At 38.6% G+C, this 144,179-nt stretch overlaps 2 protein-coding genes and 1 long non-coding RNA gene across 6 annotated transcripts; 2 read left to right on the top strand and 1 right to left on the bottom strand.

The window, feature by feature from the left end:
* The first annotated feature begins 30,138 nt into the window (after window positions 1-30,138).
* Window positions 30,139-74,117, top strand: TNFRSF10B (TNF receptor superfamily member 10b). Its single transcript, XM_051975722.1, has 9 exons — window positions 30,139-31,115; window positions 65,750-65,831; window positions 66,436-66,564; window positions 67,655-67,769; window positions 68,143-68,219; window positions 68,301-68,399; window positions 69,657-69,703; window positions 70,828-70,903; window positions 71,729-74,117. Exons 1-9 carry the CDS (start codon window positions 31,047-31,049, stop codon window positions 72,037-72,039), a joined length of 1,005 nt encoding a protein of 334 aa, XP_051831682.1. The 5' UTR covers window positions 30,139-31,046; the 3' UTR covers window positions 72,040-74,117.
* On the bottom strand, window positions 74,051-99,744 carry RHOBTB2 (Rho related BTB domain containing 2). Of its 3 annotated transcripts, none has more exons than XM_051975719.1 (10): window positions 99,549-99,744; window positions 94,520-94,721; window positions 88,326-88,429; window positions 87,781-87,966; window positions 85,960-86,978; window positions 84,945-85,063; window positions 80,803-80,953; window positions 79,575-79,663; window positions 78,797-78,902; window positions 74,051-77,308 (listed from the first exon to the last, which is right to left on the bottom strand). In XM_051975719.1, exons 1-10 carry the CDS (start codon window positions 99,608-99,610, stop codon window positions 77,091-77,093), a joined length of 2,256 nt encoding a protein of 751 aa, XP_051831679.1. In that variant the 5' UTR covers window positions 99,611-99,744; the 3' UTR covers window positions 74,051-77,090. The 3 variants fall into 3 exon arrangements, with proteins under 3 accessions (XP_051831679.1, XP_051831681.1, XP_051831680.1); XM_051975721.1 differs by lacking the exon at window positions 99,549-99,744 and adding an exon at window positions 95,006-95,103; XM_051975720.1 differs by lacking the exons at window positions 94,520-94,721; window positions 99,549-99,744 and having other exon boundaries at window positions 88,291-88,378.
* A 1,282-nt stretch (window positions 99,745-101,026) lies between these two features.
* LOC127548339 (uncharacterized) lies at window positions 101,027-114,454 on the top strand. 2 transcript variants are annotated; one of them, XR_007950360.1, is made up of 4 exons: window positions 101,027-102,947; window positions 103,362-103,524; window positions 108,170-108,529; window positions 111,368-114,454. It is a non-coding gene; the product is annotated as an uncharacterized LOC127548339 (long non-coding RNA). The 2 variants fall into 2 exon arrangements; XR_007950359.1 differs by having other exon boundaries at window positions 101,027-103,524.
* The last annotated feature ends 29,725 nt before the right edge of the window (window positions 114,455-144,179 follow it).

The following is a 144,179-nucleotide window of genomic DNA, read 5'->3' as shown; positions in this document are numbered from 1 at the left end:
TAATCTTATCTTGGTGTATGGTGTTAAGTGTGGGTCAATGCCTAGTTTCGAGGCAAATTACATTATTAAGGTGAATTTAATAAGACAAATGTAGTCTTATTCTTGGGTAAAACTTTACAAGTTCCCCAAACAGAGGAAGGCATAGTTTGGCAGCAGTTATTTTGAAAAGGAGCTAAGTGTTTTGGTGAGACTGTAAGGTCAACAAAAAAATCTACATTGTAATGTGGCAACCAAAAAAGCTAATATAACTTGGATTAGTCATTATATTAAGAGAAGTATATCTTCCAGGATATAGACTTATAGTCCTGCTGTACTCTCTCCTTGTCAGATTTTATCTGTAGTAATATCACAGTTAAGACAAGGTCAACATGAGGGCAATCAAAATAGAATTTTTATTTCAAGTCTCAGGAGAATTAGTTGGAAGAACTGGAATTGGGCATGCTTAACCTGGACAAGATAAAATTTAGGGAAGACATAATATCTGTCTTTAATCATATGAAAAGCTCTTAGGTTGAAAACAGATTAAACTTGTCTAGTCTGATCCTAGTAGGCAGAACAAGGAACAATGGTTTGGAAGTAGCAAAGAAACAAACTTGGGTTTGATGCCAGGGGAAAAAAACTTCCTAATAATTAGGCAAAGTGAGGCAACAAACACTTCTTAAGCACTTACTATTACTGTGCTAATTAAGGTTTTACAAATTTAATCAAAGTAAGGATTTCTTAGATTATCTATCTTATCTTTTGTTTTTTTTTTTTTAATTATAGCTTTTTATTTAAACCAGGAAATAGATGTCTGCTAAAGTCTTCATATAAAGTGATCATTAACAAAACTATTATCATTATTTTTATTGTCATTTCTTTTCAAGTACTTCTATGATTTGTTTGCCTAGAGGGATGGACATGAATCTAGATTCTTGAAAGCTATACCATAGAAACACAATTCTAGAAAAGCTATGAGTATATTCCCAACAGATTATGTTTATTGTTAATTATGTTAATTACAACCAGCCTAATTAAGTATAGAGCACTTCTTTACCAACAATAAATGACAATAAATTCAAAGCAAAAATGATAAGATCATAGCTTTAGAAATGAAAAGGATGCAATTTGTAGCAATTGCTAATTTCTGAGAATCTAATAAAAATCTAATAACTGATTAGAACCAGCCCACTTCTTTTTTTTCTCTTTCTTCTTCTCTCTCTCACTGTCTCTGTCTCTCCCTTTTTCTGTCTTATGCTTTATGAAACTTCTTGCATAGGTTATGTTTTTCTCACTATTGTCCAGACAAAGGATACAAAAGAACATAATAAATTTAGGAAGTGAATATTTGGTGCTTGGGAATGGGATTTGAAATTCTGAACAATATATAGTGATGATAGGTTCCTTGCCAGAAGTACAATGCACCTCAAATGCTAGTATGATTATATTTCTTGGTCAATTTAATCAAAATCTAAGAAAGATGATGAAGAGAACAGACTGTTTATATATTTTCCCAAGTTAGAGAATATAGAGAGTAGCAGGAGAAAAGAAGAAGTAGTAAAACTTATGACCTCATATGTCTATATACAAATTTCCAAGTTTAGAAAACAAAAAAGAAAACCTAGAAGTCCTAATGTATGAAGACAAATGTGACTTCATACTTTTCACTGAGATTTGATGGAATGAAAGCCATGATTAGACCAAGATTCTGGATTGATATACATTATACCATGGATGTCATTATATATTAAAATGTAAACAAGAATAAGGAAATATTGGGAAGTATGACAAGAGTATTTGAGTGGAAGTTAATAAAAAGAAGAAACCGAAGTGCTTATATCATTGGAGAATATTACAAATCACATAAATAGAAAGATTATATTTATGAGTTTATAGATCATAAACATGGCACAAAATGGGGAGATTTTAGTTATTCAAACATCTTCTTCAATTGTCTCTCTACTAAAGGCACAGCAGTTTGTAATTTCTTGATTTGCCTTAGGGAAAAGAATCTGTATGTGCACAAATATTTGTGGCAGGTCTCTTTGTAGTGGTCAGAAACTGGAAACTGAGTAGATGCCCATCAATTGGAGAATGGCTGAATAAATTGTGGTATATGAATATTATGGAATATTATTTTTCGGTAAGAAATGACCAGCAGAATGATTTCAGAAAGGCCTGGAGGGACTTACATGAACTGATGCTGAGTGAAATGAGCAGGACCAGGAGATCATTATATACTTCAACAACAATACTATATGATGACCAATTCTGATGGACCTGGCCATCTTCAGCAATGAGATGAACCACAACAGTTCCAATGGAGCAGTAATGAACTGAATCAGCTACAGCCAGCAAAAGAACTCTGGGAGATGACTATGAACCACTACATAGAATTCCCAATCCCTCTATTTTTGTCCGCCTGCATTTTTTGATTTCCTTCACAGGCTAATTGTCCACTATTTCAAAGTCCATTTCTTTTTGTACAGCAAATAACTGTGTGGACATGTATACATATATTGCATTTAACTTATACTTTAACATATTTTACATGTAGTGGTCTATCTGCCATCTGGGGGAAGGGGTGGGGGGAAGAAGGGGAAAAATTGGAACAAAAGGTTTTGCAAATGTCAATGCTGGAAAATTGCCCATGCATATATCTTGTAGATAAAAAGCTATAATAAAAAAGAGGAAAAAAAAGAAAGATATGAGCAATGAATATGAGATCCATCCACATTGTTTTATTTGCTGCTGATCTCAGTGACTTCCCAGGATGCTTGGTAGTGTGATACCTCTTTATGTGCAAGGCTTATTTTATTTATCAGACAGAGGCAGACAAGACACAAACATACAAAAAACAAAAAAACGGTTTCCTAATTAGATTTACTCATAGAATTTTCCTGTTACTCTTATGTTTACTAATAGTAGATGCAGCTCTGACTCTTATGTGAATTAAGCATATTTTGCACAATACACAATGTAGTCTTTCTGTTTATTTATTGCTAACTCAGGTGAACCCATTATAGAGAAGACTGTTGAATCCTAAACTGAGTGTGGACTGAATACAACAGGAAAAATCATGGCTAGAAATCATTTTGTATAGTGGGAGATTTCTGAGTGGATGAATTAGGTTGTGGTTATAACAAAATTCTGTGGTAACCAATGGGGCTACCCCAGTAATCCTAATAGTAGAAATGATGTGATTTAGGAGAGCAATTTCTTGTTCCAAATGATGTTTGGGGTTAGCACCAAATGATGAGATTGAAGTAGGCACCAAATGTTGGGATTCAGTCATGTGAAGAATTCACAATGTTCATTCTCTTTGGCAACAGTAGGTTTATTTAGGAATGTATGTTACAGACAAATTGAAGAGATTCAATAGACATCAGGAATGGTAAATATGAAATAGATTTGGGAGAACATATAATTGGCAAGGAAAGATGTTATAACATTTAATGATAGAAAAGACAAGTTCCCTAGTGGAACTTACAATTAACAAGTAGAAAAGGAATACCTCATGAGGTTGAAGTATGACCTTATCTAGCAGGCTAAATACTAAAAGAGATGTAAGTACCCTAAAATAGTTAGCTATAAGAAGGAGAAAAAATAAAGGTATGGTGGGGGATGAGAGGAGAGACACCATGGGGGAAGGGAGAGGAAAAAGACACTATGAGGCAGAGTTCCCCAAAAGGATTCAGCAAAAATGGTGAGAGCAATAGGATAGATTTATAGGGAAAATTTAATCTCAGGGGTTTGATATAAGTTGAATTTCTGCCTGACAGTAGCAAGGTGGAGCTGCCCACAACCTCCACAGGAAGTGGGACTATGATGTTAAACTGACCCTCATTAGTTTCCTTCCTTGTTTGCTTTAGGGAGTAATACTTCAGTCTCCCAATAATACTCCCAATCCCACCTAGTTTTTCAGACCTCAGGGCTTAGTCTGGGTGCTCTTCCTATCAGACTCAGTCTTAGACCATAAAAGATGATTCTTTATCTGCAGGTTTTTGAATAGGTCAAATCCTGATATATGAAATGAACTGATAGCTCCCATGTGGGGTGAAAGAAAAAACCATGGAACCAAAAATTTTCTTTCAGGTAAATAGTTTTGACCACAATGGGAAGTCTTTCACCTGGGAAAAGTGATCTATGTGGTCAGGGAGAAAGTCTGAGGCTATTTCCTCCTCAGGTTGAATGGAAGATTGTAGGGGAAACTTGCCAAAGGCAAGTCTGTAAGACCTATGTCTGGGTTTTTGGACTAGACATATAATTGGTGTGACTACATATATCAATGATTTTGTGTCATATTCACCACCAGAAGTCACAGACAACCATTAGTAAGGGTTTGAACTAGTCTTCATGGCCTGCCACTAAAGTATCATGAGAGAGAGAACACTGTCCATCAAGTCTTATCATATGAAATATACTTACAAAAGGAGATTATAGGGCCAATTAGAAGCTAACCCTTCCTTGCCTACAAATGTTGGGCCCACATTTGGAGGTAGTCATTCAAACCCATCACTAACAACTTATCTCTAATTGGTTTATTTCTTTAATATTTTATTTTCCCCTAATTACATATAAAAATAATTTTAACCTTTGTTTGTTAAAAGTACCAAATTCTCTTCCTCTCTCCTTTTCCTTCCCCCTCATTGAGAGGGTAAACAATTTGACATAGGTTGTATATATGCAGCCATGCAAAACGTATGTCCATATTAGTCATGTTGTGAAAGACAACACAAACAAACAAACAAAAAACAAGAAAAAAAGTTTTTTTAAAAGTATGATTCAATTTGTATTCAAACTCTATCAGCTCTTTCTCTGGAGATGGATAGCATTTTTCATCATAGGTCCTTAGAAGTTGTCTTGGATTATTGGACTAAGAATAGCTAAATTGTTTATAGCTATCATACCGTATTGCTGTTTTTGTGTACACTACTCTCCTAGTTTTACTCACTTATTTTGCATCATCAGTTCATGTGAACTTATCCAGGTTTTTCTGAGAGCATCCTGCTTGTCATTTTCACACCACACTAGTATTTCATCACAATCATCTACCACCACTTACTCAGCCATTCCTCTATTGATGGACATCATCTGAATTTCCAATTCTTTGCTATCACAAAATGAGCTGCTATGCCTATATAACTATAACTATTGGTTGGTTGTTCTTCATACTTGAAGAAGACCAAAATGACATCACTATGTTAGAACCAAGTTACAGTGTGTCCAACTGTGGCTGATCAGACCGAAACAAACTTGGAATGCTTTGCCACAGGTTGAACATTTGGTGTGCTTTCTACTCCATAAGAACATTTGGCATGGCTTTGGGAGGTCCAGTGTCTCCCATGTCATACAAATGATTCTAAAGTTCATAAGGGAGATCTTGAGAGTGTCTTTGTATCACTTTTTCTGACACCTTGTGAGCGCTTGTTCTGCATGAGTTCTCCATAAAATAATTTTTTGAGCAATGTGCTCTCTGCAATAGAGTTGAAATGCTTGACAGTTCAGTTCAAGAAAGGACTTCATTGTCTGGTGCCTTCTCCTGTCAAGTGATCTTCAGAATCCTAAGACAATTCAAATGGAAAACATTCCATTTTCTGGTATGGTGTTTCACAAGCACACAACAATGAGGTCAGCACAACAGTTCTGTAGACCTTCAGTTTAATAGCTAGTCTAATACCTTTTCTCTTCCACACTTTCCTTTGGAGAACCCCAAATACTGATTATTCGTGTGTTAATCTCATTATCAATGTTAGACATCCCTGGAAAGTATAGTGCCAAGGTAAGAGTACTTATTCATAGCATTCAAAACTTCACCATTTATTGTAACTGATGGTATGTGTATATAAATACATACACACATATATGTGTGTGTGTGTGTGTGTGTGTGTGTGTGTGTTTAAAAAGGCCGTTCTCTACCTTATTTTTTAATTCAAAAAGGCTAAGATTTCCCAATGCATCCAGGGCCATCTCCAGTCATCTTGTTTGATATATTGCCTCTGGACTCAGATGGCTCTGAAGGAGAAAGTTAGGTTGGTAAGTTTGCAGAGCTTTCCTTCACTTCAACCCAATTCCCGTGCATGTCAAGGCATCCTCTTCCTAATGTCATGGTATTCTTCAAGAATGAAGGACAAACAACAACAATAGAGCCAACTTATCTTTTTATAATGTTCGGTGAATTTTCTTTTTTTTATGATAGCTTTTTATTTACAAGTTATATGCATGGGTAATTTTTCAGCATTGACAATTGCAAAACCTTTTGTTCCAATTTTCTCTCTCCTTCCCCCCACTCCTTCCCCAAGATGGCAGATAGACCAATACATGTAAAATATGTTAAAGTATAAGTTAAATACAATATATGTATACTTGTCCATATAGTTATTTGCTGTACAAAAAGAATCAGACTTTGAAATAGTGTACAATTAACCTGTGAAGGAAATCAAAAATGCAGGCAGACAAAAATAGAAGGATTGGGAATTCTATGTAGTGGTTCATACTCATCTCCCAGAGTTCTTTCACTGGGTGTAGCTGGTTCAATTCATTACTGTTCCATTGGAACTGATTTAGTTCATCTCATTATTAAAGAGGGCCACGTCCATCAGAATTGATCATCATATAGTATTGTTGTTGAAGTATATGATGATCTCCTGGTGGTCCTACTCATTTCACTCAACATCAGTTCATGTAAATCTCTCCAGGTCCTTCTGAAATCATCCTGCTGGTCATTTCATTTTTTTTTCCTTTTCTTTCTTTTTTTATTTTTAGATTTAGATTACAAAATTCATAGTGCTTTACTCCTTACCTCTTAAAAAATTTTTTTTATTATAGCTTTTTATTTACAAGTTATATGCATAGGTAATTTTACAGCATTGACAATTGCCAAACCTTTTGTTCCACTTTTTCCCCTCCTTCCCCCCAACCCTTCTCCCCGATGGCAGATTGACCAATACATGTTAAGTATGTTAAAGCATATATGTCCTAACAATTATTTTGCTGTACAGTTTGAAATGGTGTACTATTAGCCTGTGAAAGAAATCAAAAATGCAGGTGGACAAAAATAGAGGGATTGGGAATTCTATGTAGTGGTTCATAGTCATCTCCCAGAGTTCTTTCGCTGGGTGTAGCTGGTTCAGTTCATTACTGCTCCATTGGAACTGTTTTGGTTCATCTCATTGCTGAAGATGGCCACGTCCATCAGAATTGATCATCACATAGTATTGTTGTTGAAATATATAATGATCTCCTGGTCCTGCTCATTTCACTCAGCATTAGTTCATGTAAGTCTCTCCAGGCCTTTCTGAAATCATTCTGCTAGTCATTTCTTACCGAAAAATAATATTCCATAATATTCATATACCACAATTTATTCAGCCATTCTCCAATTGATGGGCATCCACTCAGTTTCCAGTTTCTGACCATTACAAAGAGACCTGCCACAAATATTCGTGCACATACAGGTTCTTTTCCCTTCTTTAAGATTTCTTTGGGATATAAGCCCAATAGAAACACTGCTAGATCAAAGGGTATGCACAGTTTGATAACTTTTTGAGCATAGTTCCAAATTGTTCTCCAGAATGGCTGGATGTATTCACAATTCCACCAACAATGTATTAGTGTCCCTGTTTTCCCACAACCCCTCCAACATTCTGCATTATCTTTCGCTGTCATTCTAGATAATCTGACAGGTATCAGAGTTGTCTTAATTTGCATTTCTTTGATTAATAGTGACTTGGAGCATCTTTTCATATGGCTAGAAATAATTTCAATTTCTTCGTCTGAGAATTGTCTTCATATCCTTTGACCATTTATCAATTGGAAAATCAAAAAGAAAATGATTTCTTATAAATTAGAGTCAATTCTCTATATTTTGGAAATGAGGCCTTTATCAGAATCTTTAACTGTAAAAATGTTTTCCCACTTTATTGCTTCTCTTCTAATCTTGTCTGCATTAGTTTTGTTTGTACAAAAACTTTTCAATTTGATATAATCAAAATTCTCTATTTTGTGATCAATAATGATCTCTAGTTCTTCTTTGGTCAAAAATTCCTTCCTCTTCCACAGGTCTGAGAGATATTTTGACCTTATCTTGGTGTATGGTGTTAAGTGTGGGTCAATGCCTAGTTTCTGCCATACTAATTTCCAATTTTCCCAGCAAGTTTTATCAAACAGTGAGGTTCTTATCCCCAAAACTGGGGTCTCTGGGTTCAAAGACTAAATTATTAAAGTTATTGTCTGTTTTGTCCTTTGAACCTAACCTATTCCATTGATCAACTAGTCTATTTCTTAGCCAATACCAAATGGTTTTGGTAACCATTGTTTTATAATATAATTTTAGATCTGGTACAGCTAGGCCACCTTCATTTGATTTTTTTTTTCATTAATTCCTTTGAAATTCTTGACCTTTTGTTTTTCCATATGAATTTTGTTGTTATTTTCCCTAAGTCATTAAAATACTTTTTTGGGAGTTTGATTGGTATACCACTAAATAAATAGATTAGTTTAGGTAGTATTGTCATCTTTATTATATTTGCTCTCCCTATCCAAGAGCATTTAATATTTTTCCAGTTGGTTAGATCAGACTTAATTTGTGTGGAAAGTGTTTTGTAGTTTTGCTCATATAGTTTCTGATTTTCCCTTGGCAGATAGATTCCTAAATATTTTATACTGTCAGTAGTTACTTTAAATGGAATTTCTCTTTGTAACTCTAACTGTTGGATTTTGTTAGTGATATATAAGAATGCTGATGACTTATGTGGGTTTATTTTGTATCCTGCAACTTTGCTATAGGTATGGATTATTTCTAATAACTCTTTAGTAAAATCTCTGGGGTTGTCTAAGTATGCCATCATATCATCAGCAAAGAATGATAATTTGGTTTCCTCATTGCCTACTCTAATTCCTTTAATCTCTTTCTCAAGTCTTATTGCCAAAGCTAGCATTTCTAATACAATACTCAATAGTAACAGTGATAGTGCGCAACCTTGTTTCACTCCTGATCTTATTGGGAATGGTTGCAGTTTGTCCCCATTACACATGCTGCTTACTGATGGTTTTAAATAGAAGCTACTGATTATTTTAAGGAAAAGTCCATTTATTCCTATGCTCTCAAGTGTTTTTAATAGGAATGGATGTTGGATTTTATCAAATGCTTTTTCTGCATCTATTGAGATGATCATATAGTTTTTGTTAATTTGGTTATTAATATGGCCAATTATACTGATAGTTTTCCTACTATTGAACCAGCCCTGCATTCCTGGAATAAATCATATTTGATCATGATGTATTATCCTGGGGATGATTTTCTGTAGTCTTTTTGCTAATATCTTATTTAAGATTTTAGCATCAATATTCATTAGGGAGATTGGTCTATAATTTTCTTTCTCTGTTTTCAACCTACCTGGTTTAGGTATCAGTACCCTGTCTGTGTCATAAAAGGAATTTGGTAGGACTCCTTCATTCTCTATTTTTTCCAATAGTTTATATAGCACTGGGGCTAATTGTTCTTTAAATGTTTGGTAGAATTCACATGTAAATCCATCTGGTCCTAGGGATTTTTTTTAGGGAGTTGATTAATAGCTTGTTCTAGTTCTTTTTCTGAAATGGAACTATTTAAGCAATTTACTTCCTCCTCTGTTAATCTGGGAAGCCTATATTTTTGGAAGTATTCATCCATTTCACTTAGGTTATCAAATTTATTGGCATAAAGTTGGACAAAGTAACCTTTTGTTATTTCTTTAATTTCCTCTTCATTGGTGGAAAGTTCTCCCTTTTCATTTTTAAGACTACTAATTTGATTTTCCTCTCTTTTTCTAATCAGATTTACCCAAGGTTTATTTTTAATTTGGTCTTTTTCTAGCTTTTTAAGTTGCAAGCCCAATTCATTGATCTTCTCTTTTTCTATTTTATTCAAGTAAGTTTCTAAGGATATAAAATTTCCCCTTATTACTGCTTTGGCTTCATCCCACAAATTTTGGTATGATGTTTCATCATTGTCATTATCTTGAGTGAAATTATTAATTGTGTCAATAATTTGCTGTTTCACCCAATCATCCTTTAAGATGAGATTATTTAATTTCCAATTACTTTTTGGTCTATTTACACCTAACTTTTATTGAATGTAGTTTTTATTGCATCGTGATCTGAAAAGAAGCCTTTACTATTTCTGCCTTCCTGCATTTAATTTTGAGGTCTTTATGTCCTAATACATGGTTAATTTTTGTGTAGGTTCCATGAACTGCTGAGAAGAAAGTATACTCCTTTCTGACACTATTCAGTTTTCTCCAAAGATCTATCATATCTAATTTTTCTAATATTCTATTTACCTCTTTAATTTCTTTCTTATTTGTTTTGTGGTTTGATTTATCTAATTCTGAGAGTCCAAGATTGAGATCTCCCACTGTTATAGTTTTGCTATCTATTTCTTCTTGCAACTCTCTTAACTTCTCCTTTAGGAAGTTAGATGTTGTACCACTTGGTGCATATATGTTAATATTGATATTGCTTCATTGTCTATAGTACCCTTTAGCAAAATATAGTTTCCTTCCTTATCTCTTTTAATTAGATTAAATTTTGCTTTTGCTTGATCTGAGATAAGAATGGCTACCCTTGCTTTTTTTACTTCACCTGAAGCATAATAGATTTTGCTCCAGCCTTTTACCTTTACTCTGTATGTATCTCCCTGTTTTAAATGTGTTTCCTGTAAACAACATATTGTAGGGTTTTGACTTTTGATCCAGTCTGCTATCCACTTCCTCTTTGTGAGAGAGTTCATCCCATTCACATTTACGGTTAAAATTACTAATTCTGTATTTCCTGCCATCCTAATATCCCCAGATTATACTTTTCTTTTTTTTGCCCTCCTTCCCTTCTTCCCTAGTATTAAACTTATGGGTCCCATTTGCATCACGCAGCTCTCCCTCTTTAGTATCCCTTCCTCCTCCCTTTGAATCCCTTCCCCTTTCTTGCACCTTTCCCTTATTACTTTTTTTCCTTTTCCCTTTTCCTCTCCCACTTTTTAATGAGGTGAGAGAAGATAGTCTGTAAAATAAATATGTCAATTATTTTCTCTTTGAGCCAACTCGGATGAGAGTAAGATTCACACAATGTTCCTCCCCCTCTCTAAGTTCTCTCAGATATGATAGGTTTTCTTTGCCTCTTCGTGGGATGTAGTTTCCCTCTTTTTATCTCTCCCTTTCCCTTTTTCATTATCCCTTTTCCATTTCTACTTCCCTTTTTTATGTTATATCAGCAAAATCAAATTATACATGTAGATTTTTTTTGTATATCCATAACAGAAATACAGTTCTCAAGAGTTCCTTTTACCTTTTTCTGCTTCTCTTGAGTCCTATGGTTGGAGATCAAATTTTTTGTTTACTCTGGCTTTTCCCTTAGAAACAAATGGAATTCCTCTGTTTCATTAAATGTCCATCTTCTTCCATGGAAAAAAAAATGCTCAGCTTAGCTGGGTAGTTTATTCTTGGCTGTATTACAAGTTCTTTGCCTTTCAGAATATCAGATTCCAGGTCCTTTGATCCTTTAACGTTGAGGCAGCCAGATCTTGAGTGACCTTTCTTGTGGTACATCAGTATTTGAATTGTTTTTTCCTGGCTGCTTGTAATATTTTTTGTTTAGTCTGATAGTTTTGAAATTTGACCACAATATACCTTGGAGTTTTTATTTTAGGGTCTTTTTCAGAAGGTGTTCGATGAATTCTTTCAATGCCTATTTTTCTTTCTGGTTCTATTACTTCTGGGCAATTCTCTTTCATGATTTACTGTAAAAATAGTATCTAGGCTCTTTTTTTCATCATAATTTTCAGGTAGTCCAATGATCCTCAGGTTATCTCTCCTAGATCTATTTTCCAGATCTGTTGTTTTTCCAAGTAAATATTTGACATTTTTTTCTAATCTCTCATTTTTTGGGTTTTTCTTGACTGATTCTTGATGTCTCAATGAATCAGTCATTTCTATTTGTTCAGTTCTGATTTTTAGTGAGTTATTTTCTTCATTAGCTTTTTTTACTTCTTATTCTATATGTCCAATTGAGTTTTTAAATGAGTTGTTTTGCTCTATGGAATTTTTTTCCATTTCACTAATTTTTTTTTTTTAGTGAGTTATTTTCTTTTTCCAATTCACAAATCCTACTTTCTTGGGAATTCTTAACTTTTTCCAATTCATAAATTCTGTTTCCCTGTATTTCTTGGGAGTTTTTTACCTTTTCCAATTCATATTTCAGGAAGTTGTTGCTCTTTTGCATAGCTTCTCTTTCCATTTTTCTTCTAGTTCTCTTTTAAGGTTTTTAATAGCCTCTTCTGGGAGAGCCTTTTGTGCTGGGGACCAACAGTTGTCTGGAGACTGTCTGCTATTAATCTCCTCAGGGTTGAAAAGCTGCTCTCTTTTGAATAGAAGCTATTGATTATCCTTTTGATTTTTTTTACTTATTTTGTTAAAGCCTGTAGAGTTTGTCTTTAGATCCAGGAGGTTACTGCAGAGCAAGGATAGGTGTCCTGCTAAGAGCAGTAAGGTACTGGAGTGCTCTGGGAAAGAATTCCCCACCTGGAAGTAACTCAGGCCTGCAGGACCGAGCTGGGAAAGTGCCCTGTAAAGAACCCCATTGTTCCAGTTAACAACTTCCCTGGGACTAGACGATGAGCAGTGAAAGTTTTACCAACCCAAGCCAAAGCCCGCCCTGGGGCTGTGGCTATTAGCCAGTGAATAGTCCTGGGACAGGAAGTATCCCTGCCCAGGGAAGCACGGTCCCCCTGCGAAAGTTCTATTGCCCCAGGAGGAGCCCCACACTGTGCAGATTATAGGTTGCCCAGGCTGTGCCCCCCTGCCATGCAAATTTGTAACTGCCCCTTCCCCCCCAAAAGGCCCCAAACTGCAGAATGTGGCTGCAGGGCTGTGTTACAGGTCTGCCTGAGTCACTTACGGTTTTGGGTGGTTACAGCCAGATCTTGTTAGGTTCTAGCGTTTTTTAGAGAGTACCTTCTGTCTTTGGCTTTAATTTCTCTGCTGATTTACTGCTTTATAATTAAGACAGAACAGGTAGCCTATGGGAGAGTCGTCTCTAGCTGCAGAGGTCACCCCCGCCCCTGGTCTGCTCCAGACACTAGTCTCTCCCTACTTGTGCTGGTCTGTTCCTGGCCCCCTCTCCAGCTGGTTGTTTCTTACAAAACAATATTACATAACATTCATGTACCACCATTTATTCAGCCATTCTCAATTGATGCATCCACTCAGTTTCCTGTTTCTGGCCACTACAAAGAGGGCTGCCACAAACATTCTTGCACATACAGGTCCCTTTCGTTGGGTGAATTCTCAACTCCATTTGGTTTACCTTGGCAGTAACAAGGATATATGGGAGAATTTTGGATGCCATTTGAGATAAAGGATGCAGAGGAAAATGCCTGGAGCTCTATAGGGATATCTTATATTATAGGAATTCTTAGGAAAATTGGGTGTGCCCTGTTTAGAAAGGGACACTTTTGTGTAGACCCCACTTGATGAATTTATGTACTGAAGGAATCATTGGAAGGCTTTCAACTTAGCATCATTTTCTCATTTGATAAGAATGATAATTAGTCAATATCACTTCCCTAATCACTGAAATGATTGGGGAACTCTGTAGTTCTCTAATCACTGAAATGATTGGGGAACCACCTCGGTGTGGTTTAGGTTTCTGGAAGCCAGTTTTCTTTTTCTTTGTTTTCTTGTGGTTGTGGTTTGAGAAAGGATGTGTAAGGCTAAGGTTAAGCAAGTAAAAATATCTGGTGAACTTTGTAAAAGGTTCCTGGTTGTTTGGAGACTTAATTGGATGACATTAGGGAAGCATATGAAAGAAATATTGCTTATATCTCCCCAGAAAACTGTTTTGAATTTGGGACAAGGAACTGAATTTGGTAAGAGAACCCCTGCCTATTTGCTGAGAAATGGAAATTTTCAATTGGGGAAATATATAAATGGATCTCTCTGGGAATGTCTAAACTGCTTAACATGGAGGCTTATTATGCTTTCTACCACATGGATAGGAGTAGCCCTCTTTGACAGATTGTGTGGCCAGAAAAGTTTTGCCGTTAAAACAGGGCAGCCTAGAACAGTATTTTTCCTTCCTGTGTGTTGTCTAGAGAATGAAGATCACAGTTCATCTATAGGGCAGGTGCCTCAAACTGATGCAAGTAGGAGAACTTCCTTTCTCTCCTCCCTCTTTTACCCAAGTACCTTTTGTTCTGTGTCAGCAGTCACATGCTGGCAGTGATTCCCACAGCACTGGCATTTGAGCCATGGCAACCTTGAAGTCAGGAATCCAGGAAGGATGTTGCAACTAGTCAGCCCAGCAGGAAAGTCCAGAGCAACTAGGGTGCCCTGGAATTAAGCCAAGGGTAGACAGGAAAGTTGGACTTGGAACTTTGTGCTCTCTATGTTCTGAACTAACTTGTGAATCTAATTTCCTTGCCCAGAGACAGAGGTGGTACAAGGGAAAAGGAGACTTGTGTTTCCCATGTTTTGGGAGAGTGAGTTTGTGTATTTATGATTATACTCTCTGAAGAAATACATTTTTCTTGCAAAAAATAATCTGATTATTAATAGCTAAGTGGAACTGGGGAACCTCTACACTTGAGGAAAAAAACATTGGTGCATGTTAAGCCTTTTGCAGAGAGCCTAAACTACCTCATCTCTCCCTCCTTCCAAGAGTACTGGAGAACCTTGAGGGAGAAGGAAAAATCTAATTTAGTTGTCCTTCCAGAAAATGAGGACCAGAATAATCAGTGCTAGATGTGGAGGATTCTTTCAGGATCTGAACTCAGGACCTTTCACAGATCAAATGTCTGCAACTTAGTCTGATACCAATAAAAGTCCCTGGGACTGGAGAACCACATGGCTACCTAAGGAAGAGGGAATTAGACCAAGGGGGAAAAACAGCAGGTCAAATGCTTCTATGATAAATAATACTTGGAATCAGACCATGAACAAGTGTCGTACTTCTAGCAACAGTAAGATATGGAGAAACCCCCAAAAAGCTATTTCATGAGGCTTTTACCTTGTATAGTATCTCTGTCGTATATTGTACATACAGTTTTGATTACTCTAGATTGGTATACGTTTCCTTCTTCTGGGATTTACCTTTTTTATTATTGGAGAGGTATGCAGAAAAACAGCAACTATGCCATTTTGCAGATCACAAAACAATCTTGCCGATCCCAGAGTATTTTCCTTATCTATCAGTTTGCAAGAAAAGAACAGAGCTGGGTGTGAAGGAGAAGAGAATGGTCTGTGAAGGGTTAGCCCACACATCGATGTTGGGTGCATAGTTTTCTCCAGTTGTTTCAGCAATCTAGAGAAAATCCAGGAATGATTAATGAGAACTCATATGTACACACACACACACACACACACACACACACACACACATATAAAATTAGTTATTCAGTAACATCTGATTCTGTGTGATCCTGTGGACCATTCCTTCTCCAGTGGATTAAGGCAAACAGGAAACAGGTTAAGTGATTTTCCAGGGTCATATAGCTAATAAGGCTGGATTTAACTCAGGATGTCCTGTCTCCAGGCCCAGTATTCTATCCACTGAGTCACCTAGCTGTGCTGCCCCCCTCTACAAAATACATATTCACACACGTGTATATTCATCCACATATGTGTGTGTACATACATATACACATGCATACATACAACATATTGCTCTGTTGGACCTGTCTCAAAGTGGAATGGGCTTCTTGGGGAAAGTTGGCTAACTCCATGCTCCTTCCCCCACTGAGATGTCTAAGCAGAAGATAGATGATCATTTGTCTGCTATGTTTTACAAAGATACCCCCACCACCACCACCCTTAGACTAGACTATCAATTGATCAAGAAGCATAATAATCATTGACTGCTTATGGTAACAAACTACTATGGAAAAAAGCATTTCTTCCAGCCCAGTGCCCTCAGGCATCATCCTGGGAAGAAACCCTTGTGGAGATGCAGCCTGGTACCTGCTCCTACATGTGCCAAAGAGCTTTTCCCAGAATCATTTCTAATGGATATAGTTCTTTTCAAAAGTGAGGTGATTCAGGCCAATTCCAATGGACTTGTGATGAAGAGAGCCACCTGCATCCGGAAAGAGGCCAGAAAGAAATTACAACACGATGTTTTCACTTTTTTTGTTGTTGTTTTCTTCTCATTTTCTCCATGTGGATCTGATTTTGAGCAGCAAGATGAATGTGGAAATATGTATAGAAGAATTGGACATTGTAGAGGGTGGAACTCTGGAGAAGTATTCTTGAAACAAGGTGTTAGTTAACTCAGTGGAATTGATGAGATTATTGTTCTCATGTCCTCCTGACTTCAGGGCTGGTGCTCTTTCCCCTGCACCACCTAGTTTCCCCGAGATTATTGTTCTCTAGATCACATATGTACTTAGTACTTAGCATGGTGACGTAATGGTTCTCTGTTCACACATAATCAGTATGTTGTTATGCTCAATTCTGCCCTCTACAATAAGTGGTTAACATATATTGGATTTCTAACTCTCTAGGGGAGGGGGGAGGGGAAGAGAGGGAGAAGAATTTGGAGCACAAGGTTTTGCAAGCGTGAATGTTGAAAATGACCTGCATATATTTTGCTAATAAAAACTATTACATTAAAAAAAAAAAAGAAAGAGAAAAGAGGGAAGGAAAGGGAAGGAAGGGAAGAGAAGGGAGAAAAGGGAGAAAAGGGGGAAAGAAAGGAAAGGAAGATCTTTCCCCAAAGTCCTTGCCACTGTCAAATGGTTCAATATCAGAAACTGACATAATTGTTATCACTGGAATGATATTAAAGAAGATCAATATCTGCTTTGCTGTTATGTTCAAATCCTATGGGATTTTTTTCAAAGGTTTTAAAGCTGAAACCTCCTATGTGTGTTATTTCCCCCTTTAGATGTATTAATTAAGATCAGGCATTGTCTTGATTTTCTATCTCTATGTATTTCCAGGATTTACCATAGCGCTTTGCATATAGAAAATGCTTAATAAATGCTTTATTCATTTAAGAGAGCTGTATGGTAGGATGCAAAGAATCTTAGATTCCCTTAAAACACTCCATTGACACTTAGAGATGCACCACTACATGAGGTCGTAAAAGAATTTGCCCTTAGCTTCCTGCACCCAACCTAGAAGTGCACAGTGGGGCCACAGAGTCCTTATGCTAGTTCTAGGATAGACAAACCACTCAGGCAGATTGAAGGTGAACATTTTTGTTATGGAAAATTTAGTTTTCTCTCTTTAAAAAAAAATCAAGTTAGCTGATTTTATTTTGGTATTGGTTTAAAAAAAAAAGAAGTTGAACAGTGGAATAGATTATGTACACAACATGGAGAAGAAAACAAAAATAGCATCTGAAAAACCAAAAGACCCTACTTCCTGGGATAAGTCATTATTTGACAAAATCTTATGGGAAAATTAGATACCAATGTGACAGAAATAAGATTAGGCCAATAGTTTCTGCTATATACCAAGTAAGCTCCAAGTGGATACATTATGTAAATATAAAAGTCACATTATAAAGAAGATAGAGAAGAAAGAAATTGCCTTTTAGATCTATTATTAGATGAAGAATCCTTAACTGAACAAATGATGACCACACAAGATAAAACAGACCATTTTGATTATGTAAAATTAAAACATTCTAGTACAAACAAATCTAGTGCACCTAAGATTAGAAAAGAATCAATTAACTGAAAGAAAAATGTTTTTGCAACGAGTTTCTCTGATAAAGATTTCAATACTAAGATAAATAAGAAAATGATTCAAAATTTATAAGAATAAGAACCATTTCTCAATAGATAAATGACCAAAGAATATGAACAGGCAAATTTCAAAGGAAAAAATCTAAATTGTCAGCAATCAGATTTCACTAATAATTAGAGAAAGGAAAATTAAATCAACTTCAAGGTTTCACTTTGACTGGCAAAAATGATGAAAGATGAAAATAACAAGTGTTGGAAGGTATATGAGAAAACATACACTAATGCACTGTTATTGGAGCTATGAATTGTTCATCATTCTGGAAAACTGGAATTATGCCCACGAAGTTAAAAATTTGTATATAATGTTTAACTCTGATATACTATTAAGACTGTCTTCCAAAAAAAGAGGGAAAGGATCTATATTATAAAATATTTATAGCAGCTCTTTTCATGATAGACAAAAATTGAAGAGGAATTTGTCTTTCTATTGATTTTTTTAAAACGAAGATCTGATCATATACTTATCAATCCCACTCTGCAATAAATTCCAATGACTTCTACCATCATCAGGAGCAAATACAAAATGCTCTGACATTCAGTGCCTTTCATTATGTTTATCCCTCATTTTTCCCAGTCTTCTTATATTTTACTCCCTAATTTATTTTCAGTGACATAGGCCTTCTGGCTGTTACACGGACAAGAAACTTTTCTTGGGTTTACGCACATTTTTTTCTGGCTGTCCTTCTTGCCTGGAACTCTGTCTTGTGCTCTAAAAACTGAACTTCCTGGCTTCTTTTCAGTCCCAACTAAAAACCCACCTTCTATTAGAAGCCTTCCTTAACCTCTTTTAATTCTAATGGCTTATCTCTTTTAATTATTTCCTATTTAATCTGGTATACACCTTGCTTTGTACATATTTGTTTACATATTGTCTCCCCAATTGGATTATAAACTCTTTGAGGTCAGGGATTATTTTTGACTTTTTTTGTATTCCGAACACAGTGCCTGGAACACAGAAGGCCTTTAATAAATGTTTATGTAATGAATGAATGAATGAATGATTGAAAGGCTTAATAACATAAGATAAATAAATATAATGAATATTGTACCACAAACAAGGATGACCTGGACAATTTCAGAGGGAATTAAGAACACCTTTATGAACTTATGCAGAGTTAAGTGAACAGAACTAAGGGACAATTTATAAAATGAAAAACACCATTATATAGAAAAACAACTCTGAAAGGTTCTAGAACTCTGATAAATGTCATGATAAACTACAACTGAATAAAATAAAATATTTACCTGAAATAGACATGATAGAGTTAAAGTTCAGAAAGTCATATACATTTTTAGACAGAACTAATGGAGCAATTTGTTTTGTAGTAGAAAATATTAAGGAATTTATTTTTTGAAATTGTTTAACATGGAAGGGAATAGTAGAAAGGATAAATTAATAAAAAATACTCACAAAAATAAACATGCATGAAATGAAAGGATTTTTTAAAAAAATTTCAATTATTTTGTAGGTGGTAAAATTTATTCTATCAAAGCATTTCAAAGAAACAAAATGAATCTGAAAATAGCTAATTAACAATAATGGAAAATTGGAGCTCATTTATTATTTACAAGTTTCAGTTTGGAAAGTATATATTAACTAGTATTACAAATAATCAAAAGGAATAAAATCTATTATAGAAATGATATTGTTTTACTCTTTTAGTACAGAATCTTTATTTCTATCTGGGGAGACAACATGACACACATAAATACGAAATACATGCAAGATAAATTCAAAATTATTTTGTCGGGGAAAGCACTAGCTATTGTATGGATCAAGAAAGGCTTCATATAGAACAAATGGAACTTTGAAAGAAACTAGAGAATCTAAAAGCCAGAAGTAAGAAAGGAGTTCATCCCAGGAAGAAAGAACAGTCAGTGCAAAGTCAGAAAAGTGGGAAATGGCATTTCATGAGTGAGAAACACCAATAAGACCAGTTTATACAAGAGTATAAGAAAGGGAGTAATTTACAATAAAAGTTGGTATGGCTGGCTGGGGCCAAGTGATAATGGATCCTAAATGTCAGAGAACTTGATGACTCATGAAGTCCTTTCCAACAGTGAAATTTGGCAATTCATTTACCTTCCTTTAAAAATTGCCTTTCAGAGTTCAGAAAAACCTAGAAAGACTTACACGAACTGATGCTGAATAAAGTGAACTGAACCAGGAGAACATTGCACACACTAACATTGTGTGATGATCAATCATGATTGATTAAGCTCTTCTCAGCAATACAGTAATGCAATATAATTCCAAAAGACTCAAAATGGTAAATGCTACCCACATTCAAAGAAAGAACTTGTAGAGCCTAATGAAGATTGAAATATATTATTTTCATTTTCCATTGTTTTTTCCTATTGTTCTATTTCTTATTTTATAACATGGCTAATATGAAAATGTTTTACATGATTGTGCATGGGGCTGGCTAGCACAATGGATAGAACACAGCCCTGAAATCAATCCAGCCTCAGACCTTCCTAGCTGTATGACCCTGGGCAAGTCACTTAACCCCAATTGCCTCAGCAAAAACAAACAAACAAAAAAGATTATTCAATATATATCCTTATGTCAGATTGCTTGCCATCTTGGGGAGGGAAGAGGAAAAGGAGAGAGGGAAAAAGTTGGAATTCAAAATGTTGAAAATTTTCTTTATAGATAATTGGAGCACATAAAATACACTTAAAAAGAAAATAAACCCGCCTTGATGGAAGGTGTTTAAAGAGGCTATTATAATCCAAATATATCTAATTTTCTATAGATTGTTAAATCCTGTCTAAGATTTAAGTATGGACAAACAAAACAATAATGTACTGAGAATGAGCCAAATAGTAACTACTAACTGAAACATAGAAGTAGAAAGATAAATCAGTGTTGAAAGAACTAGAGCTATTAGATCAGTCACTAGGTGAATTATATTACAAATAAACCTGAAGAAAGAGTTATAAATGTCTCTAGGTGACAATATTAGAAATTGCCCATGCGAAAACTCCATTGCATAAAATTGCATGCTTACTGATGTCATGTGAATTATTACGTGTTTGAATAAGCTTTTTTTTTTATTAGTTATGATGTTCATTTATAGCAACGTCTCCTAATTGTTTTCTGCATATGCTATTGTTGAGATTTCAATCGTGTTTTATATATAGACCTATTGGTAGTGTTAACTGTTACAGCTAACCAGCTTTACTTTGTTATCAGCCATGTCGATTGTTTTTGATTTATTATTCATAGATATGCGTGAAATTCTGAAACTTATGCCATTTCCTGTATATGGTTATCACGGTAGATTTCCTGTATGTAGTTAGTCACTTTGTTCTTCTAGATGATTTTCAAAGTAGCACCATGGCCCTTTTTCAGGGCTGCTATTTATCTTTGTTTTACACCTGCCACTCAATTCTCACTTCAAGAGTCTCTTCAAGAAGCTGTGGTTTGCATAGTTACCACACCTTGGTAAACCATTTCAGCAAGAAGACCTCAGGCCATGAGTAAGGGAATGACTACCCCAAGCATGTGAAGACTTTATTAGTGAAAAGGCAAATGTGAATAATTTATTCCACGGGACCATGAAGGTGATACAATGCAAAGGCAATCCTGGTTTAGAGAAGATTATTTGAAAATCATTAATCTGAGATCATGAGAAGCATTATCTTTCCAAAGAGTGAAAAGTAGTTGAGAAAATGATCAGGTTTTTCTTGAAGAGGTCCATGACATTAGGGAAGTGACATGCAGGTGAATTGGATTTAAATGAGGATGGGCAGGCAAGATCACCTGCTTTACTTTCCCCTCCAGAGCCAAGAGCAAGATGACTGGAGGTGGCCCTGGATGCGATGGGAAACTTTGGCCTTTTTAAGCTAAATAGATCTGGGTTAGATATCAAAGACATCAAGATCATCCACTGCATCCCAAGTCATTACTAGTTGTTTTTTTTTTTTTTTTTTTTTTTTTTTTTTTACTTTTGTCCTGGTGACTCTGGAAGAAAGAATGAGACCAATGACTTGATGCAAAAGACATCATTCTTACCATTTTGCTATTTTCAATCTACCTCAAAGTCCTGTAATAATGAGCAAAGAATGATGCAGCAGGTACAGATATACTAAGAGCTATAGTCACAGCCCTATTCACAGGTGGTACCCTTTAAGCGGTAGTGGAATTTAGCAGCTGGGGTATCTGAGTTACCTTTTCTAAGTACTACACTGCTCACCTCCTAGTATGAAAAAGGGTCTAGAAAAGGTGCCCTAAAAACTGTCTGCTTCACTTACTCTAACCCTGGTTAGCTTATTGTGACAGACAGGGATCCCACCCTGTGGTAGAAACACACACAGACACATAGACACACACAAATGTACAAAAAATTTTGCAAAGATGATTCCATTCAGCATTGGTACATGGAATATATGCACAATTACAGACAGCAAGAAATGCAGTAGACCTGAAAGACAAACAGTTCCTGCTGTGAAAGGAAAGAAACTGAGCAGGTATCATAGACAAAAAAGCAGCCCTGAGTGAGACAAGGTTGTTAAATGTAGCTCAGTTTACCAAAGTCAGATCCAGATTAACATTTTTTTCTGGAATGGTCACAGTAGAACTGGCTGGCATAGATTTTGGAATAAAATTTAATTTTATTTAGCCAATAAACGCATGCACCCCACTGTTAGAATCCTAGTGATAACTCAATGGATTTGATAGAAACAGTGCTTATTGGTTCACATATTAGAGCAAATCCTTACAAAGTATTAAGTCATTAGAGTCGATAGAAACAATGCTTATGGTTCACACCTTTGGAGCTCATACCTTTAAGAGAGTTTGCATAACAGCTCATTGGAGTTCACAAGTTTGGGAGATTCACAAATCAAAAACCCACAATCCCACAATCACTAAGGAGGAGTCAACCTTTGGGTTCACACCTTTAAGAGATCATATTTAAGAAGCTCTTAGAGCTTCAATCAGTGAGTCAGTTCAGAAGATTGCCAGGAGTCAGGAAAGCTAACCAGGCCCAAGGAAAGAGACAAGATTTGGAAGGAGAAAATAAATGTTTGGATTTTATCGGCTGGCTGCATTTGAGGTGATTATTACTCTGAACTGAAACTAAGGCTACCTCCAGAAAACCTCCCCAAGAAACCTGCTCTCTCAGAGAGAATGATCATATTTTAGAAAAAGAAGAAAAACACCACACCCCACAAAAGAGCAAACCACAGATTCTTGACAATGTGAATGCCATTTGCAGGAAAGTACCATGCCAGCATGATGAACCCTTATGAGATCAAAGAAAAATTTTATGAAGATTTGAAGATCCTTATCATCAATGTGACTTACTCTCTTCCCAATTAGGAAGAAACTAGTATCAAATAATTTTATTATCAGATAATTTTCAGACTGTGGGGCAAGGAACTCTTTAACAACCCCCTTTGGACATCCCCCAATCTCTGGGTATCTTCAAACAACTTTTTAAGATATTGATTAACATATCTCTAGCCAAGTACATTCCATCTGACTTCTGATCCCTCCGTCTGAGCTCCCAGGTCTGGCCTCTGGCCCCTCCCTCTGAATTCCCACCTTTACTTCTCTGGTCTCCCTGAGAAATCCGTTAAGGATAAATTACCTCTGTAAAAAATCAGCTTATGATGAAAATCTTTGCTAAATTCCCTTCAGGATTAAGCCCACTAAGAGGTATTCTCTTTCTCTCCCTCATAGTGTTTTCCTTCTAATAGTGTCATTCTCCTTACTCTAACTAACTTTGATCAATCTAACCTCCTAGACAATAGCTTTCTCCCACCTTATGGAGTATTTCCTTTCTCCTGGTTAATTTATGAATTACCCTCGGGAACTTATATTTTTTCTTCTCTAACTATATTCTCTCCCATCTATTTCATACTTACCATCCTGATGTCTACTGTTTTCCTTCATTTTGTCTGTAACCCCTTTCCCTAAGTAAATCTACCTTTTGTCAAAGAAAATGGCCATTATGAATTTGTCACCTGTTTATTTTGAATTAGGTACTACATCCCAACTATATCAAATGTGCCAAAAGAGGACAAGTTTATAATTCTGAGTGACTTTAATGCCAGAGTAGACACAAACTATTAGACATGGAAGGGAGCCCTTGGGAGGAAAGAAGCTGGAAATAGCCACAATGATCACTTACGACTATAAATCTGTGCATATTATGACCTCATTACCAACACTGTCTACCATTTACCTAAATGCAGTAAAACTTTATGAATGCAACCTTGGAGCAAATATTGATATTTAATAGATTATGTCATTACCAGGAGAAGAGATAGATAGGATGTGAGAGTGACAAAAGCAATGTGTGATGCAGAGTTGATCATCTTTTTCAAGGTAAACATTTGCAATTAATGAGAATGGCGGTCCAGAAGACATAGTGTCAATATTTTGTTTTGTTTTGTTTTTTAATGTTTTGGTTATACATGTACATTAATGTTTTAAAATATACCTTTCTTTATGAATCATGTTGAGAGAGAAAAATCGGAACAAAAGAGAAAAATTACAAAAAAAAAAAAAAAACAGAAGAAAGAGGAGAAAATATTTGTTGATTTCCATTCGATTTCCATAGTTCTTTCTCTGGCTGCAGATGGTGTGTTCTATCTAAAGTTTATGGGGATTGCCTTGGATCATTGAACTGCTGAGAAAAACCAAGTCTTTCATAGTTGATCGTCACACAATCTTGCTGTTACTGTGTATATTCCTGGTTCTTCTTGATTCACTCATCATCAGTTATAAATCTTTCCAGGCAATTCTAAAATCTGCTTGTTTGTCATTTTTTATAGAACAATAATATTCCATTATTTTCATATACCATACTTTATTCAATCATTCCCCAATTGATGGGCATCTACTCGTTTTTCAATTCTTTGCCACTGCAAAAAGACTTGCTATAAACATTTTTGCACATGTGGGTCCTTTTTCCTCCTTTATGATTTCCTTGGGATACAAATCTAGTAATAGTAGCACTGCTGGATCAAAAGGTGTGCACAGTTTTATAACCTTTGGGCATAGTTCCAAATTGCTCTCCAGAATGGTTGGATCATTTCACAATTCCACCAACAATGCATTAGTGTCCCGGTCTTCCCACAACCCCTCCAATCTTTATCCTTATTTTTTTCTGTCATTTTAGTCAATCTGAGAAGTGTGATATGATACCTCAGAATTATTTAATTTGCATTTCTCTAATCAATAGTGATTTAGAGCATTTTTTCATATTTATTTTTCAGGATTTACTTTCTCAATACCAGCAGCCTGAGTGGTCACCGAATTCCTTATATACGCTTTTGCAATTATGGGTGTGCCACAAGCAATAAAGATAGATAATGGACCTGCATATACTTCTAAACATTTTGCACACTTTTGTGCACAGTACCTTTTAATCCTCAAGGACAGGCAGTAGTAGAGAGGAGAAACAGACATCAAGACACTTTAAAGAATGGCTTTAATTTCATCATCTGAAATTTGTCTGTTTATATTTTTTGATTATCAATTGGGGGAAATGTCAATTGTTTAGAGCACTTTTCCCAGCAAGAACAGTTTCTTGCTTATGTGGAGGGAAAGTTAAGTCAACATATAATAGGCATCAGTGGAGCAGAAAAGGAGCAGGCAACTTTCAGAGATTTGTTGTACAGCACTGCAATTATTCAACTGGGCAAGAACACTCACAATCATCACAAACAGGATTGGTTTAACTAAAATGATAGGGAAAATTGGAAGTTACTAAATGAAAAACAAGAACTTCATGAGGTCTTACCAGCAGGATAGTTCGTTCATCTCTAAAAAGATAGCATTCTATTTCATTTAAAGTAAAGTACAAGCAAAGTTTAGGGAGATACAAGATTCTTGGCTCCATATTGTTTGTTCTTCGTTCTCCAAGAGAATCATGACATCATGAAGTGATTTGCAAGTTAACTGGATTGTAGTGAGGGAGAGTTGCGTAAAGTCACCAGCCTCATGTTCTCCTTCAGAACCATCTGGATCCTGTGGCAAGATATAAATTAGGACAACTAAAGATGTCTCTGGATGCAGTGGGAGACCTTGGCTTTATTAAGCTAAAGTCTTTCCAGGTCTCAGTTTGACTGAGACAATGCCCATTCATTGATTAAGGCTAGGTAATAAATGAGGCAAATAATGACCTCTTTTACCTAGTCAAAAAAAAAAAAAAAAAAAAAAAAACAATCTGAGAGGGGAAGACCAGGGTTTGGCCAAAACAGAAACAATTATTATTTACATTCACTGTGTATCTTGGCTTAGTAAAAAGGTAACTGAACTTCAGTTTTATATTAATAGTAACAATCTAAAGTGTTTTAATGATTCTCTGATAGCTTTTATGGATCAAAAACCTATGATGCATCTCAGTTACTCAGTGTTAATGGAATCACATTGATTAGTGATAAGGAGATGATCCTGGAGAGATGGACTGAACATTTCCATGGTGTTCTCAACAGACTGTCATAAGCCAATACTGAAGCCATTGACTATATACTTCAATTTGAAAGTCAATCCTTCTGGAGATGAACTTACAACTAAAGAAATTTTGAATGCCATTAGCCTCTTCTCATGTAGGAAAGTGTCCTGGTACTGATTCTATTCCAAATGAGATTTAAAAAGCAAGGGGTCTGCTGCTCATAGAAAAACTGACTGAAAGAGGCCCTCAAAAGTTCAAGAATATTTCAATTTTTCTCTCAGTCGTTGCCAACAAGGTTCTTGCCATAGTCTTTCCTAATAGGCTGATCCTTCATCTGAAAGAAGGCTATATACCCAAGAGTCAGTGTGGCTTCATAAAGGTTGAAGAATCATCTATATTGTGTTTACTGCCTGACAACTCTAGGAGAAATGCCAGCAACAGAACAGGGACATTTGTATGTACATTTGTCGATCTGCCCAAGACCTTTGATACTGTCAGATATGAGGATTTGTGGAAGATTATGTGCAAAACTTGGTTACCCAGACAAGTTCATCAGTATTATACATCAATTATATGATGGCACATTTTGCACAAATTCTGGATTATGGATTATACGCTAATGCTTTCCCTGTCATCAGTGGAGTAAAGCAGGACTAGGAAATGCACTTGCTCCTATGCTTTTTAACATGTTTTCAGTGATATTGTTAGAGGGTTTCATCTAGGATGAAAATAGCATCAAGGTCAGCTATCACACTGATGGTAAATGTAACTTGAAAAGGCTCCAAGCCAAGACTAATGTGAAGGGAGAATTGATGCATAATGTTTTCTTTGCGCATGATTGCGTACTCAGTGCAAACTTTGAGAGTGAGATGCAACAGACTATAGATTGATTCGCTGCTGCTTGTGTTAATTCTGGCTTAACAATTAACACCAAGAAAAACACAGATGCTCCACCCGCCAACACCATAGCATTCATATGTGGAGCCAACAGCAAATAGAGCATTTTTGAATGCTATGGATAAGTTCACTTATCTTGGCAGTATTCTTTTCAGGGATGTCCATAGAGATGAGGAGGTTGATGCACTCATTGCCAGGGCTAGCCCAGTGTTTGGAAAGCTCCAAAGGAAAACATAGGAGAGAAGAGTTATTAGGCTGCCTACCAAACTGAAGGTCTACAAAGCCATTGTGCTAACCTCACTGTTATATAGGTAAAACTTGGACAATATACCAGAACCATTCCAGAAAACTGAATTCTCTTATGAAGACTCTGAAGATCACCTGGAAAGATAATATACTAGATACTTAGATCCTTTCTTGAGCTGAACTACCAAGCATTCAAACTCTACTGCAGAAAGTGCAATTCCAAAGGGCTAGCCATATTTGTCTAAATGCCAAGCAACGTTTGCCTAAAAGACTTTTATGGATGGAGAACTCACACAAAATTAAATGTTCACATGGAGGTTAGAAGAAATGATATAAAGACACTTTCTTTTTTTAGTTTCTTTTTTTATAATAGTTTTTTTATTTTTCAAAATATTTGCAAAGATAATTTTCAACATTCATCCTTGTTAAAACCTTGTGTTAAAAATTTTTCTCTCTCTCTCCCTCCTTCCCCCTCCCTTAGACAGCCAATAATCCAATAAAGATTAAATGTATACAATTCTTCTGAACGTAATAAAGCCACTTTCAAGAACTTTGGAATCAATTGTGAGTCATAGGAGATACTGGCACAGAGTAGTCTACCATGGCTTGATTGCATCAAAGAAAGTACTCAAGGGGCAGCTAGGCAGTGCAGTGGATAGAGCACCAGCCCTGAAGTCAGGAAGACCTGAGTTCAAATCTGTCCTCAGACACTTAACACTTCCTAGCTGTGTCACCCTGGGCAAGTCACTTAACCCCAATTGCCTCATCAAAACAATAATAATAATAATAATATATGAGCAAAGCAGAATTTCAATAGTTAAAAAAAAAGAAAAAATAGGAGATCCACAGATTTAGAAACATACCTACCTATTCCAAATGTTAAATGAACTATTTGTGCCTGATCTGTGATAGAGTCTTTGACTTGTATTGATCTGATCAGCCACAGTGGGGATATACTGTATACTGACCCCAATATAGTGATATCATTTCAGTCCTCTTCAATTATGAGGGGCAATAACCAACTACATATTGTAATGTTCTTTGGTTTTCCTGGGGGTCTCTGGGGTAGACTTCTTTTCAGCAGATAAATCACTACAAGCACAGCTAGGTGTTAAAGTCCAAATCCTTTATGATATCCTTGCATGGGGCTGGGCAGCTTTCTTAGAGGCCTTCCAGAATCTTGATTTAAGTGAAGAAGCTAAGGAGGCCAGGCCAGCCACCACAAGGCTGATGAAGATGGAAATGAATTTCTCTCTTCTGTGAGTTCCAGGGCTTGTGCTTCAGCCTCCGGCCACCACAAAGGGTGGATGATGGAATGAATCTTTCTCTGCCTCCTTTGGCTGAGTTTGTCTCAGTTTATATGCTCTACACTGAGTATAAACCAATCATTAGGAAACCATTATTTGTTGTAAGAGTAAATCAATTATACTGAACTTTTAGAGAAGTATTAACCACTACACTAAACTAGACAATCATTGTCTTTGTCAATTCCACTGACTTAACATCTTGGAAGAATCCTTGTTTCAAAGTTCTGGCCCATAACAAGGTATCAATGTGCATTTATGTTATTTCAGTTTCAATAGTACTGAAGACTGGTTACCCTGGAACATCAAGGAAATCATCCTTGTTATTTTAAAGCACTGATGCTTGTACTTATACTGTATAGTTACAGGTTTGGGATTTGCCCCAACTGGATCTTTGCAAAGGACTGCAAAAACTTTCAACTCAGGGGAATTTAATCCAACTCCCAAAACCCATTGGTATGATATTCTCTCTGCATTGATGGAGAGTAATGCCTCCCCATCTCTCTGAAAAGCAGGAAAGATAAGGAGAGAGAAGAGCTCTAGTCTCTTGAGAATTCTTGAATCTTGATTCTCTAGGTCCCTTGGGTTTTCTTCAGGCTCTACAGACTAAAGGTAATTCTGTGTCCCAATTTTGAGGGAGAAGATGGATGATGGACCCCATTTTATGTTGTGGAAAGGAGAAGAACACTTTGGGAAGATGTTAGAGGAGCTGGTAATCTCTATCTAATTTCTCCCCCCAGCTTGCTATACTAAAAACCCAGGAAATTTCCCCTTGGATAAGATTGGGGATCCTCTCTTAAGATGATTTACTTCCTTCCCAATGTGAGAATTCATTCACTCTGTATTGTCTGTATTGGTGTGTGTGTATATATATATATACATATACATATATATATATACATATATAATTTCTCTGATTTCTATTTTCTTGTTAACTTGGATGAATGGTTTCATTGCTATTGACAAAAACAAACACATGAATGAATAAATAAAATGTCCCTCACCCGAATATAAGTTTCTTGAGGGCTCTAGTTTTTCTAATTTTTATCTAGATTTTTCCTGCATGGCAAATAGTATATTTTTAATGAAACAAGATGTAAGTCTAGAAGAAGAAGCAAGAAAGAATTGCTTCCTGGTACTTTTTTGGGTCAGTCTCCTTTAGAATATTCTATTAAATCGTTCCTATTTAAGGTTTTTGATCAGGGAGTTGTGCTTCTGAAGGAATTAAATTTGACAGATTGGATGTAAGGGAATCAGAAAACTTTGACAATAATTCCAGAAGAGGCAATAAAGAGAAGTGGCAAGGATGAGAACCGAGTCTGGAAAGGATAGGATTTGATTGAAAGTTGTGAAAAAGAGGATGTGAAGGGAAAAAAAGGCATCTGTGACTCAAAGATTTCCTGGCCTTTGGTTGCTAAGGCCACTTTACATTGTGCCATGATCCTTCATAACCCGATATAAATGTTCCCACTAGAATCCATTTATGATATTCTAGAAGACCAAAGGAATCATAGGATCGAAGATCACAGACTCTCAAGAAGTCCATGGATAAATTTCAGTGTTGCAAACATAAAAAAATAAACAAAAAATAAATGAATGAATGAATGAATAAATGACGACCCATGCTTTCCACTAATCTCTAGCTGAAATTTGGCGTTTTCCTTCAAGTATGTTTAACCAGAGCATCGAAAGCCAACACATTCCTTATATACCACAAACATATCTTGTAAGCACAAATATTTTGCGGCTGCAAGTCACTTTGGACCGAGAATCTCCAACCTAACAAATTCTAAAATTCTAAAAAAAAAAAAAAGCCCAACAAAAACTAAAAAATCAACTAACTTTTCTGAAAGCAAACTCCTGTTGTGCAACCTAGGGAATTTCCACAGAACCCCTCCTCCATCGGTGTTGAGGACCGAGGAGTCTTAGCTCCTTCTTGGATCCCGCCTACTTGGGGGCGTGGTTCGTGTTGGACTTGATGTTGAGACCAAACGCGCACTACAAACTGAACATTTTTTTCCTTGCTCTACAGAGGAGAAAGATCTCCTGCTTGACGCTTCTGAGACAAGTGCGGCGCGAGCTGCTTTCCCTTTCACAAATAGGGCGCAGGCTCACTTGACTGAATCGAACGTGGTCTTCCTTACTCGAGAAAGTAGAAAGTTCTTCCTTGCGCTTCTGAGGCTAGTGAGGCGCAGGCTACTCTGACTTACACAGGTGGAGCGTAAGCTGCTCATCTGAACAGAACCGAACGTGATCTTCCTTAAGCGATGGAGGACTAAGGTCCTCCAGGAACGCGTTTCTGAGACTAGTGAGACGCACTGCTCGGCCAAACACGTGTGGGGGCAGGCGGCCCATTTGGACAGAACCGAACTCGGTCGGATTGAGCGTCACCGCAAACCCCTGGGAAACTTTCATCCCGGGGGGATGTGCCGCTCTAGGAGGACGGCGGGTCCGGTCCCTTGGAAGGATCTCACTTATGTGTTCCTGAGCTTGGTGAGTCAGCTTTCTTCCCTTCCTTAGGCAGGGCTCGAGTGCGCGGCGGAAAAGGATCACCTCTGTTCCTAAGAACTTCGGCTGGGTGGAGGGAGGTGTCGGGCTAGCGGGGAAATGCCCGGAATTGCTTTCCTTTCTCCTCTGCGCATCTCCCCTGGCCATTGTCCCCATTCTTCCATCCGGACAAGTCCAGGCAAAACGCTCTCTTCAGAGGAGACCGGTGGTCCTGGCAGCTTTTGTGGGAAGAGGAGGGTCGCCACTCGCATGACTCCAAGTGGAGTAGGGGAGAAGCCTTCGTGGCTTCGCGGAAAAAGCATTGAGTTTGGAGACCCATCTGGGCTCAGTTTCTCCACTTTTAAAATGAAAGGATAGTCCCTTACATCCCATTACACCGGTCCCACACCTATGATCCTCCAGTGAAAGGGGTGCTCTGCTCTGCAGAATCGAGAGCAAGTGTTTCCTTTAAGAGACTTTCGAGGGAGGAAACAGTTCTGCGATTTCCAGCTGAAATTTCAAAACATCTTGACTCATTCTGGTACTTTTTCTCCTTTCCTTTCTCCCTTCCTCTCCCCCCTTCCTTTCCCCCCTCCTCCTCCTTCCCCCCCCCCTTCCACTCTCTGCCTATTCACGCATGCCTAGAACTTTTCGTTTATAAACTGGTGTAAGATTTACATTATTTCTGTTCTGCATAACAATGAGTCATTGGGTGGAGAAAAATGTGACTTCTAAACCGCAAAATGACGGTGTTTTCTACTCCTAGTGCTGAATGAAACACTTATTATGCCAGGGGAGAGATAAGGTGTTAGACTTAGTGTCAGCAAGATCTGGATTTCAATCATGTTCCCTGATACTTTATAACTGTGTGACTTTAGGTAATTACTGAGCCACAATTTCCTCTGGTAAACGGGGAGAGTAATTCCTATACCTTCTTAAAGCAGTGTTTTTTGTTGTTTTACTGGAACTTCGGTTTCTGAGCAAGTTTTATTTAAAATTGTTTAAAATTTTATAAACACATTTCTGAGGAAATTTCCTTTATCTTTGCAGATTAGCACCTCAGGAAAAATTTTTTTCTTATTAAAGCTTTTTATTTTCAAAACATATGCATGGATAATTTTTCAACAATGACCCTTGCAAAACCTTGTGTTCCAAATTTTCCCCTTTCCCTCCACCCCTTCCCCTAGATGACAAGTAATCCAATATATGTTAAACATGTTAAAATATGTTAAATACAACGTATGTACACATATTTATACAATTATGCTGCACAAGAAAAATCAGATCAAAAAGGAAAAAATGAAAAAGAAAACAAAATTCAAGCAAACAACAAAAAGTGAAAATGCTATCTATGATGGGATCCACAATCCTCCCTCTTGAGTTCTCACAATCCTCTCTCTAGAGCACTTCAGGAATTAATCAACCAATAGGCTTTTATTAAGTACTTACTTACTGCCAGGCCCTGTGCAAAACCTTGGGGATACATAGAAAGGCAAAATTGCCCTCCCTACCCTCAAGAAGCCCACATTCTAAGAGGGGAGACAATGTAAATAATTATGTACAAATGAGATATTTATGTGTATTTTTACATAAAAGACATATTATGAAGGAAATCTCAGGAGGAGGGCAGGTAGGTAATACAGTAGAATAGAATGTCAGGTCTGGAGTCAGAAGGACCAAAATGCAAATCTGGTCACTTACTAGCCATGTGATCCTGGTTAAGTCACTAAACTCTGTTTGCCTCAGTTTTCTTATGTGTATATAAATTGGTGAAGGAAATGGCAAATCACTCCAGGATTTTTTTTTCCCAAGAAAATCCCAAATGGGATTATACAGTTTCAGACACAACTGCAAATGGATAAACAATTAACAGAACATCTCAGAAGGAAAAAAAAAAAAAAAAAAAAAAAAAAAAAGCTCTAGCAGCAGCAGGATTGGGAAAGACATTCTCTAGGAAAGGAAAATTGACTTCTCTTTCAGGAAGCTACAAACTGGAGACAAAATCCATTTGGTTCAAGTGAGGCACAGACAGGTTAAAGGTAGATCATTAGGAGATGTTATATTCCAGGAATGGCAATTAGGACTGTGTGAAAGTGAGTAAAGTGTTTTAAGAATAATAGAAAGGTAAAAAAGGACCAGATTGTGGAAGAGCTTTCAATCCCCAATAGAAGATTTAATATTTTATTCTGTATATGAACGGTAGCTATTAAAGTAACTTGGTGACAAAATGGACAAGTCCCTTACCTCTGCTTTAGTTTCCTCAACTATAAAATAAGGATAATAATAGCATCCATCTCCTAGGTTGTTGTAAGTATCAAATGAATGAATATTTGTAAAGTGAGGTGCTTGGCAAATTGTAGGCATTAAATAAATGCTCCCCTTTCCCCTGACATGGTCATACCTGCACGTGAGGAAAATCACTGATAGTTGAGTGGAGAATAGATAGAATGAGGAAAGATTTGAAGTAGACATATCTATTAGAAGTTTGTTATTGTAGTCCCAGGAAGAGGTGAGAAGGATCTGAACTGGGATAGTGGCTGTGTGAGTGGAGAGAATGGGATGTATGTTGGTACAAAGGGAGAACAGGATTTTGGATAAGCGAGGGTGTGGACAAGCTGGGAGGATAGTGTAGCTCTTTCTCTGGAGATGGATAGCATCTTTTTTCATAGCTCCTTTGTAGTTGATTTGAATTTTTATAATGCTCAGAATGGCAGCACTGTTACTATATAGAACATTCTTTTGGTTCTGCTCATTTCATTATTTCATGCAAGTTTTTTCATTTCTTCTAAAATTGATCTGCTCATCATTTTTTACAGCGTGGTAGTATTCTATCACCATCACATACCACAACTTGTTTAGCCATTCCCAAATTAATGGGCATTTCCTCCATTTCCGGCCCACAAGGAGAGCTGCTATAAATATTTTAGAACATACAGCTGGGAATGAGGTTGGAGAATGCCAGGTGGATTAGGGACAGACTAGAAGGGGAACATGCATGGGGTGGGAGAAATAGCTTCAGTTTTGGAGTTAAAGCTTCATCCTTCACCCTTTTCTACCTGTTTTTGATTTTTAACTAAGCCATTTATTAGGTACTTCCTATGGATAAGACACCAACATCCTACCTTATATAGTTTATACTATGCTGGGAGAGGAAAGAAATGATGTTGCATCTGCTTATAAGATAAGTAAATATAAAGTAATTTTAGGAAAGGGTGAGCATTAACAGCTGATGATATGGGAAATCTTCATGCTTGAGGCTTTACTTAAACCTAGAAAGAGAAAGTCTAAGCCTCAGAGATGAGAAGGGAGTACTTTCCAATTACTTCAGCTTTCTAAACTTACTTCCTTCTCTATAATGGGCATAATGACAACATTGAGGTAATGGAATAGTTGTTTTTCTGGGGTTTTTTGCTCTGAATAAATTCGTACAAATTTTTCAATTTTTTTTGAAACCGTCCTTTTCCTCATCTTTGACAACACAATAATTCTATTACATTCATATACTGCAGTTTGTTCAACCATTTGCTAATCAAGCAGTCCCTTAGTTTCTATTTTTGTTGTTGTTGTTGCCACAAAAAGAGCTGCTATAAATATTTTGTAAGTTAGGATTTCTTCCTTTTTTTCTTTTATCTTATTGGGAATATAGATCCAGCAGTGATAGTAAATTCAAACATTACACACTGTTTAGCATCTTTTTGCACATAATTCAAAAGTACTTTCTAGAATAATTGGGCTTATTCAGTTTTACCAATATGCCCATTTTCTTGAAACCCCTCCAACATTTGTCATTTTTTCCCTGATCAATTAAATGATCAATCATGATTCCAGAGGAATCCTTCCAGATTGACAGATATAGAATAAGAAAAACAAAAATAAGTTTAAAAATTATTTTAAGAAATAAATTTTTTGATATGACCAATGTGATGATATATTTTGCTTGATTATACTTATGTAATATATTGCTCTTTCTTCTCTATCTCTCCGTTTCCTTTCTCTCACACCTTCTATTTACTCTGTCTTGTTATAAGCTCCACTCTTATACATCTTATACCTTACCCCAGAAGCCTCCTCATCCTGGAAATTTGCTCTATCCCAGACTTTTCACACTCTCATCCTGTGGACTCTTCTGACTGGCTAGTTTCTCCCAGAATCTCCATGTTAAGGACAATGCCCAACTCAAAAAATGTCTGTGATCCTTTCTAGCCTCTATTCCTGACTTTCTGGATTTTCTGTATGATTCCCCCATGGGACACCTTCTTCCAGCTTTCCTTTTTCAGAAAAGCTTTCCTTTCCTTCAATGTGCAGTCTTTCCTTATTGGACTATAAACTTTTAAGGCAAAGATTAAGTTTTTTTCTGCTTCCATTTGTATTTCAGATAGTTGGCACAGAACATCATACATAATAAAACTTAATAAATGCTTATTGACTTGGTTTGTCTTTCATCTTTCCTTCATCCTTCCCTCCCCCCTTCTTTCCTTTCTTCTTTCTTTTCATCCCTCTCTCTCCCTCCCTTCTTCCTTCCCTCCTTCTTTCCTTCCCTCCCTCCTTCTTTCCTTCCTTTCCTCCCTCTCTCCCTCTCTTCCTTTTATAATTTTTCATTTTGATGAAATTTTGTTTGTATGAGACCTTTATTAAGAATCAACTATATACAAAGCACCATTCTAAGTACCAAAAATCTGTACATACCTTACCCTCCAGGAGAATGGGAATGGGAATAAGGAGTGGATAAATACATTGATCATTATGACAAAGGCATGGCATAAAGTAGAAACCAAAGTCTTTTGAGAAATCTTAGGAAGGATGTATTACTTTCATTTACAGGAGGGGCTTCAAAAGGTCTGTGTTCATCTGAGTTGAGTCTTGAAGCCCCCCAGAGGTTGACAGCTTTCAGAAATGAGCAGTAAGAGAGAGTCTGTACTTCTTGGGCTTCAAGACCACCAAAGACCCTCCCAGTTCCAGGAGTCAGAAGCACTAGAGATTTGACATTGGTGGAGACTTAGAAGCCAGAAATAGAGAGGGGTTGTGTCAGAAACCACTATCAGAGATTTGAAGCTGAGGTATAGAGCATAATTTGGATATTCACAATCCATCTTAGTATGATAATAAAGAGCAGGTCCTCAGTGTTAGAGTTCCCCACCCAAGAAGATCAACATTCAATTTACTGATCTTGTTCACATTTCCTGTAGTAGTACTGGAAAATTGATCACTAGAGATTTATTGACCTAGACGCCTTCCTCCATCTCTCTGCTTGCCTTAACTTTTTGTTTCACTAAATGAGAAAGAAGGGACATATTCCTCCAGTTTTCTTATATTTTATCCTCAATCATGCATTCTTCATACTATTCTTTGCTTTTTTTTTTTTTTTTTTTTTTTTGCTATTCTTTGAACAAGTCACTCCATCTACTGATTATGGGCATTTTCATTAATGGTTTCCCAGCTTGGAATACATTTCCTCTGCATCTCTGCCTTCTGCTCCTTCAGCTTCCTTCACTTGCAGCTGAAATCTCACCTTCTACAGTGGGATTGGGGATCCCAATCCTTCTGAATTCTGGTGCCTCATTCTGTTGATTCATCCCATATATAGCTTGATTTTTTTTTTTTTTTGTATTTTTTAAAATAACTTTTTGTTGACAGAATCCATGCCAGGGTAATTTTTTACAATATTATCCCTTGCACTCACTTCTGTTATGATTTTTCCCTTCCCTCCTTCCACCCCCTCCCCCAGATGGCAAGCAGTCCTATACATGTTAAATAGGTTACAGTATATCCTAGATATAATATATATATGTGTGCAGAACTGAACAGTTCTCTTGTTGCACAGGAAGAATTGGATTCAGAAGATATAAATAACCTGGGAAGAAAAACAAAAATGCAAGCAGTTTACATTCATTTCCCAGTGTTCTTTCTTTGGGTGTAGCTGCTTCTGTCCATCTTTGATCAATTGAAACTGAGTTTGGTCTCTTTGTCAAAGAAATCTACTTCCATCAGAATACATCCTCATACAGTATCATTATTATTATTTTTTTAATTTTATTTAATAATAACTTTGTATTGACAGAATCCATGCCAGGATAATTTTTACACAGCATTATCCCTTGCAATCACTTATGTTTCGTTTTTTCCCCTCCCTCCCTCCTCCCCCCCCCCCCCCCCCCAAGATGGCAAGCAGTCCCATATATGTTAAATATGTTGCAGTATATCCTAGATACAATACATATTTGCAGAACCGAACAGTTCTCCGCTGCACAGGGAGAATTGGACTCAGAAGGTAAAAATAACTCGGGAAGAAAATCAAAAATCAAATAGTTCACATTCATTTCCCAGTATTCCTTCTTTGGGTGTAGCTGTTTCTGTCCATCATTTATCCAATGAAACTCAGTTAAGTCTCTTTGTCAGAGAAATCCACTTCCATCAGAATATATCCTCATACAATATCGTTGTCAAAGTGTATAATGATCTCCTGGTTCTGCTCATCTCACTTAGCATCAGTCCATGTAGGTCTCTCCAAGCCTCTCTGTATTCATCCTGCTGGTCATTCCTTACAGAGCAATAATATTCCATAACATTCATATACCACAATTTACCCAGCCATTCTCCAATTGATGGGCATCCATTCATTTTCCAGTTTCTAGCCACTACAAACAGGGCTGCTACAAACATTTTGGCACATACAGGTCCCTTTCCCTTTTTTAGTATCTCTTTGGGGTATAAGCCCAATAGAAACACTGCTGGATCAAAGGGTATGCATAGTTTGATAACTTTTGGGGCATAATTCAGATTGCTCTCCAGAATGGCTGGATTCGTTCACAACTCCACCAACAATGCATTAGTGTCCCAGTTTTCCCACATCCCCTCCAACATTCATCATTATTTTTTCCTGTCATCTTAGCCAATCTGACAGGTGTGTAGTGATATCTCAGAGTTGTCTTAATTTGCATTTCTCTGATCAATAGTGATTTGGAACACTCTTTCATGTGAGTGGTAATAGTTTCAATTTCTTCATCTGAAAATTGTCTGTTCATATCCTTTGACCATTTATCAATTGGAGAATGGCTTGATTTTTTATAAATTTGAGTCAGTTCTCTATATATTTTGGAAATGAGGCCTTTATCAGAATCTTTAATATACAGTATCATTATTAAAGTATATAATGACCTCCTGGTTCTGCTCATTTCACTTAGCATCAGTTCATGTAAGTCTCGCCAGTCCTCTCTGTATTCATCCTGCTGGTCATTCCTTACAGAACAATAATATTCCATAACGTTCATATACCACAATTTACTCAACCATTCTCCAATTGATGGGCACCCATTCATTTTCCAGCTTCTAGCCACTACAAACAGGGCTGCCACAAACATTTTGGCACATACAGGTCCCTTTCCCTTCTTTAGTATCTCTTTGGGGTATAAGCCCAGTGGAAACACTGCTGGATCATCTCCCTCTCTCCCTCTCTTCTTCCCTCTCTCCCTCTCTTCCTCCCTTTCTTCTTTTCTCCCTTTCTCCCTCCCTCTTTGCCTCCCTCCCTCCTTCCCTTCCTTCCTTTCTTCCTTTCTGCCTTTTTCCCTCCTTTTTTTCCTTCTTTCCTTTTAGTGAATGGAGGGAAATAGGAGAAAGAAGGAAAAATAGGATGTTTGAAAATGGAAAAAAATTTAAATGTTGATAATAATCCTTGCACACATTTAAAAACCATTGCATAAATAACATTGAGAAAAGAGAACTATATATAGGATAAATTGAAAGTATAAATGTAAAGTAAGTTTTATTTTATTTTTTATAAATTCTAAACCTATAGTAGAAATGAATAAAAAAGCTTTTATTTAGTATCTACTCTGTAACAGTACTGTGCTAAGTGCCATAAAGATAGTTCCTTCCCTCAAGGAGCTTACTGTTTAATAGAGGGAGGCATCACATATGCAAAGTGATCCAGAGGAAAGTTTATTTTGGTTTGCAAAGTTATAGGAATGGTGAGTGAAGCCACAAGGAACAGAGTTATCTTGGTTAAAATTTTGGAACTAGAATGTCAAGAGGAGGAAGGAGGGAAGGAAAAGAGGGCAGAGTGGTTAGAGAAGAATTAACCATGAAATGAGGCGAAATGAATGTGTCATTAGCCTAGGCTTATAAGTAGTAAAATAATAAGGTAACCACCAGTCAGTATATAGGGTTCCTGAGTAGGAGGTCTAGGTTTAAGGGCTTGGTTTCTGGGGTTTATGGTCTGTAAACTTGGGAGATGGTTATTTGATGTCCTAGAGGTTCTTTCTCCTTACTCTTTCTTGAAATGATTGTTTTGTTTTTTATATAACTAGCAGTGATGTACCATAGATGGTAGAGTGCATCGTGGTCAAAGCAAATGGACAGACCTTCTTCTGCTCTGTTCATCTGATATGATGATTGTGCTGAATCTTAGGAAGCTTCACTTAGGAAGAGGTAGCATTTATAATTGAATGGAAGAGTCTAGGTAGGTTTTCTAGAAAGGGAAGCTGGGAATCCTTGGTTCTTGGATTGGAAGTGATAGAAGCTGGTGGAGGAATCAGTCACTCATATTTTGGAATCAGCTAGGTACCCAGCCCTGTATTAAGCACTCTAAGGAGTTTATGGTCTGTTTGATCAAACCATTACAATTGGAGTTGAGTGAAAAGTAAGAATATTGATCAACACATGATCCATTTAGAAAGGAAGTACTTGAGCAATTCAAAGGAGGAAGAGGGTACTCTTGGATGGATTGGTTCAAGAATGGTGAAGGAGAAATATTGCAAAGAAGTGGGAGCTCTGGTTCATCTACTTCATTTTATAGAGAGCAGTAGAAGTTTAGAGAGATTAAATCAAGTGCCCACTTAGTTATAACACTGAAGAAGAAACTAGAATCTAGACCTAAGTATCTATTATACACTTGATATATGAATTAGGGCTCCTAACTAAATGGAAATAAGATAACAGGATAAAGGGAAGGTGGTCATTGTAGCCATGAAAATGTCTTATAGTTATATAATCCCATAATGGATTTTCTTTGCTGAAATCTGTGAAATGGATAGTACTTGTATGATTGTCATTTAAAACAAAATAAAACAAAAAAATGTAGTATAGTGCAGTGCTTCTTGAACTTTTTCCACTCGCAACCCTTTTTCATCCAAGAAATGTATATGTGATTCTGGGTATATAGTATATAAAATAGATTTACAAATCAAACATTTACTGATAATAAATCATAATTTCATTACCCCCACATTCAGTTATGAGACCTTCCATGGGATGACAAATTACAGTTTAAGAAGCTGGGATCTAGCAGAAAGAATACTGACTCTGGATTCAGAAGAGTTGAGTTCAAATACTGCCTTATGTGAATTTGTGTAAGTCACATAATCTCTTTGGTTCTCAGTTCCCAACTTCTGTAAAATGAGGAAGGTTGAATTCTATGGTTCCTTCCAGCCCTAGATCCATACAGAAGATCACTAGCAACTCAGAGCTCTAGCAAAATACCTGAGGCTACAGGTATGGAAGCAGAGATATAGCTAGAGATAGGTGAATAGAGAGAGAATTATAGACAGAGATAGATATGTAGATGGGAAAAAGGAAGGAAAAAGAAAGAAAGGAAGGAAGGAAAAAGAAAAGAAGGAAGGAAGGAAGGAAAAGGAAGAAAGGAAAGGAAAATGTATCTTGTTCTGGCTGGTCCCCTGACCACTCCTCCATCCTCCCCTTCCAGTCAATATAAGTAAGGTAGACAGTCTACAGTGGCAATAAATTGGCAGGAAGTAAGTTGCAAAGGGAAACTTTAATATTAATGTAAAAATTAGCACTTAATTAAAAGTCATGTAAAAAGTATTCCAAAGATCAAAAGAGCATGATTTACAAATTGTATTACATATTAACCAAAATTCACATTTTGTTAATATATGCTGAATCAGCAGAAGCTATCTAGAAGGCACTCTCAGGGGTCCTGGTCCTATGATGTATAAATCTCAGACATGTCTGCAGTAACCAGTAGAAGATCAAGTGATAATTTAGAGATAATGTGATTGTGGTAACTTAAAATTTTACTGATAACTTTGAAATAGTTTGAATATGAAAAATGAAATTACCCCAAGGTAGCACGGAGAAAGATTAGTCTGTCAGATTTCTGACCCATCCCACTCTGCCCAATATACCTTCATTTTTGCTGGGCCCAACACTCCCAGCTCTAACCCATGGTTACATGAGTGATGCTCTCTGCTTCTCCCCCTCCCCATCCTCAGCCCATTCCCTGCCCCCATCCTGTCAGTCTTTGTATCCCTCCTTCCTTTTCACTGTTTATTTCTGTACTATCTATGCCTGTTCACCCCTATATCTGTTCCTTATTAAAACGTGATTGCTGCTTCACTTCTTGCTGCCTTATGGTGTTTCCTGGTGTGTATCCAAAGAACTGAGCATACCTGCTCCATTTCAAATTTTATAAATTAATTATCAGTTATCTGTGGATATAGACGTAGACAGATACCTATAATGGAGACAGTATTCTATATGTAGTAGGAACTTTGCTAAATGGAAAAAATACACATATCTTACAGGGCAAATGAGATATCTGTAGAAGGCTTATTAGCATAGTGTTTGAAATACAGTAGATACTTAATAAGGGATTATTTCTTTCCTAATAGAAACAAATGAGTTGTTTCCTGTCTTCAAGAACTTAGATTGCATCTTCTGTGAGAAATCTTTCCAACAGAAAATTGAGGATAGGGAGATTACAGCAAGTATTTCTGATAAAGGTCTCATCTCAACTATATAAAGAACAAGTCTTGATAAATGGTCAGACAGGCAGTTTTTAGATGAAGAAATCAAAGCTATCTATGGTCATATAAAAAAAATCACTATTTATAAGAGAAAAATGTTTTCAGCAATATAGCTCCAAGGCCATCCCAAAGGACTCATGATGGAAAATGTTATCCATTTCCAGATAAAGAACTGATGTTGCATTTTCTCCATCTCTCTCTTTGTCTCTCTCTGTCTCTCTGAGTGTCTCTTTCTCTCTCTACCTTTCTCTGTCTCAATCTTTTATTCAAGTTTTCTTGCACAAAATAATATAGAAATGTTTTATTTGTTGCAACTGCATAAGCTGTATCGGATTACTTACTGTTTCAGAAAGGGTGGAGGGGAGGGAGAGAGAGAATTTGGAATTCAAAACTTAAAAAATAAGCAGGCAACAATTTAAAAAATGTTTATATATGGAATTAGAGAAAAAGAAAATATTATTTAAGACAAAAATAAATTTTAAAAGTCTTTCCTAGTCCCTTAATGCTACTGACTTTCTCTGCGAAATTATCTTCCATTTGTTGTCAATCAGTCATTTCCAACATCTCTCTGCCTCCATTTTGGAGTTTTCTTGGCAGAGATATTGGAGCGGGTTTCAGGCAAACAAGTTTAAGTGACTTGCCCAGCTACTAAGTGTCTGAGGATAGATTTGAACTCAGTAAAATAAATCTGACTTCAAGTCTAACACTCTATATGCTATAACACTTAGCTGCCCTGATCTTCCCTTTACCCTGCATATTATCTTGTTTGTACATAATTGTTTGTATGTTATCTCCCCCATGAGAATGTGAGCTCCTTGAAAGCTGGGGCTGGTTTTTGCCTTTCTCGGTATGCCCAACACCTAGCACTTGCTGGGCACATAGTATGCTTACTGATTTGGGGGAAGATAAAATAAAAAAAAGGAGCTGAAAAGGAGAAGCAATATATATAGCGCTATACCACTACATATGGGCAGCATGGTTGCCATTGTTCTGGGTAAGGTAACAGGGAAAGCTCTCCTATTAAAACTCAAGTCTTCAAAGTCAATGTCTTAAATATCTTGTGTGGGGGGCTTTGGAGAATACCTGAGTGGGGGTGGAGCTTTGGTTCTGGGCAAGAGAAATTGAAAGCTTACCTCTTAAGAGCCCATGGTGGATCTAGGGAGCAGAGTTCAAGATGCAGTGCCTTCTCCAGAATAAATTAGTTTGTGTCAAAACAGGAATTTGAAATCTCTCTCCTTTATTCTGTTATCAGCTATCTACTTCAGGTTCCATAAGCAGCTTGCCTACATCAAGAGCACTGTTCTTCTGGCATATTAATCTGTTTTATCACTCTATTGGGAGGTGGAGATGGGGGATGTTATGGTAAAGAAACTACCGAAGCTAGGGCAAAGTGATTCCCCACCCCCCTTCACCCTACTCCTCTCTCCCTTATAAACTGAGAATAATCTGTTCTCAGCTACTACCCTATTCTCCTCCTCACCATGTTAGGAGGGCTGAGGGTTCTTAGGACCAGCCTTGATCATTTAACAAGCATACATTAAGACAGATTTAAGTGCTAGGCACTGAGGATACAAAAACAAAAAGCTTACATATTATCGGGGAATATAATACATACAGGGCAATAGTAATCACCATTATTTCTTTTTTCAATCTCATCTTCATTTTCAAATGTTCTGCTTTCATGTCATTTATATTGCTATGACATACTCCTAATACAGGGTTTTATTATGCCTAATCTATGAACTGTTCAAGGCTTCAGTCTTTCTTTTTCCAACTTTTGATGGAAAACCTTGGCAAGTTTTATCAGAGATATGTCTCTTGTGTATTGTCAGATTTTCTAGGATGAGGCAGAAGTGGCAAATGCTCATAGTCCTAGAAGTGACCCAGCAGTTGCAGAGATTTCGAGTTAGACGTAGGGCAGTAGTTTGTCACACCCTTTCCAATCGCAATTTATTGCTCTCTGAGCTGGGATAGAATGGGGGTAGGGTACTTTGTGCTTTGTGGCAGGACAGGTGGCGGGATTACAGCAATGGGCTAGCCCTTGATCCTGGTACATGGTTACAGTAATAGTCTGGGAGTCTGAGGTCCTACATGAAGTGGGCTGAGGCGACATTGGCTCCTCCTGTCCCAGATCCCAGTTTGTTTACTTTATCAAGTACTTTGAGTAAAAGTGTCCTGGAAAACCTCCCCTTGGGCTCCCTTGTGGGTAGGGCTTTGCCCTATATTACTGTTGGTTTATTTGTCTCACTTAACCTCCTTCCCCCAGAATGACCTTTGGGTTTATGGAAGGGCTGGCTACTAAAGGGCTGTTTCTAAGACTTCTTTTTGTTTTTTTTAAAGTCCCAAGGCAGCTCCCTGAAATTTCTGTGAAGGAAGTCAAGTAAGGGAGGTTAATGCTTGAAATTTAGAAACTTAGAATTTTGAAGAACAATCAAGCAATTTATCTAGCATCTCCTCTTAGCACCGTGGAAGACCAGGAAGGTTAGGGTTAGGGTTTTAGGTCTGCCACAGGGCCTGAATGCAAAAACAAACAAACAAAACAAAATAAAACCAAAAAAAACCTTTCTTCTATGGGAGACCTCCCATTACACTGAGGAACTGGGAACAAATAAAACCTTATTATACTAAACTGTGGCACATTCTCCTTAATCAAGGATCAGTAGCTGGAGCTGAGAGTGTCAAAGCCATGACTACAGAAGGATTCTGGAGTTTGGGCTTTGTTCCTCCCTGACTTTCTTTTATAACTCTATGAGTGTTTTTAGACCCTTCAAAGATGTTTCAATTAAGTGTTAAGAATTTTGACTCAAAAGAGTTCAATTTCTGCTCTGGGACTTTTGCATTTCCAGTTGAGTTTCGTTAAGATAGTGGGAAGAGTATTTTTTTAGTCTATTTTACAGATGGGACTTTACAGAAGCACCTGGAAGAGAGGCCAAATGACTGCTCATCTCTATAGCCATGACTTTCACCTTGACCAGTAGTTATTCCTAATTTAATTAACATTTAAGAAATTTGCATCACCCTTATACCTGACTTCTTCCACTACCATCAGTGTTCATAGAGGGTGTACCTGGTATTGCCAAAAATTTCTGTTTTGAGATAAATCAGTTAGAAAATGTTTGACCTCAATATAGCTCACTTTTAAAGTTTCTATTTTTAATGTAAAAATTAGCAATTAATTAAAAGTGAATTTAGTTAAGTTTTAGTTTGATGACCAAAAATAACATCCTTTATGGGAAAGAAATAAGCATTTATTCAGCACCTATTAAATACTATAAGCACTATATAATAGTATCTCATTTGAACCTCATAACAACTTTGGAAGGTAAGTGCCATATAATTTTCGTTTTATAGTGGAGGAAATTGAAGCAAAGATTAAGTGATTTAGCCAAGGTCATACAACTACTAAGTTTTTGAGATAGGATATGAACTCATGTTCTTCTGAATGCATTCTAATATTAATCTATCCATTGATCTACCCAATTGCCTCATGAGTCTCTTGTACAAAATGCCTGACCAGTGGTAATTCAGTCCCTGAATACTTTGAATTACAGGAAATGCCCTATCTTCCAAAGAAGCTCATTCTATTTTGATACCTCTGATTGTTAGAAAATGTTTCCTTATGTTAGGCTCAGACCTACTATTTCCTAAAAAGATACTCATAGTCCTAATTCTAACCTCTACAACCAAGCAGCTTAGATCTAATCCCTCTTCAAACCTTTGAAAACATCAATCATCACTCCGCTCTGACCTTTAAGTCTGCCACAGGGCCTGAACCTACATAGTTTCTTTATTCATTTCTCTAATTTGCCTTCCCCCAAATAGCTGGGGACCAGGACAGAATATACTGCAAGACTACAATTGTCTGTTCTAGATACAACCTTCTTAACTTAATGTTGCCCAATTTCCTTCTTTGTCACTAAAAATGTTTTTTTATTAAAAAAACCACAAGAAACACTACTGCCCCATTCTACCTCCCCCCCAAAAGTCAGATGCATTGTGGTTGTTCAGTCCTATTAGACTTCTTGGAAAAGATATTGGAGCAATTTCCCATTTCCTTCTCCTGCTCATTTTACAGTTGAGAAACTGAAGCAAACTTGAGTTAAATGGCTTTCCCAGGGTTACACAGCCAGTAAGTGTCTGAAGCTGAATTTAAACTCAGATCTTTCTGACTACAATTCTGGTCCTCTATGCACTGCACTATCTAGCTGCTCTCTTGTTCTCTGCCCCCTTCCCCAAAAATATATGGGGGTACAAGAAAAGTTGCAGAGACAATATACACAGGGAGGCTGACCTTTGGGTCTGTGTTTGCTGCTGCAATAATTTTTTTTTACTTAATAAGCATTTTGATTATTATTTTTTTAAAGTATCACCCCACCATTTCTGAAAGTAGTCTTCCTTTCCTTCTCAGATCTGCAAGCCATTCCTTTTAACAAAGAAGAAAAGGGATGGGAAGGGGAAGAAGTTAAACAAAACTAATTCACACATCAATCAAATTTAATGATATTATATATTTCACAGCCTCCATCTCTCCAAAGAAAGGGAAAAAAGTCAACATTTTCTTTACTTGGTTGCCAAGCTTGGTCATTCTAATTATACAGATTCAATTTATTTGTTTTGACTGTTTCTACTTCCTATGACATCAAGAAATTGATATCATTTGAAACAAAGTGAGTACAAAATGCCACATGTCCTAATTTGGAATCTAGCAATCTCCTTAATCTTCCTTCCTTCAACATGTACTCCAAATTTCTTGCCTCCTTTTCCCAGATGGTTTAGTATGATTATAACCGAAGGACATAAAACAGATTATTAATATTCATAAATATAGCATATACCTTCATTTATTCAAGAGGTATGTTCCCATAAAAGTCTTATCCTTAATTGCATTTTAAGCATACTCTTTAAAGAACCTTATAGTGAATCTCTTTGTACTTACAATAATTACTCTTTAAATTATCTTTTTTGTTTATTAGAATGTTTATATATTGAATTTTCTTAAAGTAGGGCATATCTGCACTTGGCTCATAACTCATCATGTGACATTCAATATATATATTCATGACCATCCATCCCTCTTAACCGTATCACCCTCTTTTCATTTTTATTTTTGTCTTTCAGAATTCCTATCTCCCTTCACAGTCCTAGCTCAGTGTCACCTAATTTGTAAAACTTGCCATGATTCATCCAGCTAAAAGTTTTCTTTCCCATTTCTGATTGTCCTAGAATTCTCTGTCTGGATGTCACTGTTGGTCCCCATTATTACTTATCCTATATCACACTATCAGTCCACATATTAGATGTCCTTCACTTCCCTAAACCCAGTAGAATATAAGATTTTTTGAGAAGCTTTTAATCTTTTTTTATCACTATTTATGGGTCCCTAGTAGCTATTTAATAAATGTTTGAAAAAAAATAGACTCAGAAAATGAATGCCCTGTATTCTGGAACTGTAAGAATTGATATCATCTGATTATATTAGATCTAGGCAGCTTGGTTCTAGAGGCTACAATTAGGACTATGAGAAACCTTTTAGGAAATAGTAACTCAGAACCTAACATAAGGAAACATTTTCTAACAATCAGAGGTATCAAAATAGAATGAGCTTCTTTGAAAGATAGGGCATTACACATATATTGTATCTAGGATATATTGTGCCATATTTAACATGTATAGGACTGCTTGCCATCTGGGAGAGGGGGTGGAGGGAGGGAGGGGAAAAATCGGAACAGAAATGAGTGCAAGGGATAATGTTGTAAAAAATTATCCTGGCATGGGTTCTGTCAATAAAAAGTTATTTAAAAAAAGAAAGATAGGGCATTTCCTGTAATTTAAAGTATTCAGGGACTAGATTACTACTGGTGGGACATTTTGTGGAAGAGGCTCATGAGGCAATTGGGTAGATCAGTGGATAGTTTGTAATAAATGGCTTTTATATGGTTTATTATAGTTTCAAAATCACATATGCATGTTCATACCTATCTGTATATGTTTATATCTGTAAATGTATTTTATATGTATTTATTTCTGCGTATGTCATAAAAGCCTTGTATTCTGTTAGGTATTACTAGTGTTATTATTCACATTCTTTCTCCCCCACCCCTTCACCACCCCCCTTTATAGATAGCTTAACAGTTAACGCCCATTCAGTGATTTAGACTATTCTGTGAAAGCCAAAGTTACTTTAGCTTCTCTGCTCCCAAGGAGTAAATTAACAAGTATGAACAAAGTTAGAGTAGCCCAATAGTGTTTGTTTAGTGCGTCAAGTTGTTAAAACATGTAAGTAACTGCTCCTTCAGAGGACTGGAAATGGACTGAGTGGTTGGGTAGTCATAGCCCTTGGGAAGAAGAATTCTACTCTATTAAAAGCAACTTGGATTAACTCCAAGATTCTCTTAGCATAAACTTTGTAGATAATCCCCATTCTTTGCCTTCCCTTTCCATCTTTATTTCTTCTTTCCCAGTACTGCTAATGTTGATCCAGAAATGACTTCTTACTCATACCAAGACTCTAGTCTCAATGAATGTGACATTTCTCTTAAATATTAAATCAGTCATTTATCTTGACATTAAAAAATAGCACACACAATGTACTTGTCTCTCACTTTGTCACTTCTACTAAATAATTCCAAAGTTATTTCATTATGTAAATCACAATTATATAAACAAATTTCATGTAATCGAAATATATTTATCTTATTCTGAATGGTCCGTTTGAAAGGCAATTCCTATGTTCTTTTCATTTGTTTATGATGTGACTTTTTATGTCTAGGTCATATATCCATTTGGGGCAAGATATTAATCTTGACTTTATTTCTGCAAGACTGCTCTCTAGTTCACCAAGATTTGCCAAGTTTTTGCCAAAGTTTGACTCTTTATTCTAAGAACTAGGGTTTGGGAGTATATCAAACACGATACTTGATTCAATTACTTCTATATGTTGTATATCTAGTTTGTTCCCTTAATCTTATAATCGGTATCAAATTGTTTTCATGATTACTACTTTATAATATAGTTTGAGATTGGATGCTGCTAGGTTCCCCCCCCCTCCCCTTTTTTTCATTGTTACCCTTGAGATTTTGGTCCTTTTGTTTTTCCAATTTGATTTTTTTCTTCCTAGCTCTTTAAAATATTCTCCAGGGATCTCAATTGGTATAACATTGAATAAGTAAATTAATTTAGGCAGATCTTCATGTTTATTATATCTATCAATGAGCAATTAATATTTTATCAGTTATTTAGTTCTATGTTTCTTTAAATAGTATTTTGTAGTTTTATATTTTTGGATTTGTTTTGGCAAATAGAATCCTAAATATCTTATTTATTCACTATCTCTTATCTCTTTCTTCTGGGTTTTGTTGCTTATATACAGGAATGCTGATAATATTCTAGAATTTTGCAGAAGTTATTGTTTCTATTATTTTTCTAGTTGATGTTGGGATTTTTAAAAGTATCATATCACCAAAAAGTGGTGACTTTGTCTTTTGTTTTCATTGTCTCTGCTTATTCCCTCATTTTATTTTTCTTATTTTATATTTAGCATTTGTAATATAGCAAAGAATAATGCTGAAAATGGACTTGCTAGCTTTACCCTTGATCTTAATGGAAAAACACTTTAATTTGTCACTATTACATATAATGACGGTTCTGGGTTTTATGATAAATACCATTTACTTTTGTTTTTTAATTATAACTTTTTATTGACAGAGCCCATGCCTGGGTAATTTTTTACAACATTATCCCTTGCACTCGCTTCTGTTCCGACTTTTCCCTTCTCTCCCTCCACCCCCTCCCCTAGATGGCAAGCAGTCTTATACATGTTAAATATGTTATAGTATATTCTGATATAATATATGTGTACAGAACTGAACAGTTTTCTTGTTGCACAGGAAGAATTGGATTCAGAAGGTAAAAATAACTTGGGAAGAAAACTAAAAATGCAAGCAGTTTACACTAATTTCCCAGTGTTCTTTCTTTGGATGTAGCTGCTTCTGTCCATCATTGATCAATTGGAACTGAGTTAGATCTTCTCTTTGTTGAAAAAATCCCCTTCCATCAGAATACATCCTCATACAGTATGGTTGTTGAGGTATATAATGATCTCTTGGTTCTGCTCATTTCACTTAGCCTCAGTTCATGTAAGTCTCGCCAGTCCTCTCTGTATTCATCCTGCTGGTCATTTCTTACAGAACAATAATATTCCATAACATTCATATACCACAATTTATTCAGCCATTCTCCAATTGATGGGCATCCATTCACTTTCCAGTTTCTAGCCACTACAAACAGGGCTGCCACAAACATTCTTACACATATGGGTCCCTTTCTCTTCTTTAGTATCTTTTTGGGATACAGACTCCACAGAGACACTGCTGGATCAAAGGGTATACATAATTTAATAACTTTTTGGGCATAGTTCCAGATTGCTCTCCAGAATGGCTGGATCCATTCACAATTCTACCAATAATGCATCAGTGTCCCAGTTTTCCCACATCCCCTCCAACATTCAGCATTATCTTTCCCTGTCATTCTAGCCAGTCTGACAGGTATGTAGGGCAATCTCAGAGTTGTCTTAATTTGCATTTCTCTGATCAATAGTGATTTGGAGCATTTTTTCATATGAGTGGAAATAGTTTCAATTTCATCATCTGAAAATTGTCTGTTCATATCTTTTGACCATTTATCAATTGGAGAATATCATTTACTTATAGTTCCTAAATTGAGTACTGCAGTTAATTCACAGGGAGTTTTTGGAATATTTTTAAATTACTGAGAAAATAAAACGGATGAACATTTGTTATTAAGTACTAAAGCTCAGTGAATCAAAATACCATTAGGTATCATATCTGTGAAGCTTTTAGCAGTTATGATTAAAATCAAAAATTTTTGGGAAAATTTAGAGGGAAAAGGAAATGATAGTGGCAATGTCAAATCTGATTACAAGGTTTGAGAAATTGTCTAATGGACACATACATCTTATCAGCAAAGAAAGTTTAAGTATTATTTTTCAATCAATGTATGCAGATTTTTTTTTCAAATGACTATTAAGTTGTTAGGACATTCTTATTAAGTTGTCTGATCCTATTAAATAAATGAAAATGTTAAGTTTTTGTTTGGCTTTTTGTTTTTGGTCTATGGAGCACTGTCAAAAAAAAAAAAATTATTGAAATAGGACCCCTGTGAACTGAGAAAGTTTGGGAATCTACTATTTGCTATGTTAAAGAAATGTCCCTTTATTCATATATTTACCAGTTGTTCTTTTTAACAGAAATTATTGTATTTGTCAAAAGCCTTTTTAATGTCTGTCTTTTTTATGATCTTTTTTATGTCTTGATCCGATTTCTTTTATTCTTGGTGTCAATTTTTCATGTCTCTTGATAAAAGCATTTTCTTTTTTTTTTTTTTTTGGTTCTTGTTAATACGTCAGTTATGTTTATAATTTTCCTAATATTCAACTAATCATGCACTTCTGGGAAGAATATAACCTAGTCTTGTTGTATAATCTTTGTGATATGTTGTCACCTCTTTAAAGATTTAGTATTGGTATTCACTAGTTCATTCAAGATATTGTTATATGGTTTTCTTTTTCTGTTTGGCCAAAAATTTAGATACCAAAAATATATTTGTAAAGAAATTTGGTAAGGGAGCAGCTAGGTGGTGCAATGATTAGTTGAATATTAGGAAAATTATAAAAAAATCACATCGACATAAAAAAGATCATAAAATAGACAGCTGTGAAGCCAGGAGGATCTGAGTTCAAATTCGATCTCAGACACTTAACACTTCCTAGCTGTCCTTTTTAATCTGATTTGGAACGCAGGGTTTTGCAAAGGTGAATGTTGAAAACTATCTTTGCATTAATTTGGAAAAATAAAATACTACTTTTTTCAAAATTTTACAGTAGCTTTATTTAAAATAAATTCAAATCAATTAAGTCCTCCTGCTCCCCAAATCTTTTCCCTTCCCTCCAGAGAATTATCCCCTGTAACAATTTAAAAAAAAAATACTAATAAAAATAAAACAAAATTTTGCTGGCTTTTTAGTATCTTTAGTTATGTATCAAGTTCATTAATCTGCTTTTTTTCTCCTGTGTTGATGACAGTATTTAACAATATAGACTTTTCTTTGAGGACTACTTTTGTCTACATTCCCAAAAATTTGGCCTATTGTCTCATTATCATTGTCTAACTACCTAACATTTCTATGACTTGTTTGACTCACCAGTTCTTCATGGTTAAATTTGTGTCCACTTAGTTTTTAATCCTTTATTGGATATAATTTTTATTGCGTTGTAGTCAGCATTGTGGTTTTTAATATTACTGATTTTCTGCTAGTAAACATTTGTTTATAAAGTTTTTATGTCCTAATAATACATAATCCTTCCTGTAATTATAGTAATTATGAAAGAATAAAGCAAATAAGGTATGCAGCAGAAATCCAAAGAACAATTTACAAGGAAGTAAAGAAAAAATGTATAGTCATGAATATAATTTCTTCTACTAATACACACACACACCACATACTTTCTTGATCTGGTAATGTGTTATATATTTTGAATCCTCTCTGATGTTCTGCTGGGCACATGACGTTGTTCTCTTGTTTTGTTTTATTTTGTTTTATATTCTTTTTTCCTTTTTTCTTACTGTTTTTTCAAATATTTTTGAACAAGGAAAAAAAAAATTCCTCATTTGCTTTTGTTAAGATTTGCCTAGTTCTGAAAGGAGTGCATTAAAAGTCTTCAACTACTTTTGGGTAATGGTATCATCCTATGACTCATTTAAGTTTTTCTTTTGAGTATTTAAATGTTATAATATATTAATATTTAAATTGACTATTATCTTTTGGTAACTTTTAGCAAACTGTAGTTTCTCTTTTTACCTCTTTTAAGTCTATTTTTGATATTGTTTTGTCTGAGATTAGAACTACTATCCCTGTTTTTTTATTTCAGGTAAAGTACAGTAGATGTTGCCCCAATTCCTTGTTTTAGCTCTATGTGAGTCTTTATGACTTAGGCGTGTTTCTTTTAAACAATAGTGTTCGATTCTATTTTCTAATTCATTCTGCAATTCTTTTTTGCTTAATTATTTTGCCACATTCACAGTTAGGATAATTACTTTGAGTTTGACACTGTTGATTTAGAGGGATAGAAAGGGGGATTTTGAGTTTTTATTCCCCTTTTATGAATTCCAAATATCTGGAAGTAGGAAGATAATCACAATATCAAGCTGCTGGGTTTTCAACCCTCTATTACATATATATAATCTGGAGATGTAAACTAAGTTAAGAATGCTGAAACTCTCATATACTTTGCATTTGTAGCTCACAAAAAGGCATTAATAGTTTTGATTATTTGGGTGTGTGTCATTGCTCTTATTAGCTACTAATCTTCTTTAGAAATAAAGTCTGTATCATACTGCCTTTTTACAGATAAGATATTGGCCCCCATCATGGCTTTCCAGGGCTACTAGTAGTAGAAAAGAAAAATGGATTTATCTAATTTATTGAATTCTCTTAGTTGTAGCTGATATTTGTGGGGAATAAGCTTTCTGGATAATATAGTTTATATTCCAGTTTATCCCTGGAATTCTGAATATAGAACTAAATATTCAGAAAAACACATCACTCTTCTCATGACAATGACTCTCACTGTGCCCATCATTTTTCTGAATGTTGGGCAGAGTTGAGTACAAATATCTGAAGATAGTGCCTTGATTTCTTTTAATGAATAGATGCTACACGATCATCTTTATTAGTATAGTGGCAAGAGTAGTCCATGTAATTGTAGAATAACTATTGTAGAATAAAGACTTCCTGGTGACATCTCCAGCAGCTTCTCCAATAGCCACAAAGCAAGTTAGATGGACATCATACTTTATTTTTCATTCATTGCTTAATTTACTTTTTTATTGTATTTTATTAAAAAAAAAAAAAAAGAAAAGAAATGTAAACTTACAATATCAGCAAAAGAAAAAAATGGGGTTAGTCCCTAGGGCCAAATCCATGAAATAGCCAACTTGGATTCAAGAATAAGTCTCAATTGTATGTAGAAGTAAGTTTTAGGCAGTTAGATGGTACAGAAGATAAGATGCCAGCCCTGAAGTCAGGAAGACCCGAGTTCAAATATGACTTTAGACACTTAATACTTCTTAGCTTTGTGACCCTAGGCAAGTCACTTAACCTCAGTTGCCTCAGTTTAAAAAAAAAAAGAAAAAATAACTTTGCTAGCTTCAGTTTTCTCTTTATTCTGAACAAATATGTTTTTCCCTTTAAGGAATAGAAAAGAAATCAGGATAGGAACTCTTTTCACTGGATATATCAACAGGAGAAACTAGGAACATTAAGTGAGCAGACACTAAGTTGAGTAACCCAGAAAAAGTATTGAATCACTAATAGATAAATCTCACAAAACCTTGTATTACAGAGCATTTTAACCTAGAACTTGGACTGAATACATACAGGACTACACGGGACAAAGATATAAAAAGTAAACAATAAAATAGGAAGTCTGAACCTCTGTTTGAGTTATATTTAGGGAGACACAAGGAGGAGATTATTTTAAATGTCATGAGAATGGGAGGAGAGAGAGGAGTGCCTTTCTGAAAGTGAATTTCTATATGTTGAGGGAAATTATGTCTTGAATCATGTTGCTGTGTTATTCAGTTATGTGCAACTCTTTGTGACCTCCTTTGGAGTTTTCTTGGCAAAAAATACCGGAGAAGTTTGCTATTTCCAGCTCATTTTGCAGAGGAGTAAACTGAGGCAAACAGGCTGGATTTGAACTTAATAAGATGAATTCTATTCAGTGCATCACCAGCTGCCCCTCTGGGATATATAACATTCGCTTCTCTCCAGGAGGTATTCTGAAGAGACAGTGTGCTGCTTCTTGTTTTTCCATCCTTGTTTTTGAACAAGACTAATGATTCCACATGGTGTTGTTTTGACTTGTACATCCGAGCCCTATGGCAGGATAATATACAGAAGAATATACCAAAGACTAGGAAATTAGATCATCTTGAGGGGGAAGGGAGGCAAATGGGGAGGGGTCTGGGGATGCACAAGGAAGGTGTGCACTGTAGACATGATGGGGGAGTGATGGAGATGGACAAGTTGCAAGAAGGTCAGTTTCAGGAGACTATAGAGTGTAAGTCATAATGAGTAACAAGACTAGAAGGATGCTGGATTGTGCTGTTTTAAAGGCCAAATAGAGGAGTTCATTTTTTATAAAAATAAAGACATTAGAATTTCTTTGGAGGAACAGGGGCTAGTTTACACAATCAATCCTGTACTTTAGGAAAATCACTTTGGGGACTTTTAAGAAGGTGAATTGGAGGATACCAAGTAGAAAGGTATTACAATAGTGAGAGGCAGTGATGGATGTCTGAGTTGGGAGGAGAGGACAGATAAATGGCACGATAGAGCACAGAACCAGAACAGAATGCCCTGAGTTCCAATCCAGCCTCATAATTTGCTACCTGTGTGATCTTGGGCAAGGCACTCAGATTCCTCAACTGTAAATTGGGAATGATATAACTACCTCCCAAGATTGTTGTAAGAATCAAATAAGATAATATTTGAAAAACAAAACACTTTTTAGTAACTTACTAATATGACATTTTCTGGACAAAAAACATCATCTTGGCTAACCGCAAGGAACCTCACAGAACACAGACTGGTCTTTACATGGCAGTATTTTGATGGGCTTCTACTCAAAGCCCCCTATTAGGGTAGGACCTACCAGAATTTATCCATTGTTGACACAATCTTTAAAAACTCTTGTTTAGCTCAGTAACACTGGATGTCAGTTAAAAAATAGATAGTTATAACAGTGAAGTTTGGGGAGAGTCATGACTAGGAGGCCAACCTGAAGATTTAAGAGTGAGGAAGACCTGAATTTGGATCCTTTTTCAGCTAACAGCTGTGTGATCCTGGTCAAGTCATTTAAATGCTCTCTAAGCCTTAGCTATCTTATTCATTAAATGGAGATGATAATAACACCTCCCTTATGGGATTTTTGAGAATATCAAATAAAGTAATACATATAAAGACTTTTGCAAATCTTAAAATTCAGGGATGTTCTGGTAAATGTTTCTAAATTCTTGAGGCAGGGATGTACCCAGGCACAACTTTAAAATTAAAGACATTTTCTCCATCAATTTAGAAATGAGAGACATTTTCTCCATTTTCTTAAGTCTAGACAATCAACAGAACAATATATAAAGTGTTGATTTGTAATATTTGCTTCTGAGGTATAAATATTCATATTGAAAATTTAATAAGTCACTCTTCCCAAGCCAACATAGAACTGATATGAACTGGTTCCAGCATATCTGTTTAAAGTGTGTCATAAAGGTGAACCATTATTTCTATATTTATGAGAATCGATACCTGTGAAAATGTCACACAATCCTAAGCAATGACTCATATAGTCTGCTTTGCTCCTGGCGAACTTTGATCTCAGAATCTGTCCCATTAAGGTCTTCTGGGCTATGGAATAGAAACAAAGATTGAAACGAAGATTCAGTTATAACTGAAGATGAAGCATGGTAAAGTGGAGCGAGAACTGGCTCTGTAATCGGGAGGCTCTCGCTTCAAGTGTCCCCTACTGATACCGTGTGACCTTAGATCAATTCACCACTTTGGGATCTCGATTTTCTCATCTGTAAAATGAGGCGGGGAAGGGTCATCTAAGACCTCTATGGAGGTCCCTTCCAGCTATAGAATCTATGATTTTAAGTTTCTAAGTGCTAGTTTGAATTAAATAATTACATGAATTATACATCCAGTAGTAGTTATAAGAAGGGAAGGTATTGGCTGGAATAGCTAGGACATAATCCTTAGAAGAAATGTCTTGAGCCTAGGTGAAAGGAAGAGTAGGCTTTAGATTAGCCAGGGATGGTAGAATGTTCAGAGAGCTCCAGACCTGGATGTTGTTGTTGATTTTGATTCTGCATTCTCCTCCTCTTCCTTTATCCTCCTTCTCCTCCTCCACGTCCTCCTCCTCCTCTTTTTTCTCTTTCTCATATTTCCTCCTCCTCCTCCTTTCTCTTCTTCTTCCTTTCTCTTCCTCCTCTTCCTTTCTCCTCCTTCTCCTCTTCTTTCTCCTCCTCCTCCTTTCTCTTCCTCCTCTTTCTTCTTCCTCCTCTTTCTTCTTCCTTCTCCTTTCTTCTCCTCCTCTTCCTTTCTCCTCCTCCTCTTCTTCCTCCTCCTTTCTCCTCCTCCTTTTCCTTTCTCCTCCTCCTCCATTCTCCTCCTTCTCCATTCTCCTCCTCCTCTTTTCTCCTTCATTCTCTCCCTCCTCTTCCTTCCTCCTCTTCCTCTTCCTTCCTCCTTCTTCTTTCTCCTCCATTCTCCTCCTCTTCTTCCTTTCTCCTCCTCCTCCTCTTCCTCCTCCTGCTCTTTCTCCTCTTTCTCTTATTTCCTCCTCCTCCTTTCTCCTCCATTCTCCTCCTCTTTTTTTCTCCTCTAAATTGGTCATATTTACCTTTACAATCTTGTCCTTTGAAATGTGGTATGACAAGGTTTTACAAGAATGAATGTTGAAAACTACTTTTGCATGCATTTTGAAAATAAAAAAAAAACTATTAATAAAAACTTTATGAATGTAATTGGGAAATAAATTAAATTTATAAAATACAATATAAAATTAAAGAAATGTGGTATGAATAATTCAATGATTTTAAAGGATTAAAAGACTTTTTTAGGGGGGACTATGACCCAGAGATACCATTACTAAGTATATATTCTAAGGTTATTCACTAGGAAAAAAAGTGTTGCTATAAATATTTTGGTGTATATGTGACCTTCCTCCTCCTCTTTCTTCTTCTTTTCTTCTTCATACCTGCCTTCTTTTTAAAAAGTGTTTTGGGTCTTTGGTTTTAAATGAGCCTTAAGAATCAGGATGGATTTGTTACCTCTTCCTGCTCTAGCATCTACTACTTGCTAACCATCTAAATCACTAACCACATTAACAAAAGTCTGGAACAATAAACTGGGAAAACATTTTTACAGTCAAAGGTTCTGATAAAGGCCTCATTTCCAAAATATATAGAGAATTGACTCTAATTTATAAGAAATCAAGCCATTCTCCAATTGATAAATGGTCAAAGGATATGAATAGACAATTCTCAGACAAAGAAATTAAAATTATTTATAGCCATATGAAAATATGCTCCAAATCATTATTAATCAGAGAAATGCAAATTAAGACAACTCTGAGATACCACTACACACCTGTCAGATTGGCTAGAATGACAGGGAAAGATAATGCGGAATGTTGGAGGGGATGTGGGAAAACAGGGACACTGATACATTGTTGGTGGAATTGTGAATACATCCAGCCATTCTGGAGAGCAATCTGGAACTATGCTCAAAAAGTTATCAAACTGTGCATACCCTTTGATCCAGCAGTGTTTCTACTGGGCTTATACCCCAAAGAGATACTAAAGAAGGGAAAGGGACCTGTATGTGCCAAAATGTTTGTGGCAGCCCTGTTTGTAGTGGCTAGAAGCTGGAAAATGAATGGATGCCCATCAATTGGAGAATGGTTGAGTAAATTGTGGTATATGAACATTATGGAATATTATTGTTCTGTAAGAAATGACCAGCAGGATGAATACAGAGAGGCTTGGAGAGACTTACATGAACTGATGCTAAGTGAAATGAGCAGAACCAGGAGATCATTATATACCTCAACAACGATACTGTATGAGGATGTATTCTGATGGAAGTGGATCTCTTCGATAAAAAGAGCTAATTCAGTTTCAATAGATCAAGGATGGACAGAAACAGCTACACCCAAAGAAAGAACACTGGGAAATGAATATAAATTACTTGCATTTTTGTTTTTCTTCCCGGGTTATTTATACCTTCTGAATCCAATTCTCCCTGTGCAACAAGAAAACTGTCAGTTCTGCACACATATATTGTATCTAGGATATACTGTAACCTGTTTAACATGTAAAGGACTGTTTGCCATCTTGGGGACGGGGTGGAGGGAGGGAAGGGAAAAGTCGGAACAGAAGTGAGTGCAAGGGATAATGCTGTAAAAAATTACCCTGGCATGGATTCTGTCAATAAAAAGTTATTTAAAAATAAATTTAAATAAATAAATAAATATTAAAAAAAAAAAGTCTGGAAACAAAGGTAGTCCAATAAGATGCTTAAGAGTAAGTTATCATTCATTCACTTCCATTTTTATGTTAATATGAAGAAAACCAAGGATGAAAGTTACCCATGTTACCACTCATGAAAGGACTTATGTCAGTTCCATTCCTGGATTCCCTCTGTTGATCTTCTTATTATTAAGACTTTTAGCTCTCTCTAGTTTGGTTCTTAAAAACCTCATTCTTGGCTGGTACCTGCAAAGTTTTTGGTTTTAGTAATAGATAGAGCTCCAAGTTAGCAAAAATGGAAGGAGATAAAAAACAAAGATGTCTGACCATGGGAGAAAGTCATGATTGATTATAAAGTAATAAGACCAGTTGTCTGATGTGACTTGTAAGCTCACTCTAAAGACAATTTTGAAAGAGGAATAAGAATGGAAAAAAAAAAAACCCTTTTAAAAATGGTATTTTATTTTTCCCAATTATATGTGAAGATAGTTTTTAAAATTTATTTTTTTTAAAATTGTAGTTCCAAATTCACTCCTCCCTCTTCCTGATGTGTTAAGCAATTTCATATAGTTTATATATGTGTGAGTTTGCAAAACGTATTTCCATATTAGTCATGTTGTGAAAGAGGACAAAGACCAAAAAAGAAAAAAAATTGGAAAAAAATATGTTTTGATCTGTATTTAGACTCCCATCAGTTCTGTCTTTGGATATGGATAGAATTTTTTGTCACGAGTCCCTAAAAGCATCTTTTTTTTTTTTTTTTTAAGATGTTCCAAATGGTAAAATCATATGGAAGGGACAAAATGACTAACCAATTTTGGACATGTGGAAATATATCTCTTTAAAAATAAATTTGTCATATTTACCTTTACAGTCTTATTCTTTGAAATGTGGTATGACAAGGTTTTACAAGGGTGAATGTTGAAAACTACTTTTGCATGCATTTTGAAAATAAACTACTAATTAAAAAATGTGTAAATGTAATTGGGAAATAAATTTTAAATAAATGCAAATACAAGATAAAAAAGAAATGTGATATGAATAATTAAATGATTTTAAAGGGTTAAACAAAGTACATTCCTATTGGTGGGGAATAGCTAAATGAATTGTGTGGTCCATAAATGTGATGAAATATCACTTTGCTCTAAAAAGCTAATCTAAAGAATATAGAGAAGCATGTGAAGACATATTTGAACTGAGTGAAGTAAGCAGTTCCAGAGTTCAGAAGAGAGGTCAAGACTACAAATAAGAATTTAATAAATCACTACAAATAAGTGCCAGTGGAGGTTTTGGGAGTGATTGCCAAGGAAGGGAGTATTAAGTGGGAAGAGAAGAGAGCTAAGGCCAGATTCTTGAGACTATCTTCACACAAATGATTCAAGGGAAAGTGATTTAAAGGATTTAAAGGTAGGAGGAAAACTAAGAGAATATTGTATTTCTAGAGTTGAAGAAAAAGAGAATGAATAAAAATTGTGATATTAAAAGGCTCACAGATGTTGAAAAAGCTGAGAACTAAGAATAGATTATCACATTTGCCAATAGAAAGTATACAGATATAAATGAAGGCATTCGTGACCTGTAACAGAGTAGTTTTAGTGGACTGGAAGCAGAAAGGAGTTCAGAATGATGAGTTGAGGAGAGAATCAGTAAAGGAGAAATTAAGTAAGTCATTGAGTGTAGACAATTCTTAGAAATGTTAACAGTGAAAGGGAAGAGATAAATAGGTGGAAAAGGTAGCTCAGGCGGGCTTTTAAGAAAAACTTAAGCATGTAAGTAGGTAAGTAGGAAGAAACTGTGAAGAGAGAGATTAAAGATGCATGAGCATGAGAAAAAAAGGGATGTCTGATGGAACAAAGTTCTGGAGGAGATGGATAGGGAGTGTGATTAAGGGTACAGGTATAGGAATTAAATCTTAATGAGAAAGTTTACATGACCAAAGTGAAGAAGGAGAAGATGAGCAATGATGACACAGAGAAGATTTGGAAAATGGAACTGAGGGAGCTCTTGTCAAATGGCCTTAAATTTTTAAAATAAAATTTTATTGATCTTCTATTTTTACATCTAAATTTCCCTCTGTATTCCTCCCTCTCCTCTCCTTCTTAGAGAGTCATCTCATATAATCAATTTTTTGGTGGGGAGGGGCTGAAGCAATTAGGGTTAAGTGACTTGCCCAGGGTCACACAGCTAGGGAATGTTATGTGTCTGAGGCCAGATTTGAACTCTGGTCCTCCTGACTTCAAGGTTGGTGCTCTATCCACTACACCACTTAGCTGCCCCCCCAAAAAAATTTTTTTAAGAAAAAAAGGAAAAAATTTGTAAAGTCAATCAATACATCAAAGCAGTCTAAATGTAAATACTTAATATATATTCATATGAGATAATGATATTAATTGTGCTTTGCACTGATGCTACAAAGACAGAAATGAAAGAGTCCTACATTACGATTGCTTGAATCTCAGATTCCCTAAAAGAAATTTTATTTTTTATTTGGAGTATCTTTGGGTCAAAATTTATGAATAATTCAGTGACTTTTTTCATGTAATTCCAAATTACCTTCCAGAATGATTAGTCCAATTCACAGTTCCATTAATAGTATATATGTATGCCCCTTTTACAGTCTCTTCAACACTAACTTTTTGCTTTTTCTCATTTTTGCCAATTTATTAAGTTACCCTTTGAAGACAAATTTAGGTGGAGAAATAGGAGAAGTAGAGGAAAGACCTTGAGACCTATGGGGAAATCATTGCCCAGGGAGGGAAAAGATAAGACTTTGCTGGACATAAGTGGCAATTTTTTTTTTGAGGTAATTGGGATTAAGTGACTTGCCCAGGGTCACACAGCTAGGAAGTGTCTGAGGCTGGATTTGAACTCAGGTCCTCCTGACTTCAGGGCTGGTGCTCTATTCACTGCACATAAGTGGCAATTATTCACATGGTAAATTTTTGTGTTCCTTGTTTCCCATTCGATTCTGAGATCCCCAGGTCAGACATGATGGGAAGCCTGGTCTATATTCTTGCAATACCTTGATATTACCTGCTAGGAGGAGGCAGAGTGGCAGGTAGAGTGGCTGGAGAAGGTTCCTCCGCGCTTGATTATCTCCCTCAGCATCCAAAATGCAGAGAGACATACTGGCAGATTTGGTAACAATCAGACCCCAGAAAAGGAGTGAGCTTGCAGCTGTGAGGGATAGCAGCCCCAGGGTCTGCTGACAGAGCTGAGGAGCTGTGGGTCCTCAGGCTGGAAGCACATCTTGTTCTTCCTTCAACTCATTCAACTCGTCTGTTATTTCTACTTAAGGAGTAGCAGTGGTTTTTGCACCTTTTAAATGTCAGTGCCCTTTGGCAAAGCTTCTATCACCCTCTCTTAGTTACATCTCTGTCAGTTAACCTGTAGATTACTAATGTTGCAGAGTAACCTAGTATTCATCAAAGGATTACTTGAGTGTTCTAATAATGGTATTCATGAGAGAATTTTCTAATAATTATCTGAAATGAGGGCCTGCTTTTGTAGACAGGGATTAAAGCTCTTGTAAAGTAAAATGGCTTCCCATAAGGATTCTTTGCTTGGGGTGGGGTCCTTATTTGAACCAAATAAGAGGAGTCAAGCACGGAAAAGAAGTTATTTCAGGGATCAGCAGCATCAGGGTATAGGAGCACAGAGTAACTGTCTTGTGTAGTCTCTCCTAAGCCAAGACTATAGAAACTTATATTAACCAGACCACTCTGAATTTGCCTCTTTTTGGCAGCTTAAAAGTCCTAGTTTTATCTCTAAAGTTTAAAAACTGTGGCAAATTGATGTCTTGGATGTTTTCTGGAAGAAGGGAGAGGCGTCTGTACAAGAATAGAGTTCTGCAATCATCTGGATGGCTATATAAATGGATTGCCTATCAGTTGAGTTTTCTCTGATTATTTTCTTGATTTATGTTTTCTTTGTTTGGTTGGGTCTCCATTATTATTGGAGTGGTGTTCTAGATATATCAATTTATCTTGCAAACCTACTCTTCATTTTTTTATTACTAATATTAACTTGGGGGGTGTTAATTTTTTATTAATATCACCTTCATTTCCAATTATATTCTTTCCTTCTAACCCTCCCCAGTTAGCTAGTCCTTATTTTAAAAAGGAAAAAAAAAGTTCAGCAGATCATCTAGCAACTATGACTAAATATATATACAACATTCTACATCCATAAAGAAAATACTTTTTTTCCCCAACTCTTGTTCAGGACTTGTTTTTGACTTATTTTTAAAATAAAATGTTATGTTTTATTTTATTTTTCTTTACTTTGTTCAATGTTTCTCAATTATATTTTAATCTGATTTGGGCCTCAATCAAGAGTGTTGTGGGCTGCAGGTTTTATGTTTCATCAGTCAATAAATCATAAACATTAATTATGTGCCAGGCACTGTGCTCTAACTACTGGGATTAGAAAAAAAAAAAAAAGTTAAAAGACAGTCCCTGTCCTTAAGAAGTTCCCCTCTAATGGAGGAGACATTAAACAGATATATACAAAGCAAAATATGTACCTCTGGTGTCATGGATACCAGATGTGGAATCAGAAAATCCAAAATTCAAATCCCACTTTGGACATGAGCTCTGTGATTCTAGAAAGTCACTTCATTTCTCTGTATCACCATCTGTTTTGATAGAAGAAATTTCCTACACTTAAGAAATGATTTCAGTTTCTTTTCTATATGCACACTGTACATACATATACACATATGTAATTTAGAACTGCTATAGTTTGCTGAATTCTGCCTTCCTTTTGCTAGAGGCTTTTCTTTCCTAGTTCCCACCCTTTAGTGCCTTCCCTAACAGATTACTTTCCGTTTTTACCTTTTATATACAATTTCTTCCACATCAGCCAGCAAACATTTGTGAGATGCCTCCTATGTGTCAGGCCCTATGCTTGCTCTTCCCCTTTTACAATGTGAGCTCCTTTAGGACAGGGATTGTATTTTTGCTCCTTTTCCTCCCTATATGTGGCACACAACAAATGCTTAATGTTTGTTGACTGACAAAATTAACTATGAATAATTGTTATATGGCACTTAAAAATTTGCAAAGTGCTTTACAATATTATTTAATTTTCTCTTCACAACAACTCTGGGAAGTTGGTGCACTTATCATCCCCATTTTACAGTTGAAGCAAATAGAGATTAAATGACTTGCCCAGAGTCACATTACTTTTAATATCTGAGATCACATTTGAAATCAGGTCTTCCAGGCTCCATACCCAGAACATAATACAATATGCAGCAGGCTTTCATATATTTAGCTTTTTAAGGTTTGTGAAGCGCTTGAAAATTTTTTTTGGGAGGGCAAACAAAGGAAAGATGATTCAGTGCTTACAGGCTTCCTTCCTGGTTTTTTTTTTTTTTTTTTTTTTTTTTTTGCTACTGGGATTAAGTGATTTGTCCAAAATCACACAATCACACAGCTAGTTAAATGCTACATGCCTAAGATCAGATTGAACTAATATCCTCCTGACTCCAGAGTTGGTGCTCTATCTTTCGCACCATCTAACTTCCCCCCATTGCTGACTTTTAATGGAAAAGAAGATGGGTAGGTATATAAGGGACTGATTGGGAGGGGAGTGGATACTGACAATATCACTCTTATTTCTGTGAAAATTTCTTTTTTTTAATTAATAGCTTTATTTTCAAAATATATGCATATATAGTTTTCAACATTTACCCTTGCAAAACCTTGTGTTTCATATTTTTCTCCCTCCCTTCCTACCTAGACAAGTAATCCAATATAGGTTAAATGTGCAATTCTTCTATACATATTTCCACATTTATTTTGCTGCCCAAGAAAAATCAGATCAAAAAGGAAAAAAAAAATAAAGAAAAATAAAACAAGCTAACAACAACAAAGGCGAAAATACTATGTTGGGGTCCACGTTCAGTCCCCATAGTTCTCTATCTGGATGCAGATGGCTCTATCACAAGTCTCTTCGAATTGGCTTGAATCACTTCATTGTTGAAAAGAACCATGTCCATCAGAATTGATCATCATATAATATCGCTGTTGCTGTGTACGGTGAAATCCTGGTCCTGCTCATTTCACTTAGCTAGTTCATGTAACTTTCTCCAGGCCTCTCTGAAATCATCCTGCTGATCGTTTCTTACAGAACAATAATATTCCATAACATTCATACACCACAACTTATTCAGCCATTCTCCAATTGATGGACATCCACTCAGTTTCCATTTTCTTGCCACTACAAAAAGGGCTGCCGCAAACATTTCTCCTTTGCAAATTTCTAATAAAGGAAAGTGGGAAAACTCCAATTAGAGATGAGTATGAACTAGCCTATAAAGCCTTTGGGATGGAGAAGTGCAGGAATTTATTTCCTAGGATTAAAAATAATTTTTAAAAATCTATTAAAAGGAGCAGTAACTGTGGTTAGCACAGGAACAAGACTGATTATAGACAAGAGTTTCAGTCAAGTCACATTAAAAGAGTTTGGCTTTTTTCAATTACATTTTATAGTGACCCATATCTGATTGATTGATTTGGTCTGCTCATATTTAGATCTGATTTCAAACTGGCAAAACTAAGACACTCTCAAGGAGATTATGAAGACTTTTATCAACAAAAATTTAAAAAAACTCAACCCTTTAAATATCAACTCAGCTAATATAGGTATAGCTATTTAATTTGATTGAACTTAACATATCAAACATGATGTTGGGATAGAAAGTGGGCAGTAGAAGGCAAGGGAGGAATCTGGGTTCAGGCCAATCCTTGTTTCTCTGTTTCCGCAGTTTCTTGTTGATTCAGTCGGCACCATGATGGCAGGCCCCCAGCAGCACCAGAAACATGGCCTGGATGTCCAATGTCCAGCAGGTATTCTGAGTGAAGTCTCTTACCTCTTTGCCTCCCCGCTCCCTTTCATTTTCTGGAAAAGGAGAGAGGATAAGCTTTTGTCTTGAAGTAGCTCTCTATCCTTTGCTTTCGTTACCCATACCTAATGCTTTGGGTACACAGAGAGAGTTCCAAGCCCTTTATCCAATTTCAGGGACAAAAAAGCACTTGGATGAGTTCCATTAGAGTTAGTCAATAAACATTTATAAACCAGGCACTTTGCTGAGAGCTGGGTATACCAAGAAAGGCATACGGTGATCCAGGGGATGAGGGATGGGGATGGGGGCTGAAGAGGAAGGGATAGTGGACCAGAGCCAGGTAACCCTACCCTGGTGGGATGAGGGATGGGGATGGGGGCAGATACAACTGAAGAGTAAGGGGTAGTGGATGAGAGACAGGTAACCTTGCCCTGGTGAAGTCCTGTACCCTGTACCATCATTTCTAGGCTGGGAAATGGTGAGAGGAAAAGGAGAGTATCAGAGTTAATTGTGCCGATGACTCTTTCCTGCTTTCATACCTCGGTCTCCTAAAGCCTTATCTGGGTGAGCCACAGAAAAGATCACCCTTCACTCTTTTTGTTTTCTAGGACAATACCTGAAGACTCTTTTGGCCCATAATAGAACAGTAGTGTGTGCGCCCTGCCGCAGTGGGATAGACTTTACTGAGTACCCCAACGGACTTCCCTCCTGCATCCCTTGTCAGATCTGCAAGCCAGGTACAGGGATGGGGGCCTCAGAGGGCTAGAGTAGAGACAGGGTGGTCCAGTATGGATGGAGGGATGGGGTTTGGGGGGGAACTTGTATTACAAGATTATTTCTACCCTTAACCAGCAGAGGGCAGAAGGAGACTCAAGTCTAAGCAGTTTTTGAAATAGTAAAGCATTAGAATTTGGCTCCTTGGAATCAAAAACAATAACACTTATCAAAAGAAACTATTGATAGCTTAGCAAATGAGTGCACACAGAGTTTGAGGTAGCACATGGTGTATTTGAAGAGTTTGGGTTTTCTCTACACTTCATTTTTTTTTAAATTAGTGTATTTGCTACGATCCTGATTTTACATGGATTTTCCCTATATGTCCTTGGGGTGTGTAAAATACAACAAACTTTAATATGACTCCTTGCATTAAGAACAACTAATAAATGAGATCAATTCAACAAGCATTTACATGCTATGTGCCAAGTAGTGTACTATATATGTGCTATATAATTCATATAATATATATTTATATACATTATATGCAGAAAATATAATGTACACTATATATAAATATAACATGCCTTATATACAGAGATATACCACAATCTACACATAACATGTAAAATGCCTGCATATATATATATATACACGTGTGCATTGTATGTTTGTATATATATGTTTTATTCTGCACGTGTGTGTTATTACATTATAACAATGTAGTAGCCAGTATCCTACACTCAGTCCTGCTCAGTTCCAAGCATCCAAACCCTTCCCATACTCTAAGGCCCAGATCAACAGCTCCCTACTTATGGAATCTTCCCAGTTGCCCATGCTGATGACCTATATCTGTGCCATTCACTTCAGCCCTTGAAAAATAAAGACAAAGCAGTGTCTATTAGCAGTCTCAGGTGCTTCTCTTGGATGTCTCTCTCCATCTCTCACCCCCAGCCCTAACACTGGATACACAGAAGATGTTCAGGAAAGATTTCTCAGGCTGAATTGAATTGCCCTGCAGAAGCAAGGGAGGCAGAGGAGCTTGTAACTGAACAGTGATGGAGGGTGAAAGGGGAGATGGAGCCTCAGACCTAACTTTCTCTGTGTCCCTAGGCCAGAAAGAGGTGAAACCGTGTACCATCACCCAGAATACCCAGTGTCACTGCAAGTCTGGCACCTTCTGTCCAAAAGACCATCCCTGCGAGATCTGCAAAAAGTGTAAATTCAAGTAAGGCCCCAATAAAGCTCTCTCCAGATCTGGGGACTACTGGTGGAAGACAAAGACAAAAGTTTTTCCATCAGTCCCTCCCTCACCCTTATTCTTCATCATTCTCTTCCTTTCTTCAAGTACTTCTGGGTCTGGCCATTCAGCTAGAAACCCCCAAACTACTTTCTCTTTTTCTCTTCCCCCAAACTACTTTATCATTTCACTTTGGGTGGTATATACCCTTTAGTTCTCACCTAATGGTGAAAATCAATTTTGCATGACCTGCAGTCTCCAGCCTTAGCACCTGCCCTTGCCTATCTTCCGAATCAGGTCCTGCATTTCTTAACGATTTCACCTACATCTGGTTCGGCTCTTCCTCTTTCTTTCTGTCCAGGTGCCCCAAAGGGATGGTAGAAATCAATCCTTGCAGCCCCTGGAGTGACTTGGAGTGTGATGGACCTCTGCCATCAGGTATTCACACAGCACATGGACTAGTTGGTGGGGACTGGGTGGCTGGAGGACACACATTGACCATTCTTTCTCTGTTCTCAGACACAAGAAATCTTTGGATAAGATTTCTATTGTTGATGGTAGCAATATTCCTCGTGGTTGGTCTCTTCGGCATTTTTTTCCTCCATCTTTTGTGTGAAGGTAAGGGAAATACCCCTGCGGTAAGGAGTAGACAGAATGGGCTAAGGAGTCCTTGTTCATATGGTGTTGTTCCTCCATCCCCCTCCCAACTTATCCTCTCTTTCCTTCCACACACACATCTCCCTCTCCACTTGTGTACATCCTACATATCCATTTTTCAAGACCCAGTCTTGCCTCCTTCATGATCTCTTCTCCAGCCATCCCCTGCCCTTCTTTATTAAGTTAGGTGATCTCATTTAGACACTTAGCTCCCTCCTAGGACGAATTGAATTCAAATCCCATCCTTGATGCTTCTGACCTATGTAGCCAAGTCATTACATCTGATAGGTAGCAGGTGGCTCTAAGATTGTTTTGGGTAGTCTCTGGGGGTATTTCCTCAAAGGTTCCCAGAAGGATATCTATAGAGATGGCCTTTCCAGTTTTAGTCAGCCACATAATGAGTTTTCTTATCTGTAAAACAGGAATAATAATATCTATACAGGATCATTATGAAGCTTAAGTGAGATAATATAACTAAAGGACTTTGTAAATCTTCAAGAGTTAATAAATGTCAGTTGTTATTCATCTCTCCCTCATCAGTTCCTACAAATATATCTGTGCCATGCAACTTAGTACTTGACTGTATGCTAACTTTTATTATCTTATAGTATTTGCTAATTACTTTAAACCCATCTGTTTGTCTTTACAGTTAAGTTATGTGCAGGTGGGAACTAGGCCCTCATTTATATTCTTTCTCCTCCTTCAGCTCCCTCCATCCACAGAATTAAAAGCCCAGTATCGGGTAGGTAGGAGGCAGTGCTGAAAAACTTTGGCACAAAGCTCTGATTTAGAGCTGGAAGAGACCTGAGAGTCAGTGAGTCAAAGCCCTTCATTTTATACATAAGGAAACTCAGAAGTTGTAATATCTCTCCCCTTACTGGGTAATATCTTCTACCTTGAGAAAACCTTGAGGATAGTTATAAAGAACCATTACTCATGGCCTATGACTTCTGAAATCTGACTACCTTCTTTAGACTGAATAAATTTCCTTAAACTATATCATCCATTCCTAAGGTCTATTCTCCCCGACACCCCAACTAGATTCAGAGCACTAGAAAAGCTATCCCTTCTCCTATCCTTGTCCCCTCTTCACTAATCACTATCACTATTCACTAAATCAAATGCCCATTCTATACCCAATGCCAATCTGCACCATTGGTAGGATATTGTTGGAAAGATGGAGTTTCCCTGATCAGATATTTTCTCCTTCCTTTCTAGGTAAGATAGTTGATCCAGAAAACCCCAAGCCTCCTGAGAACATCAAGGTGAGACACAGTTATATTTATTTGTAAATGGGTTGCAGAATATCTCCTCAATTCTCTAAAGGATACCTGGGGCACATATCTTTCAGGGTCCCAAACTACAAACCACCCTTCAGCATTCTTGCTTGGCCATTTTGCCTCAGGCAGTCTCACTTGGGATAACATTGTTGGGTCACCCCCTGAACACTCAAGGGTTTTGGTAAATAGTTCCCAAGCAGAAGCCTCAATCTCTAGGATGGTGTCGAGGTGAGAGCTACAAACTTCCTCCTTTCCCCATCACTTCCTTCACACCCACCAGTGCCACAAGATATTCCAACCTCAGCAGAGAACGCATATCTTTTAGGGAGTGAACTCTTGGGAACAGAGGGTTACAGCTGAAAGATGACCTCAGCAATCATCCCCTCCCCCCCTCCATTTTACAGATGAGGAAACTGAGGTCTGGAAAAATTAAGTATTTTATGTAAGGTCACATAGGGCAGCCACGAGGTGGCTCAATGCACAGGGTATTAAACCTGGAATCAGGAAGACCTGATTTCAAATCCTGCCTCCAGCACTGTGATTCTGAGTAAGTTATTTAATCTCTGTCTGCCTCAATTTTCTTATCAGTAAAATCCTCCCAAGGTTGTTTTGAGGATAATGAACTTTAAAAATCCTTAAGTATCATAGAAATATGATGGCATTCGCTATTATTAGTGATAAGTAGGAAAATTTACTTATAAGGACCTAGCATCTCATTACACTATGTCTTGGGGCTTCTTGACCTGCCTGTGAAGTAGAGACTGCCACCCTCTCAGTATGTCCACACAACACAGTGATCTTGTCAGTGGGCAGACAAGGTTCCTCAATAAAGGGGGAATGGCTTTCCTGCAGGGAAGGGATGCTCTTGTAATAAGGCTGACTAGGTGTTGAGGAGAAAAGGAATTCTAGTTAAGAGAATTAATATTGCATTTCTCTGGTACTTTTCATCAACCAGTTGAGATTGAAGGGATAGATATAACTCTTCCTATCTTACAGTTGAGGAAACTGTTCTACCAAAGTCAAAAGATTTTTTTAAATTCACTGTGATACAGTATACTAGGGCAGCCAGGTCTCCTGATTTTCATTGCTTTTCTCATTCTCTCTTGCAGATGAATGGCCTTCTAAATCCACAGTCACAGTCACAGTCACAGTCACTATTCCCAGCTGATGGTAACCATATAAAGAGTAAGTTTCTTTTTCTTTTAAAAGTCTTGGGAGTAGGATGAGTGCCAGGGAGCAGAGGGCCTGAAGGGGATGCCCTGAACCAGCAAAGTCAAACTCAAATAGAAACCATTAGTCTGTGTAGGGATCTCTGCAGGCTGCATATTAATTTAGTTTTATAATGTAATGTTACCTATGTTGAGTTCTATTTTTATTTTTTTAAACATTTCCCTGATTACATCTTAATTTGGTTCCCACTTTACTCTGGAGTATTACTCTGCAAAGTCTGAGTGTTTGACACCTTCCCCTTAAGTTTTCTCCTTCATTTCACCAAGCTGGCTTAGTGCTGCTGGGAAGGGATCATTTGGAATGAAAGTATAGGAGTTGGGCAGTAATGATTTCTGCTGAGTTATTGAAATCCAAAGTTGAAAAGACCCCAGAAGGGCTTAAGTGTGTTTCTTGTAGCTTCCTTTTGTTATTCCTCTCCATTCTCTGCCAATCCATGCCAACAATGACCACCTCCCTCCCCAAATTCTTGAAGTATTCACTGTATATAGCATTCATTTGGTATTTATTGCAGACTGCTAGTTTCCCTAGCTAAACTGTATTTCCTGTGAGGGTAGTAGCTATGTCAAACTTTCAATTGGGTTTTTTTTCAGTCCCCTTCAGAGCAGTCCTTTCCCTTCCAACATGTCTAAACTATTTGTTGGTAATTAAGAAAGGAGGCCTAAAACATGCTAATTTTATTATAGTAGCCTGGTTCCTATGTCAGCTACTCTCATTGACTCTTACTTCATATCCCTAGAAGTCTTTTTTCTTCCCTCTCACCCCAAACTATTTCTTCTTTAGCTTTGGAGAAGTCTTTTAATATCTTTGAAGAGGAGGTACCTTGGGGATCCTGGGACAAGTACATGAGGCAGCTGGATCTGAGTGACAATGACATCCTTTTAGTCAAAGAAACTGAGCCAAATGTTAAAGAACGTCCACATAGACTGCTCATGACATGGCTGAGTAAAACTGGCAAAGATGCCAGTGTGAATTGCCTACTGAGGACCCTGGACCAGATACAACAGAAAGCTGCCAGACAAAACATTCAGGACAGACTCATCAGGAGCAACCTCTATATCTGTCAGGAAAGAGAGGATGAAAACACAAATTAAGGAAGGGGCTTCAGATGTCTTATTCTGTGAATACATTAACTTTGAATGAACAAAGAATAACCAGACGTGAAGGATATGCAGATACTTGATTTCTAAGGATTCTTGTTTTCCCCCATTTGTAAAACCAAGAGATAGTTCATCAAGGGCCTGTTTCTCATGGGGTTTCTGGTCTTAAGATGGGTATCAGGGTATTTTGCTTTGTATGCCCTAGAACTCACTGCCTTACGGTAGCAGGTAAGAGTTATATGTAGGGATTATTTATATATTTATCTTAAAATTTGTGTCTATATGTTCATGTATATGAACACCTGTGTCGATACTGGTTGTGGGGCATCAGCTGCCAAAAAAAAATGGAAACTGGAAAATGTCTAAAAATCTTCCAGGCCAAAGAGGTTTTTCCTTTCTGTAGTCTGCTTTCTGTGTTCTTTTGTTCTGCGGTTATTTCTCTCTTAGACCACTTTGGATAAAACAGTGAAAGGAGGAAGCTGGAGAATGGGGGTTTGGGGGAAGTAGATAGTCAACAGCTACTTTCCCGAAGTCTTGCCATATTCTGAAGGCCTGTGATTTTTCAAGGTCTTATCTGTTTACATCTATATGATTACAGTATTATCAATATGCTGTCCGTGTTATAAACCCTTGCCTAAAATAAGTGTTGCTTTTTTGAGGCCTAAGATACAATACAGGTGGTTCTCAGAAATGTTTTTTATTCTATACTTTTTAAAAAAGCAAATTAGAAAATGTCTTTTTTAATCCAGTGGTGTCATTTTTTAAAAGTGTCATTTTAAAAAATTCTTTGCAGTAAGAAAAATACTATGACTGTGTAACTAAGTCCAAATAGCGTATTGTGACCTGGGCAAGTGGCTTCACTTATTTGATCAATAATTTAATTAGTGAAAATGGGGACAATAATACCCGTCCATCTTTACTCCATGCATATTGAGAGGATAACATTCAAAAGCACTTTGAAAATGCTACAAAAATGAATTTTTTTTAGTTTGAATTATTTCATTGTAGTCTAGTGGAAGTAAGCACAAGACTTGGTTCTTTCTAGTCCTCATTGCACAGTAACTTATGTGACTATGAACCAATGAACTTTGTGAACAAACAAGTCACTTTACTCTGGGTCTGTTTCATCACGAAAAACAACTTGGGGCAGCTAGATGGTGTAGTAGATAGAATAAGGACCCTGAAATCAGGAAAATGAGTTCAAATTCAGCCTCACACTTAATATTTCCTAGCTGTGTGATCCCAGGCACACAGCTCCAAATGCCTTAGGGAAGAAGGAAAAAAAAAAAAAGTAAACAGACCATCAGTCACTTTGAATCAGTTCTACTTTGTACTTTGGACCAGTAGTTTCCAAATTTATATGGCGAGGTTGGACCCTTTCAGGCGGCTTGTTTCTGGTTATGTTTCAAACTCTATGGAACAAGAAAGTTAGACTGTCTTTTGCGGGGATGTTTCACTTTTGTTTTTCATATCTCCCAGTCATATATTCTTCACTTCTGATAAGGACTTCACTGCAGCTGGTTTTCTTTGTAGAACCTGTGTCTAAAACATACATTTCAAGTTTTGGGCGAATGTTCTGTAGTCCTGTTACACTGTGAGTAGAATTTACCTAATTTGTCTCACTTGGCCAGATGTGGGGTGGAGATGCTAAGTGATGAACAGGAAGGAAAAACCAAAGGGAATCTCCACCACTGAATAACTAAGTTGCTTTTGCAGAAAAAATTGAAATGTCCTGCTGATCAGACACTACTGCCCAGAACAAGGGATTACTTGTATATCTCAGGAATCATTTCAAGTTTAGGGGATCACTGTGAATTCTGATCCTATCAGAGAACAGCTGTGACTAGAAAATGGAAACTTTATGCACTTACTGTGGGATTAAATGTTTTGTTACTAATGAAATGTAATTGTAAATGGAAGGACCCTATTTTTTGCTTCCCTATTTTCTCAGAATTGATCCAAGAAACAAGGTCATTCCAGAAGAGCAAGAACAATAACAATGGCATTGTGTATAAAATAGTTATGTATTTATGAATTTATGATCAAATTAAATATGAAACCTTGTATAAAAAGAGGGTTGTTTTTTTTCTCCTCCTCCCCTCCCACCTCCCAATGAGTAGCATCAGTCCTTTTCCTCTAATTCGGTCAGCCATGCCCTGCATGGATGAGTTTACGTTAACTCTTGCCAACTCTTGGAGTTCATCTCAAAGGCTGAGGAGATGTGAGGGCAACGTCTCCATCTCTTCCCCCAGCAGAGAGAGGTATATCTGCTTTGCTGCTAGGGTCAGAGTATGTCTACCCTCTAAGGGCTGGTTCAGCAAGGTTGGCACCCCAGGCCACAAACTGGACCAGAGAGTGATAGAAATTGGCTCTGAGGGCACAGCAGGGGAGAAGGGGAGAGGGATCCCTGAGGGAGTAACTGTCCTTCACTGGGCACTGGGCAGTTTCCCTTTTTTCTCCTCTCTTCTTCCTGGACTCTATCCAGACTTACCTAGGAAGAGAGCCTTTGAAAAGAAGTCACTTTTCCAATCAGGAAACTCGAATTGCTTAGCTGGATCTCTCCTTTTCTCCCTCAACTGACTTTCTAGCCTCTTACTCCAAATGCAGACCTGGAAATGCTCTGGCAACCTCCCTGTCATGAGGTGGTCTTCCAGAGCCCCCTACCCTTTCATCTTTTGCCAGGCAAGTCCTCATCCAGCCCCCCACGCTCCCTTTCTGCCTTGTGGGTCTGTGGGCTTCATGAAAGCCTCAGGAAGATCAGTTCTTCCCTGCCCCTATGTAGGGAGGCTTGCAACCCTCAGCTCAGACTTGCCCTTTTTTAAGGAGATACTAAGGGTAAAGCAGCATTTATCAACATAGCACCAGCCTTCCGCCCCTGCGCCTGCACATACAGGGAGAGGAGGCCGCCAGCGGGGGCAGCGCATCGCCAAGGTGACCAGTCAGCTTGGGAAACGGAACCTTGGGGAGAGGGTGTACGTGGAAAACGGATCTCTAGCGGTCCTCACAGTTCAACTGTTCTCCTGGGACAAGGCTGCTCTCCAGTAAGCCCAGCAGGCCAGTCAGTCCAGCCTCTCAGCCATTTCTCCGGCCTCAGCCTAACATTCCCAACTCCCAGGCCTTCCTCTTCCTCACCTGTCCTGTGGATCCCAGGAACTAGACTGCTACAGTAGGTTACTAGATAGACTTGTCTCAGTTTCCCAGAAGAGGCAGAGAGTTCTCTGAGGGGTTTCAACCTACCCCCAGGCCTCTCTTTAAAACTTATGGTTACCAAAAAGATTAGCCAAAAGGCAGGCTCCTAAGGAAAAAGATTAGGGGAAGGAGTACTGAGAAAGGAACTTTGCCAGCCCTTCTTTTGCCCCATGGGGGCTGCAGGCGCTATTACCCTTTCCTTTTCCCCTCCTTTAGAACTACAACCTTGCCCTATTTCTCAATAGCCTTCTGTTCTGATCTTAACACTATCCCTTTTCTACTCTTCCCAAATTGAAGGGTGAGAGAGCGGTGCCATACATTTGAGGGAAAGCCAGTTCCCCAAATCTCTCAAAATTCAGCACTCTACACACATAATACCTCCCAGTACCACCCGGTGAAGACCCAGGTGTATGACTTTCACTCTCAGAGAAAACCAAAGGGTCAGTCTGGAAAAATACAAAAGTCACTGTGGGCAGAAGTCAATCGCTAGGCTTTGAAGGGCCAAATGCTCCCTTCCAGCTCAGCTGAACTCCCACCCCCAATTTCTTCAAGCTCCCTTAAATCAGGAAACAGTAAAGGCGAATCTCTTTCTACCTGGAGAGCAGCTGTGGAGCTATTCCCATAACCCAATTTTTTTTTTCTTCAACAACCATCTCTTGGCCTCAGGGGGCTTTTGTTTGGCTTAATATCAAGTTAGCTTTTTCTGCTTTTTATTCTGTAGTCTGATGGGGATTTAGAGGCTTTTTTTTTTTTTTTGCTGTATCTACCTTCCTTTGTAACCTTTTTTCCCCATCTTCCACCCCATCTCCCCACCTCCCCAAAACCAAAACTTGAGTTTGGGAAGAGCCAGTGAGGAGTATGTTATCGTGGCAGAGTAGCTGGATTTGAATCCTAGCCCTACCACAAACCGCCCATGTGGCTCTAGGTCAATCACCCAAGGCTCCTAAACTTGTTTACTCATTTGTAAAAGGACGTCAGACAGGTGGCCCTTTCTGGTTCTAAGTCCTATGAGTTGGTGGTAGTTAAACCTTCTCCCTCCCTTCTCTCATACTTCCTATCCTCCCTCTTCCTGGGGGTTTCCGTCCAGTGAGTTTTCTCTAGGCCTTGGGGGAGAAGGGAAGCAGGGAAGAGTCTCTCACTGGCATCAAGATTTCTAGTCTGGGGAGCTCTGAACAGCTCTAGTTCTATTTGGATGACAGGGGCTTCCTGGGTCTACCAAGCCAAATCTAAATGAGTGGGGAGAAAGCTCTCCTGGCCCTCCCGCGCCATCTTCCTCTCAGACACTGCAAGAGAAGCGGCTCTTAGTGATAGAGGGAGGATGTAGCCTAGATTAGCTTACAAGGAAAGGTGGGGCAGAGGACAGTGCTTAACTCGGCTCCAAGTCCAATTTCCCCCAATGCATCTGCAGACTACAAGTCCTTTGGGAAAACAAGTCAGTTCTGAGAAAACCTTGTTGTCTTCTCACCAAGGAGTTTGTGGCCCTCTCCCCCATTCAAAGAATAAATCCTCTACAAAAATCACAACTTGGATTTCCTTGGCTCATGGATATCCAGTCATGACGAAGACTCCAAATCCCAAATGGGAACAAAGAGGATGGATGACTGAGGCTCAGCTCTCCCTGACGCCTCGTTCGGGGAGTCCCGGCAGCTTGGGCTCCTTGCCATCCTCAGCCAGTCCCCAGGCCTCCCTTCCGTCGAGATGGTTTGGCTGGTGTGATCTGCTCCACCCTCATGGGTCCTCTTGTCCCTGGCGTGGGGAGAGGGACGATGCAGATGGAGGAGGGTGGAGGGGCTTGGGGCAGGCGTAGAGAGGAAGGGGCCGTGGTGGGGCTGTCCTGGAAAGGGTCAAGGCAGCTCTCAAACTACAGCTGAGGAGGAGGAGGGGGACGAAGAGGAAGCCGCTGAGGAAGAAGGCGAAGAGGGGCCGTTCCAGAACAGCCATCTCCTTTTCGGCTGTCGCTTTAAGTGGAGGTAGTCCTCCTTCTCTCGCTCTTTCCGGGCTCGCTGGTAATGATCTTCTTCTTTTAGGTACCAGACGGGTGGCCATCGATGCTTCTCAAAGTACTCCTGGTTTTCTGCATAGTACAATGGGGACTTGTTAGAATAAGGAAAGGCCGAGAGATCCCTAAAGACACTCCTTCCAAGCTCGAGGAGAGCCTTGAGATCAATAACTGTTATTGGCTGCCTTATGGTGTGCAGCTGACCCTGGAGGAGGGGGGGAGGCAGACTGATTAATAGACAGTGGGGGAAATAGACTGATGAATAGATAGACACAATCCCCACCTACTGGAAGTTCTTAGTCTAGGAGAAAACATAAACACTACGTGTAAAGCAGCTTGGAAATAGTAGACACTGTCACTATTATCAGAGTTCAGAAGATGAGAGTGCTGTTACGTGAGTTTCTCAGGTCTTTCTGAGAAACAGTAACAGTCTTTTGCCGCTTCCTCCTCCCCCCCAAAGGTGCATGGTACAGATTTTTCCTCTTATTTTGTGTTAATAAATTGAATTTCCTCAAAAAAAGAAAAAGAAAAAGAAAAAAAAAGATAGGCAACCTTTGTACCTGGTCTCAAAGGATGCCTTGAGAGGCATTCTGGTGTAGTGGACAAGACACCAGACTTAGTCAGGGAGAATCAGCTCCTGTGGACCTTATCTTCAAAGTTAAAGGTCTGAAGTGATCTGAGATTTTAGAGCTAGAAGGGACGTTGGGGAAATGGCCTAAATCTGAGATTTTAGAGCCAGAAGGGACCTTGGGGAAATGGCCTAAATCTACCTCCTCCTTCATTTTGAAGATGAGGAAACTAATCCCCCCACTGGAAAAATGACTTGTCCAAAGTAACATAAAAAATATACGAGTAGCAGAGTCAGAATCTGAACCCAGTTTTTTGGGCTTCAAAATTTCATGCTCTTTCTACTACGCCACCCTGGGCAGAATACCAATCTTAATTGCTGCTTCCCACCCTCACCCCCCATCCTAGGCCATGTCCTGGTCTCTTGCCCTTTTCCAGCTCATTAGCACCCCCATAATCCCTGGGCTGCACTACTGCAATACAGAGGGGGCTTGGGGCCCCGACCCCTGCCCAGCACAAGCAGGCACTCTTCATCCAAGCTCCTAGGCTTTTGAAGATCCTAGCTTCCATCTCAAAATCACAGGCTCCAATGACTCCTCCCATACAGCCAATGTATGTGGCTCGGGGGAGAGAGTCCCTGACCTGCACTAAGGAAGACCTGAATTCACAAATTAGCCTCTGACACTTACTAAAAGACCCTGCACAAGTTACTTGATTTGTTTTCCTCAGTTTCCTCATCTATAAAATGGGTAGCACCTACCTCCCACAATTGTTGTGAGGATCAAATGACAAAATCATTGTGAAGCACTTAGCATAGTAGCTGGCCTTTAGTGTTACATAAATGCTAGCTATTATTATTAAAGACCAGACTGCTGTTTCCCAGTATTCCTGGGCCCAGAGAAAAGGCTCAGGCATGATTTTTAATGGTCCATAGCTTACAGAAAAAGGGACAAAGTGGGGTTAAGAAGGTGGGGAACTGAGACCGAAAGCCCTCACCTGGAGACATGGCCTTCATATCCCGGGGAAATTTCCGGCAGACATTGTTGTAGTTGGTACAGATGTGGTGGAGACACCAGTCAGCCAACTGGTATGCACAGTGGAACTGGAAATTGAACAAAACATTTTTTTTACCAGATGTTACAGTAGTTGACTTATAATCACTCATCTTCAAAAGTAAAATTCTGGACGAAGGAGCATAGACACGGAATCTTTGAAATCTCTCTGCTCTTTCCCCATCATCTTAAGTAAGGGTTTGCCAAGTTAGGCAAAATTGCCTCCATGACATACTATCAAATGTCGTCCTGCTCCCTTAATGACCTAGGCCTAACTTCCCTAATCATATCCTACACTTCCAATTTCTTCTCTTCTCCACTCTCTCCCCACCACCCCACTGAAGTCAGTCACCAACCTAGAAAGGAGTCTGTTTTAATGTGCTGTAAGATGTAGCTGACTGATGGGCTGCATATTACATCTAATGCCTTAACCCAAAGAAACTAGTGCCAAGAGGATTCTAGGCACGCTGTGTGAGTAGTCTTGTCTGTCCCTCAAAAGTGGGGGCTCCCATCAAGGCCTTAAGATTGAGCTCCTCTATCTATCCCACCTCTGGGGGGAGAGGGGGGCTTCTTTTCTGCTGTTTGCCAAGCAGATGAGTGCATGGATTCAGGAGAGACAGGTTTTGTTTCCTCCATACCAGCTCTGAGTAGTAGCTTTTGCATGGATGGCCCCAATTCAGAAGTGGGATGCTGAGTAATTAGCATCTCCCAGCCCCAGTTACCTGAGCCAGTTCCAGAAACACAAGGACATCTCCATCTATGTCTACCATCATCTGCGTGGCTTCCATCAGTCCAGTGACTGTGTATTGTTCTGTGACAAACATATATAGAAATCAGTTAGGGCAACGGATGCATAGACAGAGGCCCACACAAAATATACAAATTATTCATTCATAAGATTGTAAGAGGCCATATATGCTTTTGCATGCTCTTTTATAGCTATAAGAAGAAAAAAGGCTGTTGTAAGAGTTTAGATACCTGGCAAGAGTGGCTGGCATCCTAGAACCAAGAACAAAACCTCATAAGCCAAAAAAAAAAAAAGTCAAAAAAGTGGGAAATCTATTGAAAAATACTCAGATTTAGGGGGAAACCAGGATTTTATTGTATAACAGCTAAAAATCAGTGAATGGTATACTTAATTACATATTTTCTTTAAATCTCAAATGTATTACATGATCCTTTAAAAAAACTCCCAGTAAATATTTATGTTCCTCATTTTAATAAGTTCCATTTTTATAGAAAAAACAAAATTGAGGCAACTAGGTAGCAAATGGCTAGAGCACTAGACTTGGAATCAGTAAGATCTGAGTTCAAATCTGGTCTTAGACACTTACTTAGCTGGGTGACTCTGGGCAAGTCACTTAATTAAGCCTGTTAGCCTCAGTTTCCTGAATCGTAAAATAATTAAAGCACCTATCTCCTAGGGTTGTTTTGAGGATCTGATATTTGTTACTTTAATGCCAGCTAGTACTGTTTTTTAACTTAGTTGGCCACACTTATTGCAAGTATAGCTGTTATAAAAGAATGAGTCCTTGGGTGTGTCTCATTCTTCATGATCCCATTTGGGGTTTTCTTGGTAAGGATACTAGGGTGGTTTGCCATTTCCTTTTCCAGCTCATTTTACAGATGAGGAAACTGAGGCAAACGTGACTTGCCCAGCTAGTAAGTGCCTGAGGCTCTCTGTACTATGGCGCCACCTAACTGCCAAAAGGATGAGTCCCTAGTCCAAGGACTACTCCTCAACCTTGTAGCAGCTGCTGGAACTAGAACTATTTATTAAGAAATAAATAGCCAACTATTAAAAATGAAAAAAACGAAAAGAAATGCTTTGTAGCTCCGCGTTGCAAACCCAATCCTACAAGGTGACGAGCACCGCGGCACAGCGGCCGATTCTGATCCACTAACGCCCGGAATCGAGAGGCAGGGGTGGGGGGTGGGGAGCCGCGTTACCTGTGAGGGCAACCAGGTGAGGCAAACAGAGCCGGTTGGCAAGGATGATGAGCTTCATGTCATCCAGGTCAGGGCTGGCACTGAACATGCCCGTGTAGAGGTACTCCAGCACCGCGCGCATGCAGCTCTTACTGGTGTAGGGAAACATGACCTGGAGGAGGCGAGACCACCAGATCAGCGCGAGGCTGGGCCGCCAGGGGGCGCTGCAGCCTTCCCGCTGCCGGTTATCCCGTGGCCTCCGTGTGGCTGACCCCGACTAGACTGGAAGCTCCGGGTCTGAGCACGGCGCCTGGCACACAGCAACTGCTTAATAAATGTCTGGCTGGACTGCTCCCCCAGCCTGTCTGCCGTCCCGTTCCGTGAGCCCCCGAGATCTATCCCCGCCGAGGCTCAGACCCCGCCCCCAGCCGCCTTCCCTCCCTCCCTCTCACGTGGAGACCTCCTTTAGCTCCGAGAGCCTTGTGTTGCCAGCTCCGAACAAAAACCAAGGAAGGGGGAAGTGAGGGCCAGCTGGATTCTTCCTCTGGCTTTTGATGCTCTGGCCCTGGGCTTGTGAGATCACTTCGGAGCTGTGCCGCTGAAAAATGCTTTCTCCTGAGCCGCGGTCCTTCAAGGCCCAGCTAGAACCTCGGGGCCCGCCGGCTTCTCTGAGATCCCCAGCAGAGTGGAGAGCAAAGCCACGGGCCCTTGGCCACACAAGGAGACAAGTCCTAGTCAGCCCCGGAGGCCCACAACAACTCCACTGGCTGCTAAGTTAAAGGGGGTGGGGGAGAGGGAAGGAGGGACTGGGGGGAGCCAAATGTTAACTAACTCTTGCCTACACTGATCATCTGTCCTCACCTTATGCCCTTTAATTACCACTAGAATCTCTGCCCTATAGCCTAACACTCGATAGTTGACTGTCTTGAATGATTCTCTCCGTTCCTCGTGTCTTTTTGGAGCATCTACTATGTGCCCAACCATTACTTAGTGTGGTAGAGGATACCAAGACATACAAAACACCCTTTCTTTAAAGAACTTATGGTGTAGTTGGGAGACACTGCGGCCCACCAGGATAGTCCCAAAGACTTGGCTTCTCTGAGATCCACAGGGCGGGAGTTACTGCTGCTCTAGAGACAAGTCCTTTCTTCCTGCCGCAGGCTGGAAACTTCCGCAGACTTCTCTTGGCCCCTGCTAATGTAGCAGGGACTTCCCCTAGCCTCACACTGCGGTGTCTCCTTGTCTGTGACATCGAAGATAGGGAACACATGAACGCATGATGATAATCTGTTCTCTCCCTTTCAAACTCACGGCCTTAACCTGTATAATTGAGCCATCGTGGTATGACCCTGGTATTTGCCACAAGCACCAGGGAGAGAGGAGTTTGGCAGATGCTGAATTTGTCAGGCCCATTGCAGGATACCCTTGACTTCCTCTGTTCATGCCGTTGTCCACAGATGCTGTATGCAAACATCCTGCAACTTCCCCGATTGTATCTTTTAATGTCCCTGTCTTTACCTCCAGGCATCTCATACTCACACTAGGGCGAGTAAGCCAGGATTCCTCTGAAGGTCATAATAAAAGTCTTTTGCTTTAAACACTACTGGGAAAGCCTCCTTTCGGTTTCAAAACCTCAGGGACAGACTGAGACAAGACCCTCTAGAATCCAGTGTCAAAAGGAAGATTTATACAGCAGTGTTATTATTGGGGTTCAGGAGAGCTTCACCTCCTGAAGAGAAGGGGGAACTAAAGCTAGGTGCTGAAGGATGGGGGGGCCTACCCTTTGGGAGTAGGGTGAAAGCAAGGCAGTGGGAAGGTCAGTCCCAAGAGGCAATGTGATCTTGGAGTGGAGCATAAGAGCCTGGTTTGGAAGTGTTAAGCTGCATACCTGCCGGCTATGTGACCACATACAAGTCATGTCAGCTGGGAGGGACTTTGCATGCAGCCAAACCCAGAACTGCTGGGTAAAAAGACTTCCAATGGTGGGGGAGGTTCCACTGGCTCCTAAGGCAGCTTGGTTCCGCTTTTGGAAACTCAGGCTCTCTGAGCCTCTTTGATTTCATTGTTCCTAATCTTCAAGAAATAAGGCATCTGCTATTTTGTTCAGTAGAATCTGGCTCTTCATGGCCCCAACTTGAGGTTTTCTTGGCAAAGACACTGGAGGGGTTGGCCATTCCCTTCTCTAGCTTATTTTACAGATGAGGAAACTGAGGCAAAAAGTCTGGGTAAGTGACTTGTCCAGGGTCACACACAGCTAGTAAGCATCCAAGACAAGATTTGAATTCAGGAATTTCTGACTCCATATCTGGCACTCTGAACCCCTGCACCACCTGGCTGGCCCCCTCTTTCACATGTCAGCCCTTCAAACACTTATCTGCTACCTACCATGTCTCCCTATCACTCCCCTTTTCCAGACTAAACCTCTATCCTCACAATGGCATAAACGCATGTTCCATCACTATCCCAGCTACTCTAGTCACTCCAGCTAACTACTGTTTTTCCTAAGAACTGAACACAACACTCCAGATGTGATCTGACTATAGAACAGAGACCAGGAGGACGGCCATCTCCTTATTCCTCGAAGCAATGTTATCCTTTTTTTTTTTTTTTAAATAAAGCTTATTTCAAAACACATGCACAGATAGTTTTCTTGCAAAACTTGGTATTCCAAATTTCTTTTTCTCCTTCCCCCCATCCCCTCCTCTAGAGGGCAAGTAGTAATCCAATATTATACATATTTCTACAATCATCATGCTGCACAAGAAAAATCAAAAGGAAAAAAAGAAAATAAAATGCAACCAAGCCACAACAAAAAGATGAAAATACTATGTTGTGATCACACGCAGTTCTTCACAGTTCCCTCTCTGGGTGCAGATGGCTCTATCACAAGACCATTGGAACTGGCCAGAATCACCAAAGAAATGTCCTCCTTAACTAGCCTGCGATTCAAATTTAACTTCTAGCTGCCATCCCCCCTGCTGATTCATATTGAGTTCTGCCATCCTCTCGAACACCCAGATCTTTTCTCAGACAAACTGCTGTCTTACAAGCTTCCAACTTCTACTTTTGAAGCCAACTTTTCAGATCCAAGTGATGGACTTTAGATTGATTCCTCTTAAAATTTCATCTTTGCACATTTTCAGCCCAATGTTCCAGATTGCCAAGATTTCCTCTGGATCCTGTCATCTACTGTCAGCCATCCCTCCTTGCTTTATCTCATCTGTAAATGTGATCAGAGTGCCCCAATTTTCTTATCTGTAAAACAGGGCTAGTGCTGTCTACCCACCTTACTGGGTAATTATAACCAAAATTAAAAAAGAAAAAGTCTTGCAAACATTAGCATTCCATAGGAACGTGAGCTTCAAAAGTGTTCCCTTGCAGTTCAGGACCTCAGTTTCCTATAAAATGTAAATACCTCTTTCACTTAGCACCACTGTGTAAACATGAATCTATGAATGCAACTATTATTGTGGACAAAGAGGTGGCTTTCAAGACTGAGCCAAGCCTACCTCAGAGGATGCTAGTTGGAGGAACAGAAGTGAGAAAGGGGCTGCAGAAGGAGAGGCACAGGGATGGAGAGGCAAGACCAACTTGCCAGGGAGGAGTTAGGTCTTGATCCTGTCAGCAGTGGAAGGTTTTTAAGATGAGGAGATGACCTGTGTGTGGCTTTGGGAAGACTAGTTTTATGGCAGGGATATAGAATGACCAAGAATGCGGGTGAGACTGCTAATGAGGGCCTGAAATAAAAGTGGTACTTTAGAACACAGAAAAGATGGATGCAAGACATATTTCCAAAGAAGGCATGGGTCTCTCAGGGTCATAAATGAAAATTAAAGATTAATCAAAGGTCACCAATTAATTTTCAAGTATGGGCAAAACTAGAATAGTGATACCATCAACAGAAATAGGTAATCTGGAAAGCGGTTTAAGGGCAAAAGAGATTTCTTTTTTTGACACACTTAAGATTCTTCTAGCTGTTTCATAAATTCTTGTCTCTCTACTAGCCTATTTGCCTAAACAGGCATTATCCCTAGCACAATGTGGACACACGGTAGGCACTTAATACCTGCTAATTGATGAGCCTATCCCCTTGATGCTCCACCTCCATAAATCCTCACCTCCCTTGTTGAACCCTTTCACACCACACTGCCATAAATCCTCACCTCCCTGGTTGAGCTTTCCACAAATGGCCCTCCAAACATGGCAGCCATCCAGTCACAGCTGGAGATCAGTAGCGGCTTGTGGGCACTGATGGTTCCATCATCCAGGATGAAGGTCACATCTACACAGGAAAGAGCAAGGGTTACAGAGGAAGTTAAAAGAACTACTTCCCAGGAGACTTGTATAAACCAAGGCAAAGTGAAGTGAACAGAGACAGGAAAATAATTTAAACACAATTGACATGGTCAATGTAGCAATGTTTTTCTTGACCATAGTCTTTATAACAGTTGTTCTTTGCTTTCTGAACACGGGGTTGGGAGGAGGAGATAGATAGATGAAGATAAGGTAGATCTTCAATTGAAAATAAAATTTAATTTTAAAACAAAGAACTACTTTCTAGGCTGCCAGAATAGATCTGCCAGCAATTAAAGCCTCTCCTTAAAACTTCACCTTCTCCAATTCATGTTGAGTATTTCCTTGCTCTCATCTCCATAGTACCTAAGCTGTCATCCCATGGACCCCACTGTTCTTTTAATACAAAGCCTAAGGATTAGATGACATAGTGATTCAAAGCACGAGAAACTAAGTATCCCAGTTACTTAACAGCAAAACTCTTGATTCCAAATCTCTCTTGTCTTAGGCCTTCCCACGTTCCAGAAGAAAGGTGATGCTGAGGGACAGGGAATGAGAGAAAATTCTGGGAATAGTGCCATCAGACGGGAGGGAGATAGCCCCTGGAGAGTTTAGAAGGGTACTCAAGGCCCAGGGGAGAAAAGGACTCTGCTTAAAGCCAAGTAGTGACTGCCTTTTCACTCACGCGCTAGCTCAGGAGGGACTGCCCTGACCCCTCTTTGGTTATCATGAAGGAAGCCGGAGTGAACCAAAGCCCATTATGAGATATGAGCTAACCAAGATTCAAGGACAACATAAGTGAAGGCATTCCCTCTCTGGCTCCTCTCACTACTCCCCACTGCAGGTGTTCTCGCCAACTCTCCTGCCCACTCTGCCACCCCATACCTGAAAATGTGCCTTTGGCCAGACACTCCTTGACCCGGTTGGTCCTTCGGACATGGAAGGCCTTAGTGATCTCTTGGTTCATGAAGGCCTCGTGGTTGAGGATGTTGGCAACCATCATGCGCAGATCAAATACTTCCAGCAGCTCGGCAATGTGGGCGATGTGCATGAGATCCCGTTCATTCTCATCTAACTCTCCGGTGTAGAGATACTTGAGCACGGCCCGGAAGGGTCCAGGCTGAATCGAAGCATCCATCTTCACCACCACCATCAGTCGCGACTTGTAGGTGAGGGGGTCATCAGCCATCTCTTCCTGAATACTCACAAAAGCACGACTCCAGGAGGAGAGGACCCGGCCACGCCCAAGCAAGTAGCCAGCTCCATTGCCCCGAAGGATCCCGTCACTGGTAGAAGCTCGAAGCCCGGCCGGGCCAGGACCACCGCCCTCCTCTGTGCTCTCACAGACATCAAAGCTGGCTGCGCGCAGCAGGAAGTCCCGCCCATGGTGGTGGTGGTGATGGTGGTGGGGGTGGTCAGAGTGAACTTGAGGTTCCTCTAAGCGGGGGCCTCCCGACCCAGAGGAGCCCCCCAGCTCTCCGTCACTCAGGTCCATGAGGAATAGGTCATAGAACTTGGAGGAGGAGGTGGAGAGGTAGATCTTGTGGGCAAAGATGCGCACCCGCTCCTGCAGCACCAGGATGACGTCCGCACAGAGAGGGTCCTCCAGGAGGTGGGCGGGACACTCCTCGGTGGTGGAGGGGGGGTCGGGAACCACGATGATGGGAGGTGGAGGCTTGGGGGGGAGGAAGGGAGCCTGGAGCAGAGGGCGCTGGACATTGCGCAGGTGAGACTTCCAGAACTGCAAGTGGCGACGCGAAATGAGGGCTGCCCGGATGGCATTGTCAAAGACATCTTTGATGCCAAACTGTGCCACCACACTGGTCTCATAGTAAGGGATGCCCAGCTCCTTGGCCACCTCTCGGCCCTTCTCAGGAGGCAGGATTTCATTTGGCTTGATGGGCCTGGGTAGGGGGAGGGAGAGAAATGGTGGGTGGGTGGTGGAAGGAGGGAGGAGCTCTCCCCTAAACTCATGCCAAAGACCAGAAAATCTATCCAACATCCGGATCCCCCTGGGCAGGCCCTCCCATGTGTACACCTCTCCTGGCACTCAGCTCAGGTTGCTCACTTCTGCTCTTTGACCTATTCAAATTCCGTATCTGTCTGTCTATCTTACCTATCTTATCTATCCTTGGCCCACCTAAACTTGATACCTAAACTTGACACACTAAGATTAACCCAGCATCCTCCTCCGTGAAGCAGTTCCTGGCCATGCTAGCCCACTCTTTGCTTTCCCTTGGGATACTCAGTGTCTCTACCTAACCACTGACTAGCCTATTGTGCTTTTTAAAAATTTTGATTCCCCAACTAGATTTTGAAATTCTTGAGGTAATAAATCTTTTTTTTTAATCTCCCATACCTCCTACCACAACAACGCTAGCTCAATAAAACATTTACTAAATGAATGTGCAATTGGACTGGGAAAAATTCTAGCTTACAACTCCAGATGATATCAAGCATATGCAGATAAAAAGGAGATAATGGTTAAGGAAAGAGACCTCAGTGCTCTTGGGACCTTCCCTCTATTTCTCACCTAAGAACATAATCTATTTTCCTCCTTTGACCTTCATCTCCAGCCTCCCTTCTCTTCTTTCCCATCTTTTTCTTCACTCTTGATTTTTTCCAAGGCTTTCCTCCTTTAGCTCTTTTCAGAGGGAAAGTCAGCACCACTACCCTCCCATCCTAGATTGCTCCAGATCCCTTTACCTGGCCAAAGGGCGCCTGGCCCTATTGACGGCTTCCAAGTCAGCGTAGCGTAGGTCCAGCTGGCATCCCACTAGGATGACAGGAGCCCGTGGACAAAAGTGCTTGATTTCTGGGTACCACATTGTCTTGACATGGTGCAGGGAATTGGGATTAGCAATGGAGAAGCAAAGAACCACAACATCTGATCTGGAGGAGGGGATGATAAAGAAGTAGGTGCTGTTAGGGAGTCACCTCTTTCAGACAGTGTTAACATTATTATATATATGCATGCACACATATATACACACATGTACAAATGCAACACTCAAAAAAGAGAAATTCCAGCTTCACACAGAAAACAATATCTACGGGCACATCTGTAATAGGATCATTAGATATGAGGAGACCCAGATATATTTTTTATCCTGAGGGACTTTGATATTACAGTTCCTCCCCACTCCTTAGAATACTGAAACGCAAGGTGATTCAACTCCACCTCCCTCCCTAGTGAAGGGGGAAAAACCCACCCACCTGGCTCCCTGCAGACAGCCAGGGGCTGGTCCTACCTCCCGTAAGCAAAGCGCCGGTCTTTGTGGTGGTCTCCAAAGGTGTCCCACAGACGAAGGGACACACTGACATCATCTACCACATCCCGGGAACGTTCCAGTACCTTCAAGGAGGAGGAAAAAGAGAATCTGTTTAGGAATCTATAAATCAGCTAAAGGACCCGAGAAGCAGAGCCCTGAAAAATTCAAGCAGTTTGGGTCTCCCCTAACTCAATATTTCTTTAAGGATAAAACATATACCAAAGGCAACCTTTACAGCAAAAGAAAACCCTAAAAGTTCTAAAGCAGTATTGAGAAAGTGAGAATACAGGTATTCTTGCCAGGTTTCCAGTCCTAGTTCCCTTTACTTACTTGCCTATTGTAGACAAGGACCAAAGGCTTTTTAATACCATGTGCACCCATTATTTTTTAAATTCTTCTTTACTTGTCACATGCTTCCAAAAATATGAGAGCCTCCAAAGCTTAGGAGGCTCTAGGACAGCTTAGGGTTAGGACAAAACTTCAGGTTCCTAAATCCCAAGTACATTTCTATTCCTGATCACCAATTTCTTAATAACTTGCAGTTTTATATAGCATGTTTAGGCTTACAAAGCATTTTTACAAATACTATCTCATTTTATCTTCACAACAACCCTGGGGGGGATGTAATAAATTGTCTTCACTTTATAGCTGAGGAAACAACACAACTAGCACAGTGTCCAAGGCCAGATTAGAATTGGTCTCGTTTACATCAGATCCAGAACCATATCTACAGCAGCATTTGGCTGCCTCATTTTAAAGAAGGGGATTGTTCTTCTGAACTCAATCCAGACCAAAAAGACTCAGTTGAAACAAATGCAAGAAAAATAGTGGGGGGAAAAGTGGCCACATCATCTTGGACTATATGTTAGCAAAGGATGATATGTCATCTCACTTGCACCATTGACATAAAAAGTAGTTTTCCAAGCATGTGAAGAAAAGATAGAAGTAAATGGAAAGTATGAAAAAGCTATAGCTAAAGGGATGAAAGGTTCAAAAGTCTTCCATGTGACACAAGTATAGCAACTGATGGAGTTATCATTGTGCTTGACAAGGCAATAATCCCATTTATGATACCGTTTGTTTCACTGGCTATTTCCCATGTGTCTCCCTTTGTCTCTTGCCTCCTAATTTCCCTCAATTCTCAATTAAAACCCCACTTTTCCAAGAAGGAAATAACCAATACCCCTTCATTTTATTTAGTATCTTCCCCCAAGTATTAGCTTGCATTTATCCTGTCTATATGTTGTATGTAGGTAGTTGTTTACTGATTTGTCTACCCTCATTAGATTATGAGCTCCTTGAGGATAAGGAGGACCATTTTTGCCTTTTTTTGTATCCCTAGCATTTAACCCAGTGCTGGGCACAATAAAGGTGCTTAATAAATCTTTGCTGACTTTGCTGACTCTTGTAAGATTTCTGAAACCATCTTCTCAGAGAACAAAAGGTGAAAAAACTCTTAAGGACTTAACAAGAGCCTCCAAAGCAAGGCAATATACAATATACGGTATCTTGACACATAGTGATTCAAAAAGTGCTCCCCAAATTTTTTTGTTCTAGATTTTTGTGAAAACAGCACATTGGAAAAAATATATGATCTACGATTAAGAATCTTCAAGCATTTCAGGGGCTGTCATGTGAAAATAAGACTTGTTCTGTTTGGCACCAAAAGGCCAAAACAGAATGGGAGAAAGCTGTCAAGGACTTAACTTCCTAACACAACGACTACCATCCCAAAAGAGCATGGCTGCCTGGAAGGAAGGTGGCAGGTTCCTCCCTCCTCTGTAGAGGTCCAGAAGGTCCACTTGTAAAGGCTTTCTCAGATGGGTTGGACTAGAGAGCCACTGAAGTTCAAAACCAAATGCTGAGAAATAGAGGTACTTGAGAATTACTCAGAAATCTCAAGCTTTTGAATCATAAATACAATTCTCCAAAAAGAGAATGAGAAATCTATGGGAATCCTCTAAGCTGTCTACATATACTTGTATCATCAACTAGTCAACTAGTTATTTATTGTTTGGTCATTCAGTCATGTCCAATTTTTTGCAATCCTATGGACCAATACACTTCAAGACTTTATATCCTTCACCATCTCCCAAAGTCTCTTCAAGCTCCTATTCATTGCACTCCCACAAAACTACTTATCCATCCCATCTTTTGCCATGTTCTCCTTTTTCCTTCAGTCTTTCCCAACATCAGGATCTTTTCCAATGAGTTCTGCTTCTCCATTATGTGACCAAAGTATTAGCAAAGGTCAAAATATAGAAATTACTTTACATACATACATATATTTGTATTTTAAGTTTACATGTTCACACTATCTTCTTCCTAAGCAGAATGTAAACTCCAAGTAGGGGTTTCTTTCATTTTTGTTTTTGAATTTCTGGCACTAAGAAAACGTTAACATTATGTTCATTATGCTGAATGAGAACATTCATAATGTTCATAATGTTAACATTCATAATGACCAACACTTGACACTTACTAGTAGCCATATGACGTTAAATCAATTCTGACTGCCTCACAAATGAATGAATGAAATGCAACACCTAACTACAAGTATAAAAAGTACATACAATGTAATTATAAGAGCAACACCATGGAAAGAACACTGGCTTTGGAGTCAGAGAACCCAGTTTCAAGTGTCACTTGTGATATTTACTACCTGGCTAAGCTATGGGAGATAGTCACTTAAATTTCCTGGGTCTCATTTTCCTCTTCTATAAAATGGGGGGGGGGGAGAGGGAGGATGAGGGGAGAAAGAGACACCTCTGAGGCTCTTTCAGTTCTAGTCTTAACCTTGTGAACCAACACCCCTCCCCAAAGTGACTGACTCTGAAAAATGGGAAATGGATAGTCTTCATAATTTCTTACAGAAGTTTAACCAATGTAAAAACAAAACAAAAACCAAAACCAAACTACAAGACAACCCAAAAAAGCAAGATACAACAATCAACAAAACACTTAAATCTTATTAGCGGGCAGAATGTAGGATTTAGAGTTGGAGGGATGTAGTTCAAAATATGAATCTGCTACTTAGTCACAGTTGGTTCCTTATCTATAAAAGGACAGGCTTGGGCCAGATGACCTCCAATTCTAAATCTATCACCCTATGATCCTATGATGCTATGACCTAAGACAGCTCAAGAAGGATAGAACAACAAAGATAATACGCTAACTAGAAAAAGGATGAGGAAAATGGAAGAGTTCTAAAGAAACCAATTTGGCTTTACAAGATGCTTTAGTTTAGCTCAGCTTTTACATGATGGCAAAATAATAATAGTAGTAGTTGCAAATGGCACATAATCAAGGAAAAAAAACAAAATCCTGGCAAGCTCCTATAAGAATGGTAGCAGGAAGGCTAAGATGAAAACGAGCTGAGGCTTGCAGAAAAAAAATGCTGCGTGTAACAACAAAATTTTAAAAGAGTATGTTTCGGTGCAGAAAGAACAAGGAGGAGAATGGCCAGCAGTTGGTGAGAATGCAGTATAATATTTAAGAGATGACAAAGAGAAAATGGAACTAACTATTCAACAGTTATTTGGTTTCCAATTTCTCTTGTCAAGGAGAAGAATTTTCAGACTGGAAAGCGAAGAACAAAAGCACTTCGAGAAGGTCTGAAAATCAAAGACCAGTGAGAAAGAAGGGAGCAGCTAATTTCTCTTAAGTTCAAATTGCCTGTCTAGGTCAATCCTAGACTTGTTCTAGAAAACTTAAGGAACTGTTGACAAGGATCATTAAAGAATTACAGGAGAGCAAGAAGGGAAATAGAAGACACCATATTTTTTACCAGCATTTTTCAAAAACCCCACATATCAGCATATTATCTATGTTCTATTGTATTTTTTATCTTGTGACATCTTTCCCAATATTTTAATCTGGTTTGACCTAGACTTAAGAATGTTAGCAGTGTGGGAAGAGGGATTAGTAAATTTCTAGAACTGACTTGTTGGGTTTTTTAATTTTAAAATTTTTAAAATTTTTCTTTTGCCTTAACATATTATTTGTTACATGGAATGGTTCTTTAGGAGGGGAGAGGTGAGAAGGGATGCTGGAGGAAACTTTGGTAACTTTTTTTTTAAAAAGACACCAATAAAATTTACTGTGAGAAAAGAAAAAAAAATTCTGGAACTAATTATTAGGCAGTGGTTTACCGTTACAAAGAATATTTACAAAACAAAAAAGCTGATTACCGGGAGCTGGCACACGTTCAGAGTATGTTGTATACTACTAGACCAAGTGTTCTTAAATTGGAGTCCATGAATCTCTAAGGGATCTGGAGAGATTTCAGGGGATTCATGAACTTGAATCGGAAAAGGAATTAATTGAAATTTTAACATTTCCTTAATTTTAAAACATTATTCTGAGGAGTTCTCAGGTTTTAACAAAACTGCCAGAGGATCTATGTATGTAACACAATACATTAAAAATGCTTTTACTAAAATCTAATTTTCTTTTCTAACAGTTAATAGTTGAGGAAAATATTGCAAAGACGATATATCTTAAATCAGCTGTGAATGACTTAGCTATTCTCAGCAAGACAATGATCCAAGATAACTGAAGGAGTTAAGAAAAATGCTATCCATCTCCAGAGAAAGAACTGATAATATCTGAATACAGATTGAAGCATATATTATTTTTCTTTTTTTTTTTTGTCCATGTTTTCTTTTACAAAATATCCATTATGGAAATGCTTTGCAGGACTTTATTTGTATAATCTATATCAAATTGCTTGCCTTGTTGATGAGGGGGGGATTGAAGAGGGAGGAAAGGGGGAGAATGTTAAAAACTGTTTTTACATGTAACTGAGGAAAAATAAAATACTAAATGAAAAAAATCATTTAAAAAAAGACAGATCTGGATTTAGCAATAATTTTAATACAGTCTCCCTTGATAGCCTTATAGACAAGATGCAAAAATGTAGACTGCATGAGAATAGTTAGGTAAATCAACCAAAGAGAATTAAATCAATGTCAAGCTAAAAGATGTCTTTAGTGGTATGTTATAGAACTCTTTAACTTTGACTCTAATGCATTTAATGTTTTTATTAATGATTTCTAATGAAAACATCAGGAACAGAACTAATATACTTATTAATTGGACTGGAACTAGAAACGACAGTTATAAAACTGGAAATGATGGTTAATACATTGGATGAGGAGAAACAGGATATAAAAAAAAACAAATAAATGTAAAAAACTTGGCACTTGGGTTCAAAAAATCAACTGAATAACTGCGGAGTAAGAGATGAAGCTAGTTCACATTAAAAGAAAGAATTGGACATTTTAGTGGACTGAAAATTCAATGTGAGTCACAAAATGTGGCAAAAATTAAAAATTTAATCTTTATTTTTTCCCCTGGACTTGTGATCTGAGAAGTATAGAGAATTCACAGGGAGAAAACTACCTCTACCAATATAGACCAGCAAATGTTCTGCAAATTATGGTCTTACAGAGTTTCCTGTGCCATGGAAAGGTCACAAAGACAGTATCTGAGGTGGGCCTCCCAACTTGGATCTACAAACTCCGTCAACTTTATCCACTATGCCGCAATGCCTTTCCTCAATTAAAACCTGAATAGGACAGTGTCTCGAGTGACAGGGATGAGGATCCTGTTGTGTCTAGGCTGTTAAGACCATACTTTTTGGAGCATCTTAAGTCAGTTTGGAGAAACCATGGTTTTTAGCAAAGATATTGATCAAATGAAGCGTGTCTGTGGAACAATGAGCTAAAATAAGAGGAATGAAGGAACTAGGAATGGATGTCTAACATGGAAAAGAGAAGGCATTAAGGGGGAACTGACAGCTGACAAATCATTTGAAGGGCTGTCATGGGGAAGATGCATTATATTTATTCTGCGTGGCTCCAGATAATAGAAAAAAGACCAATTAAGTGAGTGGAAGTCATTAAACTCCAACTGAATCTAAGCAGGATTCTCTGTACCACAGTGGCCTGACAGACTTGAATTCCTCATTTTAGAGCTATTCAAGTTGGAGTTTTGGGTGACTGTCTGATTAGAAATAATGGAGAAGTGATGCTAAGTCTTCCATGTAATTCTAAATTGATCGTATTCCCTAAGTGTCTGGGAAAGCTTTTCCCTTGTTAGCTAAGAGCCCCAAACGGGGCAGAGAAGCCTGCAGCCACAGGTTGGGAGGCCCCACCCCTCGTGCCTCTTACCTCCTGGCACACCCGGTACTGGTCGATGGCCCAGACTGTGGGCACATGGGTGGCAAGTAGCTGGTACTGGGTGAGGGTGGCATTGCAGGCACGGGCACAGATGAGCCTGGTCTTGCCGACAGCGTTGTCCCCAACCACGACGCACTTGATGGTCTCTACGTTTGGCCTCTCATAATCCATGTCAGAATCCATTAATTGGGACCTGGGAGAAAAGACCGGGCCTAGTCAGGGACGCTCTCCACGTCATCTCCCCCAGGGTTTAAGAAAAGTACTGAACTCCAAGCAGGCTCTCTTAACAAGGGACGGAGGAGTTGGGCTGGAACAACTCCCCAGGGCAACTTCCCGTGCAGGAGGATGGGGAGGGGGTGGTGAGTGGCTCTGGGGGTCGGGCCAACATTCGTACTGAGGGGGAAGCCTGGGCATGGAAGAAGGGGGCGAGGATCCCCCACAGCTGGGAGAAGGGGACCACTCTTAACAGGCGCTCACCTCCAAGCCAGGCATCTGAGGGGGAGGAGGCACGGGTGGGGTTCCTCTGACTTGGACCAAAGGAGTGCCAGTCTGACAAGGCTCTGTCCCTCCTCCCTGCTCTCCCCTGCCCTCCTCTTTCTAGCGCAGCGGTGGCTATAGAACAGCAAACAGCTGAGAGAAGATGCTCAGCCAGGTCCCCACCCCTTCCCAGCATGCACGGAGGCAGAACCACTTTAAAATTTAATGGACTTGTCAAAGCCAGCAGCAGGCTTTCCCTTCCCCCTCTTGTCTTTTTGGAAACTCCTACCAGGCCTTTCCTGGGGCTAGCAGCCCTTTCTCCTCTCCCCAGAGCCCTGGCTTATGCTGCTTCAGGAGTTTCTCTCCTCCTTTCTCCCCCTCTCTCTCCCCCTTGCCAACCTAGGCTGGGGAAGCTTCTAGAATCAGGATTCTCATTGTGCCCAGATCAGGGACGCAAAGATGAGGAGGAGGGCAAAGCTGGGAAGTTTGTCCAGCCCTATTTACAACCCTTCTTCCCATGACTCCCACCTTCGGCATAACATCCTATGTCTTGGTTCTAGAAAACTGGTGGAGCTCCCATAGACACTTTGCACTCATTCAACAAAAGAATCCTCATTTTGGAAATTAGTCACTGGAGTGTCCCTGGCAGGAAGCTCCCTGCACTGAATGGCTGTTTCAGCAAAGGATGCTCTTCCCAGGGACCCCCACCTGAACTGCTAGATGAAGTACAGATGTAATGGTGACTACTTTCTCACTCGACCCTTGCCTCAGTTTCCCTCTCTGCCAAGTTGAGAAGAAACTCCAGAACTAGGAAAGGGGAATCATTATTCAGATAAACAAGCAGAAAGTACTTGTGACCATGTCACAAGTCTCAGAGAGACATTTAAAAAGGTAGCATGGGGAGGCCCCCCAACCTCAAGGGAGCTACACCTACCAGGCTCCACAATGGCAGTAACAGCAAGTAGCCTGGGAATTCACTCCAATGGGAAGGGCTTGGGTACAAGCCTAAAAAAGCTGAGCCGACACTATGCCCATGCATTCCTGCGTATACTCTAGGCACCTGGGTCATACAGGGTAGGGTCAGGAGGCAGGGTGGGCCGGCCGCATAGGCTATGAGACGCAGCCAGGGGCTGCAGGACAAGCAAGCCGAGCAGGGGATGCATGAGAACAAAAGGTTTAGGTCATGTGCAGCCTATATGGTATGTATATGCATGCAGGGCATAAAGGGTGAAGGAGGCATAGGGGATTCGGGGTATATGGGGCACGCAGGCTACGGCAGGTGTCTAGTGTGTGTGCAGGGACAACCAGGCTGGGCAGTCCTGGCTGGCAGCTGGAGCAAACTGGATTAAGGTTCTAGGTTTAACAAAAGCAGAAAGTAATCTGAAGGCAGTACACAGACAGGCCTGTCTCCCCAACCCGTCCAACCCTACAGGCCAGCTTGAGAGGGAGGGAATAGAAGCTCCCACATTCCTGTGAGGCTCCTGGGATGCTGTAACATTGTGCCAATGTGCAGGAATGCAGAACCAAAATATCCAAGTAACAATGGCAACGGAGGTTTTTGTGAGTGGGTGCAACTGAGCAAAAAAGTACAGTAGGGATTTTTACAGGGATGGTAATCTCCTCCCGGTTCACTCTATCCCATTAATATAAGGTAGCCCATATCCTGACAGTGCCCCCTGCCCCACCCCACATGCCCCTACCAAACTGGCATCAGGCTGATATTCAGAATGACAAACTCATCCTGCAGTACTGAGTCCTTCTCCACTTTCCAGACTTAGTCCTATCCCTTTGGGAAAAGTCCCTTCTTCCCTTTTTTCTTCATCTCATTAACAATACTTTTTTAAAAAATGGGTTTCTGATAAAAATAAGAACAGTGGTGCTGACTAGAAGGGGGAGAGAAGTCATAGTTTCAATTTTGTCTTTGTCATTCATACCCCTAGTATACATACAGTTCCTGCCATTTAGTAGGTACTTTTTACTTGATTGTGAGTAGACTTGGGTAGAGGGTGTTTTGGATGGAAGGTTGAGGAGGGCAGAGAAGGGGGAGCTTAGATAATGAAAGTATTTAGGAAACAAGATATCATGGGCCAGCTAGGTAGCACAGTGGATAGAGCATCAGCCCTGAAGTCAGGAAGACCTGAATTCAAATTTGACCTTAGACACTTAACATTTCCTAGCTGTGTGACTCTGGGCAAGTCACTTAACCCCAATCGCTTCCATAAAAACACACACACACACACACACACACACACACACACACACACACACACACACACAAAATAACAAAAGGAAACAGGATATCAAATGGTAATGCAGGAAAGCTGATGATTAAAAAACAAAACAACACACAAAAAATCTTGCAACTTAAAATTACTACCATGGAAAAATTCAGGGGTCACTTTCTCCCAGAGAACTCTAGGTTCAGGAAATAAGAATGTTAGTGAGAAGAGAAAAACCTCTTATATCTGTGCTTCTAGGGTAAACCAGCTCTCCTGCACAGATTGGACTCTGAGACTAGTATAACCACCCTCCTCTCCTCTCTGAACTTAGTTTTGATTAAAGAAAAAAAAAAAGCAAAGAAACTTATACAAGACTCCAGTTATAAGTAGGGGACAGTTAACCAATGAGATATCACTTAGAGAATCAAACTCCAATGGGAGGTGACTTCCACATGAGCCACATTTAAGGAGAAGCAAACTGAGGGGCAGGGAGAAGGAAAAAGTCCTGTACAACAAAATCAAACATGAAGATGTCCTGGAGTTGGTCCAATCTAAAATTCCCCTTTGTTGCCCATCTACTGACCAGGATTTCTTTCAAATTCCTCTTCTATTTGACTCCCTCACTATTCCTCCACATTCTGCTTGATATCCTCTACTCCAACATATACTATCTCTCTCCAGTTAAACTGTTCACTGCCTAGTTTCAGTTAGGGAAAGTGTCTCAGAGTGGGACCAACCACTTCACTTCCCTGGAGGGCACGTGACCTTCCCTTTTGGGAAATGGGGATGAGAACTTCATGAGGTCCCCTGAGTCTTGGTTAATTCATATCAGCAAATTGCTTTGAGATTCTGGGATGAAAGGAGCTACTTTTCTTCTTATGTAATGCTGACATTATATAATACTAGATTCCATATCTATATATGTAATTATATCTCCCTCTATAATATAGGATGGCCCAATTAAGTCAGGCCACTGGTAGCATAGTCAGGCCTATTTTAAATGGGGACCTGTATCTGAGACACAAAAACAGCTTTCTACTGCAAAACATAATTATATATTGTTATAATTATCAGTATATATCATATATTCTATTATAATTATCAGTATAAAACAGCATTCTAAACCCTAAAGTATTACAATGTGAGTTAAATGACCCTTGTTAACATCCTCTGAAGATTTTTTTCCTTCTGAAATCCAGACTTTCTCCTAACAACCCTCCTTAAAAAGACTCAGTTCCTCATCTTTTCTTTCCCCAGCTCCCAACATGCAAGTATGATTTTCTTTCCATTTTCTAAATTATGAACCCCTATTTACTCCTTCATCCTTATTTATCAAACAATCTTTTAGCAACCCTCCTTCCCCGCAAAATCCTTAATGCTCCCCCATCGATTTTCCTCACTTTGCTTCCCTAGATCTTTGTGCTCAGCCCCACAAGACCTGATCTATTTAGACTGTTCTTTCATCGGGTTCCCATCTCAACCTTACCCCTACTTACTAGCATCCAGAAAAGCCCCCTTGTCCCACCCACAGCAAGAGAATGTTTACTCATTAGAGGCTGCCCCAATCCCTGGTTGTCAAGGAAACTACAGAATTTCCCAGAGAGCCTATTCTGTCTCCTAGCAACCCACCGGAGAATCTCCCATATATCCTGCATCTTACACAAGGAAAAAGGAAAGGAGAACCCTGAAAAATAAGGGGAAGATATGATCTTTTTATTAAAAGTGGTTCTTACTAGGATCCAGAAATATTTCTGGGTTAGATGGCGATGCATCATGCAACATTCTGACTGAAAGGAAAGCTGGGCCCAGAACTCTTTCCATATTATTTCAGAAGAAAAAAAAAACAACCACTACAAGAAAAAACTAACGCCACCAACATTTTTAGGTGCAGGAAAAAGCCAAGGTGCAAGCTCCGAGCCTTCTAGGCCGGCAGTTAAAGCCAGAACCCAGCTGATTGCTATAAAATATCGCTACCAATCTGGGGTGTCTTTTTTCTTTTTTCGAGAATGTTATCCTACACACACACACACACACACACACACACACACACACACATGAAATAAAGGAGAATCGGCACAAGCACCAATGGAGTAAAGGCGGCTCCGTTTCTCTACAAAACCCGGAAAAGGTTGCTCCACACCCCCTCCCCCCCACCCGTGAAATCCACCAACCCAACCAAGCAACAGTGGTACGGACCCCGGGGGCGAAGGGTGGAAGCGATCCGAGATACAAAATGGGGGAGGGAAGGGGGTTAGAGGGAAAGGGGAGGACGCGGGCTGGGTCTGGCGGCCACCACCAGGAAAATGAATTAATCGTTTACTTACACCGCTACATGTGACTGGGTAATGTGGAGGGCAAGGATCACACCTCGTCCTGCAAAACACATTCATTTTTAGTAGGTGGCCTGGGTCGATCCAGTGCGTGCAGGTAGGATGCGGCGGCCGGGGCCCGAGACTGGTCCTAGGTGCGGCTGGCCCCCAACTGCAGGCCGGCCGGGCCCGGCTGGACGGCGGAGCCGGCGGCGCGGTCTCCGCGCGCTGGGCACTGCAGCCGCGGCCTCTCGCGTATCCTCAGCATCTCCACGGGCGCGGGGCGCTCAGGGTCATGGGGAGTAGCGGCGGCGCCGCGGGGCGCTCAGGGTCAGAGGCAGCGGCAGCCGCGGCGACGCCGCGGAGCGCTTAGGGCCACGGGCTCCGCGGCGGGGGTCCCAGCGCTGCGTGATCGGTCCCTGCCCGGCCTAAGCCGCTTCCCTCCTTCGGCCGCCGAGAGCAGAGGGAGGGGAGGGAGGGAGGGAGGAAGGAAGAAGGGAGGGGCGAGGCTGCAACGGCTTGTCCGCGCCCGGGTCCACTCTGGTTGCAGTGACGGCGCAGCGAAGCTCCCTTGTGCTGCAGTCTCGGGACCTGCCGGGCGACCTCCTTTTTTCCATTCACAAAAAAAAAAAAAAAAAAAAAAAAAAAATCACACCCAGAAACGGCGGCTGCGACGGGCCCGCCCATTGTGCGTCTCCATTGGTGCAGAGGTGGGGGAGGGGGAGAGAGAATGGGAGCGAACAGAGAAAGGGATTGGATACTCCCGCCCACTTCGCTCACCGCTCCCCCCACCCCAACTCCGCCTTCTCGCGCCTAGGGAGAAACAGCCCCTACCCGCTGCGCTCAGCCTCCAAGTCACCTGCTTCCCTGAGCGGGTTTCTTGGTTTTCGCTAACCCTCCAGACCCGCCAAGGAGGAGCATCTCACACCTCTTCTACTCTTGATTCGGTTGGGGGCCGAAGAGACGTCCGGAGAATTGGACTAGCTCGTGTTTTTTCTCCCTCCTTGCTAAAACCGAGCCCGACTCCTTGTTCAAAGCAGAAGACTTGACAGTTAGGCCTATGACTTCTTTCCCTATCTGCCATCCCAAACCTTCGCCTGCGTCTTAATTCCCCGGATCCCCGGGTCTTCTGTCCTCGTTCCGCATCCTTCTCCGCCCCCTCCTCACATTTTCATTTCCCTTGTTAACCACCTCTTCCACGGCATTTCCCTCCTCACCCCTACCCTGAGCCTTCCTCAGTTCATCTCTAAGGAATACAGAAGGCAAACCAATCAGATACTTCTCCAAAGGTTCCAAATCTTATGTCACAATGGGCCCCCCAGGCAGCTCGGAGACGCTATGGACCTCTAATCAAAATGTTTTTAAATGAAGTATAGTTAGACGTTAGTGAAAACAAAGGATGTAATTTGTTTTTTCCCATTCAAGTTCATGAATCCCCTGAAATCTATATAGCCAAGGGGCTGTGAACTCCAGGTTTAAAATGCTTGCGCTAGTCAATTCTCTAGCCCTAATTCTTGTTTTTAATAAGTGACTATGAAAATCCAGTACCCCTCATCTGTGTGTGGTTTCCCCACTTAAAAAATAAGACGGTTAGAATTTGAGGACTAGAAAACGCTTCTAGGTTAAATAAACCCAAACTTGTCCTAGAGGCAAGGAGGATTATACCTATGTTCTCCTAAATTTAAATCTTATTTAGGAGACTAGAGGAAGCTCAATTATGATGATAATGTGTTTAGGTCTCACATGACATTCCCACATATACATTGGTGTTATGGTCATTACTAAAACAAATAGTACACCCAAATCCCGACTATCTGACTGTGGATTATCCACAGATTTAAAATTCGGACTAGTAAGCACCTAACCTCAGAAATCACTTCCACACAACACCACATCTACTTTGGGCTTTGTGATGTCATGTATATTCACATGACTTTAATCATGTGATTAACTTCCAGAATACAGGTCTCATCCATTCAGATAAATCCCTCTACCCAAATAGAAAGAAACTGAGTGTCCACTAGTAAACCCTTCCCCAAGTTCTGACAACGGTAGTCACCATGGTCTCAGAAGTTCCTAATGATTCTCTGGGTTCAAGCAATCCCCATGCATCCACTAGAGAGAGTAGAGCATTTTTTGTAAACAGCTAGTTTCCTTCTGGTTCCAGATACCCCACTGGTTTCCCTCCAGGCTGAAGTCCCAGTCAGTCGGGAAGGGGTGGGGGCAGAGCAGGAAGCTGAACCTCCTCCAAAGTCACGTAAAAGTACAGCTTAGGGAGCTAGGACTTAAAACTCCCTTAGTTAGGTACAGACCTTTTGTTCCCTCACTCTGCCACAGTCCTTGCCAGACTTCAGAAGATAGTCCGAGGGCAGGGGAGGAAACAAGTTTTGGAATTTGGAAACAAGAAGGGAAGTCCTGCCTCTTTAAGGTTTCTGATTTGGTAGAGGGGATGGATTGTTGACAAAATGCAGGTGCTGCTTGGGATTCTTCTCACTTCTATGGAACCAGCTCAAAGACAGACCCATGCCCACTTGAGCAAAAAAGTTTGATCAGACCTCTGGTTTTCCTGACTTCGAACTTCTGAAATCTTCTATGGTCAGTTCCTTCTTACAATCCTCAGCTTCTTCACATCACAATTGTTTTCAATCACTCCCATCTTACAAGACTTTCCATTTAGAATTCCATACAGCACCACTACCACTATCATCCCATTTTCCCTTCCCATCCTATCTCATACCCCCCACATAAGTCATTCTCTCTGAGTTTGGGTAACCCTTCCAACATAAACCCCTTCCTCCTTCAATCCCCAGACCACCTCATACATTTTTTCTCAAACACTCTGATCGGATCAGAGAATGTGAGAGCAGAAACCTTTGAGATCATTAGTTCTACCTTCTTCCTCTAACATCCAAACAGCCTCCTGGTTCCTCCCAGCATCACCTTTAGACTGAGCTCTGTGTCCGCAGTCAAGATGCTACAGGTCTCCTCTATTCCCCGTTGCCATGCAGACCAGAAGATGCCTCTGAAGCAGCCTCTGAACTTGTCCTCCTTCCATACACCCTGCTTTGGGCTGCTGTGACACTTTTTTCACTCTCCAGCCCCACCAAGACTGTTCCCTCACCCTTACTCCTCCCCTTCCCTCCCCTTCTGAATCTCAGGACAACATCAAAGGCCCAGGCAAAATCCAGCCTAAACAGCAAGAGACAATTCAACAACCTAAACAATTCAAACCCAAATCTGACTTGCATTCCTCTCTCCTCAATGCTCCATAACCTCCATACCTCAGGAGAAGAGCTATTCCAAAAGAACCATATTTCGGCAGAAGCTTCACCTCACTCTGCCTTGGCTCGACATCCAGCACCTCACCCAACCCATAAAGCAGGAGCTTCTATCGCCACAGCAGAAGCCGCCTCGGTAACCACTGAAAGAACCCTGATTTTTGTTAGGTTAGATTATTTTCAGTCAGTCATGAGAGGGGTTTGTATGTGGTTTGGTTCACCTCCCCCTTAACAAATCTCCTGGCTTCCCTCTTTCCCTTCTCTCTCTTTCCTGTCCTCCCCAAATTTCTGCTCTGAATAAAGCTGATGGCTCCATGGGATAGATCATAATTGCAATTTTATTTCCCAAGTCCAGCATCATCAGGAATATAACTTTTGAGTTCCCTTCTCCTACTGGATCACAGGGTAATAATGCCCTACCCCGTGATCTGGCTTATTGGCTCCAGGGGAGCAGAATGTGCCTGGGGCAGCTGGGCAAAGTTCTTGGCAGCTGTGAGCAGGGTCTCATTCCTGAGTCGGCCCCGCCCCTAACTCTAATATGTTTATCCAGATCAGAACCCTGCTGTGACAGCAACTTTCAGTACCAGACTTTCTTTTCTCCTTGAAGAGGGGGCTTCCTGCTGAGGATGGGGGAATCAGCATCATGGACTTAACCAGAATCAGTCTCTTCCTATCAAAAAGCTTCAGAGAAGAGTGTACAGGAGCAAATCAAGGTAAAACTTGAGCCAAGATTTCATCCTTCTAGTTTCATTCAATGTGATGTATTGATCATGGGGAACTGTTGGGAGGAAGGAGCATAGATAAGGGTTGCTTTTTACTTCTCAGCTTGTAAGAATATTAAGAGAATTGTCGGGGTTTAGATGTCAAGAGAACAGAGCCAAATAAATTTTAGACAAAAGGGGTCAAGCCTCCAAAAGGAAACGCGTTGCTTTGTTATCCTAAGTCTCACATTTCCCTAGCTGTCTGCAAAATATTCCCTTGAGCAGGAACTCTAAACATGTCGATGGACCCAAATAGAGTATGACCTTGGATGTTGAAAAAAAATCACATTTTTATTTTCACTAACCGATTACTAAGACTTGTTTTTCCATCAATCATGATTTATATAAAAGTTTTTTTCATCTGACTAGCCAAGGGGTGCAAAAAAAATTTTTTTTTAAACTGCCTGCTTTCAGTTTCAATGATCTTGTGATGAAGGGAGCCAACTACACCCAGAGAGAGGACTTATGGGAACTGAGTGTGGATCATAACATAACATTCTCACTCTTTTTGTTGTTTTTCTTTTGCATTTTGTTATTTATTTTCTTTTCTTTTTGATCTGATCTTGTGCCGCAAGATAATTGTACAAATATATTCACATATATTGGAACTAATATGTATTTTAACATATATACTGGATTACTTGCCATCGAGGGGAGAAGGTGGGGGGAAGGAGAGGAAAATTTGGAACACAAGACTATGCAAGGATCAGTGCTGAAAAATTATCTGTGCATATGATTTGAAAATAAAAAGCTTTAATAAAAAACAATTGCCTGCTTTAGATTATGAAACTATCTGCCACTGCCACTACTATATCCCAACTGTGTACTTAAGAATGACTATCAGAGTAGGCAAGAAATGGGGGGGGGGCTGATTTGTTATTCTTGTCCCTCTTCAGGGATAGTCCTAAGAATAGAGTCATCTAAATTGTATCTTGAAAACTGGGCTGCTCAGCAGCTAAAATATAAAGTCTGACCAGGAGTACTTTGGTTATTGCTCCCTCCTCATTTATTATGGAGTAACAAATGTAGGTTCCTCTTTGTTCCTTGCTTTCCCACCTACACTCTTTCCTCCTTCTCAGCATTTAAATGTGTCCCCTTCTACCTGGATTTGCAATCACACTCTCAGAGTCTAGTATCACAGCTTCTACTCACCTTTGGACATATCCCTGAGCCCTAAGAAAAAAATTTTCCATCTCACTATTTGCAATACCTTTAGGGGCAGGAAAATAACCAAGTTAGGAAGAGGAGGCCCAGAGGCCTTCTTGGAAATGTCAAGAAAAAGCTATTTTATTGGTCATACCAAAGTTCATGTTTTTATGACTATATAGTTTAGACTCAAAGCAAGCTAATTTGACCTTTTTTCTTTCTTGAACTCTTGAAATCAAAAGTTTAGATGTGTTCTCTAAATTTAACCCTTGGTATAGATGAAAACAGTAATCTCTTAGTAGATATTATAGCACCTGGAAGCTCACTAAAGTTCTGTATCTCCCTGTAGGCAAATTTCCCTTCTATTGGCACTCTCCCCTGTCCCTAAAGAACTTAAGGCTCATGGCACCGCAACCCTCTGCCCAGGAGACTAAAAGTTCAGAGCCAGCAGCTAACAAAAGCAGAGTTACTGCCTATTCAGACCTCTTGCAAGGATGGATAAGATTTTGGCCTGCCCTTTTAATCACTGTAAAACTTTGAAGAATCTACAGGATTAGGGTAGGAAAATGGCAGTTTCCTAGTCCAGAGGTCACTGTTAATTATACTATCATGTCTTCACAAAAAGAGCAGCGCCCCAGTCTCTTAGGGACCAGGCTACAAAGGGAATCTGAGGCTGTATCATGAATCGAACTGTTTTGAGCTTCCATGTCTCCATACTTAGGAAACTCTTGTTGTAGAGAGAAAAAAAGTGAGTGGTAGAAGACAATGGAGAGTGAAGTTGAACACGTTAATTTATTCTGAAAAATAGTCAATTGGGTGAAAGTATACTGTCTAGGTTCAAAACCAGGGTTCCTGCATTCCTAGCTTAGGATCCTTGAACAAGAAAACTGCCTTTAAGTAGGTAGGACTCTTAAGGAAAGTTGGTCAAGTAGAGGGGGCTAGGAATGGGGACTAGGAATGAGCAACCAGATTTTCTTCTATTTTTTTTCCCTTTCTCCAGATAATCCTTCATACAAACTATCAGTATAATCTTCCTAAGACATAGATCTATTCTTATTACTCATCTGTTCTGGAAATGGATTCTAGTGGCCATCTTAAATTCAACAGTTCAAAACAAACTCATTATCTTTTCCCTCAAATCCTGTCTTGACCTCTCTCTAGCACCATCTTCCATCTGGGCCTTCAGGCTCACAAGAAAGGTATGGTCCTCACTATGCTGTTCCCTCCCATATCCAATCTGGTACCAAGAACTCTCAACTTGACCGTTGCAACATCCCTTAAATGTGCCCTTTTCTCTCTCCTCTGACACTGACTCTTGGTGCAGACCCTCATCACTTTACCCCTGCATTATGGAGGTGGGCTACTGGTGGGTCTTGCCTGCCTCAAGTCTTTCATCCTCCATTCAAACACAAAAATGATTTTCCTAAAGCACTGATCTGTCCATGTTATCTACTCCCACAGTACCCCCCAATATATTTCAATTGTTCTTTATCAAACACCAGAATCAAACACAAAATTCTTGGACATTCAAAGCCCTTCAAAACCCAGATTCCCCTAGTCTACTCCATACTTTTCCTTTCACCCAATGACATTGGATTCCTTCCTATTCAAAAAATAAGACATTCTATCCCAGAGTCCTCTTCTCAGCCTACTGACATTTTCAGTTTCTCACTAACACAAATACTGGCTACCAAAGGCCATTCAACCTGCAGATATCCAGACTGTACTTCCATTCCCAAAGTCATACTTTTCCAGTGGTTCTAAGCAGTTTGGATTAATCTTCCCTTGGCAGGGAGAAATTAATCTAGCCAGTGAAATGAAATGAGCAGCCAGGTAGCACAATAAATAGATCTGACCTTATATCTGGCCTCAGATGTTTAGACTCTGAACAAGTCACTTAACTATGATAGGGATGACAATTGCACCTGCTTCCCAGAGTTATGAGGAACAAATGAGATATTTATTTTAAAAAGGATTTAGCATAATGTCTGGCACATAAAAGGTACTTAATAAATGCTTATTACTTTCCCAATTTCCCATTATTTATTTTTAAGTTCATTTAAAAAATTAAGTTCTAAATTATCTCCTTCCTTCCAGCCCCTCCCATACCTAATTTCTGTGAATTCCTTCTTTCTTAGTGGCTTCTGTTACTTTCTCTTCCTTCACCACTTTCCCACATGATGAAATGGCCTTTCCCCCCCCCCCCCCCCCAGTCATTAAGAGTTGTGTTCAATTCTTTGTGACCCTATTCTTGGCAAAGATATGGAATGATTTATCTTTCTTTCTCTAGCTCATTTTATAGATGAAGAAACTGAAGCAAATAAGTTTAAGTGATTTGTCCAGGATCATACATTAATAACTATCTGAGATCACATTTGAACTCAGGAAGAGTTCCTGTCTTCAGGCCTGCCCTGCCACTTTATGCACTGTGCCACTTAGCTGCCCCTAATTTTCCCTAACTCCTCTTAATTCCAGTGGTTTTCTTCTTTTAATTATTTACTTTTTATTGTCTTGTATATCACATTGTTTAGATGTTATCTTCCCTATTAGATTATAGGTTCCTTGATGGCAGAGGCTGTCTTTTTGTATCCCCAGGGATAAGCCCTGTACCTGGCATATATAGCAGGCAACTTAATAAGTATTTATTGAATAAATGATTTAGCCCTCATAAACCCTGCAAGATATCTTAAAATGCTAAAATAAAAAATCTATTATTTGTACATTGTTCATAAACCTGCATCATCTCATTTGGGTTCCCCTCTCTATTCATGATCCCCTGCATTTACAAAATTCAGACACTTATGCAATGATTACATAGTATATTAGACATAGAATATTAAGCATGTGGGGTGAATGAGAAAAAAAAGGTATATGCCTTCAAAATATCCCCTATATCTCCCTCCTAGTTTTCATTGTTGATCATCCAACATGGTAGGGGAGGGGAAAGCAGGAGAAAAGGAAGGAAAGGAGGAGAAAAGGAAAAAAGGAAAGGAAGGAAAGAGAAAAAAGGAAAGGAAGGAAAGAGAAAAAAGCAAGGAAAAAAGGAAGGAAACAAGCATCTATTAAGCACTTAATATGTGCAAGGTACTATGCTAAGTGATTTACAAATATTATCTCATTTGATCTTTACAATAATATCCTGGGAGGTAAATGCTATTATTATTATCCCCATTTTACAATTGAGGAAACTAAGGAAATCAGTGGTTAAGTAACTTGCCCAGCATAAAGCTGTTAAAAAGTGACTGATGCCGGTCCAATGCTCTCTCTGATGGTAAAGGATTATGGTAAAGATTATCCAGACCTGATTAGAATCAACAAGGGAAAGTAGGGAAGATAGTGAGGGAAGTCGGTTTCCTCACTCCCTGGTAGAATTCATAATTGCTAGAAGTCTCAGCAATTGTAGATTTTTTTGTTTTGACTCCTGGTCTTTACCTCTTTACTTCTTTTCTAGCTTCAGGACCTCTTCCACTGCACCGTCATTCAGCTGTCTGTTCTCCAAAGTGCCCTGATTTCAAGGCAGTACTGGTCATGGTCTCTTGAGATTCTCATGTAGTTCTTCTCATTCCCCACATTTGAACCTGGAAACAGTAACCACTTTCAGAGATACAGCTCCAGCTAGCTTGCACCATCTTCAAGGAAGTATAAAAGCTGGAACTTCAAAATCAGTGGAAGAGAAGAAAGCAATCATGTGTGCTTAAATATATAGATCACAGGGACTTGTGACCTGCAAATGAAAAATCACTCAAACTCCTGAGGGGAAGGGAACTACCTACTAAGTTCTTCCACACCAGCATCAATGGAAATATTTAGGGTAAGTCTCACTATCTAAATAGCATCCCTAGGACTTATTATCTGTTTACATTCTATGGGTGGATGATACTTGTAACTCATTAGAATGTTCTCATTATTGTGACATTTAGAAGGAGTATATATAGATAGAGAGCATAGGTATGAGTTGAATATGAAGGGATAATATTTTTTTAAAAGGTGAAATTCAGGGATGAGAGAGGAATGTACTGGGAGAAAGAGAAAGGGAGAAATGGAATGATGCAAATTATCTACCATAAAAAAAAAAAGAGGCAAGAAAAAAGTTTTTACAATGGAGGGGAAGAGGGAAAGGAGTGAAGAGAATGAACCTTACTCTCATAAGAATTGACTTAAAGAAGAAATAACATACATACTCAAAATGAGTATAGAAAGCTATTTTATCCTGCAGGTACATAGGAAGGGAATGGCATATGGGAAGGGATGGGAGAGAGAGGGATAAAAGAGAGAGCATATTGGGAGAGGGAATGCTCAATACCAAAACATTTTTGAGGTGGGACAGGGTGAAAAGAGAGAGAGAATAAATGGGGGGGGGAGAGAAATAGTTAGCAATGATAGTTTCTCAGATAATGCCTCATTTTTGAAACCTAGAGGGAACTGAGTCAAATTTATAAAAAGTAAGAATCATGCCCAATTGATAAATTGTGCCCAAAGGGCTATAAATTCATGCATATCCTTTGACTTTAACAATACCACTATTAGGCATAAATACCAAAAGAGATTAAAAAAAGACCTATGTGTGAAAAAATATTCATAGCAGCTGTCTTCTTAAGAGTGAAAAATTGGAAATGAAGGGGATGGAGGAATGTTTCAATAAACTGTGGTATATGTTTGTGATGGAATATTGTTTTGTGGGAAATGATGAGCAAGATGCTCTCAGAAAAAAAAAATCACCTGGAAATCCTCCATGAACTCAAGCAAAATGAAATGTGCTGTATACAAAATAATAGTAATGTTCTGGGATGACCAGCTGTAAATGACTTTGCTATTCTCAGCAGTACAATCATCCATGACTACTCTGAGGGACTTATGATAACAACAACAAAAAAAACTTATCCATACACAGAGAAAGAACCAATTTATCTGAATACAGATTGAAGCATTCTTTCTTTATCTCTTTTTAAACTTAATTTTTCTTGAAGGTTTTTATTTTCATTAGGGTGGGAGAGTTATGTTTTCTTTCACAACTTGACCTTTATGGAAATGTTTTGCATAACTTCACATGTGGTTTCTTAATTGTGGATGAGTATGAGAACCTTGAACTCAAAAATTTTAAAAACAAATGTAAAAAAAATTGTTTTCAATGTAACTGGGGAAAAATTTTTATTCAATACATCAAATACTTCCCCCAAATACCCCCCCTTTTCTAAAGAAAGAAAATAGCATCCTTAGACTCTAGGGGAAAAGTAATTCACAGAGATTTGGAGATTGGTCAGGGAAGATTAGACTATAATTTTGTCAGGGAACAGATTGTATTTTTCCCAACTTCCACCCTAGCCCAATGGGGAATGTAAGCTTATTTAGTAATTTTGTCATTTGTAGCTTTGAATCTCCAGAGGCTAGAGAAAAGAGCTTTAACCAAGAAACTCATAGTAGGAGCTTCTTGTTATTAGGTAATTTCAATCTGACTTCTTGTGACCCCATTTGAATTTTTCTTGGCAAAGATACTGGAATGGTTTGCTATTTCCTTCTCCAACTCATTTTACAGATAAGGAACTGAAACAAATAAATGACTATAGTCCAGGGTCACAAAGCTAGTGAGTCAAGTCACATTTGAACCTCAGATCTTCTGGAGTCCAAGCCCTTCAGTCTATTCACTCAATTCACTTCCTCTCCTGATGTTTGTTGAACAGAATAGAATGTTGAAGGCATAATTAGTTAGGGGCTAACCTCAAATGGGCTGGTAAAGTGAGAATAGAGATCCAAGAGCTCTTGGGCAGTTTGTTTGTTTAAACTATTTGAATGGGTTTTTTAAATTATAAATATGGAGAAGGGGGGTAGACTTTGACATTTCAGAAGGCAATTATGAGAATATCTTGAGGTAAAGAATACATTTATGGTTAGGGGAAATTCTTTTTATTAGGCTAGATACTAATCTAAAATTATAGAGTTTAATAAAGATGATGAGATAAGCTAAAGTAGAGGTGGGAGAAAAAGTTTGAAGGGGGGGGAGAAGAGAGTAGGCACTAAGGATGAAAAAGTTAATTAGAAGTCTAATTAATAGAAGTCTAGTATGGGATACAATTGTTCATCTGCTCTCTTTCATGGTCAGACAACCCAGTCTAGGAATGGGAAACTGCTATATTAAGATTAACCAAAGTAATTGTGGCTGCTTAGCTGGAAAAGAAAATTGGGTTGGGGTGGGAGAAGTATTGGCAAATTTCAGTTCATCATAAGGAAGGACTTCCTAATCATTAGAAGTGTCAGTCTTTATAGTAAGTTGGCTCAAGAGGTATCTCTTGGCTTCTGACAGAAATTAGATGACCAGTTGTCAAGTATGTTATAAAAAGGATTCATGTTCAAATATGGGTTGAACTCTGAAGTTCCTTTCAGCACTGAGATTTTATGAGATATTTCTAGCCCCCTTAAGGCCTCAGGAACTTCCCTAAAACTAGTTTAAAAAGAAAAGATTTGCGGGAGTTTTTGATAAATCAGGGCAAGTAGGTATGGAAAAGGAGGCTAATTAAACTTCAGGAAATTGTAGATCTGACTAGTGTTCCTTTGGTAAAACGGGAGTGGGAGGGAGTTTATTGAGTAGAAGTGTAAGATCTATAGAAATATAACAATTTGGGAGTTAACAGAATTGGTCTTTGTTGTTGTTAAGGCTTACAAGTTTCATGCTGCTTGCCCTGGGTGCCACATACAACACTGGAGAAAGAATAGGACAGAAGACAAGGCAGGTCAGGGTCCAGCTACAACCTGACCAAAGATATGGGATCCAGCCACATAACCTGAGAATTCAAAGGCAAGAAAATCGAAAAAGAACTGGGAGATAGAAGACACTAGTTCCTATCTTTCTCCTTCCTATTAATAGATGCCTGATCTCGGGCCCCATCAATAAGACAGGAAAAATACTTGCCCTCTCTGGAGAGAAAAGGTAAAATGAGATGCATCACTCTGTTTAAAATACGTGTATGTATTCATATATGTATATATGTAAATTTTTTGCAGAACACATTTTTGTATTTAATATAAATGTCTTAACAGTGCTTTTTACATTACTGTTTTTCCATTGATTCTTGTTCTCCCTATATAATGGTTCTCACCCTTGTAACAAAGAAGTAAAGTTAGACAAATCAATACTTTTGCTGTTGTTTGGTCATTTTTCAGTTGTGTCTTAACTCTTTGTGATCCCATTTGGGTTTGGTTTTGTTTTTTGGCAAAGATATTGGAGTAGTTTGCAATTTTCTTCTCCAGTTGATTTGACACATGATGAAACTGAGGGTAAATGGGGTTAAGTGACTTGTCCAGGATCACACAACTAGCAAGTATCTGAGGCAGGATTTGAACCTCAGGTCTTTCTGACTCCAGAGTTCCATCCATTAAGCCACTTAGCTGTCTCATGATAACATTAGTTAGCATTTTAGAGTTTGCAAAAGGCTTTATCTTATTTAATACTCACAAGTGCTATTATTGTCCTCATTTTGCAGAGGAGGAACCACTCTTGAGAGGCTAAGTGACTTGCCTATAGTCACACAACTAATAAATGTGTGAGGTGAAATTTGAACTCAAGAGCTCTATCAATATTGCATTGTCACCTATCTGTCTTATCTTAATCTTCCATCTTAACCCTATCTCTGTTAAGAATCAACTCCTCTCCACCTTCACTGGCTTGAAATCATGATCTGTGTTCACTGTAATTGTGACTCGCTGTGTTTATCAGAGGTCAGATGATCTTCCCAGGCCCTTCTATCTTCCATTTCTGTGATTCTGTAGCTTTTCAGTCTCTTTTTCCTTCTCCTGTCTACTTTTCAGTGCTGGAAGAGGCATTTGTGTGATCTTATCAAAGCAATAATTAATAATTTGGGAACCCAGGGTAAATAGGATAAAACATACCTCTAAGCCTTTTTTTTTTTTTTTTTTTTTTTTTTTTTTTAAGACAAAGTCAATTCAGGGTACAGTTGGAAAGCAATCCTGGACATGAAGACAAAGATACTGGGACACCAGACCCTTAGGCAGAAATCCCCGGTCTTAGAGAGGTTATAGGATGCTATAGGGAAGAGTTGGTGCAAGTGAGGACAATGGAGAATGTACTTGGAATGTGGCCATGGAAGGAGAAGGAAGACGTGTGCCATACAGTAGCCAGGGGCAGGCCCGGCAAGAGGGTAACCAACATTAAGTATTTACTATGTGTCAGGCACTGGGCCAAGTTCTGAAGACACAAACAGAATAAACAAGAAAAAAAGAAGAGATCAAGACTTCTTAGAGGTCAAGAGACTTTGACTTCTAGGAGCTGACATTCTGTGGAGGAAGATACCAGAAAGGAAGTTTAAAAACAGAAGCAGTAAAGAAAGTGACCTTTGAGGAGGTGGGGGCAAAGTCTGTAACAGAAGCAAAGCTTGACTGGGCCAATTCCTGAGGTGACAGAGGATGGCAAAGCAAGGTCAGCAAAGGGATGCTTCCTGAGGAGAAGGTTGGGGAAGGCCAGGGGTTTGGGGAAGGAAGATGGCTGGCCTGGGTTTATTCCCAAAATGAAGGTCCCAGAAAGAACTCATTGGGGGAGATGTTACAAGGTCAGAAAGCCCCAGGCACCCACAGAAACTAAGGTTAATTGTTGCAATGCAGTTGGAAGGAATATAAATATTTGTGCCATCTAAAATTCAGGGCAAAGCCTGATTTTACCCTGCCCTAATTATAGCAGCTAGAGTGCATAGTGGATAGGGCCACTGGGCCTAGAATCAGGAAGCCCTGAGTTCTCAGATAAGTACTGGCTGTGTGACTGGGCAAGTCACTTAATCCTGTCTGACTCAGTTTCTCATGTAAAATGACTTAGAAAAGAAAAAGGTAAATCACTCGAGTATCTCTGCCAAGAAAATCACAAATGGGGTCATGAAAAATCAGATGGGACTGAACAACCACAATTACAGTTCTGATCTCAAGAAGGTTTTGAAAATCATGCTCTCTGTGTTCCTTATAGTCTGCTGGAGGCTTTGCATCTTCACTGTAACAGATAAAATTTGATTTCTTACACACAAACACAAGACCTAGAGATGATCATGGATTATTTTTTAGTAAACTTGATTTTTTAAAATGTTGTCATAGTTTTCCCCAGTATTCTTTTCCTTCCCTGCCTTATAATAACTTATAATAAAAAGCCAACTATCAATACATTCAAAAAGTCTGGAAAGATGTGTAATATATAAAGCCTGTGGATGTTCCATCCTTACAAAAGGGTGGATTAGGAGTATTTTGTTATATTTTTCTTTCATGCCATGCTTGCTTTTTAATAATTCTGTAACATTCACTTTTGATTTTTGGTGTGAAGTTGTTCTTTCCATTTATATATCAACATAGTTGCTGTGTATGTTTTCTTGCTGTTATTTTACTCTGCTTCAGTTTATATAGATTTTTCTATGCTTCTCTGTATTCATCACATTCATCATTTCTAAAAGCATAGTAATATTCCATTACTTCTATGAACCACAATTTGTTCAATGAGCATTGATTATTTCCAAATTTTTGCTATTACAAAAAGTACTTTAATAAGTCAGTTGGTAAGTAATTAAGGGCCTATTATGTGTTAGCATTAAACCTGTGTTAAAATTGCCTGATGACTATTAAAAAGTATTCTCATTGCATTTGGAACAGTAGGATAAAGGGTCCTGGAATTGGAGACAGGAGAAGCCTTGATTTAAATCCTGATTTCATACTTAATAAGCTATTTTTAACATGAATAAATCACTTAAACTCTTTGGGCCTCAGTTTTCTCAACTGTAAAGTGAGAATAAAGTGCTCCTTTTTTTTTCAGGATCTTTAATAGGAAGAATACTTTTGAGGACCTTCAGGCACCATGTAAATGCCAGCCATTATTTCTCTGCATTCTATGTTGTGCCCTAAGTATCTTATTGCTGTACTTCTTCTAGTCACATCTCTGATTCACATCCTCATTCACACTTATCATCTAAGATATAAAGTTGCCAATGTTCCATTATTTAGACATCAGATAGGAAGAAGATGTCAATAGTTATTCCTACTGAGCTTCAGAAAATGTTCTTCACCAAGGCCAAAAAAGCTGCTCAGGTGACCTGGATGCCTACTTTAAAAAATATTGACTACATCCCATAGATTTTTGTATGTTATCTCATTATCATCTTCAGTGAAATTGGTTGTTTCTATGATTTGTCCTTTGACCCATTCATTAAAATTATCTAGTACCTAACTAATTTTTAATCTGTACTTCCAAGACCCTTTAATTGAATGTAATTTTTATTGTATCCCACCTAATGAAAGAGACTGAGATAGAGCTCATAGCCAATGGTATTTTAATTAAAGGGTCCATTATACCCTCTAATAAGGGGGTCAACAGATTTTCCTCACAATTTGTGATGCCTCCTCCTTCCAGGGCACTATATTTTTCTAGGGCTAAATATTCAGACATTCAAGAGCAGCTATATCAAACACAAAATAACTCCATTGATTGCCATATGGCACATAATGGTAAAATAAGCAAAAGGATATGTCAGCTGGGTCACAAGTTGAATGAAGCAAGGAATAATCTCCACTGCTGAATGGGTTTCTCCTTAGGTTAAACATAGGAAGATGGTACAAATTATCACAGTCAGTGACCTAAGCGATCATAAAATGGTTATGATGGTCAGCTGCTCCTGTTGGATGAGAGATTTGGTCTGAAGGTACAAAAATATATTGGGATACTTTCTGTGTAGTTGTCATCTCTGCCATCTTGGTCACCATGACAAGGAAGAACAAGGGTGGAGGGCCTCTAGTTAACTTTTGTAATTAAGCAAGTGAACTCAGGTTCTCTAGCTCACAGTTCTGGGGCCTTTTACACAGAACTTTATTTGATTCTATCAAATTGGTTAATATTGATTGGAATAGAATAGGGTTTAAAAAGAATTTCTCAAATTCATCCCCTTCAATCCACAGAAGACAACAATCTTTGGATTCTAATAATCTGAATGCATGGAGACTAATCCTCCATGGGCAACATGAAACCAAAAGAAGGAAGCCCTCCTGAAATGCAAGGGTGACGTCAGAGAAGAGGGAAAGTGGGTACAACTTCTACTGATTGTTTCATTTGAGCAAACATTAATTCATACTAAATAATACAATGAATGTTCTGAGGTGATACTCTAACTGACCAGGAACCATGAGGGACAGGTACCTCCTAGCAAACGTGCTCTACAAGGTAAGAAATTGGGGGGAACCATGGGGCATATGTTCAACTGCAACAGCATAAGCATTGTCTACACCTACACACTGGTTCTGGAAATCCTTGAGTTTATAAAAACTATTCAAGCAATGACAGCCACCCCACTATGGTGATATGAGACCTCTAATACAGTACTCTGGTCTTTTGGAGAACTCTTCCTTTTAGGAATACAGAATGAGTGGGGCTTCAGAGCAGCTTCAAGTGGATTTACTTCAGATCACTTGCAGAGATCCCTCTCTGTTAAAATTCTAGTTTGCTATGACAGGTCAGGAAGTGAGAGCTGGTTCAAATTTTAATAGCTATTATCACTAAACAAGAGAATTTATATTTTTAGATTGGAAAATTCAAATAACTGAATTTTTTTATATTTAGCATATATTACCAAAACTTATTTCAACTATTAAAACTGAAAAATTAATCATTCTAGCCATTTTCTTTTAGCTGCTCATCTGTTCCTTACTACAGAATTAAGAGAACACTTTTTTTTTTCTAAATTATGATTACCCCCTGATACATAATTGCATTCATTTGGAAGTTGCCAAAACAATTGCAATTATTAGAAAAAGCTCTGAGATGGGATGTATAAATACATTTATTCAATTTCAAGAAAATGCAGATAACTACCACTACACACTTCTCAGACTGGCTAAGATGACAGGAAAACAATGATGAATATTGAAGTTGTGGGAAAACGGACACAATATCATGTTGGTGGAGTTGTGAACTGATCCAACCATTCTGGAGAACAATATGGAACTATGCCCAAAGGTCTCTAAAACTGTGCATCCCCTTTGATCCAGCAGTGTATCTACTGGGTCTGTATTCCAAAGAGATCATAAAAAAGGGAAAAGGATCCACATGTGCAAAAATATTTGTACCAGCCTTTTTTGTAGTAGCAAGGAACTAGAAACTAAGTGGACGCCCATCAGTTGGACAATGGTTGAATAAGTTGTAGTACATAAATGTTATGGAATAATGTTCTATAAGAAACTATTAGCAGAATTTCAGAAAGGCCTAGAGAGACTTAAGTGAGCAGAACCAAGAAAACATTGTACACAGCAACAACAACATTATATGATGATCAACTGTGATGAATGAGGTTCTTTTCAACAATGAGGTGATTCAGGCCAGTTCCAATGGTCTGTGATGATGAGAGCCATCTGCACCTAGAGAAAGAGTGGGGATTGAATGTGGATCACAATAACAGTATTTTCACTTTTGCATTTTGTTTCACATTTTTTTCCTTTTTTTGACTTTTTTTTTGTACAGCATGGATTATGGAATATGGATTAAGGAATTATGAATAATTATGGAAATATATATTAAAGAATTGCACGTGTTTAACATATATTGGATTTCTTGCTGTCTAGGGGAAGGGCTAGGCAGAAGAGGGAGAAAATTTGGAACACAATTTGCAAAGGTGAATATTGAAAACTATGCATATGTTTTGAAAATTAAAAAAAGCTTTATAAAATAAAGGGAAAATGTTTCCTTCATGTCAATTCCAAGTTAGAGTTATATACTCAATTTTACTGACCCAGGCTTAACAGGTGTAATATACAGGTGTACTTAAGAGGAAATGTCATACTAGGTAAATCAAATCAGGAGAACCCTACCTCATCTCATGCCAAGAGTTGTTGTCCCTGCTTTCCCCATGAGAATATTACCTGCAATTCATGGATGTCATCTTCATAGCATTACTGGTACTTGGATCATTGGTCTAACCTGGAATCAGACTCGGAATAATATCAATTACAATCCTATGAAGTCTAATAGCAAGTTCCAATTATCATAGTTTCATAGCTTTGGGTGGTTGTCATTAAGTATCATATAATTAGATGAAAAATATTCAAGGAATTTTAACAAGCCATGTTCTTAGGTCAGCTAGGAAGAGGCTTCTTATACAGCCACTTGACAAAAACTCATAAAAGAGCTATAAGAATTGTTACTATATTAGAAATACACAATTCACCTGAAACTTCAGAAAATTTTAATTATTGCATCATGAGGGCCTAAGTTGGAAAATTAGCCTGTCTCTCCTAACTTTATTAGATGCTTCAAACAATTTTTACATGTAAAATTCTTAATCCAATTTTGAAAACTGTCACATCTAATATCATAATGAAACAATGTTATAGGATATTCTCTTATAAATTAAATAACCCACCAATTGTAAAACTTCATGTCTGTTATCTGTGATTGAAATTCAAAATATTTCCTCACTATACTAGTGTGTATAACTTAATAAAAATCACAAATATCATTCATTATTCTCCTCTTTCTCTTCTTCCTTTTCTTACCCTTTTTTATATTCATCCCTATCAATGGAATTTATGTGAGGACAAAGACTGGGACATAGCATTAGTTCTGGTTGATTTCAAATTTCATAGGCAGAATTAACTCTGAGGTATCATTTAGCAACTCTCAGATTGGCTAAGATAGGAAAAAATAAAGGTTGGAGAGGATATGGAAACATTGGAATACTAATACATTGCTGGTGTAGTTGTGAACTGATTCAACCATTCTGGAGAGCAATTTGAAACTATGCCCAAAGGGTCATAAAATTGTGCAGACCCTTTGATCCAGCAGTGTCTCTACTGGAATCTGTATCCCAAAGAGATCTGTTATGATCTCTCTGTGCATATGTGCACAAATGTAGCAATCCTTTTTGTAGTGGCAAGAAACTGGAAATTGAGTGAATACCCATCAGTTGGGGAATTTGCTGAGAAAGTATTAGACCACTTCTAGAATACAATGGGATGAGAATGAGCTAAGATTCCTTAGAAGAGTCCTCGAAGGCAAGTGGGTCGTATCTGGGCACAAATTCCTTTGTGAAAGCTATGGTATCAGAGGGAACTTTGGTTTTAAAATTAGGAAATAGTTCAACCTTGGTTAAGGACAAACTTGTGCATAATATTTTTCTGTAAGTGCTCAAAGAAGGGTATAAGCTAGCAGATGGTCAACATGATTTGAAAGGCAAGTTGCTTAAATATTACACAAGTTGGACAAGTAGCTGTCATACAAGTTGCCACTGGGTGGTATCTGAAGTAATCCACTCTTGTTTAATCTATTATCCCTTGTGAGCCACAATAATCTCTTCCCCCATCCTCACCCCTTTTGTGAACTAAAAAGTATACTTGGTGATAGTTCTGGAAAGGAGTGGTTTATCTTTCTTAGTCTCCGAGCCCCAGGAGATTTGTGTAGCCTTGTATTTTTTTTCCCACTTCTCTACAAATTCATACATAGTGAATAATTGGTTCAAAATAATGGCATTAAAAGATGCATAAGTTTCCAATGATACCTACCTTATTATTCAAGATTTTCATTTTTCCACTTTGGGAGAAAGAGGCTCTAGTACCTCAAATGGCAGCACTAAATTTCATAATACTTTGTCAGTAGGGCTTATCTCAAGGAACCTCACAAAGATCTTTTAAGAGAATTTTACCACATTTTTTTCCCCAACAATAAATCATTATTTTCTAGCTTTTAAAAATATACTTTAATTATATAAAAGAAATATAATGTAACAATATTCAGACTGAAAAGAGAAAGAACTTGCTTCAACAGCTTCTCTTAGATTTCTTGTATTAAAACATCACCAATCTATGTGATAAGTTATCCATTCATAGACAGTCATTTATCTTATTACCCCCTGGCATTTTCATGCTAATCATGGTAGTTTAGGTAGAGTCTATTATATGCCAATTATTTTCCATGTCTTAAAAGTTGCTTGAAGGGAAAAGGATCCACACATGCAAAAATATAGCAGCCCTTTTTTAGTGGCAAAGAACTGGAAATTGAATGGATATCCATTAGCTGGGAGATGGCTGAATAATTTATATGAATGTACTGGCATATTATTGTTCTATAAAAGATGATGAGCAGAATGATTTCAGAAAAACTTGGAAAGACTTACATGAAATGATGCTGAGTGAAGTGAGCAGAACCAAGAGAATGTTGTACACAGTAACAAGATTATATAATGATCAATGGTGTTGGACTTGGCTCATTTCAGTAATGAAGTGATTCAAGCAAGTCCAATAAAATTGTGGTGAAAAGTGCCATCTGCATCTAGAGAGAGAACTTTGGAGACAAAGCATGGTATTTTCACAATGTTTTGGGTTTTTTTTCTTGTATTTTTTTTCCCTTTGATCTGATTTTTCTTACACAGCATGAGGAATATGGAAAATGTGTTTAAGGAAATTGCATATATTTAATCTGTATCAGATTGCTGTCTTGGGTAGGTGGAAGGGAAGAAAGTGAAAAAAAATTGGAACACAAGGTTTTGTAAAGATGAATGTTGAAAAACTATTTGCAATGTATTTGGAAAAAATAAAATACTATTTAAAAAAAAGTTGTTTAAACCTATTTTAAGTAATACTTTAAAATGTTTTATCTATAATTTCTTAATTTTGTTAACATTCCATGCCAATTAGAAAAAGTACCTATAAATGGCATAGTATTTTCCTCAATTGTCTTCTCACAAGATCTGGATAGGATGGCACTCATGCTTTACACAAGACAGGCACTGTGTTAAGCACTTTGTAACTGTGAATTTCTTCTGCCAACTCTGGGAGATAGGTGTAAATGTTTATTATTCCCTTCATATACAAAGTACTATTTAAATTTTCTAAGTTACCAGCATCACAATATTTTCAACCCCATCGATTTTGATTTATGATGACTAGTGGCAATAACTAATCATCATTTTACACAAAATTCCATTATTTTTATTTGACATATTAAAAATGCATGGTGACACTCCCAAGTTCCCATTACTTCTTTGTTTCTTTGAGTTATCCAAAAAGTCAAACCAATTCCCTTAAATTTTCTAAATTACTAACCCTTTAACATAACTATTAAAACCAGAACACAAAAGTAATCCTTTCTCTATCAAACAATCAACATGCATTTTATGAAACATATTTTGTAGTCTCATATTGATTGGGGAAGCAAGACATGCAACTATCAAAGGAATGTTGCCTAAGAATATTTCTAAATCTTTTCTATTTCAATGGGATATTGGAAAGGATATTCAAGCTTCTATGAAATTTCCTTTTCAAAACTCCAAAATACTTTATTTTCAAATCCTGAATTTATGCTTTCAGTGCAAACTCCAGCTTTCTTTACCCATCACTCACCCTTAATTATTCTTATTTCCTTATGTCACACTAATCTTTTACCTCCTTAATTTCTCTAATAAAGCTTTTTTTGGGTCTTTAATAGTTAGAAATGCATAGTTCATCCTGATTTTTTTGAGTTTTGGGACCATCAGAATTAGTTACAAATACATAGTTTCTGTTTTGTTTTTGTTTTTGTTTTTTTTTGGTAAGTGATAGGTAAATAGATTTAAAAAAACTCACAAGTTCCTCATTTTAGAGTATTACAGTTTTTAGTAAACAAGATGACTTTAGAGAAGAAATCATGTAGCTCCTCAGAATTAACCTCTTTTATACTAGAAAAGCATTCACCCAATTATTTTGGCAATGTTGAAAGGACTGGCCAAACCTCACTATGGCAGAGGAATATAATGGGAATTTCACTACTGGAAAACTATCTGATAGTTTCTAAAGGGCTCAGGGTATAATTTTTTCTCTATTTTCTTTCAAATCATTCACAAATCCATTTTATTTGTTTAAAATAATTTTGTAAGTTCTGATTTTCCTTCTCAAAATTTCTGCATTTTATACTTTTATAAATTTTAATATTTTCTAATCTGAACACCCTTAATTAGGTGTGCACTTAATTTATTTCTATATATTTTTCATAAATATTCTAGTTTAATTTTATCTTCAATAATTATTTCTCTACCTTACTATAGCATTATTTTATAATTTGAACTTATTTTCACTAATCTATTAATTTTAACATGTTTTATTGTGTTTCTAATTCTATATTCAATTCTTTGGCCAAAACAATCCCCTAAACTTTTTGTATTCTCAAACCAAACTTTATACAGCTTAATAGGTCTTTCTTTAGTCACCCTCTGAAAGGCAATTTATCCCTATTCTAATTTGCATCTTGTAGAATGCATTTCTCCCCTTATGCCTGACCCCAACTCTCTTACAGGTGTTCTGAACAGGAATGACACTTTTTTTTGGGGGGGGGACTTCCCCTGAATGAATTGGGTTAGATTTCTGGAAGACCCTACTTTTTGACTTATGACATCTGAGAAGTTTCCCAATTGAAGGCCCTAAAGATAACCTCCTATGAGTATAAATTAAGAAGAGGGAAAAGTGGAGGGAGAAAAAACCATTTCCTATCTGCCTGAATTCCACCTAGGCTTGTATCTTTCCTACAGCTAACCCTCTAGTTTTATTTTGGCAAATTCTCCAATACTTCCAATTTTTAATTTCTGGGCTTAACTTTTAGGGTTCTAAGACCAGTTAACTAGAACCTAAAGGTCATTTATAAAGGAAAAAAAAATTTTTTTTGCTTTCCTTTAAAACTTCCTGAAAATTAAGCTTGGTCAATTTAATTAATTAAATTGGTCAATAACTGACTTGCTCCCAGGATGGTCTCACTCCTTGACAGTTTATCATTGAAATGAAAAATATCTCTCCTAAGGCTGCTGTCTGTAGCCCAAATTATTACTCCCTCAAGATGGTGTCAGAGCCTACAAGTACTCTGTGCTCAAGTGACACCCCAAACCCTACCCATCACTGGAGTGATCATAGGATCCTATTGATAAATTCCTCACCCTGCTGTGAGTTTCCCCCTCAACCAGATTAAGAGATTTCTCTACTGATAACAAAAATGGTTAAATTATTCCTTGTTAAAAGAATTTGAAGGCAAAGAAAAAATCAGTTTTAACCCTGCCAATAGGAAGTTTTAAAAATAGCTAAGTGGCTAGTTGGCTGAAAATGAGGAACTAGCAATTATACTGCTAATTCTCCTTGGTCTTAACAAAATGAAAGTAAGAAAAATGGAAGAAATAAGAGATAAAGGCTATGGTTAAAAAGTTAAAATTATGGTAATATAATTTTAATAAAAATAGAATTTGAGTGCTCCTAAGCCTATCCAAACAGTCCCTCTTGGTCCAATCAGGAACTTTGATTAAAGAAAATGAATTTAGTATAAATCAAGGCAGACTCACCAATCTTGAAGACACTTACCTCAAGCTCAAGGAATTTTGGTATAAACAGTGAGGAGAGTTCATCCTCCCAGGGTTGGTGTCCATAGAAGAACCAACAGCAAAAATTTGACCTGAGGTACACTTGCTTTTTTGGTTCATTGTAGGAGCCAACCAAAAGAGGTTCAGGTCCATGTATTGCTGTCTCATGTGGGATGGCATTAATGTGGGGATCAGAAGTGTCCCACCTACAATGAAAGAAATGTGGTAGAGCTCTGAGCTAATGGCACTACTTTAAAGTGTTCATGGACTTTAAAGGGTCCATGGTCTCTTCTATGAAAGGAACTGCAACTCTTTATCAATCTGAGATACCTTCTCCTTCCAGGACAATATTTTTATAGGACTAAGTACCCAGACATTCAAGAACAACTATAACAAACAGAATAATTCCATCAATTGACATATGATACATATGCTAAAATATACAAACCAATATGTCCACTGGGAATATTACATTATTATTCATCATTGGATGAAGCTAGGAATATCTCCACTGACTGAATGGTCATAAGATGAATAGACTTCTCCTTAGGTTAGGCAGGAGGAGATGGGACAAGCTATCACAGTCAATGATTTAATTGATCATAAAAAGGTTATATGGACAAGAGATTGGTCTGGAGATACAAAAATGTATTAGGAGACTTTTTAGATAGTCACCTTCCCCATGCTAGGCTTTAACAAGGAAAATAAAAATAGAGGGCCTCTAGTTAATTTCCCTATAGTTAATCAAGTAAACTTAAAATTTATAGCTTACACCCCAAGGTATTATATACAAAATTTTGATATGAGTCATCAGATTGATTAATACTGATTGGAATAAAATAGGAGTCCAAATAAATTATTTCTCATAGCATTATTGTCCCAAAATTTAATTAATATTATTGTCCCCATTTAATATTTCTGCTTTTCTGCATTTGTTTGTAAGATTTTTTTATATTCTTATACAATGTCAATTTTTGTGAAGGGATTACCTACAACTGAGAAAGAGTATACTTTTATTTATTCCCATTCAGTATTCTCCAGAAATCTATTATATCTCTTGTGTTAGATTTATCTAGTTCTGAGAGGAGTAAATGGAGGTCCTCAGTAAGCATAGATTTATGATCTATTTTCTTCTGTAATTCACTTAACTTTTCTTTCAAAATTCTGGTGCAAAAATTTTCAGAATTGATATTCATTGTCTTTGGTAGCTTTTAGCAAAATGTAGTTTGCCTGACTTATCTCTCTTAATTTCTATTCTGAATTTTCTCCCTCTCTCTCCCTTCTCACACTGAGAAAACAAGTAAAACAAAAACTACTGCAAACATGTATAAGCAAGCAAAACAAATTCATGTTTTCATTATATATTCTCATATATATTTCAATTTACATTTAGGACCTATTATGTCTCTATCTGGAAGTGAATAGCATATTTCATTATGAATCCTCTGGAACTGTAATTGGTCATTGTGTTGACCAGATTTCCTAAGTCTTTCAAAAAAAAAGCAACAGTTTTTATTTAAACCTTATCATTATTATTATTTTGTCAGTACTATATCATTGTAAATCTGGAATAAAGAAATCCTAGTTTCAGATCACTTGAAATACAAACAATGTATCATGGTGGATAGAAATAAATTATTGCACATTATTCAAGTATTGCATGCAAAAGACAGTATAAGAGATGGCAAAGAGATGGATTATATAACTAGAAAAAATGGTGACCCTATATTGTTTTACATATGCAATGTGTAACATCTATCAACCTCTTACCTCCATGAAAGAGTTGATTAGAGATATTTTTTCAAATTTCTTCATTTGAATCCCATTTGGTCACTGTAACTTTGTTTCATTTACTTTTACTTTTTGGCGTGTCATTCTTTCCATTTACATTGTTGCAGATATTGTGCTTATTGTTTTCTAGGTTCTTCTTACTTCACTCTGCATTAATTTTATGTAAATCTTCCATGCTTTTCTGTATTCATCTCACACATTTCTTATGACATAGTAACATTCCAATACATACAAGTACCACAATTTGTTTAGACATTACCCAATTGATGGTCAATTACTTTGTTTTCAATTCTTAGTTATCACAAAAATACTGCCATAAATATTTTTGAATATATGGGGACTTTGTATATACATAAGTATATGACTTAATTAGGAATCTAATCTCCATTTGCTTTGCAAAATAATTGTACCATCACAATGTATTAATATGCTTCTTTCCCCATACTCCCTATTGACTGTTGCCATTTATTTTTCATTTTTGCCAATATTCAGGGCTTGAGTAAAACCTTAGGATTATTTTGATTTGCTTTTCTTTTATTAGTAATGGTTTGGATCATTTTTTTCATGTGGTTGTGAATACGTTACAGTTCTTCTTTTGAGAACTGATTGTTCATATTCTTTGACTATTATCTAATGGGGAATGTTCATTAATCTTATGTACACTTATTGTCTATATATCTTGGATACCGAACCTGTTATCAGAGAAATTTGATGAAAAGATTTTTTCACCCATTCAACCATTTTCCTTTTTATCCTAGATGCATTAATGTCATCTGTGCAGAAGCTCTTCAATTTTAAGTAATTTCCTCTTTTGAAATTGCTTCTATCTCTTGTTTGGTTAAGAATATATCTCTTGCCCACAACTGTGAGAGGTACACAATCTGTTTTTCTTCTCATTTTTCAATGGGCCTATTTTAGAGCAAGAATAAGAAATAACAAATGTACCCAATTAATGGTGAAAGAACCAGAACACAGACTCTAGCAGGTTATATAGACCATTACCCACTACAGAACATTTCTAGAAGGATATAGGCAATTTTCACATAACATAAGAAGTCACAGATGGGTCTGATGATTACAGATCTAGTGAAATATGAAAGTATAATTATTATTATTATTATCTGGACACATAGAACTAGGAGATAAACTGAAGACATGGGAGTTTCCTATCTGAGGAGCCTTGAATCCTTCCTTCCCTTAACTACTTCCAGTTTACTAGATTTCTGCTTCTTTGGTATGGAATTTCTCTGGGGTCTTTCTCCATAGAATATAAACTCCTTGAGGACAAGTGATGGTTTATTTTTGATTTTGTATTCCTAGCACCTAGCACAGTGCTTAGCACATAATAGATGTTTAGGAAATACTTATAACTGATTATAGGAAGAGATTATCAGGCCCTTCCCCTAGAGAACTACTACTCACATCCCAAAACCCATTCAAGAGATATTCACAGAAGACATAATCAATAAGGAACTTTCCTGCCTTTAGAGATTTTTGCTCTGAGCTGGGATTCTGCGCCCCCTCCTCCCACATCCCAGGCTCAGGAAAGAGGGCAGCCTCAGTTCCCCAGTCACCATGCCTGGGCAATACCAAGTGCAGAGTGAGAAGCTCTGAGGAGGAAGAGCTGCCAGATCACCCCCAAAATAGACTTGCTTTTCCACAGCTTTTCCACGAGGTGTTGGCATCTCTTCAGGGAGGGAAAAAAAATAGAGACAAAGCTGTTAAATAAGGATTATAAAAAATCCCAAGTGCTCCCCACAGGCTATTTATTTAGCTGTGCATCCCAGGGAATGAGTGAAAGACATGGGGAAGGGAGGCCAAGTGTCTAGGATGACCACTCTTTTAAGAGCAAACGCTGGATAGAAGGTTGTAAGAGAAGGACATCAAAAAAGGGAAGGCCTTTTTTGTTATTCACCTTATAAAATTGGACCCTCTCTCTGAGATCTATTCCCAAAGAAATCCTGGTAGAGTAATTGGACAAATCCCATCAATAGAGAAATGGAAGCCAAAAAAGATTTAACCAAAGTTGTTGGAATAGGAAAACATGGAAGAACCTGGAGGACAAAAGAAGGAGAGAATCATGGACAAAAAGGGAGATTTCCATGTAGGAATGTTACTCCAAGAGTCCACGACGAAATTAAGCAATTAACCAAAGGAGTTTTGGAAATCTGTAAAAGATGGATGAGAATTTATAGATCTGTAGAGCTGAAAGGAACTATAGAGATTATATCATTTAAAATTCTTTAAAGAAGGCAACACGGTAGAAAGCAAAGGGCATTAAATTTGGAATAATAGGGTTTCATTTGGGATCCTGCCTCTGCTCTTTAAAAGCTGTGGTAATTTGGACAACTATTTAACCTAATTGGACCTTTATTTCTTCTTCCTTATTTATAAAAGCAAGGGATTAGATTAGGTGAGTTCTAAGATCAATTCCAGATCTATATCTGCAGCCAAATATTGTGAGTAGTAGCAGATCCAAGACTGTAGTATAGGCCACCAATAAGACACAAGTATCTTGTTTGTTAAGTCATTTCAGTTGTGTATGACTCTTCATGACACTATTTGGGGCTTTGTTGGCAGAGATACTGGAATAAGTTTGCCATTTCCTTCTCCAGCTCATTTTTATAGATGGGAAACTGAGACAAGCAGGATTCAGTCACGTCACACAGCCAGTAATGATTAAAGCTGATTTTGAACTCATGAAGATGAGTCTTTCTTGACTCCAGGTCCAGGTCTTTCTTCACTGTACCATCTAGCTGTCTCACATAGAAGCAGTTCAATAGCTCAAGGTTGTGGCCAATCATAGTTAATTTTGCCCTTTACCAAGTGATTTTGAGATGAGGAGTAAAAGGACTATTGCCTTGGGGGAGAACAAAGGGACAAACAGCAACAGAAATACAACAGGACAAAAGCAGGAAAAGAAACTGGTGGTCAGGATAGATTGACTTTCACAAAGCAAACTAGACAAATTCTCAAGATGTCTCACCAGACGGGTGAGCTAGCTTGGGCTAAGAATACATTAAAACACAAATAACATTACATTTTAAAGCCACTGTTGTTCATCTAATGGGAAAAATATTCAAGTTAGAACATAAGCTAGGATGAATTTGTCATAGGACCACCTGCCTAAAAGACTGGTTTGGTTTGGTTTTATTGAGTTGCAGGGTGGTTTCCATAAGTGTATATATATACTGTATATAGATTAAGTCAGCACCATTATTGTATTTAAACATACTAAGAGTTAGTGATGTAGGGGCTTTATCAATCATAAATATCAATTTTGGAATTTGGGTTGGTTATCTTGAAATCCACAAGAATGCGAAATTAAGATAGAACTGAGACTGCTTTATTAGGTAGGCCCAACAATACAAAGTGAATAATGTATATATATATTTTTACTTCCTTTGAAACTACATACCTGAACCTGTATATCTTTAGAAGAGATTTCTGAATAGAAGAAAACTTGGAAAACAGAATGTGGACGAAGGAGGAAATTAGAAATTTATTTAAGTTATTTCGAGTTTGATTCTTTCATTGAAAGGATCTGGTGACAAATAAGATTTTTTTCTTCCTCACCCAGATTTTCTTTTTTGCTTGTTAACTCAATGAAATTTTCCTAACTATTTTTCCTATTTTTTTCCTAACTATTCATGTCATTATATGTTGCCATGGAAATTCCTGTGATAGGGTCCAATTTGAGCATAGTAACTTGACTATAAAATAAATAATAAGAAAAAAAAATATTCCAGTTATCCCACAGACCATGAGGCTAAATGTCAGGTTAAATTTTGAGGAAGTCTATCCTGGCCTAATATTTCAGTAAAAAATTTTACCAAGCTCCCTACAAACTTCTTTGCTTAATCTCCTCCCTGAGAAATTACTTATAAGGAATGCTAGCAAACAGACTTACAGGAACTTTCAAAAAGCTATTTAATATGAGCACCTAGATGGCACATTGGAATAGAGCTCTAAGCCCCAGTCCAGAAAGTGAATCAATCTGAGTTCAAATCTGGCCTCAGTCACTTAGCCCTGTTTACCTCAGTTTCCTTGTCTATAAAATGAGCTGGAGAAGGAAATGGCAAACCATTATAGTTTCTTTGCCAAGAAAACCTCAAATGGGGTTGCAGAGTTGGAAGTGACTGAACAATAACAAAAAAATTCTTATCTCTTCCTCTTAAGTTTTATCTTTTATCTCAGCCTATAATAATTCCAATAGATAAATCATGTAATCTTACAGACTTGAGTGACTTTTTCTCATACAATCCTTTTATTTTACTGATGAGAAAACTGAGGCTCTGAGAAATAATTAGCCCAGGATCATACATACAGCTACTTAGAGGAAGTGCCAGAACTGAAACCCAACTCACAATATAGGGCTCTCCAAGTCCAATAAGAAAGACAGTCATTAACCCATCAGAAGGAGCCCAGCGGGCTGCATATTGACTTAGCTTTAAAATGCAATGTTATCTATGTTTTAACCTATTCTTATTTATTTTGCTAAATATTTCCCAATTTCATTTTAACCTGGTTCTGATTGCCCTGGGGATAGCTAGCAGTGTTTGACACATCTGCACTAGAGCATTCTGCCTCTAAATGACTATAAGCCCCCTCAGTAAAGAACCCATTCCAATCTCTGATGAGTCAGTAAGGAAGAATACAACTAAAAACTGAGAGCAGCAACAGGTGACCAACATTTTGCCATCTTTTTTAAAGTTGTATCTGACTCTTTGTGACTCCATTTGGAATTCTCTTGGCAAAGAATTTGAAGTGATTTGCCATTTCCTTCTCTAATTCATTTTACAGATCAGGAAACTGAGGCAAACGGGGTTAAATGACTTGTCAAGGTCATACAGTTAGTAAGTTCCTGAGGTCCCATTTGAACTCAAGATCAGAATTCTCAATTCCAGGCCCAATACTCTATGCACTATAGCACCACCTAGCTGCCTGTGACCAACATTAGGAAAGGACTAAATGTGTGTTCATGGATTAGGGAATAGTTGAATAAAATGGGGAATGATGTTGAGTAAAATGGAACATCATTGCTCTGAAAAAAAAGGCGGGGGGGGGGGGGGGAAGACAAATATGAAGAATTCAGAAAAGCATGGAAACAAATGACCTGATTCTGAATGAAGTTGATTAGAACCAAGAGGAGAAAATATACCGTGGCTATACGAATAATAATGTAAAATAAATGCAATGTCAAAGGAAACAAACTCAAGTAAATTGATATGACTAACCTTAGCCGTTGAGAACAGATAAAGAAACACATTTCTCTCTTCTTGCTAGAAAGGTAGGCTATTGGGACCACAACATTCCATATTGCCAGAAGCCGTCATTGGTGGTTAGTTGTACTTAACTGTTTTCCCGTGGTAAAAAGGGAAATGAGAAAGTATTGGGAAATACTTGCTGTATAAAAATAAAAGTCATCAGCAAAGCTTTTGAAAAAGGAACAAGCTGAGTCAATAGGACTGCCTATCACCTTAAAATGGGGGAAATACTATTAATCAGCAAGTATTTAGAAGTATCTATTATAGGTCAGGACCAGTACTGAAAAAAAACTCCATCCACTCAGGACTCTTGCATTCAGAAATGAAATGTATATTAGAGACAAATGCAGAGGAATATTGTTGGAGAGGCCCTAGCAAATGGGGAAATCAAGAAAAGGCCTCTGGGAGAAGGTGGCACTGCAGCTTTGAAGGAAAATAGAAATATTTGGAAACAAAGTGAGGATGGAATATATTTCAGGCAAAGACACAGGAAAAGCAATGGTATATTGAATCTCAAGATGGTTAGAGTGTCTGGATGAATCCCACAGTGTGTAAAGAATAGTTTGTATTTGTGCCTAGGATAATAAGGAGCACTTAGAGTTTGACCTATGTTTTAGAATGATTAGTTGGGCATCTGGCAGAATTAAAAAATCTGACGTCTGATTAGATCTGGGGCTGGAGGATTTGAAGATGACTCTGGAGATAGCAAAATAAGTCAGAAAAATTCCGAGCTTTCCTGATTTCCCCCTCCAAACAATTTGTTCCTCAGAGTAAACATGAACTAGTGAAAAACAAAGAAGAGTAGGGCCAGAATAGGAGTCCTTCTGGGATAACTGGAGGGAAGAAAGGCTCCAGAATGGGGTTGAACCTGTATGATGTATAAACCCCTCCAAGCTATCTCCATAAAAACAGGGGACCCTGGAGCTACCCTGGTTGAAGGAGATAGCTTCAGTCCCAACCACAGAAACTTTCAACTCTGGGAGAATTGGGGAGTTGGGTAGGCAGGGAAGATTGAGGGAACATCTGATGATTAGCAACCCCAGGCCAAGCTGTACTTCTGAAATATAGCCCTGAGCAAGAAGGAACCATCATACCTGGTTAATGCAGAAACAGGGGGGCAGGGACCCTGCTGGCTGTGGTCATTTGCATGGGGAGAGAGCTTTCAGTTTGGGGTTCAGAGAGGAGAATTGAAGTGAAGCTAGAGGTACCTCCACCCCCACCCCAGGATTAGAGATGGCTACACTAATAAGTCTCATTCAAAAAAAAATGGACAGGTAAAGAAGAAAGAATCCAACTATAGAAAGTTACTATTGGAATAGGGAAAACCAGGGTTCATTTTCAGAGGAGGACAGTGAAGTTAAAAAAAAAACAAAACTTTTCCATCCCAAGGGATATCATTAAATGGCTGCCAATCCAGAAAGAATTTATAGAAGAACTCAAAAAAGACTTTAAAAATCAAATGAGAGGGGGACTTCCGGTTAAGATGGCAGAGAGGAGGCACACAGCTGTGTAGCTCCACGCTTTCTCTCACTATCCATTTCATTACAAGCCTCTGAATTAATGCTTGACTGAAAAAAAAACCACAAATAGTTACCAAGAGAAGCCATCCTTGAGATTCGCCAAGAAAGGTCTGTCTTTACTGGAGGGCTGGGACAGTTTTAGATCGGGCGCAGGCGGCGGGCAGCGGCAGTGAGAGCACGGGAGCAGACTGGAGAGGGGGTGGGGTGTGATCGCAGCCATCTCTGCGGGGAGAGCTTCGCTACAGGACTGGATACTTTGCTCCGGCAGCAAGTCAGCAGCCCAGCAGAGAAGCTAAAAACACCAGGGGCTGAAGAATACAACCCCAAACAGCTGGAGTCTCTCGGGACCTGGCCGCCCCCCCTTCCCTCCCCCCCCCCCCACAGTGACTCAGCACGCTCTGGGATCTCAGAGCGCAGGCGCAGCACAGTAGGGCTAGTGCCTCACTGCTGCCCCCCGCAGTCTGTAGAGGAAGCTCGGTAACACACCCAGCCCCTCCCCCAAAGAAAGACTCCAGTTTTTTCTGTTTTTCTTTGCTAGTTTGTCTTTGATTATTAGACAGAATGAGCAAGAAACTGAAGAGGACTTTAATCCTTGACACTTCTATACAGATAGAAAGCAGACTCTAAATCCTGAGGAGACTAAAAACAGTCCCCAGGTGAATCCCCAAAGGAGGAGATCATCTGTTCCTCAGCACAGATGAACCTCATAGAAGTAATTAAAAAGGCTCTCACAAGGGAGCTAGAAGAAAAATGGGGAAAGCAGAGTGAGGCTTGGCAAAAGGAGAGGGAGGCTTGGGAAAAGGAGAGGGAGGCTTGGCAAAAGAGCCTGGAGAAAGTTAAAGAGAGAGTGGATAAAGAAGTAAAATCCTTGAAAAATAGGATTGGTGAACTGGAAAACAAAATTGGCGAAATGGAAAAAAATTCCACAGAACAAAAGAACTCAATGGGACAATTAGAGAAAGATTTTTAAAAAGTGAGTGAAGAAAATACTTCACTGAAAATCAGAATTGAACAATTGGAATTGAATGACTCGAGGAGACAAGAAGAATCAGTCAAGCAAATCCAAAAAAATCAAACAATGGAAAAGAATGTGAAATACCTTCTGGGGAAGACAACAGACCTGGAAAACAGATCCAGGAGAGACAATCTGAGAATCATTGGACTTCCAGAAAAACATGATGAAAAAAAGAGCCTGGACACTATTTTCCAGGAAATTATCAAAGAGAACTGCCCAGAAGTCATAGGAACAGAGGAAAAAATAAACATTGAAAGCATTCATCGATCACCTACTGAAAGGGATCCTAAAATCAAAACACCAAGGAATATAGTGGCCAAATGCCAGAACCCTCAGACGAAGGAAAAAATATTGCAAGCGGCTAGAAAAACCCAATTCAAGTATCAAGGAGCCACAATAAGGATCACCCAGGATCTGGCAGCATCCACATTAAAAGATCGAAGGGCCTGGAATATGATATTCCGAAAGGCTAAGGAACTTGGTATGCAACCAAAAATAACTTACCCAGCGAGAATGAGCATCTTTTTTCCAGGGAAGAAGATGGACATTCAACAAAGTAAGCGAATTTCATCTATTTCTGATGAAAAAGCCAGAACTTAACAAAAAGTTTGATCTATAAATATAGAACTCAAGAGAAATCTAAAAAGGTAAAGATTAATCTTGGGAACTATATTTCGACTATATAGATGTATAAAGAATACATGTATACCTTGTTCTAGAAATTGATGTGGAAAGGACATTGTACCAGAAAAAGGGTAAAGTGGGGGTAGTACATCTCATGAAGAGGCATAGGAAACCTATTATATCTGAGAGAAAGAATGGAGGGGGATGAATATAGTGGGTATCTTACTGCCTTCAGAATTGGCTTTAAGTGAAAAATCTTAAGACATATTCAATCTATGGTGAAACTTCTCCCACCTCATTGAAAAGTGAGAAGGGAAAAGTGAAAAGGGAAGGAATAAACTAAGCGGAAGGGAATACGGAAACTGGGAGGGAAAGGGGTAAGATAGGGGGAGGAACTCTAAGGCGGGGGGAGGGATACTAAAAAGGGAGGGCTGTGAGAAGCAAGTGGTGCTCACAAGCTTAATACTGGGAAGGGGGGAAAGGGGACAGAAGGGAGAAAAGCATAAACAGGGATTAACAAGATGGCAAGTAATACAGAATTGGTCATTCCAACCATAAATGTGAATGGGGTAAACTCCCCCATAAAGAGGAAGCGGTTAGCAGAATGGATTAAAAGCCAGAATCCTACAATATGTTGTTTACAGGAAAGACATCTGAAGTGGGGAGATACATGCAGGTTAAAGGTAAAAGGTTGGAGCAAAATCTACTATGCTTCAGGTGAAGTCAAAAAAGCAGGGGTAGCCATCCTGATCTCAGATCAAGCTAAAGCAAAAATTGATCTAATTAAAAGAGATAAGGAAGGGCACTATATCTTGCTAAAGGGTAGTATGGATAATGAAGCAATATCAATATTAAAAATATATGCACCAAGTGGTGTAGCATCTAAATTCTTAAAAGAGAAATTAAGAGAGCTGCAAGAAGAAATAGACAGTAAAACTATAATAGTGGGAGATCTTTACCTTGCATTCTCAGAATTAGATAAATCAAACCACAAAATAAATAAGAAAGAAGTCAAAGAGGTAAATAGAATACTAGAAAAGTTAGATATGATAGATCTCTGGAGAAAATGTAATGGAGACAGAAAGGAATACACTTTCTTTTCAGCAGTTCATGGAACCTATACAAAAATTGACCATATATTAGGACATAAAAACCTCAAACTCAAATGCAGTAAGGCAGAAATAGTAAATGCATTCTTTTCAGACCACGATGCAATGAAAATTACATTCAACAAAAAACCAGGGGGAAGTAGACCAAAAAATAATTGGAAACTAAATAATCTCATACTAAAAATCAAATGAGAGAGATTGAGGAAAAACTATTAAATAAACATAAATAAGAGCCAAACAAGAAAAATAAGATTATGAAAAGAAAATCAGCCAACTAGAAAAGGAGATCCAGAATCTTTTTTTTTTCAAATTTATTTTTTTTAATAGCTTTTTATTTACAAGTTATATGCATGGGTAATTTTACAGCATTGACAATTGCCAAACATTTTGTTCCAATTTTTCCCCTCCTTCCCCCCCCCCCTCCCCTAGATGGCAGGATACATGTTAAATATATTAAAGTATAAATTAAATACAAAATAAGTATACGTGTCCAAACTGTTATTTTGCTGTACAAAAAGAATCAGACTCTGAAATATTGTACAATTAGCCTGTGAAGGAAATAAAAAATGCAGGCAGGCAAAAATATAGAGATTGGGAATTCAATGTAATGATTCTTAGTCATCTCCCAGAGTTCTTGTGCTGGGTGTAGCTGGTTCAGTTCATTACTGCTCTATTGGAACTGATTTGGTTCATCTCATTGCTGAAGATGGCCAGGTCCATCAGAATTGATCATCATACAGTATTGTTGTTGAAGTATATAATGATCTCCTGGTCCTGCTCATTTCACTCAGCATCAGTTCATGTAATTTCTCCAGACCTTTCTGAAATCATCCTCCTGGTCATTTCTTACCGAACAATAATATTCCATAATATTCATATACCACAATTTATTCAGCCATTCTCCAGTTGATGGGCATCTACTCAGTTTCCAGTTTCTGGCCACTACAAACAGGACTGCCACAAACATTCTTGCACATACAGGTCCTTTTCCCTTCTTTAAGATCACTTTGGGATGTAAGCCCAGTAGTAACACTGCTGGATCAAAGGGTATGCACAGTTTGGAAATCCAGAATCTTAAAGAAGAAAATAATTATTTGAAAATTAGGCAAGGAGAAACCAGTGAAACTATAAAAAAATCAAGAATAAAACAAAACAAAATATAATGAAAAAATAAAAGAGAATGTGAAACATCTTATAAGAAAAACAACAAATTTGGAAAAAAGATTAAGAACCGAAAATATAATAATTGCCCTATCTGAATGCTATGATCAAAAAAAAGTACCTTGACACAATAATAGAAGAAATAATTAAAGAAAATTCTACTGAAGTGATAGAACAAGAGGGAAAAATAGAAATAGGAAAAAAAATCTATTGATCACTACCTCAAAATGATCTTTTTTAAAAAAAAAGCTTTTTATTTTCAAAATATATGCATAGTTTTTAACATTCACCCTTGCAAAATCATTGTGTTCCTAATTTTTTTCTCCTTCCCTTCCCTTCCTCCTCCCTTAAATGGCAAGTAATGCAATATATGTTACACATGTACAACTCTATACATATTTCTACAATTATCATGCTGAATAAGAAAAATCAGATCAAAAAGGAAAAAAATGAAAAAGAAAACAAAAAATAAGTAAACAACCACAAAAAGTGAAAATACTGTGTTGTGATCCATACACTACAATCCCCTCTCTGGGAGCAGATGGCTCTCTCTATTACAAAACTATTGGAACTGGCTTGAATCACTTTGCTGTTGAAAAGAGCCACGTCCATCAGAATTGATCATCATATAATCTTCTTGTTGCCAATGATCTCCTGGCCCTGCTCATTTTACTCAGCATCAGTTCATGTAAGTCTCTCCAAGCCTCTCTGTATTCATCCTGCTGATCATTTCTTACAAAACAATAATATTCCATAACATTCATATATCACAATTTACCCAACTATTCTCCAATTGATGGGCATCCATTCATTTTCCAGTTTATAGCCACTACAAACAGGGCTGCCACAGACATTTTTGCATATGTGAGTCCCTTTCCCTGCTTTAAGATCTCTTTGGGATATAAGCCCAGTAGAAATATGGCTGAGTCAAATAATTATGCACAATTCCATAGCCTTTGGACATAGATTGCAGGGACCATGGAATATTTCCACACATATCTCAGTGTAATGGAGACATTTTCCCCAGGGGGGTTGCTGGAGGGTGGGGGGATGAGAGAGATGATGATGATATATCATGAGGACTGCAGGGAGAAAATTCCGGTCTCCGAAAAGAATGTTATTATTAGGAGAAGTGGGCAGAGAGGTATTGTCTGATAAGGCTGATTCCTGCAGGTCCTGTAGAGAGGCTGACTACATACTTTGTCAGCTGCTGTGTCCTGATAGAGAGACCCACACATGACCCCAGTCCCGGCAACCAAAGTAGGCACTGTGCCCAATGGTGTCATTACCCCAAACTCAGGCCCAACCAGTACTCTAGCTTCCTGTGTTCCAAATAGTTAATTCAAGACCCTAAAAGCTTCTATCTTTTTTGGGTTCTATTCCCTGGTTCTGTTCCTGACTTGAAAGGAGCACACAGGTGTGTTCATAATTCACAGTACTCTTTTTTGGGGTGAGGCAATGGAGGTTAAATGACTTACCTAGAGTCACACAACTAGTAAGTATTTAAGGATCTAAAGCTAGATTTGAACGCAAGGCTGATGCCTTATCCACTGTGCCATCTAATTCATATTTTTAAAGAGTTTCTTGGAGCTGAATGGAAAGCTTGGGAGCTCATGGGTCCATGATGCATATGAATAACAGGAAAACCAGATTTGGAGGGTATAGGGTATGGAAGAGAGACAGATTTCTTTTTAGAGATATAGGCTATTGCCATTTACTGAGGCAGGAGAAACTACATGGGGATTCTTTCTTTCCTGGAACTGGGGTTGGTAGTGAGGCAATCAGGAGACTGAAAGCAAGGGGTAGGCAGTCAAACAATAGCATTAACAAATAGGATCAAGATGTTATGAGGGAAATAGCCAGTTTGGGGAGCGAACTAATGACAAAATGACTATGCTAGGCCCTTGACAATAATTTTCACTTTAATAAGGATTAAACTGGCTAGATGGGGTTGTGACTACAGCTCAATTCAGGACCTTTTTGCCTTTTCCTTCTCCCATTGTGTACAGGTTTACAGAGACCTTAAAGGGGCTAGAATCCAGGGTTACAGTTTCTTGTGGTTACAGAGCCTTTCCTAGTTCCCCAACATGTGCCCACTTCCTCTCCTCTACCAATCTGCTCCACTTTCCTCCCCCTCTACAGGGTTCTTCTTGGTTTTCTTGGAGTCTCTGGAGGTCTTTGGGGCAGCCTTCTTTTCAGTCAAGTAATCACCACAAGAATAGCCAGGTGTTAGGGCCAGCTTTCTGGAGAGCCTTTCAGAAGTCTTGGTTTCAATGGAGAAGTGAAGGAGGCCAGGCCTGTCACAGAGCCTGACCAAAGATGGAATGAATCTCTCTGAGCCCGAGGGCTTATGCTTCAGCCTCCAGTGGTGGAGGATGGAATGAATCTGTCTCTCCTTGGCTCCTGCCTCCAGTCCTTTGTCTTCTCTGGCTCTGACTCTGGCTGAGGCTCCCAGCTTATATGCTGTTTTATGATTATCATAGGTGTGATTCTTGTAGAACTATGCTAAGTACTAAATACATGTAAATAGAGAATCCTTATCTTAATTCCACAGAGTTAATACCTTGTGGTAAAATTAAATCAATCATACAGAACTAGAGAACTATTAATCACCATGCTTATGAATTCCGTTGACTGAACACCTTGTAAGAATCCTTGTTTCAGAGTTCTGGCCCGTCACATCCCTCCATCTCCAAACGAGGTCCTTAGCTCCCTGTTCTGAATGGAATGATAGGACTGTCTAGAGGAGCTTCCTCTCAGTGCACTGAAGGCTAATAGGGTTATGTGTGTTAGGGAGAGGAGAAATAAATTTGGGATTTTGCTGTTTTACCTGGTAAGGGCTTACCTGTAGGTTCTCTGAGGAAGCTGGTCTAACTAGTCCTGGAGGCATCTGGGGCAGGAGAGTGGGAGGAAAGTTGGTTTTAAGAACCGGGATCCAGAGCACAGCCTAGGATGAACCAACAAGCTGGCACCCTGGTTCCCTGTACCTAGGGCGTGACTAGGTGGCCCTGTCCCTTCCCTTCCTGCCTTTGCCACACTCAGTGCCACCAGCACCACCAGTCTTGGTTTAACGGGGATCTGCTGGGGACAGGCAAGAGAGGACTTTTGACTGCCCATGTCCCCAGGTCCTAAAGTGGGGACACTAAGAGAGCCGTGTTCAGACTGCCCTGCCCTTTTTGACCACATCCCAGCTTCTCTCCTTCTCTCTGTCTCTGTGACTCAGATTGACTTGAAACTTCACTCCCGGGCTAGGCTTTTCTGACGCACATCCTGGGAGGCTGCCCCCACTCTAGGGAACAGCACTTTCCTTCCAGCTCTGTCACCAGGGAGCTATTCTAGTTACCTGACCTGGAGAGGCCTCTGGAACACGGGCTGCTTGCTAAGGTGAAAGCCTGCTTTTCCTGTACCCCTGGGAAGCTGGGAAGCCCCACAGGGAGACCTCAGAAAGCAGGCTGCTAGGAAATATTCAGAGCTGCACTTAGTTTGGAGTGAGCAGCTGAGAGACAAGCTAGTTGCTTTTAATTCCTAGACTTCCCACTGGTGCACTGTGTGCCTTCAGGTGAAGTTAAGGTCTCACTTCACCTCTCTGAAAAGTGGGTATCACAGAGATTCTAGGGAACTGAAACATGAATTGTTGAGAAGCAATTTGGTCTAACAGAACATGCCAGACTAGCAATGAACAGAACTGGGATCAAGATTCATTTCTGCCATCAATCTGGATAAGTCATTTAATTTGAGATATCATCTGCCATGCCTTCTTCCCAGGGTTTTCTAAAAGGATCAAGTGAACTAATGGCCTCAATAATTTAGCTCTGGCAACACCTTTCGGCCAGAAGCAGACAGAAGAAATGGTCCCAGAAATCCAGGTTTGAGAGTCCCCAAAGCTCATTTTTCATTACAAATTGAATTATAAATGATGGCTTCCTTTGGAGGTGAAAACCCTTGAAACTATGTTGTTTCAGGGCCGCATTTGTGCCATCTCTCAAAATCATAAGGCATATTCAACTGCCTGTTATAAATTAGGGCTGGATGGAGTAGAAAAGGCAAGAGATATGAAAGAAAATATACATAAGTGAATCAAACCATCATTCAGGGACCAGTTTATAGTAGCAAGAGGTGTTCTAGAGGGACAACTACCAGTTACTGCTGCAGTGGGTACCATGTTGGAATCTTCTTTAAGACACTGATATGAGAACACAGAAAATCTCTCTTGGGATATTAATAGCATCTAACTTAGAGGGTTGTTAAAATGATCAAATGTAATAACCCATGTACGCTGCTTTTCTTGTAAACCTTGAAGTGCTATTATTATTTATTAGGCAGCTATTATGTACCAGGCACTGTGTAAATGAATTCAAAAATGACAAACTACCTCAATTTCCTGGTCTCAGTCCATCTCACCCCATATCTTTGGCTTATATACATCTTGATGAAAAGAGAAAGAAAATCCCTATGTAATACCTGTATCTACTCAATGTCTATGAATTTCCTATTGTAATTAACAATCAATTACATGAACTGATACTGAGTAAAACAAGTAGAAACAGAAAAACATTGTATACAGCAGCAGTAAGATTGTGTCACAATCAACTATGACTTTTAGTTCTTCTCAGTGGTTCAATGATCCAAGACAATCCCAATAAACTTTGGATAGAAAATGTAAATTGACCCATGCTATGTTCACTAATTTTTTTCTTTTTCTTTTTCTTGTGGTTTTTGCCTTTTGTTCTGATTTTTCATAAGAATTTTTTTTTATTCTTTAAATAACTTTTTATTGACAGAACCCATGCCAGGGTAATTTTTTACAGCATTATCCCTTGTACTCACTTCTGTTCCAATTTTTCCCCTTTCTCCCTCCACCCCCTCCCTCAGATGGCAAGCAGTCCTTTACATGTTGAATAGGTTACAGTATATCCTACATACAATATATGTGTGCAGAACCGAACAGTTCTCTTGTTGCACAGAGAGAATTGGATTCAGAAGATATAAATAACCTGGGAAAAAAAACAAAAATGCAAGCAGTTTATATTCATTTCCCAGTGTTCTTTCTTTGGGTGTAGTTGCTTCTGTCCATCCTTGATCTATTGAAACTGAATTAGCTCTCTTTATCAAACAGATCCACTTCCATCAGAATACATCCTCAAACAGTATCATTGTTGAGGTATATAATGATCTCCTGGTTCTGCTCATTTCACTTAGCATCAGTTCATATAAGTCTCGCCAGTCCTCTCTACATTCATCCTGTATCTTACAGAACAATAATATTCCATAATGTTCATATACCACAATTTACTCAACCATTCTCCAATTGATGGGCATCCATTCATAAGAAATTTTTTTTAAAAGTACATGTATAAGCAAAAAATAATTGTTGTTTTTAACATGTAATTGGGGAACATAAAAATTTTTTTAAAGTAATCATGGGGACATAATCCAGTTAGAGGGACATAAAATATTGATGAGTGGTAATATCAAGCCTGATTAATTCTTGCAAGATATTAAGATTTCTTAAGGATGAGGTTCCTGGAGCATAGGGTCTCAGAAAAAGTCCAAAGAATCCAAAAGAGTAGAGCCACATGAGAAATGAATTATGGGCAGATAATACTATTTTTGCATTTTTATGCTATAGACATACAAAATATTTATCTATAATTAATAATTCATTTTTGGAAAGGTCTGGTGGACCACTTATCAGAGGACCTATGTAGCAAAGTTCATAGGTAAGCTGATAATTAGACTTGTGATAAGTTGCTTCCGGGCCTTCCTAACTATAACATGGGTTGAGGCTGACTTTGGCATGGGACAACAAATGTGTGAAATTCTATTGTCAGAACTTTTCCCACTTAATGTAAGTGTTCTATCGTGGTTAAAATGCAAAGAAGGAGATGATATCTCTTCTTGACACATCACTTGAATGGAATGCCCGACAAGGTTCTGAGAGAAAGTGTGGCTATGCTAGAAGTAGTTGCCATGCTAAAAGAAAGAAACTGAATTTTAAAGGTCTCTGGGTCCCACCCCCTAAATAGGGAAAACAGTAGAGTCTAATTATTGAGAAGGGATTGACAATTAGGAGCGGGCTCAGAATTCTGAGATTAGAGGTTTTCAAAACAGCAATTTTCTTTTACCTTACTTACAATTTTCTATCTTACATCTTACAATTTTCTTTTACCTACCTTAAAACATGACTTTGCTTAAAGAAATTGTCCCTACCTTTTCAACAGTGATTCAGGCCAGTTCCAATGGACTTGTGATAGAGAGAGCCATTTGCACTCAACATAGTAGTTTCACCTTTTTTGTTGATGTTTGTTTGCATATTGTTTTCTTTCTCATTTTTTCCCTTTTTGATCTGATGTTTCTTTGCAATATAATAATTGTGGAAATATGTATAGAAGAATTGTATATGTTTAACATATATTGGATTACTTGGCATCTAGGGAAGAGGGTGAAGGGAAGGGAGAGAGAAAAATAAGGGACTCCAAGTTTTGCCAGAGTGAATGTTGAAAATTATGCACATATTTGAAAATAAAAAGCTTAAAAAAAATAAATTGTCCCCAGTTGCCCCCAAGTCTCATAGTCTCTTGGTTGGAAATGGGCTAAGGAGCATAGTAAGGGGATGGGCAAGGGGATGGAAAAATGTAAAGATGCATACCTAGAGCCCTTGACCTTGATTCCTCAACTTCTGAGGCACTATTTCTTTCTCTAGGGTCCTGTCTGAGACCTTACTTTTAAGCCCTTAATTGTCTGCTACTTAGGGGTCATGTTGGATAGAGCACTGAGCCTTTGAGTCAGGAGAGCTCATTTTCCTGAATTCAAATCCAGTTTCAGGTACTTACTACCTTAAATTTGCTTGCCTCAGTTTCTTCATCTGTAAAATGAACCTGGAGAAGGAAATGGCAAACCACTTCATTGTCTTTACCAAAGAATTGGACACAACTGAAAAAAGGACTGAACAGATGTGGTGTCCCTGCCTCTGTATTTTTCTAAGCCTTGGAATGGCATTTTCTTTTTAGAACCCACACAAGCTGACTATGAGATTTGCCCATGGTGGGCGTCTAGACTGAGGTCCCTTCTTCCATTTTCAAGTTCATTCCCAGCTAGTCAGGGCATGGAATTAAATAGTTATTTAATTATCTAGATTATTTCTCTAGCTGAATATAGCCCAGGGATATAAGGAAATTAAAACAGGAGAATGAGATAGCTCCTATCTTAGAATCTCAGAGCTAGAAATGACCTCAGAAATTATGTAGTCTAATCCCTACTTGTGCAAAAATCTCATCAACAATGCTCTGAGGGCTTTTCATCTGGTCTTCTCTTGTATTTCCTCTAATGACAAAGCAGCCAGTTCCATTTTTAATAACTTTAATTTTTAGTGACGCCTTTTTAGTTTTAGAGGCCCTTTGTCCCACTTCCTTCCACTCCCACTGACAAATTACATCTCTAGGGGACTGGCTAGCTACATCTTCTCTTATCCTGAGAGATAATGAGTTATCTTTCTAATGGCTTCTTCTCCTATTCTAGTGTGTTACCCCCTCAATTTCAATCACTTAATTATCTCTTCACCATCATCTAACTAGGGCCAGTGAATGTTTCCTCCTTATCAATGATGATGAGACTGGAAAATTATAGCAAAATTTGGTTTCCTGAAGAAGTTCATCTAGTTTATGCTAATTTTTGATGGCATGCTTGCCTAGGTTCTATATAATGAACAATATGCTCTCCTAGTCACCAGTGGAGTGAAGCAGGGCCATGTGCTTGCCCCATGCTTTTTAGCATGATGTTTTTTTAGCGATGTTGTTGGACACCTTCAATGAGGACGAAAATAGCATCAAGGTCAGCTACCACACTGACGGTAAATTATTTAACTTGAAAAGGCTACAAGTCAAGACTAAAGTGGAAGGAGCATTGGTGCGTGACTTTCTTTTCACACATGATTGTGCACTCAATGCAGCCTCTGAGGCTGAGATACAACAAAGTATGGATCAGTTCTCTGCTGCTTGTACTAATTTTGTTCTACCAATTAACACCAAGAAAACAGGGGTTCTCCACCAGCCAACACTGAACTGTCTATATGGGGAACCACGAGTTATAGCAAATGGGAAAATGTTGAATGCTGTGGATAAGTTCATTTATTTTAGCAGTATATTTTCCAGGGATGTAAGAGGATGAGGTTGACATTGCCAGAGCTAGCTTAGTGTTTGGGAGGCTCTGAAGAAAAGTGTGGGAGAGAAGTATTAGGCTGCCTACCAAATTTGAGATCTCCAAAGTCATTATACTGACCTCATTGTATGTCTTAGAAACCTGGACAGTACATCAGCACCATACAGGAAACTAAATTTCTTCAATTTGAAGAAATTAGGAAGATTCTCAAGATTACCTGGCAAGAAAGGTACTGTACATCGAGGTGCTTTTTCAGGCTGAATTGGCAAGCATTCAAATCCATACTCTACTGCTATCTACCTCCAGAGAAAGAGCTGATATATGGAAGGTATATATTGTACGGTTTTCATTCTTTCTCTCTCTATCTTAGTCTCTCTCTCTCTCTCTCTCTCTCTCTCTCTCTCTCTCTCTCTCTCTCTCTCTCTCTGTGTGTGTGTGTGTGTGTGTAGCTACATCTCCATCTATCTATACATATTTATCTATCTGTC

The sequence above is a fragment of the Antechinus flavipes genome, chromosome 2, assembly GCF_016432865.1.
Source record: "Antechinus flavipes isolate AdamAnt ecotype Samford, QLD, Australia chromosome 2, AdamAnt_v2, whole genome shotgun sequence".
Lineage (NCBI taxonomy): Eukaryota > Metazoa > Chordata > Mammalia > Dasyuromorphia > Dasyuridae > Antechinus > Antechinus flavipes.
Note: the sequence above shows the minus strand (reverse complement) of the source record. Positions and strands in the feature narration are given on the sequence as shown.

Coding starts and splice junctions, on each gene's coding strand:
- TNFRSF10B (XM_051975722.1), top strand. CDS start 31,047: ATGTGCCGCTCTAGGAGGACGGCGGGTCCGGTCCCTTGGAAGGATCTC. Junction 68,400..69,656: donor CCTCCATCTTTTGTGTGAAG/GTAAGGGAAATA, acceptor CTTCCTTTCTAG/GTAAGATAGTTGATCCAGAA. Junction 70,904..71,728: donor TGATGGTAACCATATAAAGA/GTAAGTTTCTTT, acceptor TTTCTTCTTTAG/CTTTGGAGAAGTCTTTTAAT.
- RHOBTB2 (XM_051975719.1), bottom strand. CDS start 99,610: ATGTGTTTTGCAGGACGAGGTGTGATCCTTGCCCTCCACATTACCCAG. Junction 79,664..80,802: donor TCACCTGGTTGCCCTCACAG/GTAACGCGGCTC, acceptor TGTTTGTCACAG/AACAATACACAGTCACTGGA. Junction 77,309..78,796: donor TATGAAGGCCATGTCTCCAG/GTGAGGGCTTTC, acceptor TGTACTATGCAG/AAAACCAGGAGTACTTTGAG.